General features: G+C 54.0%; 7 protein-coding genes across 9 annotated transcripts; 1 reads left to right on the forward strand and 6 right to left on the reverse strand.

Annotated features, from left to right (window-relative positions):
• Window positions 1-8,758: 8,758 nt before the first annotated feature.
• On the reverse strand, window positions 8,759-37,745 carry AP1M1 (adaptor related protein complex 1 subunit mu 1). The gene is made up of 12 exons (XM_039243346.1): window positions 37,597-37,745; window positions 31,355-31,511; window positions 29,427-29,494; window positions 28,377-28,507; window positions 27,590-27,737; window positions 17,905-18,031; window positions 16,680-16,822; window positions 16,277-16,348; window positions 15,727-15,885; window positions 10,334-10,459; window positions 9,685-9,760; window positions 8,759-9,604 (listed from the first exon to the last, which is right to left on the reverse strand). Exons 1-12 carry the CDS (start codon window positions 37,636-37,638, stop codon window positions 9,582-9,584), a joined length of 1,272 nt encoding a protein of 423 aa, XP_039099277.1. The 5' UTR covers window positions 37,639-37,745; the 3' UTR covers window positions 8,759-9,581.
• A 2,153-nt stretch (window positions 37,746-39,898) lies between these two features.
• FAM32A (family with sequence similarity 32 member A) lies at window positions 39,899-45,620 on the reverse strand. The gene is made up of 4 exons (XM_039243431.1): window positions 45,511-45,620; window positions 45,250-45,391; window positions 41,356-41,409; window positions 39,899-41,062 (listed from the first exon to the last, which is right to left on the reverse strand). Exons 1-4 carry the CDS (start codon window positions 45,618-45,620, stop codon window positions 40,994-40,996), a joined length of 375 nt encoding a protein of 124 aa, XP_039099362.1. The 3' UTR covers window positions 39,899-40,993.
• A 12,437-nt stretch (window positions 45,621-58,057) lies between these two features.
• CIB3 (calcium and integrin binding family member 3) lies at window positions 58,058-63,965 on the forward strand. 2 transcript variants are annotated; one of them, XM_039243413.1, is made up of 6 exons: window positions 58,058-58,131; window positions 58,332-58,366; window positions 59,941-60,052; window positions 61,453-61,600; window positions 62,559-62,754; window positions 63,906-63,965. In XM_039243413.1, exons 1-6 carry the CDS (start codon window positions 58,081-58,083, stop codon window positions 63,925-63,927), a joined length of 564 nt encoding a protein of 187 aa, XP_039099344.1. In that variant the 5' UTR covers window positions 58,058-58,080; the 3' UTR covers window positions 63,928-63,965. The 2 variants fall into 2 exon arrangements, with proteins under 2 accessions (XP_039099344.1, XP_039099345.1); XM_039243414.1 differs by lacking the exons at window positions 58,332-58,366; window positions 59,941-60,052.
• A 1,451-nt stretch (window positions 63,966-65,416) lies between these two features.
• Window positions 65,417-74,422, reverse strand: HSH2D (hematopoietic SH2 domain containing). The gene is made up of 6 exons (XM_039243285.1): window positions 74,346-74,422; window positions 71,501-71,646; window positions 69,965-70,054; window positions 68,801-68,966; window positions 68,240-68,374; window positions 65,417-66,119 (listed from the first exon to the last, which is right to left on the reverse strand). Exons 2-6 carry the CDS (start codon window positions 71,623-71,625, stop codon window positions 65,541-65,543), a joined length of 1,095 nt encoding a protein of 364 aa, XP_039099216.1. The 5' UTR covers window positions 71,626-71,646; window positions 74,346-74,422; the 3' UTR covers window positions 65,417-65,540.
• A 3,746-nt stretch (window positions 74,423-78,168) lies between these two features.
• On the reverse strand, window positions 78,169-96,320 carry RAB8A (RAB8A, member RAS oncogene family). Its single transcript, XM_039243352.1, has 8 exons — window positions 96,164-96,320; window positions 91,762-91,822; window positions 89,870-89,930; window positions 86,489-86,566; window positions 84,800-84,889; window positions 84,192-84,257; window positions 82,881-82,931; window positions 78,169-79,521 (listed from the first exon to the last, which is right to left on the reverse strand). Exons 1-8 carry the CDS (start codon window positions 96,285-96,287, stop codon window positions 79,429-79,431), a joined length of 624 nt encoding a protein of 207 aa, XP_039099283.1. The 5' UTR covers window positions 96,288-96,320; the 3' UTR covers window positions 78,169-79,428.
• A 2,802-nt stretch (window positions 96,321-99,122) lies between these two features.
• On the reverse strand, window positions 99,123-115,138 carry TPM4 (tropomyosin 4). 2 transcript variants are annotated; one of them, XM_039243298.1, is made up of 8 exons: window positions 114,907-115,138; window positions 110,164-110,297; window positions 107,920-108,037; window positions 107,377-107,447; window positions 106,373-106,448; window positions 104,711-104,773; window positions 104,556-104,625; window positions 99,123-100,556 (listed from the first exon to the last, which is right to left on the reverse strand). In XM_039243298.1, the coding sequence occupies exons 1-8, from the start codon at window positions 115,036-115,038 to the stop codon at window positions 100,474-100,476; spliced, it is 747 nt and encodes a 248-aa protein (XP_039099229.1). In that variant the 5' UTR covers window positions 115,039-115,138; the 3' UTR covers window positions 99,123-100,473. The 2 variants fall into 2 exon arrangements, with proteins under 2 accessions (XP_039099229.1, XP_039099230.1); XM_039243299.1 differs by lacking the exon at window positions 99,123-100,556 and adding an exon at window positions 103,261-103,544.
• An 18,282-nt stretch (window positions 115,139-133,420) lies between these two features.
• Window positions 133,421-134,368, reverse strand: LOC120239226 (olfactory receptor 1361-like). Its single transcript, XM_039243408.1, has one exon. It carries the CDS (start codon window positions 134,366-134,368, stop codon window positions 133,421-133,423), a length of 948 nt encoding a protein of 315 aa, XP_039099339.1.
• Window positions 134,369-138,299: the final 3,931 nt, after the last annotated feature.

The raw sequence follows: 138,299 nt of genomic DNA on the forward strand, positions 1-138,299 counted from the left end.
TCATCCAGTGGCTTAGGCTGGGTGAGGTAGGGGGTAGGGGGAGGCGAGAAGCCAGAAGTTGGTAGGAGGTGAGATTCAGGAGGTGGAGGAGCGAGCAGGGACATCACTGATTGATGTGGGGGAAGGTGAGCCTCGATTTCCCGTTTGTGCCATGAAAGAGCTGGGCCCAGAAGACCCTCAGAGTGCGGAGGCGGAGGAGGCGCGGGCTGTCGGGAAAGACACCCGGTTCTTCTGAGGACCCCTCTACCCCGTGGTGTTTCCTGCGATGCCGGACGACGCCAAGACCACCTCGTTTCACGGCCAAGTTGAGGAAGAGCACCGTCTGGGGGGCGGAGATGGAGCACTGAGGGGAGACGGTAGCCCAGAAGCCGGGGGCAGAGGGGGCAGCTCAACGGAGGGGGTGTGGTCAGCACCCCACTGGGTTCCCCGCCCCCCTCGGCCCCCAGCCTGACTGTGGGCGGGCGGTCAGGGCTGCAGCGGGTTGGGACGCGCGGGGACCACAGCGCCCCCTAGCGGGGCTGCGGTGAAGACGCCTGGTAACACTAAGTGCTGGCGAGGATTCGGAGCACGCGGAGTGCTCCCTCGCTGCTGCAAAATGTTCGCCCGCTTTGGAAGGCCGTTTGACCGTGTCTCCTGAAGCCGAACGTGGGTCTCCCCTCCCCTCCGACCCAGACAGCCTACCCGCGGGAAGAAAACAGGCAGCAGCCACAAGACGGGCTGGGAACGGTTCCATCTAGAGCCCGGGACACAACCCCAGCGTGCATAGCAGGGCAGCTGGACCACAAGCCGCCCGGGCCATACAGCAAACAGTGTGCAGCAAGGTAGGCGCGGGGGGGGGGGGGGGGACGCGCATGGGTCTCAAAGTCATGCAGCCGAGCAGAAGTGGCCCGACCCCAAACAGGACACCACTGTGGGGTTCTGTTTGCCTGAATTGGAGAACGGGGAGGTGAGGCAGTGGTGTTAGCTGAGAGCAGCATGGCTCCCTCTTGAAGGGAGGGAAGGATGATCTAGGGAGCCTAGGGGGCTGGCTGGGGGCGGGGAGTGGAGGGAGGGGTGTTACGTGTTGATCTGAACACGCAGAGGTCAATATGCATCAGGCTTCACACAAGATCTGAGTATTTGGTACATTTTGCTGCTTTATTTTATCACCATCCAAAAGTGAATATACACGGGGCACCTGGGTGGCTCAGTGGGTTAAGCACGGACTTCGGCTCAGGACTTTGGCTCAGGTGGTGATCTCCCGGTTAGGGAGTTCCAGCCCCACGTTGGGCTCTGTGCTGGCAGCTCGGAGCCTGGAGCCTTCTTCGGATTCTGTGTCTCCCTCTCTTTCTGCCCCTCCCCTGCATGAGTTTTCCCTCTCTCTCTCTTTCAAAAATTAAAAAAGATTTAAATAAAGAAGCCCAAAAGTGCATATATAATCTCTTAAACAAAAAAATTGGGTAGACTTTAAATACATCAACTATCAGTAGCGTTAAAAGTATGTGGTAAAAGGGGTGCCTGGGTAGCTCAGTCGGTTAAACACCCAGCTTCAGCTCAGGTCATGATCTCACCGTTCGTGGTTTCGAGCCCCGCGTCAGGCTCTGTGCTGACAGCTCAGAGCCTGGAGCCTGCTTGGGATTCTGTGTCTCCCTCTCTCTCACTGCCCCTCCCCCATTCACATCCCCCACTCACATTCTCTCTCTCTCTCAACAATAAATAAACATTTAAAAAAGTAAAAAAAAAAAAAAAAAACCCATGTGGTGATGTGGATGTGAAGCAGCATGTAGCCACTGTTCTGAGGTTTGGGAGGGCAGGGAGGGAGGCTGGGGGTCCGGGGTCACTGTGAGGAGGGGGGTGCTCACTCGGGGCTGAGCAGGGGCTGAGGGGAGAGGCAGGTTGGCACAGAGGAAAGTGCTCCTCCAAAAGAACTTGCCAGAAATTTCCAGGCACAGTATGCCCAGTTTGGCCAGGTGCCATGGCCTCATAGCCTTATTAAAACAAACAAACAAACAAACAAACAGTGAAATCCCTCAAAAAATGAAGCGTGAATTACCATATGGTCAGCAATTCCCCTCCTCGGTATAGACCCCAAAGAACTGAAGGTGGGGACTCCAACGGCTATTTGCTATCACAGCTGTGCTGGTCACAGCCCTCAAAAGGTGGAAAGAACCCAAGTGGCCCTCAGTGGCTGAGCACATGAACAAACATGGTGAATCCACGCGGTGGCACGTTAGTCATAATAAGGAGTGAGACACTGAAGCCATGTGCTACCATGTGGACAAACACCTTGCAGAGCTAAAGAAGTGACTCTCAAAGGCACAAATACCACATGATTCCGTTTCCATGAAGTGTCCAAAGAGGTAAATGGGCAGAGGCAGAAGGGCAGACTGGTGGTTGCCAGGGGCTGGGGGAAGGGAGGGGAGCGACTGCTCATGGGGACAGGTTTCCTCTTGGGGCAACAGAATGTTCTAGAATCAGAGGGAGGTGGTGGTTGCATAATACTGTGAATGCCCTAAATGCCACAGATTTGCTCACTTGAAAACGGTTAACTCTATGTCATGTGAACTTCACCTCGGTTGAAGGACGATGGCAATTTGGTGGCCCCACAGTCTTCACGCCTTCTGGAAGGATCGCGGCCCCTGGAGAGGGCAACTGAGAAGTTCGCACTTGGTTGACAACAATCTAAAACTTCCTTCTTCAAGAGACTCTTTCTGCCACCGAAATGGCATGCAGCGGCCCCAACACGGACTGGGAACAGGCCCAGAGGAGGGTAAGGGGCCCACTCAAGGTCACACAGCCAGGGAAGCTGGTCGGACTGGGGTTGGACTGGGGACCCTGAGAAGGCCTGGGTGAGAGGCAGACCAGTTCCCTGTTTGTAGAATAAGGAGCTGGAAGGAAGTGGGTGAGGGGCACCCTGCCCACCCTCCTCCAAGACCCCTTTCCCCACCCCAGAGGGCAGCCAGAGCAGGCTGAGTGGGCAGCACTGGGCATGGGGCGCCTGAGGGCCATTCTGGCCTGTCTTTGGGCCTCAGTTTCCCCTGTGTACAGTGGGGGCTGCAGGCTAAGCCGGGCACTGGGCGGCCTGCCCTGAGCTGGGGTTCCCTGAGGTGCGGTGACCAGCCTGACACCGGGCTGGCCCTGAGTTGGTTCTTCTGGCCGGGACAGAATGGCCACAGGGGATCACAGGCACCACCCTGAGATCTGCTTCCCTAGCTTCTTCCACCGGGTCCGAGAAGGCACCACAGGGCCATCAGGGGGCATTCAGGACCTGTCACCTTTGTGACCTTCCCAAGCCTCAGTGTCCACATCTGTCACAGTCGGGCTGCAGTGAGGACCCCCAGGAAGGATAGCAGGGGTCCAGGGCACCCCTGTGTTCAGAGAGGCCCTGTCCTGCTCACCTTTCCAGGTGGCCCAAGTCCTGGGTACCCACGTGTTGATTTCTGACCTGTAGGCGCCCCCTTGTGGCGATGACTGGCAGAACCTGGGGTGCGTCCACAGGTCACGTCCACAGGTCCCGTCCCAGCCCCACGCTGCCCTGGAGCCCAGCAGTGACCAACCAGACAGGGAGCTCTGCCCTTGAGGGTCTTCTAAGGCAGATGGGGACACAGGAAAATGTGGGACAAAGAGCAATTGCACGGAGGGGCGCGTGTGGGGACAAGCTGGAGTGGCAGCGGGGAAAGGCGACATGCGAGTTGAGCTGTGGGTGTCAGGGAGGAGGCAAAGAGAAGGGTGCCCCAGGAAGGGACTGCAGGCACAAAGGCTCCGAGGGGAGACAAGCTCGGGGCGGAGAGGCGGGGGTGGCGAGAGCGGAGGGAAGGGGGGTGTGAGTGGAAGCCAGAGCCCGCCCTGGGCTAGGCCCACAGGACAAGGGGTTTCACTCTTAAGGGCGCTGGGGAGCCATGGTGGGATTTGGAGCAGGGAAGAAACGGGATCTGAATTGCAACCTTTGTTAAGAGCCATCTTAGGCCGTGGGGCGCCTGGGTGGCTTAGTCGGTTAAGCGTCCGACTTTCGCTTAGGTCATGATCTCGCGGTTCGTGGGTTCGAGCCCCGTGTCGGGCTCTGTGCTGACTGCCAGCTCAGAGCCTGGAGCCTGCTTCAGATTCTGTCTCCCTCTCTCTCTGACCCTCCCCTGCTCACGCTGTCTCTCTCTCTCTCTCCTAGAAATAAAATAAATAAATAAAAATAAATAAAAAAAAAAAGAGCCATCTTAGGCCATCACAAAAACACCGATGATACCCTTTGTGTTGAACAAATCTCCACGTACGGGCCACTGACCGGAAGTCTCTGGCTTCCCGCGGTCTCTGGCTGTCTCTCTCTACCCCCAGAGTGTACCGCGGTCCAGAATTTGAGTTAGTCCTTCCTTCATATGACTTATACTTTATGACGTACTATGTTGGCCATAAACAATATTTGTGTGATTCTAAACTCCGTATAAATAATGGACAGTGTCCTGCAATCTGCTCATTTCACTAATATCGTTCATATTTGTGAACTATTAATATTTTTAGTTTTTAAGCTTTGAAGAACTGAGGAAGTTTCCCTCCAGCCCCCGGCCGTCGCTGCGTCGCTCGTGCCCGTGCTCCCTTCCCTGGTGGCGTGGAGTGGGCTTCTGTGCCTTTCCGTCGCTGTGTCCCATCGGCTGCGTGGGGCATCCACCGTCTGCGTTTCCAGTTTGGGGCCATCGTGAGTCAGGCCGCTGCGATCATTCCATCAGTGTCTCTCCATGGACTCACGGGCTCACTCGTCTTGGGTCACTTGCCCAGGGGTGGAACTGTGGGGTCGCGGGCTGGGTGAACGTTCAGCTCTGGGGGGCGGGGGTGCACTGAGCCCGGCTGTGGGAAGTGGCCGTGTCAGCACACCCAGCCCTGGCCGCTCACCGAGTGAGCAGAACATGCGCCTGGAGGGGCACTTGCTGGGCCCTCCCTCCCCCTCTGCGTTTGGGTTGTGTCCTGCTGCTCGCTCTACCAGGGCTGCGGGGGCTGCCGCGAACACGTCTCTGTGCAGGGCCTGTGCTGGAACTCGGGCCAGGGCGGCGGGACAGCGGGGACATTACTTCCACGAGCCCCTACCGGAGATCGCAGGTGCAGCTCCCAGCCGCACCTGTGAGATCCCGGGGCTTCGGGGGCCCCGCTCCTGGCCCTTCCTGCCCACCCTGCACGTTGCTGGAGGAAGCCAGCAGATAAAGCCTCCCTTCCTGCTCCAAGAAGGGCCCTTTCTGATGCTTGGCGGGAAGTGGGATCGTTTGTAGTGGGGAAGCTTCTCCCTTCTGTTTCTGGGCTCGTTTCCATTAGGGAGGTCGGCCGTGTCTTAACATTTCTTTCTGGAACTAACGGGTATGGTTTGGTTTGGTGCTGGAACAAGTTACATGGGTTGGGTGGCCTCTGTGGAAGCCTTCCACGTCCCTGGAATGAACCCTGCTTAGTCACCGCATAGGATGCTATCGGCCGCTGCTCCGTCCTGGACGCTAATATTTTGTCTAGCAGTTTGGCTTTGTTATTCGTAAGGTTCGCCACGGTTTCTTTTCTACCATCCTGAACTGGTTTTGGCATTCAAGTGCCGGCTGCTTAAAAGAATGACCTGGGGGCTTTCCATCTTTTTTTTGATCCTCTGGAATTAACTGACATTAAACTCATCTGATTTTTGAGGCATTAAATTTGGGGGCATTATAACATCATACTGGAAAGCGCATAGAACACAAGCATACAGTTTAACAGAATTATGGAGCAAACACCCACGTCACCACCACCCACTCAGGAAATAGAGTGTGGCCGGCATCCAGAGCCCCTGTGCTTGCCCGCCCTCCCCCCGAGGCAGACCCACTCTGATGTCCTCTTCCCTTCTCTACATTTGCCCCTTGTGGTGGGAGCATCCCTGAAGAGTACAGCTTGGTTGAACTTGTTTTTGAACTTCATTCTAAAGCACTCACACTGTGTGTTGTTGTGTGTCTTTTTTTTTTTTAATTTTTTAATGTTTTTATTTATTTCTGAGAGAGAGAGAGAGAGAGAGAGAGAGACAGCATGAGCAGGGGAGAGTCAGAGAGAGAGTGAGACACAGAACGTGAAGCAGGCTCCAGGCTCTGAGCTGTCAGCACAGAGCCTGACGTGGGGCTCGAACCCACGAACCGTGAGATCATGACCTGAGCCGAAGTCAGACGCTTAACCGACTGAGCCACCCAGGCGCCCCTGTGTGTCTTATTTTTTTTAATTTATTTTGAGAGAGAGAAAGACCGCGAGTGGGGGAGGGATGTAGATGGGGGGAGGGGGAGAGAGAGAGAGAGAGAGAGAGAGAGAGAGAGGGAATCCCAAGCAGGCTCCACACTCAGTTCAGAGCCAAAGTTGGACGCTTAACAGACTAAGACACCCAGGGGCCCCTATTTTGTGCCGTAATTACTATTAATGAAGTAGGTCTTGATGTCCAAATGGGTCATCCTGTTTTATTCTCCTTCAAGACTCTTTATTATTCTTGGCTCTTTGACCTCCCATGGAAGTTTTACAGTTTGCTTGTCAAGTTCTACACACACGTGACTGGGGTTTTGACTGTGAACTCATTTAACCTACAAGTTGTTTGGAAGAGTCTGTTCGTTTCCTATTGCTGCTGTAACAAATTATCACAAACGTCGAACAACACGGATTTATTCACACATCCTGAGGGTCCAAAGCCTGAGACGGTCTCACTGGAGCACATAAAGCCACAGTGCGGGCAGGACTCATCTCGATCCCTCCCGGCTTTGGAGGCTGCCTGCACCCCTGGCTGGCAACTGCTTCCTCCACACCCCAGGCCCCTCACACACCGCCACTTTCCGCTTCTCCCTCTACTGTCAAGGACCGTTGTGATTACACTGGACCCACCATGTCGGTCAGGGTAACCCCCCATCACGGCCAGCCTATTAGATCTGAATCTCGTCATGCAACTTAACATATTCATAGGTTCTGGGGACTGGACCGCGGACATCTGGGGAGGCACTATGCTGGCTACCACGAGGAATATTGGCATCTTCGGTACTGAGACGGTCATTCGATGCCCATGGCGTACCTCTCTCTCCATTATGTCTTCCCTAAACACACTCCATAAAGTTCCCCTGGGGGCCTTGTGTATTTTTTGTTTCCCACTATTAATGGGATTCATTTCGGGTACTATTGTCAATAGTTTGTAGCTGGCTTAAGGGTTGTTTATTCTTTCTGATCATGAATGAGTGCTTAATTTTATCAAAGCTTTTACCTGCACCTATTGAAGTGATAATTTTTTTTTAAAGTAGGCTCCACGCTGGGCGCTCCATGCAGCACTTGAACCTTATGACTCTGAGATCAAGACCTGAGCTGAAAAAAGTTGGACGCTCAATGGACTGAGCCACCAAGGGGCCCCCCCTTCAATTTTATTTAAGATCTTCACATCTACAGTTGTCAGTGAGGTCAGTCTAGAATTTTCCTGTTTCATATTGTTTTGAGGAAATGCTGGTCTCACAAAATGAATCAAGAAATGTTTCCTATTTTTCTACTCTTTGAGAGACTCTTAAACTCTTTTCTTTCCCTCGAGTGTTCAGTGGAACTTTTCCAGTAACACCATCTGGGTCCAGAGCTCTGATTGGTTCTGTTTCTTCAGTTGCTTACAGGACTATTCAGATTTTTTCCCTTTTTTTGAGTCAGTTTTTTCGCCCCTAGGAACCTGTCCAGGTTAGCTGACATTTCCAGGGTGCCGGCCCCCAGCCACTCACAGCATCCTCCCCCGCCCCCGCGCAGGACAAGGGACAGCCCCTCCTCCGGGAGGCTGAGGCCGGGGCAGGCGCGCGGCCCAGGGCCTGACCGCCGGATGAAACGGCCTCCATCCTGCTCTGGCCTCTGAAAAGCCAGGTCTTTACTTTCCGGCAACCGTGACTCGGGCCTTCTCGTCATCTTGATCAGATCTCCCAGCAGCTTCTGAATTCCATTCATCTTTTAAAATAACCAACACGTGGTTCTGCTTTTTATTGAATGTTTGCCTTCTATTCCCTGTTCTGCTTATTTCCTTCCTTCTATGCTTGTAGGCTTATTTTGTTGTTCTTTTCCTAACTTGAGACAGGTGCTTAGCCCATCATTTCCCATCTTCCTCTTACACCTACTGTATCTAGTATGCACACGCCCGCAGTGGGAGGGTCTGGAAAGCCTTGTCCCAGGCACTGCTGGGAACAGAGGCCCCACTCTGCCCTGTGGATGACCTCTGTCCCACAAGGGCCCTGGAGGCCGCGGCTTGGCCTCCAGGGTGGCAGTGATGGACCCAGGGTCTTCAGGAGAGAGGCCATCAGGGCCCGTGTGGATGTGGGCAAGGCATCAAGGGGGCCTTGAAGGGCAGTGGCCTGAGCCCCGGGCAGCGTCCTTTACCACCGCAGGTGGAGGGCAAGATTGTATTTGGGTTGACACCCACCAGCCCTCGGAGGGGGCACCGGGTGATCGGGGAGAGGCACAGGGGTGAGCCGGGCAAGGCCCAGCGGGGCAGTGGGGTGAGACGCGGTGCCTGCCGGGGGGAGACAGGGCGCTTCCCGCCCGTGCGCCCGCCACAATCCCCGCTGAGGACCAGGCGTCGGTTCTCAGACTCCAGTGCACATGTGAGTCACTGATGGAAACTGTTAAGTGCTCTCCTGGGCCTTGATCCCAGAGGCTCTGCCGGCAGGCTGGTGGGGGTGGTGGTGTCCGTGAACATGCCTTTCTAGTGAGCTCGGAGAGGACCTCGATGTGAGTCCGGCACCCGCCCCTGGCCACCCAGAGCAGCCTGCAACACGCTGACCAGACGGAGGGCAGGCAGGGATTAAGTAATGGAATTTAATGTAATCGTGACACGGACACAGACAGGGTGGTGGTGCGGTGACCCAGCACAAGCAGGGTGGCCTGTGCCCCCCACCCCCACCCTCCGGGGCCGGCGGTCCCCCAGGGGACAAACACTGATGTGGCCGGGTGATGTCCTTGCGTGGCACAGCTCACCCTGGAAGGCACCTCCTGAAGTCTGACGTCCAGGCCGGCAGCCCCCCGGAGCAGTCAGAAGGTGCAGCCACAGAACTGAGCGTGAGGCTCCGGCCGGATGTTGGAGGGTCACCCAGGGCTGGTGCTGGGGCGGGGGGTGTGGTCCTGCCCGCGAGAAGTGCTGCCCAGGAGCTTAGGGACAAGTGGCGGGAGGCGCGGACAGTGAGGGTCACGTAAACAGCAATGGACGAACAAGACGAAGTCTAGGAACGCTTACAAGCCTACGACGTTCGGCTGAACGGCAATAAAACAGCGGCCCCGCGGGCCCGGCGCCTGCTGCGAGCGGCCGGCAGTCCGGCAAGCATTTCGCATCTTTCTGGCGCCTGGGAGCTAAACAGCACAGAAGGCTGTACTTGATAACTGGAGGGAAAGATTTCATTTCCTTCCCCTCAAACCGACTCGGGCAGAGAGATGAGACTTCTCAAAGATGAGCCGCTTCTGGGAGAAGGGGCCTCAGGGACGAGAGTGGCACCGGCAGAGCAGGTGCACCTGGAGGAGGAGGGGCCCCGGGAGGAGTGGGAGGGCGGCTGGCGGTGCCCCTCCTCCATCCGGCAGGCTTGGCAGGTGCTTCCTGCGGGTGCCCCCATCTGGAGCAGCAGCCGCGGGGCCCCTCACTGGGTCCGGAGCTGGTAATCTGGAAGCAGGGAGGGACGCGTCGGGTTTATGCTCTGCACCTGGGGGAGGGGCCACCTTCCCCCCCGCCTGGGGACGCACCTCCGTTCTGAGTGATGTACCGGACCCACGGCAGAGCCTGGTAGCCGCTCTTCTCAATGATCTTCAGGTAGCGCACCTAGGGCACGGGCAGCAGGGCCTGAGTAGGGACGCACTGGTCCCCATCGTTCCCTCGGGGGCTGCAGCGGGGTGGGGAGGGCCCGGGAGGGGTGGGGAGGCTGTGAGGAGGAGCAGGCAAGCCCAGGAAGTGGGGGGGCGGGGGCATCTGTCTGTCTGGGACGTGCAGATGCTGGGGGGTGGTGTCATGGCTAGAAGGTGCAGGAAAGAGCAGGCTGTGCGCTCCCCTGCGGGTTTGGGAAACAGGCCCCGTGGTGGCAAGTATGTGAACACCAGAGGCTCAAACTCTAGTTCTGGGGGCTGAACGAGTCTCTGATCTTGGGGCTGAAGTGCAAGGTGAGGTCTGCGTGGATAGGTGTGGGCCCATGCTGCCTGTAGAGAGCAGCAGGGTAGGGCAGCACCCTGGGACAGGCAGACTGGCCCCATTGTCTGAGCCGGGACCCACACCCGGGCCCGTCCCCCCCGAGCCGGGACCCACACCCGGGCCCGTCCCCCCCGAGCCGGGACCCACACCCGGGCCTGTCCCTCCGAGCTGGCACAAACACGTGTGCTCTGGGGCCTTGGCTGCACGTACCTGGATGCCGGAGGTAGTGAAGTATGGGATCTCAAACTTGACGCTGATCGGGGGCTTGCCCTCCTTGTCCTCTGCCTCTACACTCGGAAGGCCAAAGTGGGCCCGCATCAGGTACTCCTTGCCGCCCTGAGGGAGCGGACGTGGGAGAGATGGTCAGGCTGAGGCCCCGGCCTGGCTCAGCCAACAGCTGCCCCTGAGAGTGCCAGGTGGCCGGCCTGGCAACTGAGCCGCTACCCACGTGGCTGCGTCACCCAGAGTCTCGGCTCCTCTGACACACTTACACTTAGCCCAGGCCTCTCGGACTGTGCGGCCAGCCGAGCCAGCCCGATCGCAGGCTGCATAAAACTGCTGAATTCTTAGGATCAACACAGTTGCAGAAACTCTCGGGGAGAGAAGACCAGTTGCTGCAAAGACGCCTAGACTGACACGCCTCAGGAAGGAGAAGGGGGCACGAGGTGTACACACAGTGCAGGTCCAGGCCACCTGCCCGGCCCAGAGCCCGAGTCAGCACCCCTCGTGCCCTGTGTCCAGGCAGCACGTGGAAGCACAAGGGAAAGGTCAAGGTGAGGAATGGTGAACGGGGCGAGATAACAAGAGAACAAGTCGGAGGTCAGGGGCTGACTGATGAGCTGGGCTCGGGTCCTACTCCCAGAGGCGGCCCAGTAATGACTGGAAGCCCAGGCCGGGATGTGAGTGAGGCATCTGGGCCTGGACGTCCAAGCGCCCGGGTTATCTCGGCTAGAGGAGCAGGGACCAAAGAGAAGACAGCCCTCGTCACACACAGGACCCCGGGTGGCCCCAGGGCTCTGGTGGGAGTGGGCAGAGCAGGGCAGAGCCGAGTCGCGGCTGCCCGGCCTGTGCCCATGCCCCCCTCCTGGGACGGAGCCAGTGGTCCGTCTGCTCACCGCCGCCGCCGGGGCAGGGCCAGCGCGAGAGGGGGAGCGCCGTCTGGGTCAGTGACATGTGCTGAGTAAAGACTCTGGGACAATGAGGGGAGAATAACATGGTCCCGGCCGCAGACAAAGCAGGCGGCAAAGGGACTAAATCCGCTCCGGCAGCCTGTGTATGAAACAGCCCCCGAATCCAAGCCTTTGTAAAGACAAAAGGGAAAACGAAAGCAGGAGGAGCTCCGGGGGGCGCGGAGAGGGTCTGCTCGCCCACGGGGGGCCGGCATGTCGGCGTCAGCAGGTGCAATTCCCCTGTGGGCCAGAAACACCTACGGGCTGGCTCGCAGACCAAAGCCCAACTCTGTGCCACAGAAGCAGAGGAGGCCACGCCAGGAGGAAGGCCCGGAGAAGGCGCGAAGGCAGGAGCAGAGGCTGCTGTCCTGGGGTGGGGGGTGGGGGGAGTGCAGGGCAGGGATTTCAGGTGCCGCGGGGGAGGACGGCCGCGGTCCCAGAGGCTGCAGTCCTGTGACCCACGGGGAAGACGTCACAGCTACGAGTAGCCGAGTAGCCACAACACCAACACGCGGCAGCCACTTGCCAAGCGGATGCTACACGTCTGGGGTGCAGCGGGAGCTGCAGGGAGGCCGAGCTGATGGACGGACGCCCCCCCACCGTCTCAGCTGGCCTCGTGGGCTCTCTGCCCTGCTAACAGAAACCCCGTCTTCCTCTCAAGCGCAAGTGCACGCGGGAGCTGCAACCTCTGACCTCCTATTAGCATTCGACGAGCGCTTCAAGAAATCCCAGAAACAGAAATGATAAGAATCACGCTGTCTGGCCTCAGTGCTCCAGATCTGCAGTGAGGAGGAAGGAAACACAGAAGGCCCTTCCCTGAGGAAATTTAAAAAGAACGACCCACTCTGTTTGATTTCAGAATTTCTAGATGATTGTACCAAACACGACATGTCAGAACCTAAGGGTTATGCAGCGAAGGCAGGGCTCATAGGAACGTCTGCAGCTTAAACGCTTGTGGTGATGCAGATTCGAAAACAAAACCATCAAATGAAAATACCTAACTTTAGGGGTGCCTGGGTGGCTTAGTCGGTTAAGCGTCCGACTTTCACTTAGGTCATGATCTCGCGGTTCGTGGGTTCGAGCCCCGCGTCGGGCTCTGTGCTGACAGCCAGCTCAGAGCCTGGAGCCTGTTTCAGTCTGTGACTCCCTCTCTCTCTGACCCTCCCCTGCTCACGCTGTCTCTCTCCCTCTCTCCTAGGAATGAATATAACATTAAAAAAAAAAATTTTTTATAAAAAAAAAAAAAGAAAAAAGAAAATACCTAACTTTAAAACTTAGAACAAGGAAAGGATGAAGAAGTTTAAAGACTTATAAAAGACTGGGGAATATTACAACAATTACAAAGCAAATCTGGGAAGAAAAAAAAATAAAAAAGAAAAGCCCTCTAGGTAGTCTTATCAAGAAGACAGAGGCCCAAATAGACAAAATAAAAGATAACAAGATGGAAGTAAGATTTCTTTTTTTTTTAATTTTTTTTTTTAATGTTTTATTTATTTCTAGGAGAGAGAGAGAGACAGCATGAGCAGGGGAGGGTCAGAGAGAGAGAGACACAGACTCTGAAACAGGCTCCAGGCTCTGAGCTGGCAGTCAGCACAGAGCCCGACGCGGGGCTCGAACCCACGAACCGCGAGATCATGACCTAAGCGAAAGTCGGATGCTTAACCGACTAAGCCACCCAGGCGCCCCAAGATGGAAGTAAGATTTCTAAGTGAACGGGGGAATAAAAAAAGACAGACATTTTCTACAAGTTGGCAGACACCCTGAAGACCTGGTTAGAATGGTGAACTTTGAAGGGAAACAGAATTTACCCACACAGCCTCTCACAGAAGTGGAAGCTCTGAATGGCCCAATTTCCATAGAAGAGGTAAAGTAGTCGAGATCTGGAAGGTCACAGAGCCAGGTTCTATCAACCTCAAGAACACTGTGGAGACGGGGCGCAGGCACGGGATAAGTGCCGGGGGGGGCAGTGTGATTACGGGGCACGGGGTAAGTGCGGGATGCGATTGTGGAGACGGGGCGCAGGGTAAGTGCGGGGGACGGCGTGGAGACGGGGCACAGGGGACCTACGGATGGATGGGTGGAACAGAGGGTGGACCAAAAAAAGTCAACCTCATTTGTGAACAGCATTCAAATGCCATGTGCAGTGTTAGCAGAGCTCAGTGGTGCTTTAACGAGGAAACACCTCGACCCTGTGGAGCTTTCCAGAATGCAGGGATGGTTCCAGGGCCACCGCTTAACAGTCCTGAACTGAGACACCGAAGGGGCATCTGGATGAACCTGTCACCCATTTGTGCCGAAAACACAGGAAAGTAAGGGCGGGATCGAGTCCACAGCCCAATACAGTGTCAGATTTGGGGTGACGACGCCTGGCACCTCCAGCTGGGCCAAGACCAGAGGCCACTCTCCACCACCCACGGGCCCTGGAGACAGCGGCCAAAGCAAGGAGGCACAGAAGCCATCAAACGCCCAAGAGCGGCAGGGAAGGGAAACCCTTATCTGGTTGCAAATGATACGAAGGGTATCTGAGGATGCACAGGATTTGAAAGAAAACTACCGTAAACAAAACACAGTGAGGAGCTAGGGCTACGAACTAAATTACCCTACGAACATCGGCCACCCGCTGGAAGACACAAGGTAACAGAAGACCCTGCTCACTGACACCCTGACTTAGAAATCATCTTCATGAGAAATGTGCCAACTGCTCGTAAGCCTCAGGGGCTGGCGGGCACGGGTGTTGTGTGGCTTTTATCTAGTTCCAGACACGCGGCTGTTTCCCCTGAGGAAGTTCATTGAGTCATTCACGTTCCATTTGTGTACTTTTCTGCGCACTGTATTTCAATAAACGCACTTTTTAAAACCAAGGAAAGGCTATGTGAAATATACAAGGTAAACGTTAAGACATCCCAGAAAGCACAAAGGTGAGGCTGACACAAAGCTACTGAACAGGACAAAGCTGCACAAAGGTGTTCTTCTGAACGGACTTCCATACGTACTGCACACAAACGGATTCTAAAATTTGTAAGGAAAACCAAACAAGCAAGAATCACAGGAAAGAGACAAGAAATGGACGTGGCGGAGTTGGGGGGTGGGCCTGGCCTTATCAGATGTTAAAACATAGACTAAAGCCCTGAGTTGAAACATGGCCTTGCTGCGTGGACAGACAGACAACAGGACCAGAAAGAGATCTAATGCCATATGAAAATTTGATATTTGATAAACATGGCATCTCCAACCACCAGGGAGAAGATAGATCCTTTAGTAAATGTTAGAAAACTGGAAAGCCACTTGGAAAAAGATAAAACTGGACCTGTACCTCACCCCATTTATGAGACCTAGTTCTGAGAGGACCTAAAATCTAAGGTAAAAAACAGAAAAAGCCACTATACAGGTTCTAGAAGCAAATATGGGTGATTTTCTTTATATCTGGGAATGGTGAAGGCTTTCAAAGTATGACTCACAGTCCAGACACCATAAAAAGAAAAGACTGAGAAATCTATTTTAAACAACAATAATAAAACAAGGAAGCAATGTTAAGAAAGTCATACAGTGGCTTCATTTTCTTGATTTCGGCTCAGGTCATGATCTCACAGTTCATGGGATAGAGACCCCCAATGGGCTCTTGTGCTGACAGTGCACAGCGTGCTTGGGATTCTCTCCTTCTCTCTCTGTGCCCCCCTCACTCTCTCAAAATAAATAAACTTTTTTTTTTTTAAAGAAAAAAGGTCACACAGCAAAAACCACCAGAAACAAAGCTGAAAGATAAACATCAAACTAGGGAAAAGCATTTGCAACTTGTATCAAAGAAAAAGTGCTAATCTTGCCCATATATAAAGAGCTCTCAGAAATAAAGAAAATGACCAAACCTGACAGAAAAATGGAGACAGCTGCTGCAATTTCCACAGAAGGAAATGCAGATGGCCCTCAGACATAGGAAAAAGAGTTCATCTTGTTGATGATGAGAAAACGACAATGGGCCCTAATCAGCACAGCACGGGCCCACACACCCACTTTCCTCTCTCTGGGCACTAGTGCTGCAAATCCAGACTCAAATGCTCAAAATCCTGACCACAAGCTAGGCATCTCTGCCAGCATGAAGTGCTCCATGTTCCTGGAGCTGGTGCTGGAGTCCCGAAACCCATGCTGCTCAGGCCTCAAGGCAGCCTGCTCCCCTCAAGGGAAGCTGAGTTCTGAACCAGAGGGTCAGAGAGGGAGGGAGGGAGAGACAGAGGGAGGAAGGGACAGAGGGAGGGAAGGGTGCTGCCCTGATGCTGGAGACGGGCCTCTCACAGACAAGCTGCCTCTCCTCGCTCGGTCCGCAGGGGTCCTGGCCCTGCGTCCGGTTCTGAGGCTGCCGCATGCTGTGGCGGCTGTGCTGGGCACGGGGAGCAGGTAGGGTGTGGCAGGAAGCCGCACCCCGCTGAGACGGGCACTCACCGGGAAGGACTTGATGGACCACACGATCTCGCTGTTCTCGGGGACCCACTTGACACCCCCCACTGTCGTCTTAAACTTGGGGGAGTCGGCATCGTTGGGCACAGGGATGTGGATCTCCACGTTGTTGGCCGTTGACCGCCGCTTGAACTGGCTCTTGGCCTGGAGACAGGGCCGATGCAGCCGCGGTGTAGACGGCACAGGGGAGAAAGCCTGGCCCCCACCTAGCCTGGCCCCACCAGAACCCTACATCCCCTGGCCTGGGTGCCCCCACCAAGCTGACCCCGGTTCTCCAGGCTCAGCTCATACCCTCCCGCCACCTGAGACCCTCCCTATGTCTTCCAGTCCCCTTGGCCTTCAGGGCTCCTCATTCCTCCCCCTGGGTCAGTGAGGCAGCATAGACCTCAGCCACAGGCCTGATCTCCCCGGACAAGGGGTCACAGAGCCCCACGGCACCCCTGCCCTGGTTAGGACCTGAGCGGGCGGGGCCATCCACAGCCCCCGTCTCCCTGCCCTCGCCCCCAGGCTGACGCTGTGGGCAGGATGTACGCACCTTGATCATGTACTCGATGCGGCTGTGGGAATGCTTTTCAATCACGGACTCGATCCAGATCAAGGGCTTGACCTGTTGGGGAGAGCGGACGCGGCACTCACACCGTTCTCACAGCCACTGCCCTGGGTGCTGGGGGAGTGTGTAGCCAGACCAGGACGCACATGGAGGCACAGGGGCCTCCGTGAAAACGCAGAGCACATCACCGGCCAGGGCTGCCTGCAATGGGGGCAGCAGTGCCGTCTGGTCCCTTGGGAAGGTCAGGGCCCCGGGCTGCGAACGCTGGCCCCACGGAGCCTGGGTGCCTTGGGTGTCCCGCCCACCAGGGAGGGGGCGGAGGGATCTGGAGCCTCCCACAGGCTGCCCTGGAGGAAAGCCTGCCCCTTGGGCGGGGGCGTGCACTCACGTGGGTGTTGAGGCGGTAGGACATGAGCTCGAACTCGCCGTCGGGTGGGATGAAGGAGATGGTGCGGTCGTTCTCGAAGCGGGAGAGTCGCACGCACTGGTGGAACTTCACGTCCTCCAGCTCCACGGACTTGCTCTTGCCGCCTGAGGGGAGGAGGGGTAAGGGCGGGACAGACCCCAGCCCCTCTGGGTCACTCTCTCTGCAACACTGCCATTGCCGGGGGCTCTCCCCTGGCGGAGCAGGGCTGCCCCTCAAATCTATGAGATAATCTTGCGTCACGAATGCCAAGGGGGCCAGGTTCCCGGACAACCTCCCCGTTCCTCCTCAGCCCCCAGGAAGCCCTGTCACATCCTGACCCCGGGCACACGCTGAGGGCCGGGCTGGTCGGCCTGGGTCACTCGGGTCCCCAGCAGCCAGTCCAGGGTTGAGCCAGGGCTGCTGCCCAGGGCCCGGACGAGTTTGCTGGGTGTCACAGCCCTGGCTGGGGATGAGTCCGGGCCCCTAGTGTGCCCTGGCCACACCGTCACCCGCTGTGCTCTGGGTTCCTGTCTGGGTTTCCCCTCCCACGGAGCAGCCGGGCAGCTTGGGCCCGGCCAAGGAGAGGAGCTACCCCGATGGGCTGACACCCCAGAGGACCCCCTGCCTGCTGTGATGGAGGGGCCGCCACTGCCAGGGCTGGCAGGCCTGTGGTGGGCTGGGAGGTGGGTGTCCCACATGTCAACACAGAGCTGGACACGCTGGGGCCCTGAGGTCACTCTGCAACCCCCCCCCCGGCACCACAGGGGTGCTATGTGCAGGCTGTGTGGTGAGAGCTAGAGCTGCTGGGTGTAGCCTTCAAACAGCCCAGACGTGGCACCCCAGGTGGGGGCGGAGCCGGCGCAGGAGGGGAGGGAACAAGGCATGGCCTAGCCCTGGGCCTGCAGCTCCCTTTGAGACGGTGCGGGGCCGGGGCCGGGTCGTGGACCTGGGTGGCCCTCCCCACACTGATGTCTAAGACGCTCGCCCGTGTGCTCGGCCACAGGGGGACGAAGGGACTTGACCTTGGGATCTCCACTCTCTGTATTTCTATGACCAGTTACGGGTTCACTAGTGCATGGTCATCTTGTAATAACGTGAACACGTTTCTGGAGCAAGCACTCGAGGTACACGTGCCCCCCCTCAGCTCTGAGCCCCGCGTGGGCCCGCTCTGGCCCCAGGGATGCAGTGGGCTGGCGGGGGTACTCACGGCCCGTGTTGTCGAACAGAACCTTGTCGTTGAGGCCCAGGCGCAGCTCGGGCATGCCTGAGAGGAAGACCCGCATCTTGATGGAGCCCACGATCTCGCTGCGCAGCACGTTGCCGTTGGCACTGACCTGGGAGCAGCGAGGCGGGCGTGAAGGGGGCCCCTACTCACCAGCTGCATACCCACCCAGCCACTCAAATCTCCAGGCCCTTCTCTCCATCCCGAGCTGGGTGAGCCCCACCTGCCCATCCAGCCACCGGGTGAGGACCCCGCCAGTGCCTGCTCACCAGCTACGCTGGCCGCCCTCGGAGCAGGCCACACCTGCTTTTCTTGAGACCTCTGTTTCTCCACATGGGGCCTGAGGAGGCCCCCTGCCCCATGCCCCCTACTTCCTCAGGATGGAGCCTCCTGGGCCCTGACCCCACTCTGCTTCCCAGAGCGGCCCTGAGGTCTGATGACTAGCTGGTCCACAGTGACAGTGCGTTTACATGACAGGTCACAGGAGTGAGTGGCTGAGCCCTTCCTCCACGCACCCCAATAGTCTGCACGGCAGGGTCATGCCTTGGGCAGCCCCACACCTCACGGGCAGGCCAGGAAGCACCTGAGAGGCCAGCAGGCAAACCCTGAGACTGTCCTGAGGAAGCCAGACTGCTGGATACCTCTTCTCGGGCCCGTTTTAGATTCAACGACACTAAGACACAGAGCAGAGGCCACAGGGTGGCCGGCGGAGGCCCTAGGGCCACATCTGTGACTGCCACCCCGCATCACCACACCCACTCTCACAGGCAAGAGTGAGGGCTACAAACGGCCTGGAGGCCACGTGGGCCACCCTGCAGAGGCACTAGCCACGCCCACGTGCTGGAGGGCCCAAAGTGCCTATTTCTGCAGAGAAAGAGGAAAATCTGTCCAGCCTTTGACTCAAGCATCTGGAAAGCACCACGTGCAAGCATGAGAGCTTCACCTCTGGAGGAGGGGGGAACTGGGGCACCAGGAGATGACAACCTGGGGAAGGCACAAAACAGGGCAGGAGGCCCTTCAGGTCTGGCTCTGTCACCTCCCTGCTCGCTGGCCTCTCACTGTCCCCACCTGGCGGGCAGGCAGCCCCCTGACCCCGCAGCACACAGCAGCCACCTCTTGCCCTCTGCCTCTTGTCAGCCCTGTCACTGTCTCACTCTGGTGATGGGGTACGTCAGGCCACTCACTGCTGGGTCCAGCATGAGGACAGCGCCTGGGGACAGAAGGTCCTTAAGCAGGCATGTGCAAACATGGGCCCTCGCTGGCCGGGCTCTGGGGCCCCCACGCTCCCAACTGTGCCTGCCCTAGATGTGGAGGGCCGTCTACCCCTTGGGGAGCAGGGACCGCACAGCCCTCTGGAACTGAACCCATGAGGGCACCAGTGCCGGAAAGGTGGGCTCAGGAAGGGGAGCAGAGCCGTGCAGCCCACGAGGCTCATCCCAGCCTTGCATCACAGACAGCAAGCAGGACGGGTGGGCACAGAAGGGATATGTGCCGAACTGCTCAAGGACACTGTTACATCCAGGTCACCGGAACCTGCAGGCCCGTGTGGACTGGGCCACCAGCTCTGCCATTAGACTCAGGAAGATGGTGTTCAAGCCCGGCTGGGATGCCCGCAGCTGCCCTGTGCTGCCCCGCGTGCAGAAGAACAGGGTCCTTCAGGCACAGCCACATGCTGGGTGTGCCGCGGTCAGGACACCCCTGGAACCTCCAGTGCTTTCACATAAGCTATTTACAGGCCGTTCCCCGGGATCTGCTTTCCCACGCCAGGACACTCTAGGGCCAGACGGGCCATGTTTTGGGCTCAGTAAACAATTCAGACAACGGTCCTCAGACAGGAGGGGCATGTGGTTACTGAGGCCAGGGTCTTGCTTCAAGACTCAAAAAGTAAGAAGGCAAATATGTTTATGTGAAGTCCACTGGGAGACTCTTTTGGGGAAGCACTGTGACCGATCCCACACCCGAGGACCCGCTACTCCAGGGACCCCGCCCAGGTAAAGGCGATGCCCCAACCACACGTCTGAGGACAGACACGCTGGCCCATTTCTGCACCGTCTGCGGCAGCTGGAAATGCACACAGTCGAGTGAGCTGCATGATGGGACTGGTCTGATCGGTCATGAAGATCTGCAGACTGAAGACAAGCACGCCGCAGGTAACGTGGGTCCAGCCTGTATGCCCTCCCGGCCATGGGCTACATCATGGGCAGGGTGCATGGGCAGCCGTCAAAGACTGAAAGGCACAGTGCGTGGATCTGGGAGGAGCCCTTGTAGGAGCAGCCCCCCCCACCCCCCATGGGAAAGTGCTGAGCAAACCTGGAAGTGGAAGTGAGCGCTGGGGTGCAGACGGAGCTGGGGGAAGCCTGTAGCTCTGGCTTCAGAGCCAGAAGGGGAACTCCTGGGGCTCAGAGGACACACGGGAATCCCCCGACTGTCCCCTCGTGTGGGTTCTCTCACACCCAGGCCCCAGGCAACTAGCTGCTGTTCCCAGAGGGTGGGGCCAGCCCAGGGTTCAGGCCGCCGCAGGCAGGCACCACAGAGAAGGGATCTAGAGCCCCCAGTTGGTCACAGAACCCAAAAGGGAAGCCCTAAACAGCTGAAAAGTACCAGATAGACAGCAGAGAGTGAGGAGTCCAGGAGAGCAACCCCACGAAATTATTTATGGCTCCAGAGCACTCTAGAACTGGGCATGAGTAACTACGATCCTAATTAGTATGCTGAAGACTCTGAGAAACAAACCCCCCCGGTCCCAGGCTGGCCACCAGGCAGTGCACCCTTCGGCTAAACTCAAATAGCAAATGGCAGGAAGGCTTTGAAAACTGAACTGATACTTATGACCCACAAATTGTGGGCTGCAACTTGCGGCCTGAACCTAACCGGGCCAATTGTCTGCTTGAACAAAAATACTGACATTTTCTGTATGATCTAAAAATACTCAGCGTACAAAGAACCACGAAAATGTAACTCACATGGAAAATACCATCAACAGATGCCAATGCTGATGCAAATGTTGGAGCTATCTGACAAAGGCTTTAAACAGTTATGGAAAAATTACAAACACCCTTGCAACAAATGTTAAAAGAGAAAGTCTCAGTAAAGAAGCAGACTATAGGAAGAAGAATCAAATGAAAATTTTAGAACTAAAAGATGCAATAACAGAAATACAAGACTTGCTGGATGGGCTCAACAGCAGAATGGAGATAAAGCACTAAAGGGTCAGTGAACTTGAAGACAGATCAGAAGGAAGCATCCGGTCTAAACAACAAAGAAAAAAAAAAGATAGGATAAAATGAACAGAGACTCAGGGGCTCTTGGGACATTGACAAAAGGCCTAACATTCATGTCACTGGAGTCTGAAAAGAAAAGAGAAAGAGGAAAATGATGCAAACATATCTGAGGACATAACAGCTGCAAACATCCCAATTTTCGTAGAAGACATAACCCAACAGATTCAAGAAGCTGAACAAATGCCAAACAGTAGAAACCTGAAAATATGCATACCCAGACAGAGAAGATCTATCTGCTGAAAACTAAAGACAAAGAAAAAAATCTGGAAAGCATCCAGAGAAAAGCAATGTATTACCTACAGGGGAATACGGATTCGAGTGACTGTGGATTTCTCACCAGGAAGTGTGGAACCCAGAGGGAATGAAACAACATTTTCAAGGAGCCAAAGGACCACTGTCAACCCAGACCTGTATGCAATGGAAATATCCTTCAGAATGAAGTGGCAATGAAGACATTCTCAGATGGAGGAAAAGCAAAGTGGAGTAGAAGGGAAATGATACCAGAAAGAAACCTGGGAAGTCAGGAAATCAAGGGAGAGCAACAGAAGTGCCAAATGTCTGGGTTAAATGGGTTAGTCTCTTGAGGGTGTTAAAGCCTGTTTGAGAACTGAAAGCAAAAAATCTTACCAGTGGTTTCCAGTGTATCTAGATTAATGTATAAAACAGCTCTAGCATCAAAAGGAAGCAAAGTTTCTGGATTCCAAGTGAAGTGGTGAAATACTCTAAGTAGGTAAGTACACATTTTATAGTAAACGCTAGAAAAAAAAACTATATAAAGAGATATGGTAACAACCAATGTGAACAAATGAAATGGAATATTAAAAATATTCAAAGAGACCACAGAAGGATAGGAAAAAACAACAAAGGAATGAAAAACAGAGGCAACAAAAAGAAAAGAATAAAATGACAGACTTTATTCTAACAAATTAATAGTTACAATAAGCATAAATGCTCTAAACATATCAATTAAAAGACAGAGACTGCCAGAATGGATTTTAAAAGATGACCCAGTTTCAGCACCGTGTGCTATATGGAAGTACTGAAATCACTACACTGTACACTTGAAACTAATATTACCCTGTAATATGAACTAGAATTTAAATAAAAACTTTAAAAAAAATAAAAGGACAGGGGCACCTAGCTGGCTCAGTCAATGGAGTGTGTGACTCTTGATCTTGGAGTTCAAGCCCCATGTTGGATGTAGACACTACTTAAAAATAAAATCTTTAAAAAAAAAAAAAAAGGATTAAGAAAAGAAGTAAAAGGATAGAAAAACACATACTGTGTAAACACTGATGGAATAAACTCTGGAGTGATAATATTAAGAGCAAAATCAGAGCAAAAAAAATTTTATCCCTATAAAAGGGACCTTGTATAACAATAAAAGAAAGGGTCACCTCGCCAAGGAAACACAAGAATCCTAAATGTGCAGGTGCCTAACTGCATAGCTTCAAAATATGTTAAGACATAATTTACAATTAGTGCTGGAGCTTTTAACACTCTCAACAATAGGTAGAACTAGTAAACAGATAATTAGCAGAAAAGCTGGAAGAAATGAACAATGTCACCAGCCAACAGGATTTAACTGGCAATTACAGAGCATTCCACCCAACAAAAGCAAAATATGCATTTTCTCAACTGTACATAGAATGCTTGACAAGACAGGTCACATTCTGGGTCACTAAAAGAAACCTTAACAAATTTTAAAGAATTGGCATTATAAAAAGCATATTCTTTTTTTTTTTTTTTTTAATTTTTAGAAAGGGAGAGAATCCCATGCAGACTTCGCATGGTCAGCATGGAGCCTGATGTGGGGCTTGAACTCACAAACCACAAGATCATGACCTGAGCCAAAAGCAAGAGTCAGACACTTAACTGACTGAGCCACCCAGGAGCCCACAGAAAGTATATTCTTAAGCAATAATGCAATTAAAAAAAGCAATGACAACAAGATAACAGAAATATCTGCAAACATTTAAAAATTAAACAGGGCGCCTGGGTGGCTTAGTCGGTTAAGCGTCCGACTTTCGCTTAGGTCATGATCTCGCGGTTTGTGGGTTCGAGCCCCGCGTCGGGCTCTGTGCTGACTGCCAGCTCAGAGCCTGGAGCCTATTTCAGTCTGTGACTCCCTCTCTCTCTGACCCTCCCCTGCTCACGCTGTCTCTCTCTCTCTCTCTCTCCTAGAAATAAATAAAACATTAAAAAAATTAAAAAAAAAATTAAACAACACACTTTTATTAAATAATCCATGAGTCAGGGGTGCCTGGGTGGCTCAGTCAGTTAGGCATCTGACTTCAGCTTCGTCATGATCTCACTGCTCCTGAGTTCGAGCCTGGCGTCAGGCTCTGTGTTGACAGCTCAGAGCCTGGAGCCTGCCTCTCTCTCTCTCTGCTCCTCCCCCACTCACACGCTTCCTCTCTCTCTCTCTCTCTCAAAAATAATAATAAAAAAATAATCCATAAGTCAAAAATGAAGTCTCAAGGGAAATTTGAAAATATTTTGAACAAAGATGAAAACCTAACATACCAATGATGGGATGTAGCTAAAGCCCTGCTTAGACATTATATGTTCATATTAAAAAAGAAAGATTTCAAATCAGTATCTTCGGCTTCCAAAAAAAAAAAGAAGAGCAAAACAAACCCAAATCAGAGAGAAGGAAATATGAGAGCTAAGAGCAGAAATCAATAAAACTGAAAATGAATAAACAACAGAAAATCAATGAAGTCAAAAGCCAACTCTTGGTGAAAGCCAATTCATCACCAATAAAAGAGATGAAACTCTTGCAAGACTGACAAAAAGAAAAGAAATATGACGTAAATGACCAATACCAGGAATGAAAGAGGGGGCATCAGCACAGACCCCACAGACTTTGAAAAAACAGTAAGGGATGCAGACAGCACTACGCACATGAACTCAGTGACACTGATGAAGTAGATCAGCTTCTTAAAAACAACAAAGTACCCAACCTCACCAAAGATGAAACAGGAAACCCAAATAATCATATAACCATTACAGGATTGAAATTTGTAGTTAAAAGTATTCTTTTTTTAAAAAAATGTTTTATTTATTTTTGAGAGAGAGAGAGACAGCGTGAGCAGGGGAGGGTCACAGAGAGGGAGGGAGACACAGAATCTGAAGCAGGCTCCAGGCTCTGAGCTGTCAAGCACAGAGCCCGAGGCGGGGCTCTAACCCATGAACCATGAGATCATGACCTGAGCCAAAGTCGGACGCTTAACCAACTGACCCACCCAAGCACTCCTGTAGTTAAAAATATTCTGAAACAAAAATCAGATAGTTTCACAAGTGAATTCTACCAAGTAAAATTTAAAATATACAATTTATGATACTTTCAAAAAAAAGAATGAGCCGTGAGATCATGATCTGAGCTAAAGTCGGATGCCTAACCAACTGAGCCACCCAGGCGCCTCGCTAATGTTTTAAATTTAAAAATATATATATTGGGGCATCTGGGTGGCTCAGTCGGTTGAGCATCTGGCTTCGGCTCAGGTTATGATCTCACGATTCGTGGGTTCGAGCCCTGCATCGGGCGCTGTGCTGACAGCTCAGAGCCTGGAGCCTGCTTCAGATTCTGTGTCTCCCTCTCTTTCTGACCCTCCCCTGCTCATGCTGTCTCTCTCTCTCAAAAATAAATAAAACATTAAAAAAATTTTTAAATAAATATTTATTTATTTTGAGAGAGTGTGTGTGTGCACGTGTGCAAGCAGGGGAGAGGCAGAGAGAGAGAGAGAGGGACAGAGAGAGAATCCCAAGCAGACTCCAAGCTGTCAGTGCAGAGCCCCAAAAGGAGCTCGATCCTACAACTGTGAGATCATGACCTGAGGTAAAATTAAAAGTCAAATGCTCAACTGACTGAGCCACTCAGGTGCCTCCTGATGCTAACATTTTATATTTTATGCAAAGGAACTAAATAGCTAGAACAATTTTGAAAAAAGAAGAACGTTGGAAAGGTCACATAACCTGATTTTCAGACTTAATAAAGTTACGGGTATCAAAGACAGTGCACTATTGGTGAATGAATAATAAAGATCAATGAACAGAAGAGGGTCCAGAAACAGACTCACACAAATATGGCCAAGTGATTTTTTACAAAAGCACAAAAGCAGTTCAATGGAGAAAGGGGTAGTTTTTTCAAAAAATGATGTTGAGGGGCACCTGGGTGGCTCCGTCAGTTAAGCATCTGACTTCAGCTCAGGTGATGATCTCCCGGTTTGGGAGTTCGAGCCCCACATCAGGGTCTGTGCTGACAGCTTGGAGCCTGAAGCCTGCTTCTGTGTGTGTGTCTCTCTCTGTCCCTCCCCAGCTCATACTCTGTCTTGCCCTCTCTCTCTCTCAAATATAAACATTAGAAAAAAAATTTTTTTAAATGATGTTGGAACAACATGCAAAAAAAAAAATGGACATAAGCCTCATACCTTATATGAAACTTAACTCTAAGTTGGTCATGGATCTAAACATAAAAAACTTTTAGAAGAAAATTTAGAAAACCTCTGTGGCTCTGGGTTCAGCGGTGAGTCCTCAGACATGGCACCAAAAGCACATGCCCCAAAAAATTGATTATTGGATTTCTCAAAATTAAAAATGTTTGCCCTGCGAAAGGCACTGCACCACCTGGATGAAAAGACCAGGGACGGCCTGGGAGAGAGTCTCTCAGATCACGTACCAGATGAGACACCTGTACCCGGGATACATAAAGAACTTTCAAAATGCAACAATCAGAAAACAAAGAACGCAATTTAAAAATGCTCAAAAGACACGAAAAGACACTGGTCCAAAGATGATACAGTGGTGACGAAGAAGCACACAGGGGCGTATTTAACATCATCAGCATCAGGGAAGTTATACCAACTGCAAATTATACCTATGATGAGCTAACACGACACACCTACTAAGATGGTGAAAATCAAGACAGCAACCGAGGAGGTGAAGCCACCAGCACCCTCGTCCACAGCGGGTGAGAAGCACGGAGCAGCCCCACTGCAAGACGGTCTGGCGGCTTCTTGGGAAGTTAAATGTATGCTTACCGTGTGGCCCAGCGACCCCAGTTCTGGGTGTTCGCCCTTGAGACATGAAAACTTCCGTCTACACAGAAACCTGCACACAGAGTGTCTGCAGCACCTCCATTCACAACAGCCGAACACTGCAGACGACCCCCAAGTCCTTCAGGAGGTGAATGGACGAACCCGGTGTGATTCAGGATATAAAATAAATACAAATGAATATAAGAAGAAACAAACTCTGAAAAACACAGCAACGTGGATGACTCTCAAAGACATGCTGAGTGGAAGAAGCCGGATGGAAAGGTCACATGCTCTGTGACTCCATTCGTGTGACAATCTCAACAAGACAGAACTAGTAAGTCCCCTTCTCCGCAGGAGACACGGTCCGAGGCCCCGGTGGATGCCTGGGAAGTGCAGACGGCATGGAGCCCTCTACATGCTGCCTGATCCTAAGTACGTGCGCCTGCAATACAGGCTAGAGTGCAAGTTAGGCACAGTAAGAGAGCAACGACAGTAACAAAACGCACAACTAGAACAACATACTGTAACCAAAGGTACGTGACTGCGCTCTCTCTCTCTCTCAAAATACCGGACTGTTCTGTACCCGCCCTTCTTGTGATGCGGTGAGCTGACAAACGCCTACGTGAGGATGTGAGGGTGAACGACGTGGGCACCGCGAGGCAGCACTCTGCCGCGACTGACCTCTGACAAGAGTCAGGAGGACCACCCTGGGCCCAGGCCGCAGGGGGCTGGGAAAGAGAGCGGGGAGCGGGGACGACTGGCTAGCGACCGGACCAAAGCTGTGGCTGTTGGGGGGGGGCGGGCCAGAGAGGCGGCAGGAGGGAGGTTTTAGAGCCGATGGGTTTCCTGATTACGCAAAGGGGAACAAAAACCTGTACGCAAGCTAAAACTAATAGGAAAAAAGGTCAATTTTACTTAGTGAAAATTTAAAAAGTGAAATCAAAGGAAAAAGCAAACATGCACAAGCAGTAAAGCAACATAAGAAAACCAGCTGCAGGAGAGCCGCACCTGCTCCCCGCGCCACGGCGAGGCCGTGTCCAGCTGTGAACTTACAGCGCAAGGTCCTAAACGATGCTCACGAATCGTGAGAGAGGCGGACTTTCTGAGCACGGAGCCCCGTGCTCTAACTGCCCCTCCTGCTTTAACCACACCACCCCAAGCCCCTGCGTGGACCCTAACCAGAAGCAGAGCGGATGGGGCCTCAAGGCAGTCGGACTCCCGTGGATCTGCTGCCGCAGATGCTCCCCAGGGCTCTGCTAGCGCTCAAAGTCCAGTTGTTCTGATTTCAGCCACGGAGAGGACCACATTCTTCTCAACGAGGACAAGAAAAAGAATGGGAAGGAAGCCTACCAAGAGGTTGACAGATTCGATGACGTCCAGGAACACCTCGTTTTTGCGGTACTTGATGCCCTCAGACCGCCAGGACACGGCGTTGGTGACGGTGGCTGGGGGCCTCGGGGCCCCCGTTTCCAGCTTGTGGCCTTCCTGAGTGATGTACCTGTGGGACCAGGCCCAGGGTAGAGATGCTCAGGCACAGACAGTTTGAAAACAGCCCCTCCAGAAAACCGCGGCGGGCTCTGGTCCCACGCGGGCCGTTGGACACAAGAGTATCTCAGGATTCCCCCAAAGGCCCAACAGACTCAAGTGACCACGAGCCCAGAGCGCTCCTTTCAAGGGGCAAGGAGACAGCACTGGCGGGGGAACCAGGGAGCGTGCCCAGACTGCCCTCCTGCCGAGGGGGTGGGTCCCTGGGGGCGGACTGCTGACTCATCCCACCTGGGGCACAAGCGCTCGGGCCAGGTCTCTGAATAGCCCTTTGCCCCATGTAAATGGGGAGCAGCGCCCCTGACGGTGAAGGAGTAAAGGGGAGGCGCTCCTACAGGCCCGGTTCGCGGAAAGCACTCGGTCCGCGGGCCCCAGTGTGAGGGGCAGGATTGCAGAGAAGGACATGTTTTTCTCTCTCTCAGCCTCGTTGGTGAGAGCGGAACGAAGGAGCCTCCCAGTGCGCCGCCCGGCCTGCACACGGGTCGCTGAGCGGCCAGGAATCCGAGCCCGCCCGACAGCAACTGCACAGGGCAGGACGCAGCGCACGGCGCCCCCCCACGCCCCACCTGCCGGCGCCCCGCGGCCCACTCACTCCTGCAGGATCTTGCTGTCGGTGGTCTGGGGGAACCCGAAGTCCATGAGCTCGTCCAGCAGCTCGTAGATGATGACAAAGTTGTCCCGGATGCTCTCCTCCTCCAGCTCCTTGAAGTACTCTGAAAACACCTGTGGGGCACGGGGGGCTGAGACGAGGGAGGGGCCCGCCGCACAAGCCCACTTGCCCTTCATGCCCCGGGGCCCAGGGCCACCCGCCCTCTTGCCCACAAGCTGCATCCACCCACGATCCAGGCCTGGCGACATGTCACGGACACGGCCTGGGATTCCGGGGCTGCGGGCTGCGGGCAGGAAGCGGGCTGCGGGCGGTGCGGGCGCCCTCCGGCGGCCTGGTCCGAAGCCCTGCTTCTCCACCTCCCTCGGGTCCCCTCTCCCCTCCTGACAGTCACCCCCAGGTCTAGCTGGGGTCCCATCTGAGCTTCTCTTCCATCCCCGCTGTAAACTGTCACCCTTTGCCTGAGTCACAAGTGACTCAGATGAGGGGTAAGAGCCACTGGAGACGGAAAAAGTGGCTCTTTCGGACTCTTCCAACCTCCCTGGGCCACGGACACGCATCCCCCTGTTCAGCAGAAAATTGCGTCCATCAAAGAAGGGAAGGGAGAGAAGTTTCCTTAGCACAAAAACTGAAGGAAAGCCCTGGAGGCAGCGGCGAAGACCTTCCTCCCCACCCTCTCGACCTGCTGAGCCCCTCTTCACTCCTGAGACAGCGCCGCCCCCTGGCACAAGAGCCTACTCCTCAGCCTGCGCTGCGGGCTCCCGGGGGGACACGTGCTCTCCGGCCCCCACGTCCTCATGGCCCAGACCAGCCCCGCCCCCCAGGGCTCCCCAGGGCTCCGCACCAGTGACTCCTGAGCTGGCTGCACGCGCGACCACCTGAGGGCCCAGCCCAGGCGTCCCGGGTCCAATCCTCCAGCCGGGCCTCCACTCTGCTCCGGAAGCCCACAGCAACCCCCTCGCTGGCCTCCCTGCCGCCTGCAAGTTTTGCACACGACAAAGCCCAGGCGCCTCACACCCTTCCCCGTCAGCTCACCTGCACCACCTTATACAGGAAGGAGAACACCAGCGACACGCATGCATTCTTCTTGGAGGTAGCGACCACTGCATGGCAGCCACGGTTAAGGAGTGTTCAGAGGACTGGACCCCAGTTCACTGCTTGTCTTGGAGGGACCGCCACCCCTACACTGGGCTCAGAACTGCCTCAACCCAACCGCCAGCCATTCACCAGGCCTTCGGTGGGTTCCTGAGCTCCCGTCCGAGCCAGGCCCGGGACACAGCAGTTACTGGACATGGTCCCAGCCCCCAGGAGGTGCTTGCTCAACGACAGAGAGGCAGTAGGTGAGGGCTGCCCTGAGGAGGGGGCACCAGAGCTGAGAGCTGTAGCCCAGGTGGTGGGGTGAGAAGCCCAGGGTGGGGAGGGAGCACGCGGATCATTCTGGGAGCAGAAGGCAGCACTACAGTAACTAGTCCTTCCCCGAGAGCCAACAGCTCGTGACCACCCGGAGGTCCAGGGCCCCCAGCAGGCTCTAGGGGAAGCAGCCAGGGCCCACGCTGGCTCTCGCCCTTCCTGCAAGCCTGGGTCCCTCCCCTAAAGCAAACCGTTTTAATAGAGCCTCCATTTCTCACTTGTTCGAGGGGCACGGGGCAGCGGAGTCATTGAGGTAACAGGTGCAAAGTAGGTGGCGTAGCCTCCCCCCTGCCCCGACGTCATCTCCCTGTTCTTTCCCTCGAGGGCCTGGAGCCGCCTGGGGAGGCTGGTTCCTCCGCTGCAGGCCCACGTGCTGGGCCCTGGACGTGCCCTGTGCTGAGGCCCCAGTGCTGAGCTGTGCTCCGGGCGACAGGGACGGCGGGGGCCGCGTCTGCCTCGCTTCCGAGCACAGGAATCAGGTGCTGGACCGGTCAGGGTAGTGCTGCAATCTGCCCCAGCCAAGGTCGCACGCCTCAGGGTGCTAAGGAGGCCCAGCGGGCCCCACATGGCTGGGCCGGCTGGAAACCGCCCTTGACAGTGGAGCTAGGGAGCAGGCCGGGGCAGCGCCGGAGAGGTGAGCCACCACCTCTCCTGCCAGAAGCGAAGCCAGGGCCCAGCTGAAAACTGGTCTGATGGCTCCCTGACGGGCTCACACCACCACCCCCTCGGCACCTGGCACCTGGGCAGCCCCCGCCCAGACAGCCAGCTCCCGGGTTCAGGCCCCTGCGGTACCCTGGGGGCAGCCCTCCAGGCCCTCCAGAGAGGTGAAGGAGAAGCAGAGGCAGGGCAGGAGCTGGGCCCCAGGGAGCCAGACAGGGCGGGTCGCAGGTCAGCACCTGCACAGCTGTTTTGTGCAAACAAGGCACCAGGGACGGGCTCATTAAATGCAGAGCAACCGGGTTCCGGGCAGCCCCCCTCCCTCACCCACTCCGGCTCCTCTCCGCTCGCAGTCTGGCCTCTGCTCTCTGCTCGCAGCCAGAAACCTTCAGAAAATGATTTTGTGTCCCTCACCAGGCCTCCCATCACGTGGAAGGTGATGTCCCACGAGACCCCGCAGCGCTGCGGACCTGGGCCCGCTCCCACCACACGCCCTTGCCCCTCTGCGGTGTTCTCACACCCCTACCACAGCTTCCAGAACGAGCCCTGTTCCCCCCGCAGAGCCTCTGCCCAGGCCTAAGGTCCCTGGCGTCTGCCCACTGCTCTGAATGGTGGACACCTGGCCTTCCTGCAGGTCTCCTACAATGTCACCTCTTCAGGGAAGCCTTCCTGGGTCCCCAGACTAGATGAGGTCCCCTGCCACACCCTGTCCTCGCCTATCGCCCGTCACACTGGCCACTGCGTTCTTGGCCCATCTCCTCCGGGAGCGTGTGCGTGACGGCCCTCACTGTGCCGGGGCCAGCCCTGGGCAGGCGAGGCCAGGCACCAGCCGCTCTCGGGTGCCCGCAGGCACCCCCACGCAGGAGGCCCCTGGGAGCTCGCCCGCAAAGGGATACGATACAGATTGTTGTGCTTGATCCACATGAAGCGGACCCCTCCGTGGGCCAGGATGGGCGACAGCACCCCTTCCTCCTCCTTCTCCATCAGGATAGGCATGAAGTGCTCCACCTCGGACATGTCCACGTCGCCACGGTAATTCCGGCAGATGAGCACCTGGGCAGGGGTGGGAGGAGGAGACTGCTTTCATTTTGGGGTTTTTTTTTTATATTGTCAAAAAATGTTTTAATGTTTATTTATTTATTTTTTTTAACAAATAGTTTGTCAAATTAGTTTCCACGTAACACCCAATGCTCATCCCCACAAGTGCCCTCCTCCATGCCCATACCCCATCCCCCCCACGTCCATCAGTCCTCAGTTGTTGTCAGCATTCAAGAGTCTCTCATGGTTTGCCTCTCTCCCAATCCCCCACCATTTCCCNCCATTCTTCTCCCCCTTGATCCTCAGTAAAGTTCCTCCTAATCCTCCTATACGTGCAAACATATATTTGTCCTTCTCTGCCTGACTTATTTTGCTCAGCATAACACCCTCAAGGCCCATCCATGTTGCTACACCCGGCCAGATTGAGCCTGCTTTCATTTTGAGTCCCACAGCCAGATGCTTGGGTGGGCATGAGACACACCAACCCCCCCTTGCCACAAGGACCCCTAATCACACCCCTGGCCATCAGAGACTCCGGGCCATGCTGATCTCTATCCCCCAGGGAATGCCTCAAGGAGAGCACTTCCTAAAGTGAAGTCCACAGGGGACACCAGGGTTCCTCGCTGGGCAGGGAACTATGAGGCAACAGTCCAGGACTCCGTTAGCTGGGAGATGCCAGGTTAAAACCACACCCTGTAGGTTCTCACTGCAGACCTTCTCAGAGCCTTTCCAATGATAACGCACTCTACTCTTCTGCCTGTGTCAGGGTACCCAATCAGGAGACAGTGCCTAGTGTTCACATCCACTAAAAGCCCGAAAAGAGGCCCTTCCCCTAACCTCACTCTTCCATGGCCCATGGGCTAGAACATGCAGCATCAAGAACTGCCATCCACTGCTCATGGGGCCTTGACAGGGGACAAGCTCTTGGGTGAAGTCTGGCAGCCTCCCACGCAGGAACTAGCACGACCCAGCCAGTCCTCTTAGGTATTTACCCAGTAGAAACAAAACCGGACAGACGCACACTCACATGCAAATGTCTGCTGTGACTTTATCTTAAATAGATCCAGACTGGGCCAGATGGGTGGCTCGGTCATTGAGCGTCCAGCTCTGGATTTCGGCTCAAGTCATAAAATCCTGGTTTGTGAGTTCAAGCCGCTCACTGGGCTCTCTGCTGACAATGCTGAGCCTACTTGGGATTCTCTCTCCGTCCCTGTCTCTCTGTCCCTTCCTAGCTCATGCACGCATGCTCTCTCTCTCAAAATAAATAAACTTTATAAATAATTGATCAATCGACTTACTGATCCAGACTGGAGGGAGTGTCATGTCCTTCAACAGGTGAGCATAAACGAGAACTCTGTCCACCCACACCCCGGACCGCACCTCAGCCATGAGAAGGAAACACCACTGGCATGAGCGACACCACAAGGGACTGTGAGGACCCCTGGGCCCAGTGAGGGACCAGACAATAGAGAGCACATCCCATATCCTGGCCCGCATGATTCCACCTAAATAAAACCCTCGCCAAAGGTGACAGCAAAGACATCAGCGGCTGCCTGGGGATGGGCCAGACACAGGGGTGTGAGGAAGCCTTAGGGGGTGACAGGGCGTGTGCTATGGCGTCCTGGGTGCACACAATGACTTGAAGGCCTCACGCCGTGCGCGTGGAACACACGCGGGCCACACCTCCGTGAAGGAACGAGGGGAGGCCTGAGGCTGTGCCCGGCTGAGCAAGGCTCCGACACCACCTATAGCTGCCACCACCCCATGAGCCCACGGGGCCAGCAGCTGCAGCACCAGCACGTGCGGAGACTGGCCTTGCTGAGCTGACCGGGCTGGAGCCGCGGCCTCAGAACCTGGGCTTTCGTCACACCCACTGTCTTCACCGCTTCAAGCCAGGAGAGAGAGAGAAGCAAAACGAGAACCTCTTGCCAGGCATCCCTCTCGTGGTGCGTGCGCTCTTCCTGCCGATGTTCAGAAGGCCTCTGAGGGCCCCGGCACCCAGTGGGCGAGCTCATGGGGGCCTGGGCCAGGCCCGCGCTGAGGGACTCCCACGTCCCCTCTCACAGCCTCCTTGCCCGGAATATATTCTGGGCCGGCCACGAGGTGGGACCACTATTTTTACAGAGATGCACGGTGATGTCTAGAAATCCGGCAGCCGCCGCCTGAGGTCACGCAGCCAGCAAAGGTGAGTCCAGATCCTAACCAGTGCTCACCCCTGCACGGCCCCTTCTGCTCCCTAGCACTGCTTTCCTGGGCTCCCCAAGGCCCATCTTCCTCCTCGGCTGTATGATCTCAGGGCTGCCGCCGGCAGGGAGCCTCAAGGCCCCCAGGGTGCTCACAGAGGAAGGAGGAATCTGTTTTGCCTGCCTTCGTGCCCAGGGCTGCAGAGAGGCCCGCTCACCAGCAAGCACCCACCGCGCACCCCTCCACCGCATGCCACGCTGGGCCTGGCGACCAGAGGGGATCAAAAGGAACAGGGTCCCTTAACGGTGACACCGGCTTAGGAGGAACTGAGGGCCTCCCAAGGGTGTGACCTTCACACTGAGGCCTGAAGGGACAGGTGGCATAGAGGTGGAGGCACCGTGGTGGCTGAACCCGAGGGGTAGAACAGGGGTGCAGCCCACGCATGGGGAGACCTGGGAGCACTGGTCAGGTGGAGTGAGGCCAGTCTCGGAGCCTGGGCTGCAGGTCTCGGGTGAGAGGACAAAGGCAGGGGACAGGACAGGTTGAAGGGAGGCAGGTGACGTTGAGGTGACAAGCCTCGATCCCCACGGCTGCTCTCAGCCCCTTCAACTCCTTGCCCACAAACAGCAAGAGGTGTCTTCTTAAACAGAACTCAGACAGGATCCTCCCTGCCCACACTGCTGTCGACCGCAGTCTCCCCTCGTGCTGAAAACAAACTGCAAGTTGGAGCCCGTGGCAAACTGGTTCTTTATGGCCCCGCCAGTGCCTCTCTGTCCATCTCAGGCCCGCTCCCTCCGTTCCGGCCATCCTGGCCCCCTAGCTGCTCTCTGCGGCATCCACATCTATTCCTGCCTCGAGGCCTTTGCACTCGCAGTTCTCTCTGTCCAAGGTGCCTGGGCCTCTCCTAATTTCTCAGGCCTCGCCTAAGATGGCACCTCCTCCAAGAAGTCTTCCCAGCTTGCCCTTCCTGAGAGGTCATAACCTGTCCCCTTTTCCTCCACTGCCCACAATGCTGCTGCCTCCTTTACTGTCTGTCCCTTCTACCAGAGACTAACCCTCCCTGAGAACAATGACCGCTCCTGTCTCGTTCACGGCTGTGTCCCAGCACCCACAGCAGAGCCTGACCCCAGTGCGTGCTCAGGCAATGTCTGTGGCGTGAACACGGAGGTGAGGAGGGGCCGGAGGCCGGACAATGCCCAGGCCTCCCATGAGGACAGTCCCTTGGACGGGGGTGTCGCTCGCTGAGGTGGGAGAGAGCAGGGCTAGGGCTGGCGGCGGCTGTAGGACCTCCGAGGTGTTGCAGAGAACAGTGCGGCTCTAGGGAAGTGCTCTGGCCTGCGGCTCACATCTGAGTCACTGGCACACTGGCGTGAATCAAAGCCCACCCGGGGAGAGGGGCAGTGTGTGGGAGGGGGCCTAGGCCTGAGCGAGGTGGGGGGAGCCAACATCTGAGGGGAGGGGCGGGGAGACGGGACAGAGAGAGAGCAGCAACTCGGAGGCCAATGGAAGCCCGCTGAGGAGGTCGTGGGGTCAGAAGCTGCAGAGGAACGAGAAAGATAAGGGCAAAGCAGTGTCCACGGAGGGCTTTCTGGCAGCTAAGTGCGGCCACGCTGGTCTCCTTGGTGCTCGGAGGGTCTGGGAGGCTGGCAGACCCAGTGCTGTCATGATTTTCTTACTGTGCCATCACCTGACTTTGTATTAAATACGATCTGCACAAAAGGTCCTTTCAAAACCCGAGGTCCACGGGAATGGGGTAACAAATGGCGTGGTGGCTGCTGGGAGCGGGAGGCAAGCCCGTGGCTGCCCTGGGAGCTCCCCAAGGGGCAGCTCTGATCATGCTCCTCCCAGGCTACCATCTCTTCTGGGGGCTCCTCCTTCCCGGGGTCCGAGTGGTCGCTCCTGTTCCTCACTCCCGTCTGGACATCCTTGAACACCCATGGCCATGCTGGCGCTGTCCTCCGGGCTCCAGCATTCCCCAGGGCTTCGGGCCCGCTGGCCCCAGCAGGCTGCCCCCGACTCCTCAGGCCTACTGCGGCGACTCCTTGTCCACCTGTCACCTGGCCCTAGCTCTGGCACCGCCCTCCTCCAGGTAGCCTTCGGTAACTGCTCCTTCTTCTGCACCCAAAACTGAGGTTGGCAACTGCACTATGGGGGGGGGGGGGGGGGGGGAGGGTTTGTCCGTGCCCTTGCAGCCACTGAGATCTGACTTCTCGGGTCCGTCAGCTTCCATGTGTCTCCTCTGCTAGACCTCAAGGCCCCAGACGGGGTTAGCCGGGACTGTGGGCCCCGGGGGTGCTGAGCCTGTCTCGCACGTCGGCTCCGAGAGCTCTCACACCACCACCATAAAAGCCTCGGGTGAGCAACGAGGGAAACGAGGCTCAGAGAGGAGCAGGTCCTTCGCCTGGGGTTACACAGCCGAGCAGCAGAGTTTGAACTCAGGCTGGGTTCTGAACTCAGCCCTAACTCCACAGTCACGGTGAGATAGTCAGCACGGGGCTTGGTGCATGCTAGGTGCCCGTGAAATGTTTGCTGGAGGAATGAGTGATCTGAGATAAGGCAGCCTTTGGGAACTCTGGGGACACAATGCTGGCGGCGGGGAGCGGGGCCGGGCAGCAAAAACTTGTGCCACAAGGGCGCTGGGAACGCTCTGTACCCACCCAGCCCCTGCGTGCCCTGTGTATGATCCCTTGCCTGAGGCCTGGGGAAGGGAGCCCAGCACCGGGCCTCGCTGGCTGTTGACTTTGGGTGGCATCCAGGGCAGGCAACCCACTCAAGGGACTCTTGGAAAGTTCTAGAGCATGGTACTCCGGGAAGGGACAGCCACTTCACCTCTTCACTCCCCACTGCTCTGAGCTAACTCTTACCTGCCCCACCTAGGCCCGACACCCACCCCTCTCTCTCGGGGACCCATGCGGGGCTGTGCAACATTGTGGGTACCGTTCCTGTTACTCCCAGGTACTCACTTGCTTTCCAGCCAGGACGCTTTGGGGGCAAGCAGGAGCCCACTGTGAAAGGCTTGGAGATGCCTCCCTCTAAGAAGTTTTCCCAGGTTCCCTTGGGACCCTGTTCAGGTCTCAGCCAGATTTGCCCCTCCTTCCCGGAAGCCCTCCTCGACCCCCCAGCCCAGGCACAGTCTCCTATTACATCCTCACTGCTTCATCACTGCAACCGACATTGATTTGTGCTTTGAAAGAGCAGTGTCCCTTTCTCCCACCAGACGGGGAGCTCCAGAAGGACATGGGCGGCTCCGATTTTGCTCACCAAAGGCAGCCCAAGCCTAAGTATCCTGCATGGCACTTGGTAGGTGCTCCCCAAATACCAGCTGACTCCTGGACCTGCCACCCTGACTGGCGTGACCTTGGGCAAGTTGCGCGTCTCTGTGTGCCTCGGTTTCTCCCTCTGTAAAATGGCCCTCCCACCACTCACTTCACTAACTCAGCGTCATATTGAACGTTAAGAGATTTTCACAGGGACCGGCAAAGAAAAGTCGCAGGATAAACAGGGCAGGGCCGGCCCGAGGGCGCACTGTCCCTGACACGCCTCACCACCTCGGTCCAAGGGTCGCCCGGCCCCTGAGACCCAGTCCCAGCTTCGAAGCCTGCTGCGGGCCGCCCTCCCGCTACCACGGGTTCCCGGGACGCCCGTACGGAGGCTGGAGAACCCGGCCCAGAGCGGGAGGGGGGCCGTGCAGCGGCGTTACCTAGCAACAGGGCGGGGCTCGGGGCTCGAAACCCCCGCCTGGTCCCCTAGCAACAGGGTGGGGCCCTCAGGTGAGCTCGATAGGCCTCCCCGCCTAAGACTAGGGTGGGTCCCATTGGCCGGTTACCAAGCAACAGGGTGGGTCTCACCACCCCCCCCAAAGGGGCGAGGCCCCACCGGTTGCCTGGCAACGGGGAGGGTGGGGAGCCATCTGTACCTTGCCCTTTAGGTCCAGCACGTAGACGGCGCTGGCGGACATGACGGCTGCGGGAAGCCTCGGCAGCTGCCGAGGGCGGCGGCGACGGCGGGGACTGCCGGGCGTTGAGCAAGGCCGGGCGTGCCCCGCGACAGTTCGCCTCCACTTCCGGCCTGGGAAGCCGCGCGCGGACCGTTATGTCCGGTCGGGGAGGGGCTGCCAGGGAGGCGCAGGCGCGAGGTGGGGTGCGCGCAGGCGCGGTACGTTCGATGTGCCCTTATCTCTCGCTCCGGCCTCAAGCATCCCGGAAGTGAGGCCCAGAGGGGCGGGGGCGCGCGGCAGCAGGGGGGGCTGGTTGAAAGGACGCACTCTGGCCGCCAGGCTGGGAGACAAGCCGGGGCAGCTGGAAACCCCGCTCCGCCTTCGTGGGCCAAGTTAGGGGACATACCGTTGGTGGAACCCCACCTGGGGCCCAGGCACATGAAACTCACAGTCTGGTGAGGGATTCTAGGAAATAGTTACCAATTGTAATACGCTTTCTAGGGGAAGGGGAAGGCGGTGGTTACCTGGGAAAAAGTTTAAACAAACTCTGAATGGCAATCAAGTCTTATCAAGGGTCACTACCTGCCACCTGTCAGTGTCGACACTCATCAGTGCCTGTTTATTGGCTGGAATGACCTGAAAACCACGCCTCCACCGAACCGAGGTGAAAAGCATCTACTTCATTTCTGTAGTTGGTGACGGCAGTCGGTGATGCAAACCGTAACCCGATTAATCAATTGAGTACCTCATCACTTATGAACACCCAGGCTGTGGCGAAATGCCAGCATTTTGTCCTAGTGAACCATCCCTGTGCTCTGGGGAGCCCAGACCTGCAGTATCAAAACCATTCACTCAGGCTGCCTGCCTGATTTTTAATCTTCCCTCCTATCTCCTTTGGGGTTTTGAAAGCTGGCTTTTGCCAGTATCCCCTGCTTAGGATAGAGATTAAGTGCTAGAAAAAAAAAAAAAAAACAGAGGAGAAAACTGAAATATTTAGACTACTAAGTAAATCCTGGGCTGGAAGCATTCTTGAGCACCAAACGAAACGGCCAGGAGAGGGTTTTTGACAATCATCTTGTAAAACGCCCTATCCTCATACTGCGCCCAAATTATTTCAACGTTTCAGGAAAACATGTTTTTATAAAATTACAAAATTATAAATCCCACTGGGGGGGAACTTGAGGAAATGCCAAAAAGTAAGACAAAAAGAAAAACCGCCCAGGAGAGGTGACTCCTCCCCATCAGGGCTTGCTCTAGGCATTTTGTTTAGATGTTTAAAAATCAGCATGGGGGGGTGATGGGGAGGACTAGACTGGACAAAAGCCTCCTGAAAAAACAGGCTCCCACGTGCCAGAAGTACCATCACGGTAAACACACTCTACACCTGAGTTACTCGCAACCTCCTTTCTCCGTATGTGGGGGAATTCAGGTCACATCTGATTTTCGTCCTTGGCATTCACACTTGGTGTGTAAAGCCAGATCTGAACTCTGCACGATCTCAGAAAAGACCATACCCGTTGTGGGAGATCAGGGTTTCTCAGGCTCTCCTGCCTATTAGGATCATCTGAGGAGCTCTGAAAAATCTCAGTAACTGAACCACCCCAGCCGGCATCAGTGGTTCTAGACTCTCCCGGGAAGGTCTAACAATCAGAAGAGTTTTGGAAACTGTGCTAGACTCACAGCGACGTCTCCCAGTAAACCACATCTCCTGGCGTCTGCGCCCACAGAGCTCTCTCCCTGACTGGGTTTGGCGGTGTGACTCGTGCTGGCCAAAGAAGGGACAACACGGAGAGGTTCTGGAGGAGGACAAGCCGCCTTGGACTTTCCAGCCCAGGCAAGTCAATGTAGCTACACCAGTGAACCACACCACATGGCGCAGAACCGTCCAGCTGAAGAGAAATCCTGCTGTTCAAGGTGGGTCAGCTTCAGATGTGCAGGCAGGGAGATGGCGCATCTGTATTCCGCCGTTCCTGGCACAGGCTACGCACAGCACATCACGCTCACAAACCCCAACCGCTGGCTTATGGATGGAAAAGCCTCAAAGCGCCTCTCCGCGAGGCAGTAGGGGAAGCTGCCCCAAAGAGCCACTGTTAACCAGACAGTGCATAACTTCCCAGGTGGGCTGTGAACCACAGGCGGGAAAACAGGTCACCTGTTTCTTTCCGAAGCGGGGGTGAGCGGTCATTTGCAGTATTCACATTCTTCATGTGCAAGAAGCCCCCAAAGTGGCCTTTCTGGTGATAATCAAACTGCTTGTATAAGTAAGACACTCAGACTTCTATTTAGTAACGATTTTTTTGCTTTATTCTGTTCACCGTGACAGCCCCAAACCCAACACTAAGGGATTCCTCTTTTGACTTTGTTATCCTTTCACTACCTGGGACTTCCTCCCAGAAGTATGTGTGGTTTGAGCCTCACCAGGTAGGGACACGTAGGTCCTCAGAAGAGATCCCGGCTCTCCGGCACCAGGACCTGGGTCCTCCCCTTTGTACTGTCAGTGCCAGGGCTCAGCCCAGGTCTTGCTCCCACAACCCCACCCTGCCAGGTGTCCTTAGGCCAGAAATGCCAAGCAGGCTACATGCCCAGTGAAGCTCTGAATAAACACAGAGGCTGCTCAGAGCCTAGGGTAGAGGGCAGTGAGCAGGCTGTGTCCGGGTTCCATTACAAAAATGCTGTGTCTGATTAGAGAGGTCTGCCAGGGCAACACCTTCTAGATGCCTCTGGAATGGGGGCTCTAGGGGAAGCGGCTGCAAGCCAGCCAGGGGCTCAGACAGGGACAAGGCGTACGTTTCATCCTTGCCTTTGGCGGGGGCTCTGCTTCCCAGGCTGCGTGGTCTCACACGCCGGGGGGCTGAGAGACGTTCTGAAGGCCAAGAAGGTCCAACTGGCTTCCCTAGTCTCTGGAAGGAACAGCATAAGCCCCACGCAGAAGGAAGCTTGGAAGGAGAGTTCACGCAGGGCCTGGCGGGGTAAGCTGCAGGCCACGCGAGCATTAGCTCCTCATCCCCTGGAGTCCGTTTCATCCAAGAAAAGATGGCTGACTGTCAGAGCCAGATGCAGTTTGGGGGCAAAGACCCTTTTCTGTAACCCACAGAAATAACCTTAATCTCTGGATACACTTTTAAAAAATTCCTAGTCCAAACTGAAAAAAGGTTTTCTTCTATGCTACCGAGAAACCAAAATAGAGTAAAAGGACAGTCTTACTTTAATTGAGTTCCAGAACAAGGGCACACTGCCTTGGCCAGGACTTGTCTCAGCAGAAGCCGCAAGGGCGTGTGTAAAAGGATGTTTCTAGAAAATATCGAAGGCACCAAACATAGCCCCAATTCTGCCCTCCATCTGCCCGTGATGCCACTCCACATCCCGGGTGGGGAGGCTACTTCGTCCAGCTGACTTTGGGAATGTCGTAGTGCTCCGTGAGAGTATCCAGGTGTCTGTTGAAATCCTGGGGAAGCCGAGGACAAATCCCACATCAGCACAGCCTCGCGCAGGGCAGTGGGGTTGTGAGACAGCGCCCACTCCTGACTCCACATCCTGCCTCTCCTTGGTGAGCCCCCTCCCCTGAAAGCCACCCGGCCCCGAACCCTGGGCTCATCCTTACATGACCCAGGGAGGTGTTGCATCTGCTGGGTAACCGCCCCGCCCAACACTCCAATGGCTCCCTCTACCAGGCTCCTAGCCTCTGGGCCTGGCCGGGACCCCACATAGCCTGGTCTTTCCTATGGGCACGTGACTTACCTCCACTCTCTGCTTGTGGGTTTTAGATGCTTTCTTCAGGATCCTTTCCATTTGCTGAAGAGACAAGAGAAACAGGTGAGTTCACACACTCGACCCAGGCCAGGCCTGCGTGGGGCAGAGATGGAAGCCCCCGCCAGCTTGGCTCTCACCCCTGGAATGGCTGGAGGTCTCAAGTGTACATCTCGCCCCTCCCTCACCTCTACTCAGGCTGGTCCAACAGGGATGCCCGGCCACAGCCTATCCCACCAGGAGCCCAGGTCAGCTGCCCTGCGGTCAGAGTCAAGCAATGTACCAGCACTGACATGGGGAGACTCTGCTGGGAGCTGTAGGTGTGCCTCCTGCATCCCTGGGCAAGTGGCCGCGTTCCCATTTGGCAGGAAGAGACAGTTTCCCACGGGGCCTGAAGAAGGATGAAAAATGAGAAGGGCAGGGGCACCCAGGCGGCTCCGTCGGTGAAGCGTCCGACTCTCGATTTCGGCTCAGGTCATGATCTCACAGTTCATGAGATGGAGCTCCATGTGGGGCTTTGAACTGTCACTCGGAGCCACCTTGGGATTCTCTCTCCCTCTCTCTGCCCCCTCCCCTCCTGGCGCCTGCACATGTGCTCTCTCAAAAAATAAAAAATAAACTTAAAACGTTTACTGACTGGGTGACTGTGGCCGACCTTGATGCCCGCCCCCGTGAACCATGCCGCCTGGTCTTGGTGCCCGAGTGTGGTTCTCTGTCGCAATGACTCTGGACTGGCCCTGTGACTCAGTTTACTTATCAGAACGCAGTGCCCGTGCTGGGCCAAAGCGGTAAGACCCGGCAGCCTTCGCTTTGTGTTCCTGGAAGCCGGCCACCATGCTGAGGTCTGAAGACCTCACTGGAAAGAAAGGAGCTGGGAGATGAGATGACATGTGCGGAGGGGGCCACGGGAGGAGCCCGGATGTGGATGGTCAAACGATCTATCTTGGCGGTTTCGGCCCAGCTGGGCCTCCGACCCCGGCTGCCATGACAGCACAGATCCCTAGTGAGGAGGAAGAACTATCCAGCTGAGCCGAGTCAGCCCACAGAAGCAGAAGGCGACTGTCACCTGCCACCTGGCTGCTCCTTCCGGTCCTCCTCCATCTCACTTGCTGCCTCATCTTCCTCTCCATCCAGCGGGCTCCCGCCTGCCTGCCCCTCCGCTTCCCTCCCCTCCCTGCCTCTCCCCTTACTGCTGTGAGCCCACGCGAGGGCTGTGCCTCCTCGCACGCTCACCTGAGCAGCTGAGATCAATGCCAGGCACTTGGCGGGGCTCTGCCCTCCCTCTCCCCACTCCATGCACCAAGTTCACAGGGTGTGTGTGTGCTGGCGCCACCCCCACTCCACAGACAGCGTGCACAACGGACGACGGGGCGGCAGATCCCAAGCCCCACCCCCACCCCCTTCAGGCTGGGACCCGGCCCCAAGGGCCCTTCTTCCCAGAGCTGTCCAGCCTTCGTGCTCACTGTGCTCAACAGAGCTCTCTCCCACCAGGGAGTCCGCGTGTCCCCCTTCCACCTGCCGCCGCCCACACATCCTCCCTTCTCTCCTGTTTCAAACAAAATCCACAGCAGTGCTTCCGGTTTTCAGCACCACCAACAAAAATTTCCCCTTGACCTTCCCCCACCCGCCAGCTATATTCTCATTTCTCCATTCCGCTTGCTAGGTCTCCCAGGACTTATTCGTGCATCCTGTCTCCACCTCTGCCTTTCCCTACCCCGCCCTGGGATCCCCTCTCATCAGCCTCTCTTCCTCATTCCAAATGCCAGCTCCGGGCTCTCGGCTGTCACCCTGCAAGAGCTCTCGGCAGCAAATGACACTGTTGATCACTTCCTCCTTCTTAAAACCCTTTCTGCACTCAGCTCCTAAGGACACTCTCTCCCAGTTTTCCTCCTCCTTGTGAGTGATCCTGGGCAATTTCAGATTCTAGACCTCTTTTCTGTCACTGTCCCTCCTCAGAGGCTCTCATCCTGTCAGAGGATCTCCTCGCAGCAATTCCAGAAGGTTTGCAGGAGAGGCCCAGACCTCTCCTCCAAACTGCAGATTCAGAGATCACCCTGTCCACGAGAGTTCTCCATCTGAACTTCTAACAGGTGTTCAAACATAACTGCTCGAAAACCAAGGCCTTGATGCCCCACTTTAGAGCCTACTGTCCTTCTTACTACTGTAAATAGCGCCTTCACTCACCCAGCAACTGCTACCAAAAATCTCAGTCATCCCTCATTCTTTCCCAGCCCGCACCCAATCCACCAACGAATCCTGCTGTTCTTGCTCCAAAATCCATCCCAAACCTGGTAACTTCCATCGCTTCCACTATTACTGTCCAGCTCTGGGCCGCTTTTCTCGGTCACCGGATGGTTATTCCTCCCCCCACAGGAATAACACCCCAGGGCTAGCCTGTGATCTAACCTCAGGGAAGGAATCTAAGTGCATTCGCTTGTTAAATCCTCACCACGAACCTGTTAGGTAAGGACTTCAGCCCCACTTTACAGACAAAGAAAATTGAGGTGTGGGAGGTTAACCGACCTGCCCAGAGCTACACCACCACCAAGAAGCGGTAGAGACAGAATGGAATCCAGGTTGGTCTTGCCAAAGCCAGTGTGTTTCACCATTTTTTTTTTTAATGACTCAATTAGGCCTGGGAGTAAGGGCTTAACTCTTCCTGATGTTACTGGACCAAATAACCCAGACCAGGGTTAGGGTTTCTCAGCATGGACACTTGATATTTGGGGCTAGATCACTTTTTTTTTTTTTTTGCCACGGCGGGTTCTGTCTTAATCACTGTAAGATGCTGAGAAGCATCCCAGGCCTCATCCCACTAGATGCCAGGAGCACTACTCCCACCTCTCGCCAACACTCCCAGTTTTAACGAACAAAAATGTATCTTCAGACACTGCCAGCTGTCTTGTTGAGGGTGGAGGCAGGATACAGAACGGTACCCCGCCGAGAACCACCAACCTGATTATTCCCTCCCCCCAGATACCAGGCTGAGCTTATCTATCCTATGCTAACATCTCCTGTCCCCTACTGTCCAGATGTACTGTGTTTAACATCAAGAGAAGCTATTTACTGCGGTGCCTGGGTGGCTCAGTGGGTTGAACACCCAGCTCTTGGCTTCAGCTCGGGTCATGATCTTACAATTTTGGAGTTTGGGCCCCACATCAGGCTCTGTGCTGACAGTGCAGAGCCTGCTTAGAATTCTGGCTCTCTCGCCCTTTCTCTGCTTCTCCCCCTTCTCTCTCTCTCTCAAAATAAACTAAAAGCAAAAAACAAAAAAACAACTATAAAAGAATTAAAAAGTAACTAAATAAAAGAAGTGACTTATTGAAACCTTAAAATACAACCTACTTAAACCTGACAAATCATCACGGAAACAGACTTCGTGGAAACTTACAGCAGAGACGTGACCATTTAACATCAACAGCTAACGTCAACTGAACACTGACTTTGTGACAGTCCGGGGAACTAAATGCTTTATCTGTATGACTTCATCTAAAGGTCCCACCCTCTTTATGTGAAAGCACTCTTCTGACCCCTCCAGATAAGTAAACTGAGGCAGAGACAAAATGAGTCATTAGCCCAGGGTCACTAGACAAATTAAAGACTGCGCTGAAATCCAAATTCGATCCCCAGCTCTGGCCTCCTTCGACGCCAGCTCTAGCTTTCTCCTCTGCCATGCACTCAAGCCAGAGGCGCTCCCCCTCCTCGGACTCTTCCTCACCCACGTAGCATCTTCTTCCCGGAATTAAGGTCTCTCTGACCGCTCGCCACCACTCCGAGCGTCCCGGGCTGACCCCAATTCCGAGTCGCCCGGCTCTGTCTCTGCATCCACGTCGGGAGACGCAGACCCGCTGAGCGGGGCATCCCCAGCTTCCCCACTCGCCTTACCCGCTTCTCTTGCATCTTCTCGAAGGCTGCCTGGGCCGGGGTGCGCTTGTCCAGGCCGCGCCGCTTCTCCTCCTCGTTCTTCTTGCTCGTTCCCATTGCTTCCAGGAGTTTCGCTTTGTCTTTGTCCTTCTTTTTCTTCTTCCTGGGAGGGGACAAGGGGGGAGAGGAGGTGAGGGCGGATCTGGGGACAAGAGCTCGGGGACTCTAGAAGACGCTTAAGGCGACAGAAGACAAGCTTTCGCGGTCCTCTTGGGGACTCACCGCTTGGTCACGCCGAGCTCCGCAACGCCTTTCAGTTTCAGGGGCCCCTTTTGAACTTGCTCGTAGGCCGCCATGACGCCGTCTGCAGTTGTGTAGGTAAACCGCCACATTTCCGGTTTGACAACGCTATTTCCTCCCGAATGCCCGCCTCACTTCGTCCTGATTGGCTGAGCGAGGGGTGCGCGTGCGCTCTTGGCATCTAGAGCAGGGCCACACTTTTCAGTTGTGGGTGGGGCCTGAAGCGTGCGGCGCGACCTCATCCTTTGCATCCGGTCTCCTGCCACACTTCCGGCTTTCAAGCCCAGTTCCGGGTTTTCCGGCCTTGGGCCCCCGGATCTGCCAAGCTGGTGTTACAAAACCCCATTTCCTGAAACGCGGTGTCCTCCTGATTGTTTTCGCCTGCAGTTGGGTGTTCTGTTCCCTTTTACTGCTGTATTTTGAAAGTTTGATAGATAATCTAGTTTTGTAAACCTAATCAGTACTTACTAGTTTTTCAGTTTTGGGTCAATGGTGCCATTATATGAAATACATGTCAATTGCATTTGGAAAAAATTTAAATCTATTGGGGCTCCTGGATGGCTTAGTCGGTGGAGCCTGCGACTTTTTTTTTTTTTTTAGGTTTATTTATTTTGAGAGAGAGAGTGTGCATGTGTGAACACCAGTTGGGGAGGGATAAAGAAGAGAGAGGGAGAACGAGAATCCCAAGCAGGCTCTGTGCTGATAGCGAGGTTTGATCCCACTAACCTCCAGATGGTGACATGAGTGGAAATCAAGAGTTGGATGCTTAACCGACTAAGCCACCCAGGTGCCCCTCGTATGCAAGTCTTAATCCTAGGGTAGTGAGTGCAAGCCCATTTTAGACATGAAGCCCACTTCAAAAAAGAAAAAGAAATAAGATGTATCCTATTGAGGTATAACTTATACTCAGTAAAATGCATTCATTTTAATTGTGCTTTTTGATGAATACCCAGTAAAAGCAGTCATTTTAGTTGTACTCTTTGATGAATATCATCACATTTACGTGCCTACATAATCACCTCCACAATCAAGATCTAGAACATTCCATTCCTACAAACTCCCTTGTTCTCCTTCCCAGTTAATCCCCTCCCCCATCGTGCTCCTCAGGCAACTCCAAATCTGTTTTCTCTCACTACAGATTAATCTTTTATAAAAGCTTAATATACATGGAATTATACTACATACATTCTTTTGAGCTAGAGTTCTTTTTTTAATTTTTAATTTTTTTTACAAAACTTTTTAACATTTATTTTTGAGAGACAGAGCGCTAGAGGGGGAGGGGCAGAGAGAGAGGGAGACACAGAATCTGAAGCAGGCTCTAGGCTCCTAACTGTCAGCAGAGAGCCCAATGCCATTCTGGAACCCATGAACCATGAACCTGAGCTGAAGTCGGATACCCAACCGACTGAGCCACCCAGGTGCCCCGTGAGCTAGAATTCGTTCAACAAGCATAATGTGTTTGAGATTCTTCCTTATGTTGGGTATAAAAGTACTTCATTTTTATGCTAAGTGTTATTCCATTGTATAAATAAGTTTGATTTTGTTACTCCTCTGTGAATGGACATCTCAGTTGTTTTCAGTTGGGAGCCCTAATGAGGAGCTGCTGTGAACACTGGCATAAGTCTTTGTATGGACATTAGTTTCATTTCTCTTGGGCTCACTCCTGATGCCTTCATTACTGGAAGTAGAATAGTAGCAAGGTTTGGTTTTTCTCAGCGTGAAATGCTGAGTCTCAGCCAGTCTGTTCTGAGGGTTTGGTAAGAGAAAATAGTCGCACAGGATGCACTGAAAACCCTGATCTACCAGTGCTGTAACACTTGGGGCTCCCATGAGTTGGGTTTTTTACTTCCCTTATGTCCAAGTAATTTGCTTACTGAACAAGCAAAACTATTGTTGTAACTGAAACCGTTTCATTTGTGTTTCCTTCTATCCCTTTAAGCTTTGTGTTTGAGTGTGGGCCATCTTCCTCTGGCCCTGGATGAAAATGCTTGTCAGGACTTACAACTTTTCTCTCGTTTTTGAATGTGATACATAGTAGCATTGTCACTTTAAGTAGTACATAGGCCTCAAGTGAATACATGGAAGGTCCAGAACTTGATTTGGAAAGAATAGCCTCTCATCTCCCTTAGCCTCTCGTCTCACCTTTAATAAAACAAAGCAAAGGGCTCCTGGGTGGCTCAGTCAGTTAAAGATCCGACTTTGGCTCAGGTCATGATCACACTGCTCATGAGTTTGAGTCTCACGTCAGGCTCTGTGCTGACAGCTCAGAGCCTGGACCCTGCGTCAGATTCTCTGTCTCCATCTCTCTCTGCCCCTCCCCGGCTTGTGCGCTCTCTCTCTCGCTCTCTCTCTCTCAAAACTAAATAAACATTTAAAAAAAGAGAGAGCAAGGCAGCAGGCTCCAAATACCTTATGCTAACTCCCACATCACCAAACAGAGACTTAACTGCATTACAGTTTTAGTTCTTAAGAAATGAGGGGCGCCTGGGTGGCTTAGTCGGTTAAGCGTCCGACTTTCGCTTAGGTCATGATCTCACGGTTCGTGGGTTCGAGCCCCACGTCGGGCTCTGTGCTGACTGCCAGCTCAGAGCCTGGAGCCTGTTTCAGAGTCTGTGACTCCCTCTCTCTCTGACCCTCCCTTGCTCATGCTGTCTCTCTCTCTCCTAGAAATAAATAAAACATTAAAAAAAAAAAAAAAGAAAAGAAAGAAATGATATCTTAGGGCCGCCTGGGTGGCTCAGTCAGTTAGGTGGCCAACTTCAGCTCAGGCCATGATCTCGAGGTTCGTGAGTTCGGGCTCCATGTGGGGCTCTGTGCTGACAGCTCAGAACCTGGAGCCTGCTTCCGATTCTGTGATTCCTTCTCTCTCTGCCCCCCCATCCCCTCCCCCCCCGCTCAAGCTCTGTCTCTCTCTGTCTCAAAATTCAAATAAACGTTAAAAAAATTTTTTTAAAAAAAGAAATGATATCTTAAATGCGTCAGTCAGGAATCCTCCAATCAGCGATCAGCACTAGTTGGGTCATCTGCCAGATTACAGATCCCCACTGTCCCTTAAAGGAAAGTGACTTTGCAATAACCAACACGGTAAAATACACAAAACGTACTGTTGTAACCACTTCAAACTGTGCAACTCATTGGCATTAAATACATTCACAGTGTTGTCCATCTGTTTATTTGTATTTGATTACAAGAGATATGCAAACAATGCAGAATATGTAATTGGAAAAGTACTGAGAAGCCCAAAGAAGACAGTAATCACTCCCATCCGGAAATAATGTCTGCTATTGTTTTGATTTCTCTAAATCCAGTCTCTTATTACCTGGGATGTTAAAAATAAAATGGGATTTTATTCTATACTCGCTTTATCACTGACCTTTTCCGTGTGACTGCCTTTGTATGTGGAGTTAAACACTGAGGGATGCAGAGAAGAAACTCCAGATGTCCCATAATCCTCTGCTGACATTAAACATATATACACATGCACATGTCCCAAGTGAGAAAACCGCACAGTACAGAAAAAGCTAAAAGAAGAAAGAAAGCAAAAACGTAGAAACTTCTCTTCCCACCTCTTTCCAAAATGATGGTCAATTTCATTTTTATATTTTTCAGCACAAAAGTGTGTATGCCCACATCTGTGTGTCTGCACAATGTTTTCTTTAAATTTCTATCTTCAGTTTTTCATCTAGCAAAATGTCTTGAAGCTCCTTTTAAGGCCCCAATTACCTCCACCCACCTTCCTCAAAGGCTGGATGTCCTGTGGCAGAGCCAGGCCCTCCCTAACCAAAGCCCATCTACGGGCCCACAAATCTTAGCTCACTTTTCCAAGCGGCCTGAATCCGCGGCAGTGGAATTACTAGGTCCAAGACTATGTACATTTGTGCATTTTAATTGAGTCTGCTCTTGCCCAAATTGTGCCGAGGACTTTTGAGGGAGCACGGAGGAGAGGGAGAAGCAACCGTCCCCCCTCCCCCCCACCCCCACCCCCCCTCCCCCTCCGCCCTTATCAGGCCAGAGGAGGGCACGGTGCCTGACATTTCCAGTTCTGCCGGCAGGGGGCAGCAAGCGACTGCCCAATTCTCCGGCTGTAGGCTCCTTTCGCGTTCAGGAATCGGAGAGAATGAGCTTCCTGGTGCTGCCCGTCGGGGCAAGCCTGCGCGGGGGCCATCCTCCCACCGTTGACAGAACCAGCTCCCCAGGGAGGAATAGGACCGACTCATTTGGGGAGATCTGTTCTGCCCCAGGCAACCCAGGAGCCGTGCGGCTCCTTTCTGGGGCTTCCAATGCTGTGTGCCCTGCAGGAAGCAGCCTGATCTCTCTGACCTTCTTTCCTCTTTTGTAAATTGCGGTGGCTGCCGCCGCCGTGGGTGCGGATAACAACAGCTAATACTTCACACGGATTTACGGGGATCATCTCATTCACTCCCACGGCCGCCCCGTTCCACAAACCATCCTGATTTTACATTTTGTCGCCAAGCACCAGGCCATCCACTGTAACATGTGTCACTATTTTATACACCTCTACGACAGCATTTCTCAACCTTTTTTTTTCATCATCACCCCCTAAAGGGAACTTAGTTTAATTTAATTTAATGAGAGAAGTTAAATAACAATGAAGGAGTTTTTGTCAGGGAGGATTGAGTTTTGGATTGGGCCGCGAGCCATTGAAACATCTAAGGTTTTTTCATCCCTTCCTCGCCCCTCCCCCAGGATCGATTTTTACCACCTTAGGAGAAATATTGCCCCCACTGATAATTTATGTTCTAAGGGAGTAATTGTTCCAAATAAACCATGATACATTGCTTTTGCTCACTTAAAAAAATTTTTTTTATTTTATATCCATTTAAAAAGTCCTAAGGGGCACCTGGGTGGCTCAGTCGGTTAAGGGTCCTACTTGAGGTAGGTCATGATCCCACGGTTTGTGAGTTTGAGCCCAGCGTCGGGCTCTGTGCTGACAGCTCGGAGCCTGGAGCCTGCTTCAAATTCTGTGTCTCCATCTCTCTCTGCCCCTCTCCCACTGACATTGTCTTCTCTCTCTCTAAAAAAAATAAATAAACATTAAAAAATGGTCTTGAGACTTAAATACACAGAGATTTTAATTTTATACTACTCGTGTATATATACAAAGAAAATGCAATAAATCAGCTAAAGTTTTCTAAACATCTTCATGCACAGAGTATAACTCATTGAAATCACTGGAAAAAAATCAATTCTAAGTTTTTAACGTCTGTGCTTTATCACACAACATCACCCTCTGTGCCATCAAGGACCCTGGTAAGGAGCATTTCTTTAAAAGAATCTGCATTGTTTCCAAAGAATAGATTATGGAAAGGGAAAACAGTTAATCGAGGATGGAAAAACATGGCGAACACCGCCTTGCCCAAAGGATCAAGGTCAACATTGCCAATGATGTCTTGTAGCTATCAGGTAAGTCCAGGTATGAAGTGATGGAGAGGACAGACACCTCACCTCTGAGGTCTCTCCCAAACCCATGAATCCAGTCCAATCATGAGAAAATGCCAGACAAATCAAAATGAAGGACATCCGACAAAGTACCTGACTGGTACTCTTTAAGACTATCAATGCCATGAAAAAAAAAATAGACCAAAAAACTAAAACCAAACAAAATAGACTGAAATCAGGAGCCAAGGGAGATATGATGACTACATGTAACATAGGATTCTGACCCAGAAAAAAGAACGTTCTTGCAAGTGTATATCCATGTTCATAGCAGCATTGATCACAATAGCAAACAGGTGGAAAGACCCCGAGTGTCCATCGATGGACGAATAAATAAACAAAATGTGATCTATCCACACACTGGAATATTAGTCTTAAAAAGGAAAGAAAATCTGACACATGCTGCAATGTGGACAAACACTGAAGACTTCATGCTGAGTGAAAGAAGCCACACACAAAAGGACACATAATGTATGATTCCATTTACAGGAGGTTTTCCAGAACAGGCAAACTCACAGAAACAGAAAGTAGGACTGTGGGTTCCAGGGACTGGGGGAGGGGAGCATGGGAAGCTGTTTAATGGGGACAGACTTTCAGTTGTTCTACAACATGAAAAGCGTTCTGGAGACAGATGGTAGTGACGGCGGCATAACAATGTGAATGTATTTCATACGACTGAGTTGTGCACTTAAAAAAGGGTCCAAATGGTAAATGTTATGCCTTGTGTATTTTACCACAATAAAAGTGTTTTTAAAAAAAAAAAAAAAACAGCAGGGAAATAATACAGAGCGATCCCGTGTACCCTTTTACCAGTTTCCCTCAATGGTAACATCTTATAAAACAAAACTCCAGGGCGATGTCACAACCAGGATATTGGCATCGTTACAGGCAAGACTCGAGCAGTCCAACATCACAAAGATCCGTCCTGATGCACTTGTGTGTAGCCACACCCACCTCCCCCCACCCCATCCCTGCACCCTGGCCACCAGCAACCTCTTCACATTTCTATACTTTTGTCGTTTTAAGAATGCTATGTAAATGGAAAAATCCAGCGTGTAACATTTTATGATTGGCTTTCTTCCCCCACTGAGCATAACTCCCCAGAGATTCATTCAAGTTGTCACATGTACCCCTTTCACATCCATGGAATGGATGGACCAGTTTGTTTAATCATTCACCTGTTGAAGGATTTATGCGTCGCTTCCTGTTTGGGGCTGCTATGAGTAAAACCTCCATTGCAGGTTTTTGTGTGAACGTAAGCTTTCATTTCTCTGCGATTGCCCAAGAGTCCAAGTGCTGCGTCATAGGGTGGTGACGTTTTTGTTTTTCTATTTTATCTTATTGTAGGAAGAGCACTTAACATGAGATTTTCACAATTTTTTTTTTTAAAGTAGGCTTCACGCCCAGCACGGAACCCATTGAGGGGCCACGGCCCTGAGATCAAGACCTGAGCTGAGCTAAGAGTTGGACACTTATAGAGCACCTGGGTGGCTCAGTCGGTTAAGCGTCCGACTTTGGCTCAGGTCATGATCTCACAGTTTGTGGTTTCGAGCCCCGTGTCGGGCTCTGTGCTGACAGCCAGCTCAGAGCCTGGAGCCTGTTTCAGATTCTGTGTCTCCCTCTCTCTGTGCCCCTCCCCTGATCATGCTGTCTCTCTCTCTCTCAGAAATAAATAAAACATTAAAAAGAAAAAATTAAAAAAAAAAAAAGAGTTGACACTTAACCAACTGAGTCACCCAGGTGGCCCAGACCTCCACAAATGTTTAAGTGTACAATACATTATCTTTGGGTATAGACACAATGTCCAGGAGATTGCTAGAGCTTATTTATCTTGCTTGATGAATCTTGCTTCATGCCCACTGGTTAGTAAGCTCCATTTTCCTTCCCCTTGGCTGCTGTGAGCCACCATTCTACCTTCTCCTCCCAAGTGGAATCATACATATTTGTCTATCTGTGATTGGCTTATTTCACTGAGCAAATGCACTCAGAGGTCCTCCAAGTTGTTACATACTGCAGAGTTTCCTTCTTTTTAAGGCTGAAGAATATTCCATTGTAAGTACATACCATGTTTTTTTAATCTTTTCATCCATCAATGGACATTTAGATTGTTTCTATACCTTGGCTATTGTGAATAATGCTGCAATGAACACAGAAGTGTTAATATCTCTTTGTGATCCTGATTTCAATTCTTTTGGATGTATACTGGATCATATGATAGTTCTATTTTTAAGTTTTTTGGTGTTTTTCTTTTTTAAAAATGTTTGTTTGTTTGTTTGTTTATAAAACACAAGTGGAGGAGGGGTAGGGAGAGAGGGAAAGAGAATCAAGCAGGCTCCTTGATGTCAGTGTAGAGCCTGATGCAGGGCTCGATCTCATGAACCATGAGATCATGAGCTGAGCTGAAATCAAGTCAGATGCTCAACTGACTAAGCCACCAAGGTGACCCTATTTTTTGTTTGAGAGAGAGAGAGAATCCTAAGCAGGCTTCATGTCCAGTATTGAGCTTGAACCAGAGCTTGATCTCATGACCGTGAGATCATGACTTGAGTTGAAATCAAGAGTCAGATGCTCAACAAACTGAGCCACCTAGGTGCCCCTAGTTTTAAGTTTTTGAGACACCTCCATGCTGTTTTCCATAGTGGAGGTGCCATTTTGCATTCCCACCCCCAGGGCACAGGGTTGCCATTTCTCTACATCCTCACTAACATTTATTCGTTTTTTTCTTTTATACTTTATTGTCAAGTTGGTTTCCGTCTAATACCCAGTGCTCATCCCAACAAGTGCCCTCCTCCATGCCCATCACCCCCTTTCCCCTCTCTTCCATCCCCATCAACCCTCAGTTTGTTCTCAGTACTTAAGAGTCCCTTATGGTTTGTCTCCCTCCCTCTCCTTAACTATTTTTTCCCCTTCTCCTTCCCTATGGTCTTGTGTTAAGTTCCTCCTGTTCCACACATGAGTTAAAACATATGGTATCTGTCCTTCTCTGCCTGACTTATTTCGCTCAGCGTAACACCCTCAAGTTCCATCCACGTTGCTACAAATGGCCAGATGTCATTCTTTCTCGTTGCCATGTAGTATTCCATTGTATAGATAAACCACATCTTCTTGATCCATTCATCAGTTGATGGACATTTAGGCTGTTTCCATGATTTGACTATTGTTGAGAGTGCCGCTATGAACATTGGGGTACATGCACCCCTATGCATCAGCACTCCTTTTTTTTTTTTTTTAAATAACAGCCATCCTGGCAGTGATATCTCATTGTTGTCTTGATTTGTTTTTCCTTGATGATTATTGCAATGCAGTTCTGGCATTATGGTTCTCAGTTCTTTATCCTATATTACAAGGGGGGATATTGTTGCACCTTATTTATCATAATGAAGATGAAATTTACCCATACAAGGATAGAAGTAATTTACTTATACCATGAGAAGTTATTTATTGTAAATGCAGAAAAGAAAAAAAAATCCCATCATTGGAGCTGGGTGTCAGAGATCAGCCTCCAGTGGCTGACAAACACGAGCAGCCCCTTGATAATTGTGATTAGTGCTTGTTGAGCTCCCGTACAGCGCCAGCCCCCTTACCCTCCTCCAACTATGTCAAACTTACCCCAGCCCCAGGGCCTTTGCACTTCCTCTTCCCACCACCAACCACTCTCTTCCCACTCACTATTTCCTCACTTCCCTCTAGTTCTACTCAAATATCGCATCGTCAGGGGTGCTTTCCCTTCCCAATCTATTTATCCCAGCCTCATCTCTCTATCCCTGCCGTTTTATTTTTCTTCCTGGAACTTAGCACTCCTGACTAATTATGTATTTATTTGGTTGCTTGCCCACTGGAACGTGAGCTTTGTGAGAGCACTGTTTTTGTTCACCGATATGTGATCAGGACCTAGGACAGCACCTAGCACACAGTAGGTGCTCAGTAACTAATTGCTGATGTGGGGGGGCACATAACCAAACCACAGAGTGTCTGATGGGGTCAGCCATAGGAATCTGGACTTCAACCATGAGGCACAGGGAGCCAGGAGGTCTTTGATAATTAGTTTTGTCATCGTCCTCTTTAAAAAAATGTATTTACATGCAAAAATCTCACCCTTTTTGGTGTGCAATTCTATGAGTTTTGACAAATGAATACAGTCACATAACCAACACTACAATCAAAACACTAGAACTATTTCGTCACCTCTAAGATTCACTTGTTCCCCCCTCTACAGCCATTGATCTCTTTTCTGTTCCTATAGTTGTGTCCTTTTGAGTGTGCATATAAATGGGATCATCCAGTAGGTCGCCTCTTGAATCTGGCATCTTTCAGCTATAGCACAATGCATTTCAGGTCCATTCATTTTGTGTATATCAATAGTTCATTCCCTTTTATGGCTGAGTCTATTGTATGGACCGGCCCCAGTTTTTTTCTTTTTTAATCCATTTCCCAGGTGAAGAATATTTGTGTCGTTTCCAGTTTTTGGTGATTATGAACAGAGTTGTAATCATTCTTCGTATACAAATATTTTTAAAAACAGATATAATAATTTAGGTGGACATACATTTTTAGGTCTCTCTACCTCGGAATGAAAATTGCTGGGTCACATGGTAACTTGGTGTTTAACTTTTTAAAGAACTGCCGAACTGTTTTCCAAAGCAGCCTCACCATTTCACATTCCCACCAGCAGGGTATGAGGGTTTCATACACTGTGCTGACCCCACATTCCTGGTCAACACTTGCTATTGTCTGTTTCCTTTTAGGCACCCAAGTGGGTGTGAAGTAGTATTTCACTGTGGTTTTAATTTGCATTTCCTTGCTTATTCCAGATCTTCTTTGCCATTGGTGTATCTTCTTTGGAGAGATGTCTACTCAAATCCTTTACCTGTTTTGTTTTGTTTTGTTTTGTTTTAATAGACTTAATTTTTAGAGCAGTTTTAGGTTCACAGTGAAATTGAGCAGAAGGTCCAGAGATTTCCCATGTACTCCCTGCCCTGCCCATGCACAGCCTCCCCAGCAGAGTGGTGCACTTGTCACAAGCAGTGAACGTACAGTGACACATCGTATCATCCAAAATGTACATTAGGCTTCAGTCTTGGTGTTGTACATTTTGTGATTTTTGGACAAATGTATAATGATGTATATCCACCATGACAGCATCATACAGAGTAGATTCACTGCCATAAAAATCCTCTGTGCTTCATCTGCTTATCCCCCGTGCCCGCCAATCTCTGCCCATTTTAAAATCTAGGCTATTTGTCCTTTTACTGTAGGCTTGTTAGAGTTCTTTATATATTCTGGTGACTAGTCCCTTATCTGATATATGATTTGCAAATACTTTCTCCATGCGGTGGGCATGAACAGGTTTTTGTGGGCCCGTAGATTTTCATTTCCCGTGGGTAACTACTCACGAGTGGGACTGCTAAGTCATGTGGTAAACGCGTGTGTCACTTACAAGAAAGTTCTGCTCCATTTTCCAGAGCGGATGTACCATTTTGCATCACCACCAGCAATTAACGATTCCAGTTGCTCCACATCCTCATCCACACTTGATATTGTCAGTTTTTTTAAAAAAAAAAATCATCCTAAAGGGGTCCTTAAAGCCTTATCATAGTCACATTCTACAAGGTGGCGTCACACACTGGGACAGAGGAGAGTTGATGAGGCCAGGGAGAACTGTGAGGGTCCAGGCCAGTGGCGGGGGGGGGGGCGGGGAGATCCGAGAGCAGTTCAGGGGGGAGAGGCCGTGGCACTAGAAAAGGCTGAGCGGGAGAAGAAACTGGAGCCAGGCGAGACCCAGAGCAAGAAGAGCATGGAGCGCCAGGCTAAGGGCTTTTGACTCCCAAGGTTTCTGCCCAAGAGGATTCTGGGTCCTCATAAGGTTGGCAGCTGCTACATTGTCTTTACCCACTGAGGATGCGTGATGAATATTAGCATACTCAAGGCTCTGACAAGTCCGGCAAATAAAGAATTCTCTTTGGTATTATTATTTTTTTTTAATATATTTTTAATTTATTTCTAGGAGAGAGAGAGAGACAGTGTGAGCAGGGGAGGGTCAGAGAGAGAGGGAGACACAGACTCTGAAATTGGCTCCAGGCTCTGAGCTGGCAGTCAGCACAGACCCCGACGTGGGGCTCGAACCCACGAACCGCGAGATCATGACCCAAGCGAAAGTCGGACGCTTAACCGACTAAGCCACCCAGGCGCCCCAACTCTTTGGTATTATTTAACCAGTTGTTTCTCAAACTTACACCTTGGATCACTTTTCTTTAGCCATAATGTCGTCGTCATCATCATCTCCAGTGCACATCTCAGGACCTCATTTTTTTTTTTAATGTTTTTTTATTTATTTCTAGGAGAGAGAGAGAGACAGCGTGAACAGGGGAGGGTCAGAGAGAGAGGGAGTCACAGACTGAAACAGGCTCCAGGCTCTGAGCCGGCAGTCAGCACAGAGCCCAACGCGGGGCTCGAACCCACGAACCGCGAGATCATGACCTAAGCGAAAGTCGGACGCTTAACCGACTAAGCCACCCAGGCGCCCCATCAGGACCTCATTTTTGCTCACCAAGTTATGCTCCCAGTCCCTAAAACTGGCTTATATGCAACAGTCAAAAAAAATTTTTGTTTTGGTTGCATTAATGATCTTATTAGACCTTCAGAACGACTCTCTGAGTTAGGCACTGACACATCTTCCCTCTTACACCTGAGGCTCAGAGAGGTCAGGTGACTCGTCTAAGGCTGCACAGCTAATGGGTGGAGAGCGAGTATTTGAGCCGGGGTGCGCTCGCAGCCTCTCCATCAGGCCGCCTGTCTCTGGAAGGCGTCCCATGCCCCCCGCTTCACCCGCCAGTGGCAGACGAGGTCTGCTGCTCTGTGACGTCCTACAAGTCCTTCTTGTCCTGGTGGCCATGGACATACCCGGGCTGCTGCCCAGAGAGCTGGGCTGTAACTTGATCTCCCCCAGGCTGGGGGTGACAGGGCGGGTGGGCAGGTGACAGCCGGGGCAGGGAGATTTGCCCAGACGCTGATGTGCCGCAGCCTGGCAACCCGTGTGGCCCAGGGGAGACCAGGGGCTCCGGGGGCTTGTCCCAGTGTCTCGGCAGTGTCCCCACCATGGGCAACAAGCAGACGGTCTTCACTCATGAGCAGCTGGAAGCATATCAGGTAGGGGTGACACGCGGGGCCCTCAGTAGGTTTGACAGCCTTGATTTCTCGGCCTGTGGAATGGGGACAGCATCGTCTGTCTTGGGTGTGCAGTCAGCAAGGCTCCCGGCGCAGCATCAGACAGAGATGGGCGCGCGGCGGAGGGACAGGAAGGGGCCCCCGAGGCAGGCTCCGGGCCAAGCCAGTATCTCTCTCCACAGGACTGCACCTTCTTCACAAGAAAGGAAATCATGAGGTCAGTCGGGGAAAAAGGGAGGAAGTACCCGCTGCTAGAGGATATTTGCAATTGGACGGGACGGGGTGCTTTATGACGGTTAAACCATGAAGGGAGGGATCGCAGGCATGGTCAGCGGATGGGGGCAGAAGTGGGGAGGCTGAGAAGCCACATCTTGTCATATTGTCATGGCCGATGACATGACATCGGCTGATTAGCTTGGGCTTTTTCCGAGGGAGGTGGGGGCCATGGAGAGTATGTGAGCCGGGGTGGGGGCAGGAGGGGTACAGGTCAGCATGTTAGAAAGGTCCCCCCTGAGGAGTGTGCAGAGGCTGGCACTGGAGGCTGGGAACCTGGGGGCACGTGGGGGGTGGCATCAGGGTAAGGGTGCGGTGGGCGGCCTGAGGCTGCTGCATTTCCCTGGCGTGAACGAGAGGGGATTGGTAGGTATCCCACATCACAGCTCAGCCCGTGGAGCCATTGTCCGGAGGCCCCAACCCATGAACTCGGAGCGGTGAAACCCTAGCTGGCCGGGGTTCAGGGCCAAGGCCCCAATTGTGTGGGCACCGGATATCCATTATTGATGGGCACACCTTTCACCAGTGAGCCCCATTGTCTGGGTGAGGACAGCTCACAAGGTCACCCTGGCCATCACGATCAGGTTACCCGTGGGGAAACTGAGGCTTGCACAGGGGAGGCTGACCCCGGCTCTGCAAGACGGGCAGAGCTGCAAGGGGTTTGAGGGCTGGCGTTTCATCTGTCCTAAGCTGCCTGTGTCTCAGCACAATAACGGGCTCAGCGGGAGAAAAGGCGATGTGCTCACGGCCGCCAGAAACCCAGCCCCGGGCTGTTCCCCGAGGGGACCCGGACAGGGAGCTGACATTCCAGATACCCCCTCCTTGAGTTCCTAGCCGCCGTAGGCCCCAGGGGCTCCTGTCTCCCCTGGAAATAACCCCCAGCAGCTTGGGGGCCTCTGACTCATCTAGGATGTGCTCTCCAAGGCCTCTGCTCATGGCGCCCCCTAGTGGAGGCAGGGGGTCAGCGGGCGAGGACACTGCAGCCGAGAGCCGGCCTCACAATCTAGGCAGTGTGGGTGGCATCCGGTGTTTTGCAAAATGCCTTTCACGCACGAAAAAACCCCCTGAATACTGGCCTTCTGTCTCGGCTCTGCCCCATTTAGCGAACCCTCCCATTACGGAGGGAGAGAAGGAAAATGTGAGGACGGGGGTCCTGGCTGACATCCAGAGATTCACAGATTCGCTCAGACTCTGAGTGCGTGATGCATGTTCCCTCTTGCCATCCCCATCTGCCTGGGGACGAGCTCCTACTCATTCTTCAAAGCGCAGTATCTCGAGTGTCCGCACTCCCGTCCCCCCTAGCTCTGGGGCCGTCTCTGCACCGTGGCCCTGACCCCAGGGGTAGAAGTACCTGCCTGTGTTTGGCTGTGTGTGCTTGAGGGCTGGGCTGCACGCGGATGACGCTTGGGGACCCAGGGTCCTCCGGTGAGGAGTGACCAGGTGCAGGAGTGAGCCAGAAGGGACACGCCCCCCCAGCCCCTATCCCAACCCTTCCCCATGTTTCCCTCCCCACACCAGGCTCTTCTATCGCTATCAGGACCTGGCTCCCCAACTGGTCCCCCTCAACTATACCAGCCGCCCTGACGTGAAGGTGCCCTACGAGCTCATCGGCAGCATGCCCGAGCTGAAGGTACGCCGGGGCCGGGGTCCCCTGCCGCACTCCTACGAAGGGATGCATTTTGCAGGTGAAGAAACTGAGGTTCAGAGAGGTTAAGATGCTTGGGCATGGTCACACAGCTCGGATGTGAGAGAGACAGGATTGCAAACCTGGGCAGTTGGGACGATGAAATGAGATGATGCGAGTAAAAGGCATGGCACGGGGCCTACTGGGCGGCGGGTTCTCAGGGAAAGTCCGCCCTGCTTTGCAGAGCAGGGGCCATTAAAACAGCAGGTTTTTCTCAGCTCGAGGTTTGTCGCATAGTTTGTGACGCTGAAGGGGGCTTGCGGGGTGAGTGAGTAGAGATGATTTTATCACAAGGGACAGAAACCTCATTCAAGGGGCGCCTGAGTGGCTTAGTCGGTTAAGCGTCCGACTTTCACTCAGGTCATGATCTCCCAGTTCGTGGGTTCGAGCCCCGCGTTGGGCTCTGTGCTGACTGCCGGCTCAGAGCCTGGAGCCTGCTTCAGAGTCTGTAACTCCCTCTCTCTCTGACCCTCCCCTGCTCACGCTGTCATTCTCTCTCTCTCTCTCTCCTAGAAATAAATAAAACATTAAAAAAAAAAAAAGAAACCTCATTCAAGAAGGACAAAATCTTGGGGCACCTGGGTGGCTCAATCGGTTAAAGGTCCGACCAGCTCAGGTCATGAGCTCTCAGATTGTGGGTTTGAGTCCTGAGCTGGTCTCTGCACTGGTGGTGCGGGATTCTCTCTCTCCTTCTCTTTCTCTGTCTCTCCCCCACTGTGCTCTCTCTCTTTCAAAAATAAATAAATAAACTAAAAAAAGAAAAAGAACAAAATCAATTGGATCACATGAGCCAAAACTCCAGGGGCAGAGCTGGCACCAGGTACAGCTGAAACCAGGGTCTCAGAGGACATGCTCAGGAACCTCCCTCCATCCCTCAGTGCCTCCCAGGAAGAGGCTTCAGTCTCGGCAGCTTACTCACTTGAAGTAGTGAAGCAAAGGCCCTGTGGTCCCAGATTCCCTCCCATCAGCTCTGCAACCAACAGACGGCAGATCCCTCCATCCCCATCTTTCAGAAAACAACCCAGGGCAGTGTCTGATTGGCCAGCTTGGGTCCCCCTGCCTATCCCAGAGCCAATCATGGCTTCCTAGTGGATGGTGATCTCTGATTGGCCTCAACCAGGTCATGTGGCTGCGTCTGGAGCCTGGAGTGGGGTCAAGGCCAACCAGACCTCAGGGGCAGAGAGAAGAGTTGCCTGGGGCCCTCTCCCGGCACCGTGAGGAGATACTTGAAGGGGGATACTTGGTGGCGGGTACTTGAAGGTTTCAGGAAGGTGGGTGCTGAGAGCGAGTCCAGCTGGAGCCCTGAGACCCTGGGCAGGGATGGCCACCCTGCTCCCTGCCCCCAGGACAACCCATTCCGCCAGAGAATTGCCCAGGTGTTCTCTGACGATGGGGACGGCCACATGACCTTGGACAACTTCCTGGACATGTTTTCTGTGATGAGCGAAATGGCTCCCCGCGATCTCAAAGCCTACTACGCTTTCAAAATTTATGGTGCGTGCAGGGCCCGGGGGGTGGGGGAGCATGGGGGTGGGGCGTGAGAATGGGGGTGTGGGGGGGGGCATGGGAGCAAGACCAGGGCTTCAAGGCCGTGCACGGCCCTGTCCTGCCCCACCTTGGTACCTGCTGACCCCGTCACCCTACTTATTCCTTTCCAACCACACTGGCCTCGCTCTTCCTCCACCAAACTCTTTATCCCCCTGGGCCTCTGCCTCTGCTGTTCCCTCTGCCTGGAACACCTTTCCCTTGACTCTTTCTTACCTTGAAGCGTAGGTCAAAAGCAGCCTCTGCCCCGAGTCCCTGTCACTCTCCACCCCCACATCCTATTTCTCTCTCAGCATAGAGCAGTGCTTCTTAATTTCTTGTTCATGATCTGTTCACCTCTTTTCTTTCTTTCTCTCTTTTTGTTTTATTTATTTATTTTGAGAGAAAGAGAGAGTGGGAGAGGGGCAAAGAGTTGGGGGGGGTGGGGAGAATACCGAGCAGACTCTGCACTGTCAGCGCAGAGCCCAATGTGGGGCTCAATCCAATGAACCGTGAGATCCTGACCTGAGCCAAGATCAAGAGTTGGATGCTTAACTCACTGAGCCACCCAGGCGCCCCTCTAATCCATCCATTTCTTATTGACTTCTTTCTGATGAGACCCAAGGGCAGCAACCGCAACTGTTTTCTTCCCCATCTGTCTCCCATGCCTGGCACATAGTAGGTGCTCAGTAAACACTTCTTGGATGAATGGAAATTTATCACAGTGCCTAGCACATAGTAGGCGCTCCCTAAATACTTGCCGAGTGAATGAATGGCCTCCCGGCAGGTCCCTGCCCAATCCTAAAGCAAGACTCCAGCTACTCCCCCAGCGTTTTGGGTTCCCTCCGGTGCCTCAGTCTCCTCCTCTGTAATGTGGGGACCAGAGGCCCAGCCTGCACCCTGCCTCCCCTCCCGTGCTGCTGCACAGACTTTAACGACGATGGCTACATCTGTGCGTGGGACCTGGAGCAGACGGTGACTAGGCTGACGCGGGGGGAGCTGAGTGCTGAGGAGGTGAGCCTGGTGTGTGAGAAGGTGCTGGATGAGGCTGATGGGGACCACGACGGGCGGCTCTCCCTGGAGGACTTCCAGAACATGATCCTGCGAGCACCCGACTTCCTCAGGTGACGCTCCTCGCCATTCCCTCTTCCCAGTTCCCAGACCCCGTTTGTGAAAGCTCCTCCACCCATTCATGTGTGACTGGGGAACATTCCCAGCCTCCCTGGCCTCAGTCTCTGCATCTTTAAAATGGGGATACCTGGGGCCCCCTAGGGCACCCCCTGTGGGTGGATGCAGTTCTTCGGGTGAATGCAACGTGGCTGGTCTTCAACCCTCACTTGCCTGAACGTTTTGCAGTGGACAGAGCGTACAACTGTGCTTGGCAGTCCTGGGGACGATCAAAGCCCCCACCGGAGGGCTGAGAGCAACTTAACACAGGGGGCGGCCGGCCATCTGCTTTTGTGCCTCCTGTGAGCTAAGAAGGGCTTCTGCATTTTTTAAATGGTGGGGGAAGGATTAAAGAAGAATAATACCGCGTAACACATGAAATGGATACGAAATTCAAATTTCCGTGTCCCTCAAGGGTTTTACTGGCGCACAGCCACGCCTGAATGTGTCTGTACCGTCTACGGCCGCTTTCAAGCTGCAAGGCCCAGCCGAGCCGGCGCACAAAGAGCTGGAAAGATCAGCTCTTTGGCTCTTGACAGAAGAAGCTGGCTGAGCCCTGAGTTAGGACTCGGAAAGACCAGAACAGTGCCTGGAGCACAGCAGGGGCTCAGCAGCTGTGTGCGGGCTTGCGGCTGTGGCTGCGGTTCTGGGTGGTGTCCGCACCTGTGCAGAGGCCCCTCCTCTACCCCGAGGAGCGCGGGTCTCCAAGCAGAGCCGCGGATAATGACGTCTGAATGAACCCTACCACTGACCAGTACCCCGTGTACTCGCCCCCTGAGCCCTCGGTACAGCCCCAACGCAGGAGGGACAGGCTCTATCCCCATTTTACGGAGGAGTAAACTGAAGCCCAGGAAGGCATAGCCACTCAGAGTCCCACAGCAAGTCTGGGGCGGAGCCGGAATGTAAACTGATCCAAAGAGATGTGCTTTCAACCCCAATGGGGGGGCGGGGTGACACCACCTGGGGTTTTTGAGGGGATCCATCTCCCCCTTTCCATGGCTCCTTGCATATCTCAGGGCCTCCCATCGGGAGAGTGTGAGGGGAGGGGGAGGGGGAGAGAGGGGAACCCTGTGTCCATGACACTGACTCTATCTCTCTTTGCACACAGCACCTTCCACATCCGCATCTGAGGGAGCCATGGAGAAGCTGGGTCAGAGGAGCAGAGGAGGCGGGGTGACCCGTCACTCCACTGCGGAATCCGGTCTCCCTGGGTCCCGGGAATAAACACACTGAGTCGCATCTGCTTGGAGGATGTGTTTTTCACCTTAAACCTGCCGGATGGGAGAGAGGAAGCCTGGGGTTTCACCTCTGCCCTCCCCGTGGGACCTAGCTGTGGCTGCGCCCTCTGTGAGCCATGACCTCCCCATTTACACAAGAAGGGGCTGACTGCTCCCTGTCCACTGTGAGGGCCCGGAGTGCTGGGTAGTTGTGAGTCTTGTGGGGCAGAGACCAGATATGGAGGTCAGGTCCAGGCCATCTCACCCCAGGGCCGCCCAGCGTGGAACTGCTACCCCCAGTCCCCTCTCTTCCCCCCAGTCCTGGAGTTTCTCAAGGGGACCAAAGCTGTAACCCCCTGCTGATCTATGAGAACTGCCAGAGGAGGCCTCTGAGGGGGGTGGCAGCAATGGCATTCACGGAGGCTGGCACCGCACTTTACAGTTTACAAAGCGCCTGTCTCTCAGTCATTGCACTGGTGCCTACGGCATCCCAGCAGGGCTGACGGAGAAGCAGTCACCCTTTGTTCAGGGAACACAGTGAACTGCCCAAGGCCACACCTCACATCATCTGCAAAGGCAACCTTGAACCCGGGCCGCCTGTTTCCGGATCTCAGACGCCCGCACCTTGCAGATTTGAGACGCCCCACACTCACTCCACTTGTGGCCATCCCAGGGCCCCGTCCATAGCCCCACTCAGTCCAGAGAGTGCTCATTCCTGCAGCGGAGACCAGCCCCCAGGGACCTTCCCAGACACCTCCACGAGCATCATTTTTAGACCCTGCGCCCACCCTACTCTCACTTAACTGAGCACCTACTGTGAGCCAAAGCCTTAGCTTTCATGTGCATCCTGCTGGTTCATCCTGAGAAAGAGGGGCTGCTCCTCTCCCCATTTTCCAGATGAGCCGACAGGCCCAGAGAGGTCTAGTGACTTGCCAGGGGTCACACAGCCCTGTGACCTGGGACCCCCTCCAGAGCCCACCACCAGCCACAACCCCGGGCTGCCTCTCCTTCTTTAAAGGAAAGGCTCATAAGCTTCTCCTAGAGCTGACGTCGATGCGGGAGGGTGCACTGTGTGCCAAGCCCTCGGCGCGTCTCACCTCCGTCGGCAGAGGACCCCGGGGGGAAGGAGCGAACCACTCTGTTGGCAGGCGAGGATGTACTCGGAGTCGAGCCACACGCAGGGGACGCGGGTTTCCAATCCAGGAGCTAGCACCCTGTATCTGGGTGACCTTGGCTGTGCCTCTCCTCCTCTCAGACCCTTAGTCTCTTCTTCAAAATGGGGAGCATGGGCCTACCTGCTGGGTCTGCTTAGGGATATCGTAGAAGTAATGAACTTGGCACCTACGGTGGCCCTTGCTGTAACTGATCACTACTATTCAAATAACCAGGTCACCCCACTGGCAAGTGCAGGACCCCAAGCAGTGTCTTTATTACATTTCTCGGGTTCCGGCGGGCTGGTGGGCAGACAGCCAGGGTCCGGTGCGAGCAGCCCCTGGCAGCAAGCGGCCCAGAGCCAGGGCAAGGCTCTAACAGTACCCAGGGGCAAAGGGTGGCGGCGTGAGGTACTCCTCAGGGAGCCAGTCCTTCTGGGCTTCTCCCAGGCCCTCTGTCTCTGGTTTGGTTGGTTTGTTTGCTTTTGAAGACAGGACCCTCATTACCACTTGGTGCCAAGCCCTGACCCTTGGGTTAACCTTGCTCCTGCTGGCCACTCTCGAGGCCTTCCCGGAGGAGGGGTCCTCTCTGTCCCTCAGACTCTGGGGCTGTGGGGGACTTGCAAGGGACGTGGCCACAGAGCGGTGTGTGGAGACGTCATCTTCCCAGCCTGTGTCCCCTGGCCTGGCCCCTGGGCTGTGTGCCCCTGCTGGCGGCCCAACATCCCAGAGCGATGACAGAGTCACAGGTGACATGTGGGGCTTCAGCTGCTGCTGGAGCCTCTTGCCCGACTCGGGGAGCATCTTGAAGCTTCTGCAGAGTTTCCGGCAGGCCACCTCCAGGGGGGCGTTGGGGGCGCGCGAGGAAGTGGCTTCCACGGTGGAGGCTCTGCGTATCTCTGCCCGGGGCTTCCTTTCCTTGGGCCGACGCAGCAGGCTGGGCCTTCCCGGGGCCTGAAACCAAGAGCGGGTGAGGCCTGGGGCCATTCGGCCCCCCAAGCCTCTGAATCTGCCCTGGAGGTTGGGACACGGGTCTCACTTAGGCCCCTTGGGGCTGACAAGGACCCCAGGGGACCCCCAAGCCTGATCCCACGCCCCACCCTTCCCACCGGCCTAACCAGCGTCATGGTCTCCCCCCAGGGCCAGGGAGCGAATGCGTTCAGGTTCGTCCGCCACCCAGTCCCGGTCTCGCCCCCGAGCTCTGCTGTCCTAGAGCCACGCCGCCAGGGTTGTGCGCCCACGGGAAAGTGCCCGCGCGCCGATGAAGCCGCCTGGAAGGGGAAATTTGACTTTCGTCCTATTTTCGCGCAATGGTACGGCAGGAAACATCACTTTCGTCTGTAACTGTTTCAGCGCATTCCAAAACATAGACGCCATGCGCAGCTCGTGGGCCAGACGCCGCAGGGCCACACGGATGCCGCCCTCGGGCCCCGGTTTGCAGACCCTCATCTACCTGGCTGCTCAGCCCAAACCAGGTGCCCTTTGCGCAGGTGGCCGGCAACGCCGCATCCGCATCCCCCACCCTGGGCACCCAGGGCCCGGGCTCCAGCGCCGCCAAACGAAACCTCCAGGAACGGCATGTGACCAGCGCCTAACGCAAGTCGGAGCTGGAAGGTCCATACCGCACCCCGCCCCAGGGTGCCGGGTCTCAAGCCGAGTCCCGCCTTCCCCAGGGAGATGGAGCCCATCTTTGGCTCCCCCGGTGGTGCATCCTGGGATCACCTCCCAAACAATGCAGGGCCTGGGGACTCGAACCACGACAGCGTCCAGCTTCTCCTCGCCAGCTGCCCCAAGCCATCAGCAGGCTCCCCTCCAAAATGTCCCAAGTATTCTCGTCTTGCTCTGCCTCTAGGGATCCTTCTCCGGTCCTCCCACCTGGACAATCCCTGCCTCCTTCCTGTCACGTCCATGGGGAGTCCCCACGACCCCCACGACCTCACCCTGGCCCTAAGGCCCTGTGTGATTGCCCCCCCCGATCCTGCCCCTTACTTCCCACTGATCTCCCTTTCACTCACTCCACTCCATCCACACACTGGCTGTTGTTGTTCTTTTGTTATCCAGACACACTGAGCCTCAGGACCTTTGCACGTGCTCTTTTCTCTGCCCGAAACACCCTCTCTGCATCTCTGTGTGTGGCTGACTCCTCCTCATCCTACATGTCCCAGCCCTATGCCATCTCCTCCAGGAGGTCTTCCTTGACTGTTCCCTTCACGCTTTAGCCCCGCACCCACTGCTGTTCATTGCTCTGGCCTATTTCGTTTCCACTACTGCCAGAACGTCCCTGCTGTGTGGGGGGCAGGGAGGGCACTCAGCCTAGGGGCTCCTGGAGGTCCAGTCAGCCCTGGGGAGATGGGAGTCATTAATTTACTCATTCACTTACTCCACATTCATTAGCTGAGCGCTTTCTATGTGCCAGGTCCTGTCCGAGAGGAGGAGAGGCAGATAGATGAATAAGATAGCGTGGACAAGTCAGATAGATTCCCAGGCCTCTCAGAGCTCACCAGCACATGCAAAGGCCCCGAGTCTGATAGGAAGGCAGACAGGAAACATGAAAGCCCACAAATAGACAAGACTTTTTACATTGTAAGGAGTGCTCTGCAGTGAGTAAACAGGGTGATGGGGTGGCGAATGCAGAACGGCTACTTTCAGTCTGGAGCTGGGGAGGGAGACACTTGAAGAATTGAAGAAAGAAGCCAGGCACGGGAAATCTGGGGGCAGAGCACACACAGCATGTGCAAAGGCCCTGGGGGGTGGTGCCACCAACATGTGCAAAGGTCCTGGGGTGGGACCAGCACATACAAAGGCCCTGAGGTTAGCTTGATGTGTCTGAACACCGGAAGGGACAGCAGATGGGCTGGAGCGGCTGGTAATGGACAGAAGTGGGGCGGGGGGGAGGTGCTGAGGTCACAGTTGGGATGTTAGTTAAAGGGTCCTGCAAAATCTCTGGAAGGTTCTATAGTTGGAGCTATAGAAAGTTCTATAGTTTTTCGCTCTAGAAAGTCTCCTCTGGCAGCTGTTGGCCACCTCTGCTCCTGCCCATCCCATGTCAGAGGTGCAAGCTCCCTGTCACATACCTCCTCAGGTGTGGCCGTGGGATAGAAGGAAAGACTCCGACATTCGCTGGGGCCATGGGCAGGGCTGGCGACTTCCTCAGTCAATGCATTGGAGTAAAGGAAGAGGTCCTCGTAATCCACATTCTCTGGATCCTTCTGCGGGGCAGAGGGGGCCTGCAGCTCAGCCCCAAGGCAGGGGATGGGGTGGTTCCGGACAAACCGGGGAAGGTGGGCTCAGGAGCTGCCTTGCCCACAGCCCTGGTACGGACGCTGCCCCTCCCACATCAGCTTCTGGGGCCTAGACGCCTCTACGCCCCGCCATAAGGACATATTCTATTCCTACAGATCAACCGAGGTTACACCCCCCCCCCCCCCCGCCGCCGCGCATGAGCCTTGTACAAATTAGCTTGGGGAGCTGGGGGGAGGGGTTGTGCAGAGAACAAGGGAGGAGGGGGGGCCATGAGAAGACGGACCACGAGAGTGACAGAATCACAAGACACTGAATGGGGTGAGTGGGAATGAGTCTGGGGGCTTGGCCCCCAGTGGGGGGCAGCTATGACCCACCGGGCTTGCAATCCTCACCTGCCCACAAGGCTGTGTCAGCAGGTCCCCGTGTGGCCGCACAGGCTGCTGCCGGTGGAAGGTGACCAGGGCATCCAGCGAGGCGTGGACCCTCTCCTCCCCGGGGATCATGACGCTCCCATCATCCAAGAGCTTCACCATGAAGTGGCAGCAGCAGCTTTGGGCTCTGCGGAGACACTGCTGGGGCTAGGAAATTCCCTTCCTCCTCCTTCTGTCCCCGTCTCCCAGCCCTCGGGCCGGCAGCACCCACTGTTTAGGCTCCCATTAGCTTTCTGCACTTTTTAGCCATGGGACACTTGGTGACTGACTAAACACACCATGCCTCAGTTTCCCCATCTATAACCTGGGGCTACTAAGGCTGACCTCAGGGGTTCTTATGAAAATGGAATAAGCTACTGTGGATAAAACTTAGCTCAGTACCTGGCTACGGTCAAATGATCAATAGAAATGATAACAGTGAAAATTTGAGTCAGGCCCCAGGCTAAGGCTGTATGCCTGGCACACAGCAGGTTCCTAATAAATGCTCTATTAACGAATGGGTGCATTTATTAATGGCCCACTGTGGGGCCATTTAACTTTCACTTCAAGACTCTGAATTAATTTTAGCATTCCTATATCAGAGATGGGGACTTTGAGGGAGGCACAGATAGGTTGAGTAACCCGTTCAAGGTCACACAGCATATATGTGGCAGAGCCAAGCCCTTGACTGTGTGACTCAGGACTGAAGATTTTCTCACTGTGGGCAACTCTGTAGTGGCGCGACTGGATTTTTTTTTTTTTTTTTTTTAATTCCTTTGGTCTAGAATCCTTTTGAAAATTAGTTTGTGCGGCTGAATCTTCTGAGATGCCACATCGGGTTTGGAGGCCTTAAGGAGTTGGACTGCTGTGAGTTCCCCTCACGCGTCCCTCTGGGTGGAGGCAGAGAGTTGCCAGGTAGATGGGAGGGGAGGGCAGTAGCCCCCCAGCAGCCACGCAGGCTCAGTTACCACCGAGCCCCCATCTGCTGGTTACAGCCAGACCTGCAGCTGCTTGCGTCAGCCAGATTTGGCCAGAACTTTACAGCAGTTGCTCTCTGAGAAGCTGTGGTATGAAGCGTCCCTTGCCCCCTCCGAGGATGCCCTGGAGCCCTCCTGTCCCTTCCTTCGTCCCTTGCCCAGGCCTTACTTGTAGGACAGCGTGTAGCCCACGTGGCTGTGACTGACCCTGATGAGAAAAGATCCCCATGGCTGCAACTCCAGCAAATTCTCGGCGTCCCTGGAACACACACGGGAGGGAGATGACTGAGATCCGGCTGCCGGGCGTACTGGCCGGACTCCTGCTGCCCCCGTCATCCCGGGACTGAACAAAAATCATTTTTTCTTCTCGGTTGTTTCAGACCTTGGGAGATTCAGGGGCAGGGGTGTTCCCAGTTGTGGCGGAAGGCCTCTGATGGCCTTGACCCCAGTCTGGACTTTCTCCCGCCTTCCCAATGCCTAAAATACCCCCCACGAAGGCATCTTTGGGTGGGCCAAGTTATCACAGGTAACAGTGCCTGTTCCCAGATGCGTTTGAATTCAGACCCCGGCTCTGCTGATCATTAGCTGTGTGACACCTGGCAAGGGTCAGTCCCTGTCTGACCTTCAGCTTCCTCAATGGGAAAGTCGACCCTTACTCGCAGGACCGATGGGAGAGCAGATCAAATGCGTGGAACACGTGCGAGGCAAATGCTCACCAAATGCTCACTGTGATTATTACTATTATTCACTATCATTATTACTCCTATTATCTGGGGGATCAAGACAGATCTGGGGGCCACAGACAGCAAGGTGGCCTTCTATGGGGCAAGATGGGGAGCCTACAGACCCGAGCTCTCTAATGAGGACTACGTATAGCCATTGAGCCCTTGAAATGTGGCTGGTCTGAATCAAGATGTGCTTTCGGCGTAAGACACCAGATTTTGAAGACTTAGTACAAAATAAAGGAATGTATACTAAATCATACAGGAGTTCTTAGTACTCCCACTGAAATGATACCGGGTGGAATAAAATAGGATTAAAATTAATTCCACCTGTTTCTTTTTACCTCTTTAACAGAGCTACTAAAAACTTTAAAACTGCAACATGTGGCTCACATTGTATTCTCACTGGCGCACCCCAGAACCCGGAGACCAAGCCAAGTTCATCCTCTCTGTGGCTTTCCCAACCTTCTCTCAACTTCCCACGTGCCAAGGGGGGGCCGTAAATGTTCTTTCCTCCGTTCATTTGGAACCAAGCGGGTGACTAATGGGGCGAGCTTGTTCCTGTGCTCAGAACTCAGTCCAGCGTGGAAAGTCCAGAACTCTGCCCAAGGTGAATGTGTTGCTTACGTCCTGCGCTGAGGGGGAGCAGCTGTTGGGGGGCCCTGTGTTAACAAGGGTTCCGAGGCTGCATCCTGCCAGTGCTGATGGGCGGCGCCTGGCCTTGGGGGAGGGGTGCCTGGCACCACCGGTGTGGTGGCCACTTGCAGAGAGAAAGCTGAGGTCCCAAGATGGGAAGTAACGTGCCCGGGTCACACAGCGAGTCCCCCGGAAGAGGCAGGATTCAAGCCTCAAGGGGGTTCGGAGCTCTTTTTTTTTACTCTCTTAATGCACCGAGGCAGGCTGAGCCCAGAATTCTGCAGAAAACCCGCCCGGACAAGGAAAGAGGGTGAAGGGAAGGGCGGAAGGGGTGGGCGCGTCCTCACTCTCTCGAGATGGCCCCGTGGAACCACGCGGGGACCCCTCCGCGGGCCAGCTGGCCCGCCTGCGTCTGCACGAACCAGTCCAGCCGTGGGGGCAACGGCGGGGGCAGCTTTCCGGCCTCTGTCATGTTTCCCTGGCGCGTGGTTACCTGGCATCAGGAGAGAGGAGGGTGAGTCAAGCCTGGTCCACCCCCATGCTTTGCTCTATTCTTACAGTTCGTGGTGCCTCCTCCTTTGACAAGCCCCCCAGCTGGCCGGAGCAGGGCGCTGGACACTGGCTTGTGCTTCTTGAGCACTGACCATGCGCGGGCACCTTGCGCACATCCATCCGTCGACGCCTGCCCCAAATCCTCCTTGCCCTTTTATTTGTATTGCGCCATCGCTACAAGCGTTAGAAAGCTCCCTTTGTAAATATATGTGCTGAAGCTTAAGAACCGACTTTATTTAAGTAAATATCAGTGTCCCTGGAGGGATGTGGACCTGGAAAAACGGCAAGTGAATAAATACTAAAAAGACGTGGCCCCAAGTAGTTCCTGCTGCCACCAAGATCGCCGCGTGTGGTGACCACCGACGGCGCACCTGTAACGCGTCTGGCACATCATTAGTTCACGAGTTCTTGACAGTGTGAAGCTCAAGGTAACGCCGGACCTTGCGAGCCAATGACAAGGAGCTGAAGAAGACCAACATTTACGGGTTTACAAAGGAGTATCCAGTCCATGCAAACCAGCAGTGGGATCATGCCCTGCGGGTTGTCTGCTCATGACCCTTCACGCTCACCCTTAATCGCACCCCTGACCTGGCCCACCCTCCTACACTGGCCCCACCTAATGTCTTGATATGGCAGAAAGTCACTGTTACTGGGCTGTGTCCAGAGGGTGGGGACATTTTGACTAGTTCAGTCAATATTGACTTTCTTCCACGTGAAGACAGATACTGTGACTGCCCTCTGAGAAGGGGGGGGGGCAAAGAATTCTGGGACAAGTAAAATTAAAGAGATCTATTTAAAAAAACACTTAATAGCAGTGCCTGGGCAGCTCAGTCGGTTAAGTGTCCGACTTGGGCTCAGATCATGATCTTATAGTTCATGGGTTCGAACCCCATGTCGGGCTCTGTGCTGGCAGCTCAGAGCCTGGAGGCTGCTTTGGATTCTGTGTCTCCCTCTCTCTCTGTCCCTCCCCTGCTCATGCTCTGTCTGTCAAAAATAAACAAACATTAAAAAAAGAAAAAAAAGAAAAACATTTAATAAAGCAGGGTGACAAAGCATTTCAGAACCTGGAATCAGAGCCAGATAGCCTGGGCTCAAGCCCCAGCTCCCCCAACTTAGCTGCTGTGTGACCTTGGGCAGGTCACTTAACATCTCTCTGCCTTTATTTTCATCTGTAGCTTGGGGATAATATTTAGCTGGGAAAGTACAGGTGGCACACAACTAAGCACTGGGTGTATATAATAAATATTCATGAATCCAGTAGTGACTGGCATGGGGTTATGTATATAGGTTTGTTCTTTTCTCTACCTGGGAGAACCCCTACTTATCCTTTAAGACCCAGCCAAAATAGCCCCTCCTCCAGGCAGCTTTCCTGTCTCTTCTCTTAGACAAAGCCTTGCACCTTTCTCTGTCTCCCACCTTCTCTGTTCCTGCCTAAGCTTTGCCTCCTGGAGCTCAAGTGGCTGTGCTCAGTGGAAGCCTTAACAGTTGGCTTTTCTTTCTCTAATGCAAATGCCTGACTTAAGCCTTGACTGCCAAGTCATCCACTTTAACTTTTTCTATCTGGAATAAACACATTGCGAGCCTTAGAATTAGATAAAGAGCCAGGATGCTCCCCCCTCTCCGACTTCCTCCCACCCCCCTACTTTCCCACCATGAGGCTCCTTTACTTTAGATAGAGAACCTAGTTGATTTTGGTAACTGGCCATTTGGGTCGCTCCCCCCTCCCCTTTTTTTTTGCTTTCCTTCTTTCTTTTTCTCTTCCCATGATTTAAATTCCTGCTTTTATGTTTTAAATTCACCAACAGGGAGGGAACCCCCCCAAAACCCTCAGCCCCAATAAAAGCAGAACTCCAGGCTCATGCGTGCTGGCTTTCTGTCTATCGACAACCTGGCTGTGTGCCCCCTGGCGTGCCTTGTACGGGGCTGGTAAGCAATAGATTTTCTTTCTTCCAAGTTCCCAGAGGGTCACCATTGACGGGCATCTTGCAGTCATAACCACAGGGGTCGGGTCAGCTGTAGTTGGTTTGGCGAGGGGAGACATGTATGGGGAGCTCACGGGGCCTAGGGGAGCGCCCCCAGGCTGAGACTTGCACGAAGCATTGTGTCTGGCTCTGTCTCCCCCATATCGAGGGCCCCTAGGGACTGGGCTCAGGGCTGGGTTCTTTCAGATTTTTCTGGGTCCCCTGCACTACCTGGCACTGGGCAGGGGCAGTGAGGGTGCAGGGTGTTTGCTGATGAATAACTGTCTAGGGTTGAATGAATCTGGACTAAGTCTCAAGCTCCTGACCCTGGCACTGGGCCTCCCCCGTCTCCTGGCCCCCCTGTATTACAGCAGGGACATCCTTGCGCTACTCAAAACTGACCCCGCTCTCTGCCACGCCTTCGCCTATGCTGTTCTCCTGCCAGGAACACCCCTTTCTCCGGCTCCGGCTCCAGTCTTCAATGGAAATTGAAAATTCCTCCTGCACTTCTGCTCTCTGCCAGCCCCGTCCCCTCTTCTGGCCCCACCTGGGCTCCGTGCTCTGTCTTCTAGAGTTCTGGGATGGGGCTGAGGCTCTCGGGGGCCCGAGCTTGCCTGGCATGGGGCAGGCACAGAAGGGGGCATGTGGCTGGCTGAGGGACCCCCGCCCGGGCACATACCTGGAGGCCCCTGGGCAGCGGAGGCTCCCACTCCTGCTGTGCGGGGACCTTCAGTAAACTTGGTTTCGGTTCAGGGTCTGCACGTCAGCAGGGGTGGGGCTGCGGCCCCCAGGCTGTTCCTGTTTCCTTAAGTAGGTGAGCCCCAGGGGCGGGACCCAAGGATCCTGGTTGCCTGTGGTCCATGGTCAGGGTCAGACGCAGCTGCTGAGCTGCAGGTGGAGGGAAGCCCTTGCTCCACAGGAGACGGAGAGGAGACTTAGTTGAGTACCTACTGTGTGCCAGATCCTCAGGGGGCAGAGAGGTGACCCGGGAGGTGCAAGCACCACCCTCCTGGCTTGTGAATCTAGCTAAGTCTCAGAGCAGACAGCCCCGCAGGCAGGAGGGATGGGAGTGGCAAGGCACTCAGAGGGGGCGTAAGGGATCTGGAGGAAGAGGGACTTGGGGGCAGACAGGCGGGCGCTCACTTGATTGGGAGGTGCGAAAGGAGGGGGCGCTAGGGGGAGCCCCCGGGGCAGCGTCCAGGCAGGCTGGGGCCTCCCCGCACGCCTGGGGCCACATTGTGACTCCCTCTGTAACAAAACCAATGATATTTGGTATAAATAAAAATGATACTTTATGGCCGCGCCGCCACCGAGATCCCTGGAGTCCAGGCTGGGATCGTTATTATACATTCATTGTTATTGTATTCATTTTTTCCTTCTGATTTTAAAACCCTGACTCATCGTGGGGAGCCCTGCGCACAGCGTGTGGGGCCTGCGAGGAGGAACTGGCAGCTGATGTCAGGCAGCCCCGGATGTGTGCCGTGCCGGCTGCATCCCCATCCCCAGCACATGGGCCAAACCACTTCCTTCTCCCCTTTCGGGCAGCAAGGGGCTGAGCTGGGGGCTTCCTGTCAGGCCTATCGCACTGGACCAGGTGGTCCAGATAGTCCCAGGCTCAAGGTCAGTGGCCTCAGCACCCCCTACCCGAGGGGAGGGGGACAGCCATGTCTGGAGTCAGCGGGTCAGCAAAGCTGGAGCAGCAGCCTCCTGGGGCCCGGCTCCTTACTCACCCACCGTGTGAGTAAGCCTTGCGTGTAGCCTTGGGTGACTCGCTCAACCTCTCTGGGCCTCAGCTGCTTTAACCGTGAAGTGGGCACAATGGCCCTCCTTCGTCACGTGGCAATGGCAGGAGCGACAATCGTCAAGCACGCGGCATGGGGCTCGGTTAAGTGTAAAAGCAGGGTTCTTTGCCGTGACCTCATCTGCTGCCTCTGTGCCGGGCTGGGGAGATGCAGGCTCGGGCCGGGACTTCTCAGGCTGGGCCACCTGGGGCCACTCACGTCGCCTCCGTGCCTGCCACTGCCCGGTGGGTCAGCTACCGGCCCTAAGGAGGAGCAAAGCCCGGCCGTGGGGTTCTCATTTGCATGAAGTTCAGTCTCCAGAAAGGTAGGGGATCTCAGCCCACGACCTGCTTGGGGCAAGTGGTCTTAAACAAACTAAAGGCCTCCTGAGAACGTCACAGTGGAATCAACCCCCAGCCCTTGGTGACCACAGTCCTCAAAACTGTGAACGGGCAGGGCAGGTGGCCCCTAGAGGGACTTCCAGGAAAGGACCAGCCAGGAGATATGGGGCTGGGGCCCCAAGGCCCCTTCCCCTGTGTGTCAGATTCTGGGCTTTTCACCAGAGGCTACAGCTGGTGAGAAGGACTCTGGTGGCCCCATGTGGGGTGGCTCTCTGGGTAAGGATCACAGTGCCTCCTCAGCCCTGGGGACGGGCAGGGGTGGGACAGCCAGGCTCTGCCGATACTGAGGGTTTTCAACCGTTTTATTCGTCCTACAATGCTTTCATTCTGTTTGTCAATTCATTCTCTCCACAAACACTGGCTGAGCCCCAACTGTGGGCATCATGCTAGATGTGAAGGATGGAGAAGACAAGACAGGCACTGTGCCGGCCCTGCTGGAGCCCACAGTCCATGGGGAGGTGGTTGTTGCGCATGTCTGCATGCAGGCAAGGCTTGCACCAGTGGGAACAGCAAGGGCAAAGGCCCTGTGGTAGGAAGAAACCCAGCATGCCTGCGGAACAGATGATAGCTGACGGGTCCAAAGGGCGGACATAACCGAACGTCCATCGGCGGATGAAGAGATTTAAAAAATGTGGTCCATCCTTTCAATGGATTATTATCCAGCCATGCAAAGCTGACTTCATGGATGCTCTATGATGGATCTAGAGAACTATGCTGACCATTGCCAGCAGGCTGGAGGAGGGGGTCTGGAGAGTGACAGCCCATGGGGACCGGGCAAGGAGAATGTTCTAAAAGGGACCATGGTGACGGGTGCACATTTCTGTGAATACACTGAAAGCCACTGAGTTGCACTTTGGTGGGTGGACGGTTTGGGGTGTGGATTAGATCTCAATAAAGCTGTTATTAAAAAAAAAAAAAAAGTTGAGGGGTCATCTCTCCCTGCCTGGCACTGCATCAGAGCTCCTCTCTGAGCAGAAGGCCGGGTCTAGGGTAGACAGAGGCTCCGGGACCCCGGCCTGACTTGCTTGGAGGCAGCAGGTGCAGAGCTGGCGCATCCTGAGGTTGAACACTTACAGCTCAGAGCCGCGAGCTATTTATGGGACTTGGGTCCCGCTAAGAGGCAAGATGCGAAAAAGAGAAGTGGGTTCGCTCTTGGGGAACAAGACAAAGAACGACGCTAATAATAACGATGATGAGCGCGGTGTTGACAGCAGCTGATCTCACAGGGCTTATGTGTCTGTCCCAGACTGAGATGCACCAGCCTCCTGGCCCTCTGTCGCCGTCCTCGGGGCTGGGGGACCACCATCATGCCCATTTGACAGTTGGAGGGACTGAACTGAACAGCTCAGCCCAGGGCTGTGCTGGGGATAGGAAAGGGGCTTGGCAAAATGGGTGCCAGTAGGGAACGAGAGAGGCTTAGGGGCACGGGGGGGTCTGATGCGGAGCAAGCAGGTAGAAACGGGGAATGCGGCGATCCCAAGTGGCGCTGGCCTTCATATGCCTGTTTCTCTGCGGCGTGGGGGCAGGGCTGGGGGTCAGGAAGCTCATATTCCCAAGTCAGTCTTCTGGTCACGGTATCGCCTCCTCAGAGCTTGGGGTAACCTGCCACCCCTATGTGAGTCTTGTTTACACCTGGGGTATGAACGAACCTGGCACACTGGAGGTGCTGACGAGACCAGAAGCATGCAAAAGGTGGAGAGGGTCCAGGGCACCTGGGCGGCTCAGTCAGTTAAGCGGCCGACTTCGGCTCAGGTCATGATCTCATGGTTCATGGGTTCGAGCCCTGCGTCGGGCTCTGTGCTGACAGCTCAGAGCCTGGAGCCTGTTTCAGATTCTGTGTCTTCCTCTCTCTGACCCTTTCCCCTGCTCATGCTCTCTCTCTCAGAAAAAAAAAAAAAAAGGTGGAGAGGGTCCAGAGGCCCCTGCCAGCCTCGCCTGGATTTTAAAAACTTTAAGTTTAGTTATTGATTTTGAGAGAGAGCACGCGCAGGGGAGAGGCAGAGAGAGAGGGAGAGTGAGAATCCCAAGCCGGCTCCGTGCCATCAGTGCAGGGCCTGATCTGGGGCTCAGTCTCACAAAGGTGAGACCTGAGCCAAGGTGAAGAGTTGGGCGGTTAACTGCATGAGCCACCCAGGCGCCCCCAGCCTGGAGTTTACATAACGGGCAGCCTGAGGACCCTGGACCCAACACCTGGCCACATGTGTGTATCCACAGGGAACGTGCGGACATTAAAAATCCGTTAACGCAAATCCAGTCCAATCTATACTTTTATGGATGAAATTAAAACTGAGAACTAAGATAAGCTGTAAAAAAAAATCCGTTAACTTTAAAATGAGCTTTAATTTGTTTGTTTTCCTTAAGTGCATTTATCGATGTAAACAGAGCATGTTAAGAGACTTCAGGGGAGAGCGACTATTGCTGGTATGTTGGTTTTAATTCAAAAAAGAAGAAACTACAATGCCAATGGCCTGGACTTGGGGCAGGGGCGGGGGTGGGGGTTATAGAAAAGACAAGGGCTCCCTGGTGGCACCTCTCCGACCCGGCCCCCTGGCCCGCCTGCAGTCTCTACAGGAAGGCAGAGCTGTCACATCGGAACCTGGTGGCGGCACTGGAAACCGGCTCAGACTGCTCTGCGATCAGTCTGCGCCTCGCACCCCGGCCTGCGGCCAGCGCCGCCTCACACTCGCGGCCACGACTGGCCAGAGGTGCGCACGAGCCCCCAGGCACCCGGTCTGCCGCGGGAAATCGAAGACAGAACCACTTCATGGCACTACAGATCTGGAAAAATAAAAATCTCAGCTAGAAAGAACGTCCGATTTGGAGACGGCGGGAGGGAAGGGGAGTGGGGGGCTGCCTGGGGGTCCAGAGATGGATGCCCCCGTCGCAGGTGGGGGGCGCGTGGGCGGCTGCGTTTCCGGGGGTGCCCGTGGCACGCGTGGGTCCCCTCGGCGCTCAGGCGGGGGGGCCAGGAGGCCCACGGGGCAGCCCCAGGCCTCGGCCGACTACAGACTCGCAGCACCTGCCAGTGCAACGGGAAGGGCCACCCCAGGCTTCTTTCCTCAGGATTTCCGTAATTGTGCTTCCCTTTGGTCTGGCTGACAGCTAAGAAGAGAAAGGGGGGGAAGAGAATGGCTTTTGTCACTTGTCCAAAACTGACAGAAGAGGAGACAGTCGGCGTCAGACGTGCCCAGAACTCGGGCTCCCGTGGTGGGGCCGGGGACGGGCTCTGCGGCGGGGCCTGGGTCGTGTGGCGGTGAGGCCTGGAGACGGAGGCCCGCCGTGGTGGCTGATGTCGGTGGTCACGTCTCAGCTCCATCCTTCGCTCTGGCCACGCGGTGGGAGGGCCCATTCAGCAGACAAGAAAAATAGCAGATTCTTAACTTATTCCATCTCCAGACTTGAAAAAGATCAGACAGTTGCTAAAATCAACAATTTCTCAACTGTGTCTGGTGGCCACGGGCCCGGTGGCCGCGGCGCGGCAGGGAGTGTTGGAGGGGGCGGGCCCCGGCCGAGCAAGGGGCCCACTCAGGACAGGCACAGTCAGCTGAGCGGAGCGAGGCCCGGAGTAAGGCAGTGCTCCTCACAGAAGAACGCATCGGAAAAAGCTGCTCCTCCGCTGCGGGTCCGGGGTGATTTTGACCCCCTGGCTGCTCCCTTGGGGACTGTTGCCTTCCTGAAATTGCAAAGGGTTTTGTGAGGTCATAACCAGGCATCAGCACGATGTCACTTAACCAACTGGCCAACTGAGCCATGAACCACCCACCCACCCACCCACCCATCCCTTCCCTCTGCCACCTTCCAACCATCCATTCGTCCAATCGTCCCTTCCAGCCCTCAGCTCACTTTTTACAAACCCCAGATCTGCTACGTTCTTCCCCTTTCCAGCCACACTCATTCTCTCAATCGTTTAGTCGCCTGCCCATCCCCCTCCCATTCATCTCCTCCACATCTTTCCCAGTTGCCAACCCATCTCATCCTCCTTTCCCTCCTTCTTTCTACCCATCTGTCCATCTGTGCTCAGCCCCTCCCAGTGAGGCGGCCCAGGGGCAGCAGAAAGACGACTCCTGGGATCGAGGGGAGGCTGGGTTCAAGGTCGCAGGCCATTCTCCCCAATGCCACTCACAGGACTCTCCGTATCCATGTGCCAAGGCTTGGACTCCCCCCTCTCCCTTTGTCCACCTCCTGCCCCGTGGCTGATAAGCATCTGGTTAGGCCCTGGTTAAGCCCTGGCCATAAGCCCTAAATGCTAATCTCATCTGCTCACCCCATACTGAAACCATCCACACGCCCCACGTTTGAGGAGTGGCCTAAATCCGGCACTTGAAGCCTCTGGGAGCTGCCCGGCCTACCCTGGGAACTCCGACCCTACTTTCCCCCATTCTACTGTTTGCGTCGTTTGCTCTCCTTTTGACTAGTTTCTTCTCGCCTTTCTGTTCTTAGGGAACACCTGAATTTTTATTCAAGCAACTATCAAACACTTATGTGGGGCCAGGCACTTTTGTGGGCGCTGGGCAGGCAGGGGTGGGCAGGACGGAAGTGCCGCCGTGCAGGGCAGACACAGCGCACGGCTGAACACACGAGCGGTGACTTTCGTAGCAGCGAGTAATGAGACCAAACAGGCAAAGGGGGGAGAGCGTTTGGATGCTGATGCTGGAGCAGAGACCGCATGGAAGCGAGGCCGGGGACGGTCCAGGGGCCGCGGTCCACGCCCTCGTCCCTGGAACCTGCACATGGCAGGCGGCGCGGGCCACGCAGGCGGGCCCCAGCTAACCCCGGGACTCCTTAAAAGCAGAGACACTGCCCAGCTGCAGTCGAGGAAGCGCGGGGACAGAGGGAGCAGCAAGCAGGGTCAGAGAGACGTGCCGAGGGGCTAGAGGAGGGGCTCACAAGGCAAGGAATGCGGTGGTGGCTTCTAGAAGCTGGACAAGGCAAGGAGCCGGCTTCTCCCTGTTGGGAGGGCACCCGAGGACACCTTGGTCTGGGTCCAGTGAGACCCGTTTCAGGCCTGTGGCCTCCAGGACTTACACACGTGGGTGTTTGTGAAGCTGCTATACTTGTTCTGGGGTTCGTGCTGGCAGCCCCAGGACACAGACGTGCAAGGGGGGGGGTGACCCGGGCAGAGGGGAAAGTCCAAAGGAACGGGGGTCGTTCGAGGAGCAAGGAATAAGGCTCGTGTGGCTGGAGTGGACGGCAGGGCAGCAGCAGGATGACGAGGGGGAGAGGGTGGCAGTGCCGGACGGGGTGTGGGCGTGGAGTTCGCTCTCAGTGGTGAGGGGCGCAGGGGGGTGTGGGGTGGGAGAGTGCCAGCGGCTGGGAGGGTGGGTGCTGGCGGAGCCTGGGCTCCTGACGCTCTCAGGAGGGGAGGCAGCGGGGGGCAGAGCTGGCAGTCTTGAACTAGCAGCTAAATAGTCGAACTAGTAGGTAAATAGTTCTGGAGAGCTCATGCACCGCACAGCGATTACAGCCACCCCAATCCTGGCTCATAAACACCAGAGTTGCTAAGAGACCGGATCTTAATTGTTCTCAACACAAACAAGAAATGATCAGTATGTGAGTATGTGAGAAATACAGGCATTAGCTGTAAACGTTTTAAAACCGATATACATATGCCTCAAATTCACACAATGTTCAATGCCAGTTGTATTTCAATTAAAGAGACAGGTATGGAGCGGTAGGAGGCTGCGGCTCTGAACAGGAACAAAGGTGAAAGGGAATGAGAAAGAATTTAACTGATCAGTTCAGAAAAAGAGAGGTCGCAAGGGCGGTGGGTGCACAGCCGCGCTGCACGACCTTGGACGGATGCGGCACAGTCTGGGGCAATCGACGGGCCGATACCGAAAGCACAGGCTAAGGAAAGTCAGCAAGATGCTTCGCATGACTGCCAGTGCGCAGGTGTCAGAAGGAGCATCTAGAACCAAACTCTGGCCACCACACTGCAGGGAAACAGGACTACAGGAACTACATGCTGCCGCCGGGCACCATGTTTGTGGCACGGACGGTGTCCTGTTTTGACTAAAGGGCTGCTACTAAATGGGTCACATCCCTTGTGCTTCAATTCTCAGCATCTTAGAATTTTTTTTTTTTAATTTATTTCTGAGAGAGAGAGAGAGAGACAGCGTGAGCAGGGGAGGGTCAGAGAAAGAGGGAGATACAGAATCTGAAGCAGGCGCCAGGCTCTGAGCTGTCAGCACAGAGCCCGACGTGGGGGTTGAACTCACGGACCGCGAGATCATGACCTGAGCAAAAGTCAGACACTTCACCGACTGAGCCACCCGGGTGCCCCTCAGCATCTTAGAATTCTGGAGGCAGGTTTTCAATCAGACGTGAACGACCCGGGAGACATTTTGCGTCCTGTGTGCACTCTCGTCCGACCAGGCGTAACGTGAGCAACGGATAGCTCATCTCACGCTCTTGTATCAGACGACGAGGGAGTCACTGGCCGGGAGGACAGTGGCCACTGGAATGGAGGCTCCGGGGCAAGACTGTAGCAGTGCTTAGCTGCTAAGCACGCCCAAAGTAAACTCGAGGGTGCAGGCCCGGCCAGAGAAAGTGGCGGTTGTACCGAGTGCCTGGGACCACGAGACAAAACAGCCGAGCAACAGATGAGAGGGTAGATGCAGAGAGACCAGGCAGGGCCTCTCAGAGGCCCCAGGGCCCTGGGACCCACTAAAGGGCACAGAGCTGTCGCAACCAGCAGAATGGGGGTGGACTGTGGCTCGGGCCTGCCTGGGGCTTTTCTGCAGGAGGCTCTCTCCCCTCACACACGCCCTCTCCCCGGCGGGACGGCCAGGGCCGCATGGCCGCTGCCAGCACCTGCCCCGAGCAGCGGACGGGGCAGGGCAGAGCGCCCGGTGCGGATGCCCAAACCACTCCTGCCAACTCTACTCTTGCCCCTTTCCCAGGGATGCTCAGCTGGGTGCGGCCGGGCCCCGAAGAGCCGGGTCTAGCCGCGGAGGCATCACAGCCCTGAGCCCAAGGAGGGCCGGCTCTGGCAGGGACCCACCCGAGGACTCATAAAGGACGTACACTCACCAATTTTTTGTCCATTTTTGCTTTGATGTCTCTGGCGAGAGTGAAGAAGGCCTGTGGAATAAGCATGACATCAGCGCCCCGGAGCAGGAAGTAGGGGCTCGCTGGCTCTGGGCCACCCCGCATAGGGGACACAGTGGGGCAGGGAGGGGAGCTGCATCAGGGCGGTTTCCCAGGTGGGCCTCACCTGTCCAGCCCCATCTCCTGCCACCACTGGGCTGCTCCTGCCAACCTGGACCACTTCCCCTGAGCCAATGACCTGGGAAGCGTGGTCCCCCTTAACTGGACAGAGAGGAAACTGAGGTTCAGAGGGGTCAAGGGACTCGTCTGAAGGCGCCCAGTGCCTGGCTGACAGAGCCGGCGGGATCCAGAAGGAGGGCCCAGTGGCCCATCCCTGCCTCCTGTGCTCTGCCCGCTTTTGCCCGCACTTGTGAAGGTTAGGGGCAGAGAGAACCGAGCCATTCTCAGCCAAACAGGCTTCATCTGAGGTCCCTGCCAGCAGGGAGGCCTGCAAGGGCCACTACCAGGTAAAGGTTTGCCCCCCCCCACCACCTGGCGAAGCCTTGAGCTGACCGCTCCAGGTCGGGAGGCAGAGTCTCCACATGGCGTGGAATATTCTGTGGTGAAGGGTGGCCTGGGTGCTGGGGAAGCCCAATGTGGTGGGCGTACAGGTCTGGGGGACACCGAAGGCTTCCCCGGGGAGGGGCCACTTGAGCCGAGCCCCAAGGGGACAGGGGGTACAAGGAGGGTGTGGCACGGACAGCCTGGGATGGAAAGCTGTGGGCAGGGCCCAGGCTGCGGGGGCACACACCAGCCGGGGCTGGTGACGGAGGGCCTCTATGCCAGGTGACTTGGGCTGAGGTCAGGAGTGGTGTGGAAGATCCCCTTTGGAAAGACCACTGGGGCCGTGGGACGGGGGTCGGCTGGCACCCCATGGAGAAGAGCGGGTGGCCCAGGCTGAGGCCAGCCGGGGCCCCTACTCCATCTGGGCCTGTGACTGGGGCCGGCCTGTGAGGGTGGCATGGCTAAGAGCGCCCGCAGGAGCCGGGCCTGGGCCCCAGCCGGCTGGGACTCTCCTGCTCCCCAGGGCTGCCCGAGAACCACTGACATAACAGCCTTGGTGCCCAGCCAGGGCCTGCGCCTGCTGACGTCAGAACGTGGCGGCGACCCCCTCAAGGGGCCAGGCACACTGCTGGGGAAGTGCCCCTAGGCCAGCCGAACGCTGAGGCAGCCTGGGGCCTGAGGTGGGTCCCTCTGGTAGAGCCTCCCCAGAGACTGCACCTTGTCCCTCAGCCCAGGGGGCCCAGGACTCACATTCTCCACGTTGATGTTGGCCTTCGCACTGGTCTCCATGAACTTGATTCCATAATCCAGGGCGAGCTGTGAGGAAGGGAGACACACACGTGCATGTTAGCCACCAGGTGCCCTTAAGCCCCACACGCCCCCGAACCGGGAGCAGTGCAGGGGCGGGAGTGGGGGCGGGAGGGTCTCAGGCCATGGACCTAACCTCCTGGGCTGCTCCCCCAAGTCCCCAGAGGAGGGCAGGTGGTGAGCGTCCCTGGCAACGGGGTGGAGGGGGCCTGGCTCAAACCACAGCTCTCTCCTCTGCTTCCTGTGGCCTCGACAGGTTCCAACCCGACGTCGTAGGGGATCACGCATCGCGCCCCCCAGAAGCCCTCGCGCTTGCTCTTTATATGGAGGCCCACTGGGGTGCGGGGTGCTTTCCACTCTCCCTTTGCCCTGAGTCCCAGACCCTCAGTCTCGTACAGGCCGGGAGGGTGGGTCATCATGTGCTTGTAAAGACCGTGAGGGACTCTCCCCCAGAGCCCACTCGGCCAGTGGCAGTCGGGGACGCTCTGGGGCGAAGACCCTGAGGCCCCTGTGCCCCGAGGTGCCCGGCCCAGGCTGGTGGCCACGCCCACCTTCTCTCCCCGTTCCTTGGATACTTGTCTCTTGTCGTTCACGTCACACTTGTTTCCGAGGATCATCTTTTCGACATCTGCAGAGGCGTGCTGAAGGGGGGGCAGAGAGGGAAGGGGAGAGGTCAGAGGGGCTGCTGGCCAACATGCAGCCTGTGCCCTGAAATCCCGGTGCTGGCCCAAGACCGCTGACACACCCTCGCACAGGCGACCAGCTGCAGCTCAGAGAGGCTGAGCGGCCTGTCCCATGTCACACAGCCAATACCAGGGCAGAGCCCAGGTTCCGGCCACTGCTCTGACCAAGCACACGCACTCCGGCTGCTGAGACCGCCTCCCCATGGGCTGTGTCACCCAGGCCCTGAGGCCATCCTCGGGCTCCTGGCAGGGTCTGGCCTATGAGGCAAGCGAGTTTGGGATATTTGCCCCGCTTGCCTCCCACTCTCCCTGGCTCTTCCTCTGGAGGCTCTGGCTGCCGTCCCCGGGACCTCCCGCCACCCCCTGGCTTGCCGTCCCCAGGACCTCCCACCGCCTCCCGGCTCACCATCCCCGGGACCTCCTGCCGCCCCCCAGCTCGCCGTCCCCGAGACCTCCCGCTGCACCTTGGCTTGCTCTGTTGGGGCTATAGAAGCAGGCAGCACCTGGGGTGGCAATGGCCCCTCACCACGGCCAGCCCAGGGGGCTTCCCCCATCCCCCAGCCCCATGTGGCACCCCTACAGCTGCCCTCAAGCCAGAACAGGGCTCCTCCATCAACCCCTCCCGCGCTTCCTGAAGGACCAGGATATGGACGGGGACCCCCTTCCTGGAGCTCGGATCAGATCCCGTGAAACACCCTGCTCTGCTCCCTAACTTCCTGTTAACTGCAAGGCCCTCACGCCCACTACCCAGAAACACAGAGTTTCCACAAGGATGGACGGGGCGGTTCCTTGTCCCCAGCCTGGGCACGGGCTCCGGCCAGCAGGCGCGGGCCTGTCAGGATGGCGGCCTGGTGCCACTGCTCACAGATGTCAGCAGTGCCGTGACCTTTGGCCGAGGCTTTATGGACGGGTGAAGTCCTCTGGCTGCACTCCAGACCTGAAGCCCCACCTGGTGAATCATCAAGAGCTGCAAGTGCCGTTGTCCAAGAAGGCTTTGGGGGTGGGAGCGAGCTGTCGGGGAGCCGGAAGGCGAGGACGACAGTGTGGGGATGGGCAGGTGGGCTAAGTGCCTTCTCTTCCCTCCTGGGTTCAAGGTCTGCTTTCCCAGCTAAAAGGTGAAGAGCTGCTGGCCTGAACTCGGGTGGCGCGAACCAGCTCCCACCCTGCTCTGCTGAAGCTCAGAGAACACGCTGGAGTCCACACCCACCAAATGCATGGGTCATGCCTATCCCAGAACTTTCCTTGTCTAGAAAGTACCAAATGCTCATGGTGACCAAGAGCTCAGATATCCCTTCTCTCGTAACGAATGTTGTCCAAACCTGACAGCCCCGCTGGGGAAATAAATGGGCTCTCAGGGCCACCCCATGATGGGGCGAGGCCCTTGTGTGGTCCCCATTCCGGGTTTTTACATCCTTGACTGTACGGGGCTCTTGGCAAATGACTTCTAGGGGTCTCTGTGTCTCAGTGAGCGCATCTGTCAACAGGGGAGCTCTGGAGTGGGGACTGTGGTGGGGACACGTATGAAGCGCCTGTGCACGTGAGGGGCGCAAGCCTTACCTCCTCAATATTCCGAATCCAGTTCCGGATGTTGTCAAAGGATTTCTCGTTGGTGATGTCATAGACCAGCATGATGCCCTGAGCGGAAGGGAGAAAAGCGGGTGTCCTGGACAAGTGCGAGCTGAGGGGAGGCCCCAGCACAGAGGCGTGGCTGGGACCCCAACAGGACACCCCTCCCACCAACTCCCTCCACTCTGCCCCCCCCGAGGCCTTCCTCCTGCTGGACTCCAGGACCGGCTTCTCCCTGGTCGCCCAGGCTCGAGTCCTGTCCACCCCGCCACCAAGGTGACCCTTCACCCTGCACCAGACCCCACCACACATGCTTACGGACCAGCTCGCAGGCTCCCCAGCGGCAGCACGGCACGCGTGCCCATGGCCTGGCAGCCCTGGGGCCCACAGTGCTCCCCTTCACGCACGCCCAGCTGCTGCGGCACTCGACCCCTCCATGCCCTCACTCTGCCTGCCCTGCCTGGGCACCGTGCAGCACGTACTGTGCTAGGGTCTCACTGAAGCCTCACAGGCATCACAGGGGGGTCTGGCTACCCCCTCTGCAGGCAAGGACCCGGAGGTGCGAGGACCCGGAGGTGCCAGGCCCGCCTCCCCTCCCATGAGAGAGGGGAGGGCGTAACCGGGGTCTGCACCCTGGAGGTCCTGATCCTGACACCCTCGTGCATCCCAATGACTCCACCCACGTGGGGGCCAGCTTGCAGCACGGGGCTGGGCGGCACTGAGGCCCCTGAGGTCACAGAACCCACACGTGAGCACGTGGGAGACAGCGCAGGGGGTTCGAAAGAGCTGCAGAGTGAACCCACCTCCACCTGGGCCTGTGATCATGCCATCACTGACAAGGGCAAATGTCCTTGTTTGATACGAAGCAAACTGAGGCCCACAGAAGTGCCCTTGTCTTTCCTGACGGCTCCTTGAGAAGACTCAAGGGCAGAAAAGACTGATGCTGAGGAAGCTGATCGCACCAGCTCCTGTTCGGAACTTCCCTGGGCCCTCATCCGGACCAAGCAACACAGGGCCACCTTCGAGGCGCAGGGCCCCAGCTGTCCTGCCCTGGCTGGCTTACTCCCTTCGCTCAGGCCACCCCCTCTGACGGCCCAGGCCTGTGTCCGAGATGGCTGGTGGCGGCCAAGATGGCCCTGAGGCTGCCTGAGTCTGCAGAGAACGTGGGCTGCAGGGATGTGTAATAAAACCTCACGGGAAAGGAGACCCCCTGCAATTCCAAATCCCTGCCATGACCCTGAGGAGACGTGCAGTGGCCTCGCGGCCTGCCCCAAGTATGGCCCTGGCCGGGACCCCTTCGAAATGCCATCTGGGGGGCCCCTCTTGCAGGTCTCTTGGGGAGACTGAACGGAGACCAGTTGCAGGCTAACCGGAAGGAACTGGTAGTGGCCGCGCTGTGGGCCACACCCCAGCCACAGCCAGCTTTAGTAAAAGACCCTGGCACACAGACTCCCTAAGTCAAGCATCACAGAGGCCTCTGGCCGGCAGGAAGCAAGAAACGCCACAGGGTCATGAGGCCTTTCCCCTTTATCCAGGGACTGGCCCGTCTGGTGGCCCAGGACTCTGGCCACCACCAGCAAGCTGACACCACATGCTCAAGATTCCAAGGTCCCAGATATTCACTGACCAAGCGGTGGAGCCATCAGGAAAGACAAGCACCTAGAAAACACGGGATCACCCTATTCCGGGTCCTCCCTGAAACCTCTCCCCAGGTCCCCAGGTGACCGAGTTCCTAGCCCTCACCGGGCACAGCTGCCCCAATCGGGCTGTCAGCTCACAACGGGACAACTGACATCCAATGTTCCCCAAATTTGGGACCCAAGAGTCGAGTACTCTGCAGGGAGAGGGCAGTAGCTACGATGGTGGCCGTGTTCTCTGAGCTGTCTGGTGAGGTCACCCCTGGCCACACGTGGCTCTGGGGTACCTAAAATGCAGCTGGTGCTACCGAGGGGCTGGATCATTTATTTGAATCAACTTATGCTCAAAGAGCCACATGTGGCCGCTGGCTTCATATCCGGGTTAGCAGCAATCTAGGGCTGCAAAGCCACAAGCACCCTGGCTCAGTCTAGCATCCTCGGGGGCCGGCTGAGGACGTGGGCACTGGAGACGGCCAATCAGTGTCGGCCTGTCATCTCCCCTCTGCGTGAACTGAAGCAGGGCGTGGACCCGTGCTGACCCTCAGGTCCCCCGTCTGTAAGACCGTGACGCCCATGCTTGGCTGTTAATGGCCAAGACCTGGGCCCAGCAGCTTGCACAGGAAAGGGCTCAGCGAATGGGGGCTGGAGGCGGGGGTGTGTGTGGCTATTTCAGCCCAGATGCGGAGGGGGCCTACCTGAGGCCACACGACAGAAGCTCCCCCAGGATCCCAGTTCCTTGAGGCCCCCCTGCCCTCCTCGCCAGAGCACAGCAAAGTGAGAGGAAAATTAGTAAATAAATTTTAATGAGGAGCGCTAAGGTTGCCATCCACATGATTGAGTTCCTATTATGTTTCAAAAGCTGTGCAGGAAGCTCTAACCACTTCGCGCCTCCATTCATTTCTGCTGCCCACCAGGATGTCCTCAGCCCCCACCACAGAGCCAGCACGGCCCGAGGCACAGGGCCTGCGGCAACGACCGACACACGGCCCTGCCCTCAGAGCCTGCGGTCTCGCCCTGGCCAGCGTGGGAGGCTGGGGTGTTGGCCATCTGTCCTCACGGAACAGGATGACCTACCTGCTCTCTGTCCCACTTTCCAAGTAAGGAGATGGGGCTCAGAGGGCGGCCCAGGGTGCAGGGCCAGGGGCCTGCCTTCCGCTTCCCCCGGGCCCTGGGCGCTCCCCTCTGCCCACACCTCACGTGCGCACGACCCCCTCGGAGGACGGGAAGCCAGCCCATTCGGGGGCCGCCTCCACATCCTGTTCAGGCCTGGCCTAGAGAAGGTGCTTGGGAAGTGTATGCGAGGGATGGGGGCTGAGCCCTCCCGTCATATCACCCTGCCTCTGGCCTGGGCTACAGATTCAACGGCCAGCTGCCCGGGGAAGATCTTCAAGTAGCAAATTCCAGAGAGACTGACACGGGCCCCGTGAACGCTCCTAAGTGTTGGGGCACGCCGGCTCCAATTTCACTGACCTCACCTGGGAGAACCAACTTCCTGTCTTCCCTCATTCCCGACAAATCAGCTTCCCTTGAACCCGGCCTTGTCCCTGAAGCAGCAGAGGAGGTATGTTGGGGTGGGGGCGGGGCACACAGCCTTTCCCTAAAAGCAACCTGGGACCCAGGACCCCTCGGGAAGCCCGAGCCCGGACTCCCCAGAAACATCTGGGTTCTGGTATTCAAGAGAGTGACCTTCATGTCGACTTAAAAAAAAAAAAAGAAACAAAAAGCCAGTCCGTACCATTGCGCCCCTGTAGTAGGCCGTTGTGATCGTCCGAAACCGTTCCTGACCAGCGGTGTCCCTGGAGAAGAGGAAGGGACATGAGTGTCAGCAAACATGAATGGTCATCACCGTGGGAACAATGGGCATTCAGCCGGGACGGACGCCCCACTTTCTCCCGGGTCATTTCCTACTGCGCTGTCCGGCTGAGGGGCAGCACCCTCATTCTCTCTACTCTCACATAGAAGGAAACTGACTCAGAAGTGTTAAAAACCTGCCCTGTGAGGCATAACGTCATGTCCCCCAGTGACCCCTCTTCTGCACCTGTTTCCTGGGGATTCTCCCCAGAGTTTCTGGGTCACAGAAGAGCCAAGGTGGGATGTTAGCTGTGAAAATCTAGGGCCACACGGGCACGGAAGGGGCCAGTCACATGGCTGGAGGGGTGAGGTTAACACCCTCAGCGGGGCTCAGGAAATCCCTTCATGCTTGCTGTCTTCGCAGAGGTCCTTCCTCGCCGGCGCAGGGCCACACCTGGGTGAGACACATCATGCCCAGCCCAGCTCCTGGCACAGGGGGCATTGAGTGTTGGTGTAAAGATGGCCTAACTGACTGGCGGCGGAGACAGGGCCAGCCCTGTGTCTTGTCCCTGGATTGGGGGTTCCTTTCATGCCCCCGCGAGGACTCTGCGTGGCTGGGCTGTACAGAAGCGCCTCATCTGGGGCTCAGCTGGCTTTCTGACGCCAGAGGGAGGTGACATTAGTGGTTAGGAACAGTGATTTTATCCTCCGCCGTGGCCCTAATCTAGAAAAGCGTTGACAGTTACTGACCCCATCGAGACTGCTGAGAGCAGAAGTGGGAAGAGAGGAGAAGAGGAAAGTGAAACTTCCACCAGCGGCCGCCATGTCACTTTGGACTTGGGGCGCCAGGGCTGCTGGGGAGCCACGTGGTAAAGGTGGAGATGGTTCTAGGCCTTGTCACATAGGAGGCAGCCAGAGACCAGAGACCAGAGATGGGCGGATTACCACCTGGAAGGCGTCAGGCCTCATCCAGGTTTCCACTCTGGGGTCAGATTCAGAGGTGAATACCGCGGGAGCTGAGGGGGCGCCCTGGGCTGGCAGAAACTCGGGGGAGGGAGGCGGGCTGCAGGGAAGGCGGCTTCATGGCCCCCCCTCACGACACTCTCTCACCACAGGTGCTCGCCGGGGCAGGGAGATTTCACCACCCTCTCCAATGTGACTTCTCTATTATTTCACTCGAGGCTCACAGTCTGCCGCGGGCAATGTGGCTGCGGGGTGGGGGCTCCCCTCCATCTGACCACCTGAGCTCAGCCTTCCTGGCACCTCCGAGGGGCTACAGACCTCAGTCGGTGCCAGTGACAGGGACTCAAACCTCTCCAGGTTTATGTATCGCAAGAAGACAGCCCCAGGTAAGCGGAACAGAAACGGGTCCCGCCACTGGGCCAGGCCTCAGCTTATTTTTAGTTCTGGGGTTTCAGGTCTGTGGGTGAAAGAAGTAAGGCTTGGGCTTCCCTGGGGGAGAAAAGAGGAAACGATGTCTGGCCTTCTTCAGCGAGCTGATAGTGTCAAAAGGAAATGCTAGACTGGGGCATGGGCCAGGCGTAGAAGGCACTCTCCAAGTTCAATGGAAGCAGGCCACTCGGAAGCTCAGGCCCGGTGGCGCCCACATCGGGATGCCGAGCTAACCTGGATGGCAGCCGTGGCCCCAGAAGGTGCTGACACAGACTCCAAGCCCCAGTAACGAGCAGAGCACGGTCCCCGGGGTTTCTGAGGAAGGCCTGATGTGTGTGGCTAGGCGCAAAGAGGTGGAGGCCATGGTCACAGGCAGGGCGAGAGAGAGGCACTGGCTCAAAGCACTCCCTGGGTGAAGGGGTGGAGGATGCCGAGGACTCTTACCATATCTGTAGCTTAATTCTCTTGCCATCGAGCTCTATGGTCCTAATTTTAAAGTCAATTCCTGAAACAAAAGGGAAAAAAAGGCACGTTACCATCAGCCTGCGGCCCAAGCTGCATCTGAGGTGGCCGCTGCCAGCCTGTCCGGGAGCAGCTGTCTGGTACTGGGGTTCGGGGGGGGGGTGCTCAGCGTCTGCTACCATCAATCTGGAGGCACCTGGAGAAAACTGTCTCCTCTCCTGGAAGGGGAAGCTGAGGCCGAGGGCAGATGGAGCTGCCAGGAGGGAAGCCGCAGGTGGCTCGGCTGGTGGGCGGGCCCAGGCCATTCGGGTGACAATGCCCTGCCCTCCCCCCCACCTCGGCAGCCTCTGGCCGTCGGCCTCCACAGAACCCTTCGAGGGCCAGAGCCCCACGCTTCCCGCCACCCAGCAGCAGGCCCTCCCGAGCACACGGGGCACGGGCACGGAGCCCCACAACATCGCGAGGCCTTTGCACCTGCCGGTCCTTCTCTGTGGGTGGTCCTGACCCCGCCCACCTGTCAGCCTAACCACCTTTCTCCTTTCATTTGTTTTTTTAAGTTTGTTTATTTGAGAGAGGGCATGCATGGGGGGAGGAGCAGAGAGAGGGAGAGAAAGGATCCCAAGCAGGGTCCACACTGTGGGTGCAGAGCCTGACACGGGGCTTGATCCCACAAACCTGAGTTCTTGACCTGAACTGAAACCAAGAGTCGGACGTTTAACCACTAAGCCACCACCAGACCTGCTGGGAGGTCACCTTCCAAGAAGCCTTCCTGACCCGGCCCTCACTTCCCACCCGTCAGCTGCAGTCCCCTCTCCCCAAGAGCAGGGTGACTCTCAGCCTCCTACCCCCTCAGTGCCCTCCCTGGCTTTCCTTTGTGACAACCACGTCACAAAGCTAACCTGCCAGCGTGTCCACCAACGGATGGGCCAACAGGCAAGATGTGGTCCATCTGTACCTGCCCGCCGCCCCCCCCCCGCCCCAGCCATAAAGAGGAATGAAGGCCTGATGTGCACCGCGGCAACCAAAAACACCTTCCAGAGGCTTCCTGCCACCCCCTCAGGCCCGGAATAGTGAGAAGGGTCGAGCGTACGTGCCAAGGTCCTGCCTCACCTGGTGGCTGCGCGGCACCCACAGCTCCCGTGACAGTTGCCAAAGTCCCCCAAGTGCGATCTGGACTCGGGGCTCTCACGCTTGCTCTTCCCTCTCTCGAAAGGTCGCTTCCCTCCATAACTACCTGGCTTCCCCGGCCCTTCACTGAGGCCTCTGTTCGCCGCACCTCCCCAGGCGAGCCTTCCTGACCCTCCTCACTCTCTCTCCCCTCGCTCCTCTTCCTTTTTCGGATGCAGACCCTGGACAGCGCATATGTGTGTATTTGCTCCAAGGACCTCGGAGTGAAACTTGCCCACACGAATGGCGGGCACGGACGGCACACAGCCCAACCTTGCCTTTACCTCCACAAGTTTGTTCTACGTCTCTGCCCGTGAAGCCTTGAGGCTGAGGCCTGGCTTGAGCCCTCAGAACTGATGACAGGGAGGTTAATTTCACCCCTGCCCACCTCCAGACCCATCCAGGGGACCCCAGGGGAGACCTGCCTGCACTTGAAATGTGCCCACGAGGACACAAGCCACAGCAGGGCAGGGACCCGGCCGCCTTGCTCATGGCTGTGTCTCCAGTAACTCGGCATGGCAGAGGCCGACCGCGTGTTTGCTAGAAACAGATCGCCCAGGCCCGCGCACACACCTTGGCGACAGGCCTGGTTACGTTTGTTTCCCTCTGATTCATCCCAGGCATCTTTCTCAGCTCCTGCAGCTGTGCTGGCACACAGCAGGCGCCGGGGCAAGAAGGCAGGGGCGAAAGAACTAAAAGCAATGGGGTGCCACGTGGCTTGCGAAGCACGTTCACATCCGCCGCTTGACTCCCTGAAGGAATGAGTGAGTGGGGCCCCGAGGAAGCAGTGGAAGCGGAGCCAGGCTGGGAAGAACCAATTCCAGGAGCCGCGGGGGCCAAGTTCGCGCTGCAAACGATCGATGCAAGCTTGCAAGAACAGGCTTTGGCAAAATGAAAGCGGGGCAGGAAACGAACAGCCACTTAATCCCTGATCTATAAAGAAAACCCGGGGGGATGCTCCGTGCCAGGAGAGAATCACCTTTACACGTTCGGTTCTATTTCAGGACTAAGCGGCCCGCTGCAATTCCTTCCTAAAACATCCCTATGTCCTATCACAGATCCACAGGGACGTATAAAATCAAGACGCACTGTTTGATGGGCAAAGCTCCACAGCATCACTCTGTCCTGAACTCTTCTTGGGTTTCACTAACACACCAGATTTAATTAGGAAGCGTTAAATTTTACAAGGCTAAGAATTATAAGGCCATTACTTCAAGTTCAGGATGAATGAGATTTTCTCAGAAGACAGAGGCCTGCAGGAAAACTACAAATGTAAGGAGAATACTGAGACGGGAGGGAAGGATTCTGGGTTTAAGTGCCACCTGTATACCTCCCTAGATGACCTTAGATGACCTTGCCCAAGTCATGTCTTTGTCTGGAGGTGGAGGCCGGCTTCCTTGGAGCCCTAAAGAGCTAGACTGAGTTTTCTGGAGGAGAATTAGAAACCACACAGAAAGGCCTAATCTCTGAGTTGATCTCACTGGTGCTTGTGCTGAACAGGAAGTTTCTGACACTGGGAAACTGAGGTCTGGGTTGAAAGCAAGCCACAGCCTGCCAGGAGCCAACATCGCTTCCTGATTCGTGGAGATGCAAGAGTTATGCCAGCGTTTGACCTTGGAGTGGTGGAGGGGGAGGAATGTGAAACCTCTGGATCCAGAGATGAGATGCTATCGTTGCAGGAGCCATTCTGCTTGCTCCAGACTGTCTCTGGCCAGGATAACAACCTCTCCTTCATTTATGATCTTCAACCGTCCAGGGCACTGGCCAAGGCGGAGAGCAATACTCCTGACCTGAAGAAACAGGGCTCAGAGTCTAAGTGCTCGTTCAAGGCCACACAGCAGCTGGAAAGCTGGAAAGATGATTTCCAATCCAATTCTCTCTACTTTGCATCTGGCACATAACTGTCAAGTGCAGCTCCTGGAGGCAAGGATGGCATGAGCAGGTCGTGGTGGGGTTCAGGGAGATAAGGTGACTGGGTTCGAGTTACACAGGGGGTAAAGCAAAGCCTGGCCCCTAGGCTTTCCCCATTCAGAATCGACCCCCGGGCTTGGTGACCATTCTGGAGCAAGGCTGCATACATAGCTCAGTGTTACTTCCAGGTCAAACATTTTCACACGGGCAATGGCTGTTTTTGTGACATGTGGAGAAGTCAGCTCGGCTTTTGTGGATATCAGAACGGAGAAGCAACAAGCCAATTCCGTTCAACCACAGTGTGGGCTGGCTTTGTGGGAAAGGCTGTTCTGCAAAGTGACAACTGGCATCCTGGGCCTCAAGATAGGGAAGTCAGCGCTGTACGTGGCCGCGGCTGATCTGGGTTTCTCACTCAGGTTTTTATCTGGCATCTACTTGGGGATGACAGGTCCTAGGGCAGGCAGCTGTCAGGCGTCATCGCTGTCGCCCTCGAATGGGATGGAAGGTCAGGCTGAGAAAGGCTCCAGACTCCTTCCCACCATTCCTTCTAGAGGAAATTCACCCATGGGGGAAACAGGGTCAGGGAGAGGGGCTTAGCCCCTGAACAGTACAGAGGGAAGAGAGGGAGAGGACTGGTTTAAAGTTCTGGCTCTGAAATAGATCAGCTGTGCTGGCCCTGGGGATGAGTGCTCACATCTCTCTAAGATGGTCGAGCCTTGACTTTGGGTGTTAGACCCACATGGATTCAAATTCCATCTCTGCCACTTGCAGGCTGTGTGACCTTGGGTGAGTTGCATGCTTCCCTGGGGTTCAAATTCCTCATTAGCGCTCATAATGCCATCTAACACGGAGGGCTGGAGAGTGTAATAATGCACATAGAGGGGCTAGCACACATGCCTAATAAGGTCAGATGTCAAACGCATCTTCCTATGGCCAACTCTCCAAGCCTGTTTCACTTCTGTAAGACGGCGACCCCAAAAGAACAGCTTCGAGGGCTGCTGTGTAGACAGAACGAGCTGACCGGCGGCAGAACCCCAGCCCAAGACCTATACTTCCTGACGAGCAAGCTGAGAGTTGGGGCCTCAGTCTCCCCATCTGCAAAATGGGCCCTTGGCTTCCACCCCTTCTCCCATAGCCCGGGAACCCCCGAAAAGCGGTGGAAGCGGTTGTTCTTTTCCCCTCCGGTCCCCTCGACCCTCTCTAATCCCTGGATCCGGCCGGCCCAGCCGCTCCCTCAGCCCCAGCCCTTCAGTGGCGCGCCCGACCCGGGCCTCCGGCGTCCCCGGCCGCTCCCCGGCCCCGCTACCTATGGTGGAGATGAAAGTTGAGTTGAAGGCGTCCTCGGAGAAGCGGAACAGGACACAGGTCTTCCCCACCCCCGAGTCCCCGATCAGCAGCAGCTTGAACAGGTAATCGTAGGTCTTCGCCATATTACACTCTCTCCCCGACGGGAAGTGCGGCCAGCGCCTCGCCACTGGCCGCTGGCCCCGTCCATCAGCACCGAGCCCGCCCCTTATTGGCTCCCGGCCCGCTGAGCGTCACCCAGGCCGACACCCGCCCCCGCGCCCCTCCCGTCGCGGGGAGACCTGGGGAAGGGGAGAGCAAGGCGCGGTGCCGGAAGCGACCCGAGCGCGCAGCTCATTGGTCGGCGCTCGGGACAGGGCGGGCTGCAATTGGCCAGCGGTGAAGAGTCGAGGGGCTTCAAAAGAAGATCGAGGGGGCGTGGCATTGCGTGTCCCCGCCTTCCACCCACCCCCAACTTGTGGCGACCCCGCCCCCCGGCGGGAAGGGGAGGGCGGGGAGCGACGCCAACGGCTCCGCGCGCCCGCGCCTCGGGGGGGCGGGGCTTAGGGCTCGTGCGCATGCGGGCCGGGAGACCGTTAGGCGCCAGCAGAGGGCGCACGCGCGGTGGGCCCTCCGATTCCCGCCCTCACGGCCCGCGCAGCCTCCATAGGCCTCGGGAAGAGCGCGGGAAGGGAGTGCACGGGGTGGTGCTGTCGTCTGCAGGACGCTGCGTCCATTCAGGGGGAACCGGAGAGGAAAGGAGAGTGGGGACGCTCATCATCGTCGAAGCGAGGCCTCTTCGGACGTCGTCCGGGGCCTCGGCGCCGGCCAGGCGGACTACTCCGCCCCCTGAGCGGCTTCACTACCCCCAGCCGCACCGAGACCCGCGGGGACTCCTCGCGACGCGCCCTTGGACCTAATTAGCGACTGTCCAGACCACTGTGTGCCCGCTGTCCTCCCGCCCCCCGAGCCTCGGCCGCCCCAGCCCCGCCGGGGGTGCTAGGGTCGTGGGGATGCTAGGAAGAGTCATGAGCGTTGTTCTTTGCTTGCCTGTTGTCAGCATGTACGAAAACACCCGAAGTCCTTAATCCGCCCCCCTCCCCCACCCCACTGGGGTCAGTAGTATGTCTCCTGCCTCTTTGTGGTGAGCAAACCGAGGCCAGAGCTTAAGTGACCCTCCCGGGCTCCAGCGTGGGAAGCTGGTTTGAGCTGGGACACGCCGGCCTCTGATGCCTGAGGTCCCGGTGGTGTCCTGATGGTCGGAGGTGGGCGTTGGGAAGGCGTCTAGACCCGCATAGGTTCCTGCCCAAGCCGGCCTTGGCCGCCCTTCCCGGCTCCCTCTGAGCCGCTCCGCTGATCTGGCTGCGGGTGGGGAGTTTCAAGCAGAGCTTGTGCCGTTGGGCCGCTACCGACCACCTTCCTGGGACTTAACCCGTTCTGCCGGCGGGTTTCTTCGGCCGCCGCCGCCTCCCTTCTCTGCGGGTTGCTGCTGAGATCCCGTCGCGGTCTTTGGGCTTTCCGCAGGCCCCTTAGGGCTTCCTCGTGGTTCTAGGTCTGTTAGCACCCTGGGTGATCTCCTTCGATACTGTGGCCGCTAGGATCCGCGCACAGGCGGTTCTTGGAGGAAATCCGCATCGCCCGCCATCCTCCTGTGTCCAGCTGCTTTCTGGACTTGGCAAGGGTACTTTGACAGGTCCACAGCCGAAGTGTCGACTTCTACTCAGACTGGCGGGGCCCGAATTACCTTCTGAGTGAAACCCAAGTCATGTCAGGCACTTCTCTTTCACCCCCTCACATCCGGGTTCTAGTAGTTGTTGCAACTTTCTCTTCTGTGCGCTGGCCTTCCGCATTATTCTCTAATCCAGAGTTTGCTCTCTGGTGAGTTCGTTCTAAAACCTTATCCAATACCCATTGGTGGTCTGTCGGGATCAAGTCATCACCATCTGGCCTTAACCTCGCCCTGGGTTCCACATACACTTCAGGGATTGGGAACTCCCCGAGACCGGAGATCAATTTAACAAAAACCGAACACTTCTTTCTGCCAAGTGCGAGGCTCCAGATGGACTACGACAGTATGTGGAGATTAACTGCAGCCCAAAGGGGTGGGCAGGAGGGAGAGAAGGAATTTCAATCTACTGACGGCAGGGCATCTAGAGGATACTTTATTCATTGACATTCCCTGTGCCTACCACCGAAGCAAGCTCACAGCACCCGCCAAATGTTGGATTAATATAAAGGAGATGTTTTTTAATTGCACTTGGTGACAAAAAATTGCACACGTTTGACTTTCAATTCTCTCTGATTCCCTATCCCATCAGATCTTGAGGCAGCCATCAAAGCAATTCTGGTAGTGAAACTGGAGTCCTTATCGACACTTTCTTCAAGTTACCTGCCAGCCAGTCAGCGGTCCTAAGACTTCTTCCCCCAGGTCACTTCCTTTTCCTTCCATGGCAAGCACTGCCTGGGATGAACTGAAACCTCTTCCTAACCGGCCTTACTGCCTCTAGTCTACCCCCCATTCTAGACCTTCCTGAAAACGACTCAGTGGATCTTCCTAATGTGTTTCCTTGTTGATTAGTCTTCAGTGGCTCTCCACTCCTGACCAAATTAAGTTCAGGCTCTCATCAGTATGGACCAGTTTACCTTCCAGCTTTCCTTTCTTCCTTCCTTTATATATGCAACACACAGAAGCCTTAGGCAGGCAGGGACCATTTCCCCGGCTCCTGTCACATGTATTAAAATCCTAGTTATTCTTCACAGCCTGGCTGGTTATATAACAAAGGACAGAACCTTTTGAATTACTGAGGCCAAGTGCTCTCACCTGAATACAGAGCTAATAATCCTCATCTCATGGTATAAAGCAAATAACATTTGGTCATCATCTTGGCACCATTATCTTTCCTTTCCATCCTGCTAATATTCGCTGAACCAGAATACCTTATATGACCCCCCCCGACACATTCTAAAGTTCACACAAGTGATAGTTTATGTAAAAATTTATTTGACCAAAATGTAGAAAAAGTGATACTATTACATATGATACAGTTGCAAGAATCTAAATGAAAAGTGTGGGTTTTATTCAATTGCACAATTTGCTAGTGTACCTTCTGGGTAGTGTGATGCTTAATAAATAGGAGTGAGGGGCAGAGGATTTGGATAAGCTAGAAGCAGGGTGATTTTTGTCAGAGTTGTAAACTTGAGTCGGCCCCCACACTGCCGGGGAATGTGGAATGTTTCGTTTCAGCTCTGAGATGTTACCCAAGAAAGCAGAAATACAACAAAGCCAAAATGCAGCTATGTCTACAAAATGCTCCATATCCAGTTTAATCAGGAGTTTCTTGGTCTTTCATTAACTTGGTCCTGAAGAAGGAATTAAAGTCCTATGTAAGGAAGTCTTCAGTGTGTTATTCCCTGAAGTACCCAGGAGAGGAAGCTAGGCCCATTACTTTATCTCTACTTTGCTGTCAGAGAGGCCCCTTCTGCCCAGTAGTTGTTAGCACTGCTCAATTATTGAGGGCACAGTCTTTTTGATAAGACTTCTCTGAATAAGACTGAATTCTACCACATTCATTCCTGCAAGGCAGATGGTATCAGAGCAGACAAGCATGGGTCATTCCTGGAATAAGATATCTGCTCCTCAGAGAACTTCAGAATGAAAGAAACATGGAGAGGAACATCAAGGACCTATCCAGAAACTATTTGGGTGATTCTTAGAATTATTTCCCAAGCATTCTCATGCTGGCTGCTCCGAGGATGTTTGTTCTGCATGGTGGAGTGTGGAAAAGAGCCAGGATGATTAGGTTAATCTGTCTACGGTTTATGACTTCCCACAAAGCAAGCCCTCTTCCCCCTCCTCTCTTTTTTTATGCTCTGGATGGAAAATCCCTACCCACTGTCATGTGCTGGTCCCTGGCTACCTGTCGTGTGAACAGCAGTGGTCCAGAAGGCTATGTATTCTGTGGCCTTTTAAGTTGACTGATGACTAGACACTGGAGTCTGTGAACGTATAGGGCTGTCTATTCTCCCAGGAACCGAATGCCCTCAGTCTCTAGGAGAGCATGCCCAGTATGAAATACCCTGCCTACCTTATGAATAAATGCAACTTAAAGATAAAAATAGAGCTGAAAAAGCTGGTGCCATTCGAAAAAAAGAAGGAATTAGATTTAACTGGTGCTCAAAGCTTCTCTGATACAAAATATTTGGTCACGTATTCATAATTTGCTTGACATTTCCAGCAAAGCGCAGATTCAAGAGCAAAAGAAACTTCTTACAAGAGAAGAGAAAGACACAGAGCTCTGAAGTTTCTGTTGGAACAAGACTCTTCTGTTTTGGTTATATACAGTTAAGTTCGTTTAGTGTCTGGTCCAGTGTCTGATGTAAGCCCACATTCTCTTCTTTGGCCTGGGCAAGTTTTTCTGGTGAGGATTAAGAATGGGGGGGGAGGGGGAGAAATTAATAAGCATCTAAAATTCTGTTAAGCAAAAAAAAAAAAAAAAAGTTTCTAAAACTCCAAACTGCCAGAGTGAAAGTCATAGCAAAGAAAGTACTTCACATTTAATTATAGCAGAACACTGTGGAATAACAGAGTTCAAGTATCAAATATACAAGTCAGACAGGGTTTTAAGATAAACTACAGAGTCTTCAACTAAATTTGAATTTCAGGTAAACAACAAATAATGTTTTAGTACAGGTATATCCCAAATGTTGAGTGAAATACATTAGGCGAAAAAGTTATTCACTGTCTATGTGAAATTCAAATTTAACTGGGTGTCCTGGGTTTCAATGTGTTAGATCTGGCAATCTAGAGTTAGAACACCTGGATTTAAGCCCCGGCTGTCCCACCAAAAGAAGCCATTTAACCTTGCTAAGTCTCAGTTTCCCCATGTGTCAAGGATAACAATAGCAACGTGTGGTGTGGGAATTATCATAAGGAGATAATAAATGAGAAACGCTTTAGAACTTCTGAAGAGCTACACAGACGTTAAGGCGTTATTCCTAGATATGGGAAGCAGTACATTTCCCTCCTAGTGCCCGTTTGGTAGCCTTTGGTAGGAAACTGAAATCCTGAAACCCATTTTTTTCCTTCACAGCTTCTGGGAACGGCCATATAAATTCCAGGCATAATTGTGTTTTGAGGTCGGTGTGTCCATAGCAATGTAGTCAAACCCTAGATAAACGCAGCATGACTAAAATCTAAGTCAGGCTACAGGTGAATTATTAAATGACCGTGCTGATAAAATAAAAAATTTAAAAACTAAAAAAATGAGACGCCATTTAGAGCTATGCGTGACAGAGCTCAGGACAGAACTGGTTTGCCGTGAGTGATATCGTTAAAATACTGGAGGAAAGTAAAATGCCTCATAAAACGTGATACGATCAGCTTGGAAATTTTCAGAAAGGAAAAAAAAAACAGCTATAGATGGCAGTTTTTCAACTACCACTACTGAGCCTTTCTGACGAGGCACTTCGGACTTCAAGTCACTATGATGTGGGCGGATTCTGTCAGAAAGGAACAGTGACCTGGGCCTGACTAATCCAGACGGACGGTGCCAGGCCCGCGGGAACCCCTTTCTCCACTGTCTCACTGAATCCCCACCAATCAAGACATCACTTTTGTCTTGCAGAAAAGCGAAGTGGCACACGCAAGGTCCTGCGGCTGAAATGGCAGGGCCGGAATTCAAACCCAGGTCTCCCCATGACTGATCCTGACCTCACCTCGCTTCGCCACTCAGATCCCCTGGCATCTACTTTGGCGTAGGTCTGAGCTAAGATAACAGGTGGTGATAGATTTCTGTAGGCCTAATCTCTATCACTGAGGTCCCACCTAGTTGCTTAGTTAAGCTGAATGACTGGATAAGCAGGGCTGCAGTTATTTCAAAGGGCGGAGGCTACCTATGTCTGGAAAAATCCCAGGAACAAATTTACAGAGAGGGAAAACAAAAAACACCCACCCCTTCATAGTCTATTCTTTCCAGGGGCGGAAGTACGACGGTGTGTGAGGGGCGTGGCTTACGCAAAAATTCAGGGTGGAATGACAGGACACCAGGGAGAGGCTGGGGGTGGAAAGGTGTAGATCGTTTAAGGGAGTTTTATTTTGGAGGGATGAACGTCAAGAACCCACCTGAAGAAGAAATTACAGGCTGAGGAATAAGCTATAGGGACAAAAAATTGATCTAATTGGAGATTTCCTGCCACTCCCAGGTCCAAGGGGCAGTCTAGAAGACACACTTGACATCAACATGTCAGCGTTTCTGGGATAATTTATGGCGGTGGGGGGTGGAGGGTGTGTACAGAAGAGAAGTGGATCAAATATTTGAAATTTGGATTCTTAGGGAAAAATCTATGAGCTTTTGGTCACCGTAAGTGTGACCTCTTAATACAGTCTAACCATATGATCTCTCATCAAACCAAGGCAAGGTTCCTGGTTCTACTTAAATCAAGTATGAGGAGATGTTAGCATCTCAGGCAACTCTGTGTGGAACCCAGGAATGAGTCCTCTCTCTATTGTCTGGCTTTCCAGCAGCTTCTCCCTTTCCCTGCTAAGGGGATGCTCTTTAATTCTTCGTATAGCTGTTTTCTAAGGGCAGGGTACAGAGGTGAGGTTTCCTGGTGAACTTTCTCCCAGGACTGAGGGGGCTGGATAGATGGTCCATGAACAGTGAAGACCTAGGGAAGCCTAGACACCATTCTCAGAGTGTAACACAGAGGACACATGTGAAAAGGCGGAATAAGGAGAGCACAAAATGCCATTGCCGCTTTTTGAATCCGTAGATCAAACCCCATTCAAGAGCAGCCTCTTTTTAGACGCGAGCCTGCCGGTTCTTGCACGTGCTGCTGACTCTATTAAGCTGCTTAAGACACGGGATGAGTCTCCCTTCAAAAACAATCTCTATTTAAGGAAAAACTGCTATCGGCATGCAGCTGTCATTCAGCTAGCACATATTTGAGAGCTCATGCCAAACTGGCTTTTGTTTTCATATCTTTGGAAAAGAATCATGCGGGCATCACTTTCTTTTTGAAACGAGCTCTTCATCGGCGCCACCCACTTTCTGTTGTAGCCATGGTCAAGGGCATCATCACAGCTACGGCTCAAAAGCGGCAAGGGGAAGAACATGAAAATGAGAGGGCCTGGGCACAAGGAGTGCCTGTCTTTATTCAGTCACACAGTCACACAGTCACAGACACAGCAGAGGAAGGCTTTTAAGACCAAACCAGGAGGCAGGACACTGGAGCTTCGAGAAGCCCACGGGATGGTAGGCACCACAGTGAGAAGGCAGACTTCCATATTGCTAGGACAGAGGGTGGCACCCCAGCTCCCTCTTAGAGAGAGGTCATGTCGTTGAGAGCATGGTCCAGTTCCTCGCTGATAGCTTTGTACTTGAGCTTCTGAGCGTATAGCTCGTCTAGAGGGCGGAGGTCCCCAGGGAGAGAGTTCGGAAGAGGTACGGGGGACAGAACGTGAGGGTCGGAGTGGAGTGCCACAGATGAACAATGACAGGAAGGAAACAAAAGTGAGAAAACAAAGCATGAACTAGAAGAAAGTTGTGTCCTCTGTCAAACTCACGAGAAAACAAAAGATCAATGCAGTGGTTTCTAAGTGGTTCCCTGCAGGGGGTTGGCCGTAATGAGCCTTTGAAAGAATGGGGACTAGAAATGGACACAGCTTCTAACCCCAACCTCCCGCCCCAGGTTATTTCTGACTTTCAGTGATGTCACCCAGTCCAAAGATTAGACTTTGGAATGGGGGATTTTCCCATATATGGAAACCTCACCTCCCAAACCAAACACTGGGACACACGGTCTGGGGAATGAGTTCTGTACCCCTTCTGGGTCGGACAGACGCTTTTAGGAGATGTCGTTTGAATCCCAAGATTCTGGAATTTCCCGGTTATTTCATGAAAAACACGGGACAGAATTTTTTTTTTTTTAAGTTGGAACTCTTCAAGAAATTCTGGGATATGTGGGCACCAGACTTGCAGACTGCAGTCTTTATTCAGTTTTTCCATTCTCTATATGTCCATTTTCTCATACTGTGATAAGCTCTGAGCTCTCTGGGAGAGAGCTTCCGTAAAAATGTGAGGCATTTAAAAAATGCAAGGCATCTCTCAGGACCGAGCAAATTGAAGGAAATTCTAAAGACCTTTAAAATCAGCCATATTTGGGTCTCTGTAGTCCCTTGTGGAGTGGACTAAGCGTGAGCATTTCTACTTCTTGAGAAACAGCACCCGAGTCTGAATTTGACTTGCACTGTCCTGGTCCCGTGCTCCAGACTTCCGGGGGTGCCATCACCCTGCCCTTCACTTTCCCGAGGGGAACAAAGCCCAACTCAGCCCCTCCACACGTTCCTCCCACTTGCCAGCAAACTGTCGCGCAGGGGGAGGCAGAAAGAATGTGATTAAGTGGTAGTTTCATACCTTCCAGGTCATCAATGGTCTTTTCCAGTTTTGCAACAGTTCTCTCCGCAAACTCAGCACGGGTCTCAGCCTGGAGGAAAGGAAGGGAGCCGCTGTGATTGCTTCAAGACCAGCCACGAGAGAAACGTGAACTAGCCGGGTACGAGCACACTCACCTCTTTCAGTTTGTCGGACAAAAGTTTAATTTCTTCTTCATACTTATCTTCCTTTTCAGAATACTGTGGGAGAAACCAATATGGTGCTTTAAAAAAAGCAGGACCAAAAAAAAAAAGAGAGAGAGAGAGAGATAAAGAGAGAGAGAGAGAGAGAGAAAGCATAGAAGAATGTAGGTTCTCTGTTCCTCAGAGAAAAGCGTGTGTTTGAAGCGCCACGAACACGCCCAGGAAGCCAAGTGGAGGCGGCACCTTTCCAGGCAGAAGAAACGGGCGCAAAACTCAGGATGAGGTTGTGATAAAGATGAGGCACATGAATGAATGGAAATACATACCATGAAGAGCCCTCCCCAGTTGGGCTCCTTGGTTCCCAGCCCCACTTCTCTCCCAACTTTCCCCAAGTGCTGGCCGCTTCCCAACCACCTCCTGCACACTCTCCAGCCTCCCAGCAGCCAGGCCTTAGGCCCCCCAGCATGGAATGTTCCTTTCCGCGTAACTCCATGTCAGAAGTGATTTTTGTCTAGCAAGTCGCAAGGCTCAACTCAGATCAGCACTCGTTAACCTTTATGGCGGCTTGCTCTGCTGCTCGACCTCCTCAGTCCCATTTAACAGATGAGTAAGGAGTCACAGAGAGGTTAAACAGTCTGTCTAGGATCACGTGGCCAGGAAGCGACCATGACTGGAACCTGACTCTGGGCTCTGAGTTCCTGGCAATCATCATGCTTCACAGCCCTTTGAAGCGTCACCTGCGTGTAACACATTTCCCAACCTTCCAAGATCTCTCTGTTCGGAGTCTCAATGCACCTTATTTCAGGGCCAGTCTCTCCTACTCAAGTACACTCTGAGCCCTTCAAGGGCAGAAGCCACAGCGTCACTGTAACGGCTCTCCCCACGGCCCAGGACGGCAGATGTAAGCTACATCCGCTCCTCAAATATCTTAGTATCCGTGTTAGTGCTAATGACACGGCTCTAAACAAGACAGATAAACTCCTGGTCCCTAAAACCTACAGTCTAGCAAAGAAGGCATGTCATTAATTAAGACCAATGTGATGAATCATGTGATAGGAAAAGAAATAGGGGGGGCTACAGCCATAGAGCTGAGAAACCCCTAACCTAGATGTTCAATGCAACCAGAGGGCACGGGGGGGGGGGCGGAGGGCGGGGAGGAGGAGGAAGAGATGAAGATGGGGAATGCACAGGGCAGGCCACAGAGGAGTGCGTTCGTTGTGCCTAATGTGTTCTCTCTGGTAACGACTGCCTTGGGTACGACTTCAACCTAAAAAGCCCAATTGCACCTCTTCTACCAACTGCTCCACCTGTCAGAGAGAGAGTCATTTTGAAGGATCCAGGGAACTCACGTGAGATGGGGCTCTGTATTTCTACAATTACGCTCAGCTCTCGCCAGGAAGTGCCTGACCAGGCACCAATCTCATATTCCTTCTCCGCCCGTGTGGAAGGCGGCGATGAAGACGGCACCAAGATCCCACCGAAGGAGTCCAGCAACCGGACACCTCTTTTTATGGAGGGAAAGACCGTACCGCTGGGCGGAAAGCTACTGTTTGCCAACACGGGTCAGATCCCTGATCCCCCGGGGCATGCTCTCCCGTGCTCCTTGGGGGAAGAAAAGAAAGTCCAACAAACCACCGACTCAAGCCAACCACCAACCTTTTCAGAGGCAGCCTCGAGTGACTTCAGATTGTTAGTGACGTTCTTGAGCTCTTCTTCCAGGTCGCCACATTTTCTGTGCAAAGACAAAGGGATCTGGCGTCCTATCCAGCCTTAGAGCAAGCAATTCCCCTCAAAGATTTCAAAAGGGAGGAATTCCCGCTGCCTAGGGCCCCCAGAAGGAATGCGGAGAGCGGGAGAGGAGATGTTAATGGCTTTTTCTGAGCTGCAGTGCCGCGCACTTATCAAAACCCCGTTGAACCTGGCAAGGGCACAGCAGGTCGAAGGGTATTTGGAAGGTCTGTAAAGCACTCCTGGGCTCTCGCCAAGGGTGAGGCAACTGGGACTGGTGAAATCTGTGACTGATGAGGCTGACTCCGGAAGGTGGACATGGAGCGCGGGAGGAGAGCGAGCAATCAGTCTGCACCCAGCACGCTCAGGGAGGCGAGCTCAAGAATGGATCTGCGAAACTGGATTCCCCTCTCTCAGCGTGGCGGGATGCTCCGTGGAGCTGGACGCCTCACCCAAGGCCAAGGGGAAAGACTTTTTGTTTCCCCAGAGCTTGAGCGACTGTGGTCAAGCTTCTCACCTTTCCTCCCCCAGGAATGTGTCACAGCCAAACAAATGACATCAGGAACAAGGCAGTGAAACACGACAGGGACGCCTGCCCTTCCGAGGCTGAGCGTTCTCTTAGGAGATCTCTCCTGAGATCTCCTCTCTGGACAAATGGGACTTCCGGGCCAGAAGTCTGCTCCTGCCTGTCTCACTCCTATTTCCCAATACCTTTGTGGGAAGAGTCAACACGTAGGCGAGCACTTCCCAGGGCAGTAAGAACAGACACTCTGTCAGCCGCGGAGGCGAGGGGCAGGGGCTGAGCTCCGCGTCCCAGATGCCCCTCCACTTGGCTTGAGCATTGGCCTTACCAAGTCGGGGTCAGTTCCCAGAGCAACTAACTCCCTCCCTCCCTCCCGCTCCGTCCCTCTCAGTCCCGCTCTGCCACTCACAGTTCAGACACCTCTGCGCGCTCCTCCGCCCTCTCCAGCTCGCCCTCCAGGATGACCAATTTACGAGCCACCTGCAGACAGAAAGGACCAAATGAGACCCCAGCAACCACGGCTAGTAGGATGCCCCCACTGCCCACGCTTGCAGGCCATCTGTGAAGACTCGGGCCCCTGGAGCGAGGCAGACAGGAGGGGAAGCAGACCCCGGGGCCGGCAGGAGAGCAATGGGACTTTCGTGGTCCCAAGACCCCCGCGATTCCCAATGTCGGCCAAACTGTGCCAAAGCACCCGGCTATGGGACAAAACGTGACCTGACACATTGGTCTCCCTACCAAGTGAGACAAGTGTCAGAGAATTCCCCAGGACTCGCTGGCATTGCGGAAGGCCGCTTCCTAGCCGAGCGGCTATCTCTGGAAGAACAGATGTGGACGCAGAAGGACAGCGGACCCCACCAAGGGCTTCCTTCCGGTGGCCCCCGGGGCAGTCCCTACCGCAGGTCCACATCCTCCCCACTTCCTGGAGCTGCCATCCGCCAGTCCTGCTCACCTCCTCGTACTTGCGGTCAGCTTCCTCGGCAATGTGCTTGGCCTCTTTCAGCTGCATCTCCTGAATCTCCATCTTCTCCTCATCTTTCATGGCCCGATTTTCTATCACCTTCATTCCTCTGCAAGGAGCGACCTCATCATTAACCCCCAACACACACACACACACACACACATACACACAGATTGCCACTCTCGTACCCCTCAACACACCTGTTCAACCAAGAATCTATGCTCCACACAGGAGATTGCAGACGTGTTACTCACTTCACCTTGGCCTTAAACTTCACAACCACCCCATGAGGCAGGTACCTCAGCCCTCACTTTACAGAGGAAGAAACTGAGGCATAGGGAGGCCAAGTTACCTGCTCCAGGTTGCAGAGCTAGGGAGTGGGGGAGCCAGGATCCAAACCCTGGTGATCTGGCTCCGGAGTCCTATCCCACACGCTCCTCGCCGACTAGTAACAAGAAGCGCCTATACATCAACGGTTACCACCATTGATAAGAGGTCTGGGCCAGCGTGGCTGTGGGAATGCCGAGTTCCGCTGCATGGGGGGGGGGGGGGGGGGGGGGAGGGGTGCGCATGTAAGTATCATGGGAGACCTTCCAGAAGAGAACACAGGGAACCTCAGGAAGGTTTCAAAAACAGGAGTAGATGGAAACCAGACGGAGGAATGGACTGCAGGGGGAAGACCAGGTAGGAGGCAGGTACTAACAAGGTGAGGGGTGAGGATGGCCTGATCTGAGGTGAATACGTTACATTTGGAGAGGACAGTGCCCTGGGGACAGCTGGAAATCTACAACGCGGCTGGCTTACTAGGAAATGAGCTCATGCCAGCCCGCGCTGCTTGGAGTGCATGAGGGAAGCTCAGATACCCTGAAAGAGGCCAACCCAGGACAATGTACTGATGTATGTCATGCCTGTCCAGAGTGGAGGACCATATATGTCCTGCTGTTTAATAAATACTTCCATTCAGGCCGTCACTACCATTCCTCACCGTCAAAATGCCCTTCACATATGTATAGAGCCTTAACCTCAGCGTATGAGCGTACTTGGAAGACCTCTGCAGCTCTGGAGAGATCTGTGACCACCTGCACAATGTGTGCCATACGGCCATCAAAGGACTCGAATCTAGACCCTCCAGTTCCCAAGTATAGCATTCTTTCTATAGCCGTCCCCAACGAGGAGGTCACCAAAGGCCTCTGGTGACATGACACAAATTAAGTGGGTTTGGTGAAGTCCTAGAAGGAATACATCTGGCCAGACTGGTCTGACTGAACTCCGGCAGCAACTCACACAGGCCCCAAGGCACAGCCTGGGGCAACTTGTGACCGGACCCTTCCAGCCTTCCTGGCGGCCGCAGCGCAGGCTCCGCGGCGAGGGTGCCCACGTTTCCCGTTTGGGCGCCTGGCAGAGTCAATTTCCAAGGCTCCCCAAGTAGCGATGAATCTCTAGTTTATGGCCACAACAGCACAATCGGAAATTCGACCTCTGGGGGAGTTTACAGCAGGAAACCGGGGTGGATGGGCGAAATGCGAGCCCTGGTGAGATCGTGTGGTAGATGCACAATGACCACTGGCCCGGCCCACACCATCACCGCACAAGGAACCCATTTACCACCACGCAGAGACGGCTGCTTCTGCGAATTACACAATCTGCCCTCAGTCCTCCAGAGCCCGCGCCAAGGCATGCAGAATTGTCCCCCGCTCCGGAGGACAGGGCATCCCGCCGGAGGCCCGAATACACAGTGCCTGCCACAGGGGTGAGGGCACTGTCCGCTGAAATGCACGCATGGCGCAGGTCTGCAGGAGACCCTGGTGTAAAGCTGTCACTGCCCGGCAGCACGTTAACGCACATCCATGCACGTGGCCCATTTCGAGTTTTCTTTTCCCCTCCCCCCCATTTCGTATCTGGAGGACACCAGCACGATGCACGGTGGCTTTCAGAGGACAGACGAAGCAGCACTCTGCATATGGGTCGCCAGTGACTGTCATACTTGCAAGTCTTACAACTACCCATTTTTTAAATTTTCCCTGCCTTTCGGGGGTCTTCTTCGTAAGCACCACGATGGCAAACGCCCCTACGCGGCGTGCCCGTTCACGAGGCGCTGCCGTGCATGCGCACGTCCGCGTACGCATGCGCGCCTACGTCACCCACCCCGCGTTCAGCGTCGCCCCCGGAACCTGGGAGACGAGGCACGCTTCTGAGAAGCAAATGCCGATGCCACCGGGCGGGAAGCGTCCTCACCTCTCGCTCTCATCCGCGGCCTTTTCTGCCTCCTCCAGCTTCTGCAGGGCTGTGGCCAGTCGCTCCTGAGCCCTGTCCAACTCCTCCTCAACAAGCTGGATGCGTCGGTTGAGAGCCGCCACATCCCCTTCGGCCTGGGGAGGTCAGAGGAGCAGCCGGGTTAAGAAGGAAAAGGCCGGGAGGCGCCGGGAGTCCCCCGGGCGCAGGGCACTCTTCCCTCCGCTGACACGCGGCCCCCGACCGAGCCCACCCGGGAACGCAGCCGGTGAGGGACGCGCGCTCTCATCCGGAGAACGTCAGTTTTCTGTATGGTCTTCCCTGAAAACGTTCGGGAACATCCACCGCTCAGTGACAAAGGTGTGTGTACCCCAGGCCAGGACGGGCGGTCAAGTCAACGCGGAAGACAGAAGAGTGTACACCACAGGAGGTGACAGGACTGGGCTGGCCTCTCTGGGGTTCACGCTGTCCTATAAAACCAGCTCCGGGGGCACCTGGGTGGCTCAGTCTGGTCAGCGGCTGACTTCCACTCAGGTCCTGATCTCACGTTTGTGAGTCAAAGCCCCACGTCGGGGTCCCGGCTGGGGGTTCGAAGCCTGCTTGGGATAGTAGTCTCTCTCTCTCTCTCTGCCCCTTCCATGTGCACTCTGTCACCTCCATGGCAAGATAAATGCAAGAACACCGTCCTGAATGAAGTCTGGGACAGAGATGATGGACAGAAAGATGTTAAGGAAGGAAGGAAGGAAAGAAAAGCTGGTTACCGGCACGAAAGAGAAGCCTGAACAGGAATACTGGCTTTTCAAGGTATTTTCGCCTACAAGGAAGGGAATCTGGTGGCGTAAGGAAAAGCAGAAACGCCAGGCTCAGAAGGTGCCAGGGCAGAATCCCGGTCTTGCCCATTTGCAGCCCTGTGGCCTTGGGCAGATTGCTTCACTGCGCTGAACCGCCCCCGCCCCCCCCCCACCGGAACCGAAGGGTGTGGCAGTGACTACCTGGCATGTGGGAAGTCCCACGAAAGGACACCTCTTACAGCCATTTCACCTCACTTAATCCTCCAGTGTTTGAGGGGCACCTGGGTGGCTCAGCCGGTTAAGTGTCTGACTCTTGATCTCTGCTCAGGTCATGAACTCCCGGTTCGTGGGTTCGAGCCCCATGTTGGGCTCCGCCCTCTCAGCGAGAGCTTTGGGATTCTGTCGCTCCCTCTCTCTTTGTCCTTTCCTGGTTCTCTCTCACTGTCTCTCTCAAAACTAAATAAACTTAAAAAAAAAATCCTCCAGCATTTTACAGCGGGGAAATGGAGAGGTCCAGTTAGGTGAAGTAGTTCTGTTCAATGTCACAGAACTGGTGAGAAATAGCCTCCTCCCTCGCTGAACCTGAGTCCTGGGGGGCTTCCAGGCCAGCCACCCTCAGGAAGAAATACTGAAGAGTCGGTGAAATTTGACTCAACTGAGGGAAGATGGGTTAAGCTACCCTGGCTTCTTCATATCAAGACAAATAATCTCTGAATGGGGGAAGGCCAGAAAAATTAGCAGGAAATCGCTGCCTCCCCTCTGGATTTTTTTAAAAAAATTTTATATCAATTTGTAGTATATTTAGTTTTATTTTATTACTATTTTTTAACATTTGTTTATTTTATTTTTTTTAATGTTTTATTTATTTTTGAGAGAGAGAGAGAGACAGCATGAACAGGGGAGGGGCAGAGAGAGAGGGAGACACAGAATCCGAAGACAGGCTCCAGGCTCTGAACTAGCTGTAAGCACAGAGCCCGATGCAGGGCTTGAACCCACAAACCGTGAGATCATGACCTGAGCCTAAGTCAGACGCTCAACCGACTGAGCAACCCAGGCGCCCCATCATTTGTTTATTTTTGAAAGAGACAGAGTGCAAGCAGGGGAGGGGCAGAGAGAGGGAGACACAGAATCCAAAGCAGGCTTCAGGCTCGGAGCTGTCAGCCAAGAACCCGACACGGGGCTTGAACCCACAAACTGTGAAGATCATGACCTGAGCTCAACTGACTGAGCATCCCAGGCTACGTCCGCCCTGGCCCCCTGAATTTATATAGCAAACAAACAAACACACACACACCAAACAAAAACCCAAAAACGGAGTAAAAGAATGAAGTCAGAGATGCTGAAAAACACAGAGAATCAGGAAACTTTTCTCAGCTCCAGTCTGTTAGCAGATGGGCGAGAAAACTCCCACAGGTGTTTCTGATCACAGCTTCCTCTGAAACACCAGTTTGGTGACTGGGTTAAAACCCCCAATGAACTATTTTAAGAAATTCACCCACCCCTTCCAATGAGTGGGTGCTTTTTATTCTTTCTGATAACATGCATCTTTAACTCCTTCAGCAACGGGGCAGGAGTTGATTTTTTTTGCCCCCAATAGTTTTTTTTTTTAGCACATTAGCAAAACCTCATTATCAACACCACTACCTAAAATTCCAGAACATTCCCATTGCCCTCCACCAAAAGACACCCGAGCCCCATCAAACAATTAAGGAATTGATTTTAAAGATCAAACAAAGGTGCCTGACTCATGAATTGTCTTTAAAAAATAAAGCCGAGGCTTTCTTTATGGGGGGAATCCTGAATCCTGAGAACCATGCTTTTGCCACACTTTCAACCGCCTGGAAATGAAAGAACCCTGATATATAGGAGGATATACATCCATCCATATATACGTATTTTTGAAAAACTGCTAGTCACTGCTAGTCATTTCGGGCTCCACCCCTTCCTGCAATCAAAGCTTCTACACTCTACAAAGGATTTCCCTTATAAGGTAAAAGAGCCTTGCTAGATACATGTGGCAAAGGAACAGGAAGATGTCGGTTAATCACACAAAAATCTAAACGAAACCAGCTGTCGGGAGGCAGACCCAGAAGTCTGCCACACGCCGGCTCTTGGTTTTCTCCACAAGACTGAGAAGGGTTTCTGGGTTGGGTTTTTTTTTTTTTTTTTGGTCTTTTTTTTTTTTTTTTTTTTTCTGCCTCTGGGCTCAGTTCCTTTGCCCAGGAACTTTTCTTCCGATTTCCCCATCCTGACCCAGAGGAGCATGCTCTGAAAAGCGAACTTTTTAAGAAGTCCATAACTTTCCAAAAACATCTTTCCTCCCAACTGGACCGTCCCAGGTCTTGGCTCCAGGCTGAGGGCCATTTTTAAGCAGAAGTAATTGTCCTCCAGCGAGATGACTTGGGATGAGATCAGAGGGAGGGTTATGGCGGTTCCTTGTGTGAAAGAGGCCAAACCGGCTACTGTTTGCAGCTCGCACCAGGTTTCTGAGGCCTCTTCCCGCCAGAGCCACTCTTACAGGATTCAACACTGCCACTCCGGCCAGCACTGAGGCCGCGAGCGGCTCCCCTCCGGACTTGACAATACACATGGCATCGTTTCCACTTCTGGGGTCCTCACCCTTGCTCAACACTCCGCTTTCAGGGGCCCCGGGCTTCCCTTCCCGCCCTCTCCAACTCTTCTGCACACCTAACTCTCTCTTCCCGACAAACCCTTATTCTGGAATAATAAACGCTCAACTTCCATTTTGAAGCCTACCCCACCGAACGGCCGCTTCCCGGTGATGCCCCCACAACAGAACACTAAACCCCTCTGGTAGGCGAGCTTTGTTTGTACCCCTCCCCTCCATCAGACTGTGAACTCGTCTGAAGTTACAGGGAGGGGAGAAAACAAGCCCAGGAACTGAGCACCTACTATGCACCAGATGCTCTGCAGGGAGGTTTTACTCCTGGGAGCCTCCCAGCTCTGCTAGGGGGTCGGTACTGTCACCGCTGCTTTACAGATGGGGAGACCCGCTGCTCCTAGAGTTTAAGTACGGGACGGCGTTACAATCCAGATCTCTCCCCGGCCCCAGGAGCTGCCACCATCTCTGCCCTGCCCCGAGGGGCGGTCAGAGGAAGCAGGGAGGGCGGAGAGGGCGCCTCCTCGTTGAACCCCTTTATCTGTCCCCGGCCCCGCAGCATGGAGCGAAGGCACACAAAACCATCTTGGGTCGAGGGCCCCGAACTAACATTCCTAGGATCCTTTGGGAAGGCGGGGTCCCGCGGCCGTTGCTCGGCGGCCGTTCCCGCAGGGACCAGCTGGGGAGGGAAAGGCCGGCGGCTCCGGGCTGAACTTCCGCCCCCCGCCGGGAGCAGACACGTCGCCGCCGCGCCCCTGGGAACAGCTGGGAAAGTTCAGCTGAAGCCGGGAAGCAGCGTTAAGAAGGGAGAAAGTGCGACGCCCCCCCCCCCCCGAGTCTGTGTCGGCTAGTCCAACCCGAGACAATGGAAGCTCAATGTTTCCACTCTCACTTCCCGCTCCCAGGTCCAGTCGTCGGTCCTCCCCCACCCCACCCCCGGCCCGGGACCCCGGCGCCAGCCCGGAGTCAGATGGCAGCGCGGCGCGCCCCCACTCCCCACTCCGGGGTCGTGCATCCTCCCCGACCCCATCCCCCTATTACTCGCCGGGCCAGCCACGCCCGATCCGGATGCGGCGCCCCCTCCCCCGTCCCAGGCCGGGGCGGCACGACCGCGGAGGAAGGGGTCTCAGCAGCCCACCCGGGGAGGCCGGGGGGAGGCGGGGGTGCGGGTCCGCGATCCGGGAGCGGCCGGGCCGGAGGGCGCGAAGGCGGGCTAGCGTGGGGGAGGGGGGAGCGGGCGGGAAGCGGGCGGCGGCGCGCGGCGAGAAGGGGAGAAAGGGGCGCGCGCGGGGCCGCGGGGCCGGGGCTCGCCGGGGCCGGGGCGCGGGCTCTCACTTTCTCGCGCCGCTCGCGCTCGCCGTCCAGCTCCCGCTGCAGGCCCTGCGCGCGGTCCTCCGCCTCGTCCGCCTGCTGCTGCAGGGCCTGGATCTTGCGTTTCACCGCCTCCAGGGAGTTGAGGCCGGCCATGGCGCGGAGGCGCGGGGGCGCACGCAGCGGGCGGCGGGCAGCGGCGGGCGCGCGGCTCGGCTCGGCTCGGCTCCGGCGAAAGCTGCACCAGCCGCGCCCCGGCCCCCGAGCCTTTGCCTGCGCCGGGGCCGCCCCCGCCTCTCCCCGCCCCCCGGCCCGGCCGCCGTCGGGGCGATGAGGTCACCCGGCCCGGCCGCCGACGTCAGCACCGCTGGGGGAGGGCCTGACGTCGGCACCGCTGGCCACAGCTGCTGGAAAGTGCCCCTTTTCGGGACTTATTTGGAGAAAGCGCCGGAGGCACCGCCTTCTCCTCTTCCTCCTCCTCCTCCTCCTCTTCCTCCTGGCGCTGCCCGCCCGCTCGGCCGCCCGGCTCCCCGGGGCTCCTGCCCGGCCCAGCCGCGGGCGTCCCCAGTACTGCGCACGTACGTCGGAGGCTTTCTTCTCCGTCAGCTCCAGCTTCTCCTGTGCGTCCTTCAGGTTCTCGGAGTATTTCTCCAACTCATCCTCCGTCCCCTTCAGCTTCTTCTGGAGGTGCGTCAGCTCCTCTTCCACCTGGGGACAGATGGGGGGGACGCGTCAGCCTGGGGGCCACGTGCCCGTGGCGCAGGGGCGTCCCCCACATTCACAAGCCTTCTCTCTCCCTCTGGGCCTCAGTTGCCTCATCTGCAAAACGGGGATAACGATCCTAGGCACCACTCAAATGCTACCTGTTAAATATGATTTTTCACATTCTTCCCATCTCCTGGGACCAGCTGTGCTGATCTTTTGGTGGGGAGGGGAGGGTCCCAGATACTCAGAATCCGTCACAGCTTTCGAGAAACAAGGCCGATACCATTTCCCAGGAACACACGTTCGGTTTTGCATCTCAGTTTCAGGGGTGCGGCCTGCTCGTGACCCCCCCGCTCCTTAGGCAGAAATAGGAGTCTCATACTCTGGGCCTGGATGATCCCTCAAACCGCATGCTGCCTCCCTCTAGTTCTGACCCCTGCACTGACAGCCACTGTCGGCCCTCCCCCTGCCTAGAGCTGCTATGGCTCCCCATTGCCTAAGAGAGTGATTCTCAGACCGTCTCACAAAATACTCTGGAAGATTGAAGGGCTCAGACTTCCCCCCACTCCTGTACTTGGGGGTCTTGGCTAGAAAAGAGATACCCCCTCAAAGACCATTTTCTTCGAAGGCAACAGTTAAACCTTTAAAATTATTGCTCATCTGGCTTATGTTCATTTTAACTAAAATGTCCCCTCCATTCCCCGAATTTTGAGTTCTTGTTTATCCTGGGAGCCTTGCTGCGCTCTGGGCGCTCAGTGTGAAAAGCTCAGGGCTGTGGGATACATACCAGACCCCCCCCCCCCACCTCTCCCTCTCCATCGGCCTCCACCACACCAGCCAAGAGTCAGCTTTCTCTGTCACCTCCAGGCTGTAGCTTCCTCCCCTCCGCCTAACTCTGGTCTGGGGTGGCCAGTCGAGCTGGCGCTTTGATCTGACTTATGTCCCGGGTCGTGTCCACGCTCTCAGGGTGGGCGGGAGGCTCTCACCGGGCCTCTCACTTCATCCTCCTGCTTCCTCTTCCCAGCAGGAAGCCCAGAGAGGTGGAATGACTTTCTCCAGGTCACACAGCACAGGATTTGAACCCACTTCCGAACAGGCCCTTAGGCCAGGCCCACTTCCTTACATCCCTTTCTGACTTCCTTCTTTTCTCCAACTTCCCGAAGAAGGTGTGTTATAAAAGCTGGTGCGACTTCTAGGTCAAGCTCTGAATCTGATCTGGGTTACACACTCACCCCTGAGGTGATGTCTAATCACCTCAGATGCTGTGTGTGTGCATGTGCAAATTCATTTTTTTTATGTCCATTTATTTATTTTGAGAGAGAGAGAGCGCGTGCAAACGGGGGAGGGACAGAGAGAGAATCTCAAGCCGGCCCTGTGCTCCATTTCACAAACTGTAAAATCTGACCTGAGCCAATATCAACCAATTGAGCCACCCGGACGCCCTGCATGTGCAGATTCTTAAAAGGCCCCCTGTCCTGTCCTCAGGGCCACTAAGTATCCTGCTGCTGAGTAGGGAATTGGGGAGGGTGACGGCAGCTCAAGGCCATGTCAGGGTCTGTGGGGCCTAATCTTGACCTTCAGGCAGTAAGCCCAGAAGCCTGGCTCCAAATCGCAGCTCTGTGATACCCTGTCCCCATTTCTGACCTCAGTTTCCTCATCTGCAAAATGGAAGCCTTGGTGTGGTGGTCTCTGAGTGCCCTAGTAGCTGCTGTGAAACTTTTGCCTTGACTGAGAAAACAAACCAGTTTCCTTAAAGATAGGTCAGCATGACCCAGTGCCCACCTGACTTCCTTCTGGAAGGATCTGTGGGGCACAGCATTTCATAGGTGACTACTATGTGCCCAGCGGCACGCTCTCCTAACATGAAAGAGCGAGAATAAGTTCTGCAGCATCGGGTTCATCCAGGTGCTGAGATGGTTGAGTTTTTGACATTTTCCAGCAACACTTGGACAACAGGGGGTGGGGACTGGAGTAATGTGGGCAGGGCGCCATGAGGCACTTAGAATGTGCCAGGCACACTGAGGCGCCTGGGTGACTCAGTTGGTTAGACGTTCAACTCCTGATCTCGGCTCAGGTCATGATCTCGAGGTTCGAGAGTTTAAACCCCATGTTGGGCTCTGTGCTGACAGTGCGGAGCCTGCTTGAGATTCTCCGTCTCCCTTTCTTTCGCCCCTCCCTCCTACATTCTCTCATAGAATGTGCCAAGCACACTATAAGTACTGTTTCCCTAAAGCTCCATGTCACAGAAGGGTAAACTGAGTCCCGGAATGAGGAAGGGACTTGCCCCCGGGGCCACACAGTTAGGGGCTGACTGATTCCAAAGCTAGTTTGCTTGACTTCTAGGCTGCTCACCCCCTCTTCCCGCCTACTTCCACACCCAGCACCGATGTCCCCTCCCCTGAGTGGCCTGCCCTGCTGTCCTGGGCCGAGCCTCACCACCACTTCGGAGCCTCCCAGCCCCTGTCCCTCCCTCTGGCCCAGCCCTGACGGCTGAGACTGGGGGTGCCCCTCCACGTCTGGCTCTGCCTCTCCCAGCCTGAGCTCCTCTGGTGTCTGGTTTGCAGACTGAATCAACGACACAACCCCAAGCCCTTCAGCCACTGGAGCCACATATGAAAAATGCGTGAGACTGACAGATCGGTACCTTTCCCTCTGTTCGATTTCTAAGTATGGAATGTATGCTGTTTTGTGCACCTTGCTGGGGGGGTGTGGCCGTGCCCCAGCTCTGGGAGGTCTCTGACAAGTCACTTCCTTCTCTGGGCCTCAGTCTCCCTGCCTGTAAAACAGCTGGGAAGGTCATGGACTGCACACCTTAGTCCCCGTAAATGGGGCTTTAGGGCAGGGCCGAGGCAGGATGCGGGGTCAAAGGCCAGTTGTGGCGGATGTCACTGCCCTGGGAGGGGAGTAGGCAGGAAACAGGGAGGGCTGGGCCTCCCTGGACAAACAGAGCCTAGAACTGAGACTTTGCTGCAGGGTTGCCAAGGGGCAGGCAGGCCCTGAGGCCCACACTCTCTGGCCTCCTGAAGCATAAGTTTCTCCAGGTAAGTTGAGTCCGTCGTTGCCTCCTGCCTCTGTTCCCAGACAGGACAGGCCATCTGTCCCATGGGAACGTGGCTTCTGGAATCTTGGGTTCCATGCCTGGCCATCAGAAGGTAGCCTGTGCCCCCATTTCACAGATAAGAACACTGAGGGTTCAGAGAGGGGCAGTAGTGTGTCCTGAGTCAAAGTTAGAAGGAGATCCAGCCTGGATCCAAGCACGAGTCCACCCCAGCGGGCGGCTTCGTGGAGAAACAAGAACGGAATAAAAATCCAGCTGAAGGCCAGAGAACCTGTCCCCGCCTTTTGGCCACACGGCTGGTCAAAGGCTCTGAGAAGCCTTCCCTTTTGAATTTGTGTCTGCCTTGGGAGATTATGCTGTATCGGTCACTCACACCTTAGTGAAAATTAGAGCCATAAACTCACTTTTCTCTGAATCCCCAGCTAAGCATCTCAGGGCAAGGGCTAAATGGAAGTTGGCGGCTCAGGGCCAGCACAAGATGGGCGGCTGTGTTTGCCAGGGAGGGGAACCAGGAGGGAGGAAGGGAGTGTGGCAGAGAGCTGGGGCGGGGCTGGCCTCTCGGAATGTGTCACAGGCTCTTAGGGAAGCCCCGGGATACTGGGGGATGGGGAGGCCCAAAGGGGAAGTAGGGTGGGGCAGGAAATAATCCTGCATTTATTGAGTGCTTACTCTATGCCAGGCACAGGCACAAGGGCTCCACCTGCAGTCACCTCTCCTCCTTCCATGGCCATGAGGGAAGCACCACTGTCACTTTCCTGTCTCAAACGTGGGGCCACTGAGGCACCGGCTGGTGAAGGCCTTTGCTCCAGGGCGCCCAGTGACCGAGCTGTGAGACAGGGCCAGTCTGAGCTCAGAGCTCAGAGCTCTTTCCGCCTGCCAAGCTGGCCTGGTGTACGGGCTGGGCAGGGCTAGGCGTGTGGTGTCACTGTCCTGGCTGGCTCCCGGGACTCATCTGAGACCCTGATGCCCCTGCGGGCGGGATGGCTGATGCTGGGGCAGTAGATGAGCCCTGCGGGGGGCAGAGTGCTATGCAGGGAGCAGCACCCCCTCCCCTCCTCCCACTGGCTGATCTGGCCACCCAGACCCAGACAGCTGACTTCTGCTCTGCCCCAAGCCCTGGCCTTGCGCACGGCTGCATTAGCTCCCTGGTGCGCTCCTGCTGCGGGAACTCCTGGAAAGCTCGTGTCCGGAGTTCCGGGTCCGGGGCCTCTCCTGTCACCCTCACCCCCACCCTGCCCTTCTGGGCTCCCAGCAGCAACGTCAGGGGCACCCGAGATACACACAGATGCATTGAGACTCTCAGGTTCACCCTGAAATCTCCAAGCAGCCCGGTCCCCAGACTCTCACCCAGTTCCCCCGGCCGCTGGACACAGCTGGCCCCACGGCACACCCACACTCGGCCACCCTTCCCGGGCAGTCACCAGTGTGGACCCACGGTCACACCCGGCTACACCCTGACGCGGGGACGGGGCCGCCCACACTCCCACACAGCTCTGCACTGTCACCCTCACCACGACATATGCACATATACACACAGCTGGGCGCTGCCACCCTCACCTGGACACTAACACACACACACACACACACACACACACACTGATGGAAACAATCACCCCAACACGCGCACACATGCCAATACAAATACAGTCACCTCAACACACACACATTCCATTGCTGTCATGTCAGCTTTGGCACGGGCACACACACAGCCCTTCACCCGCACACACAAACCCACAGCGATACCTCCACCAACACATTCACAGACCCACAAACACGTCCATGCTCTTTCTTACCCACCTTTCAGCCACCACACGCTTGCTCCTCTGTCTGCAGGCACTCGTCACAGTCACGTTCACCCTTGCACACTTTCTCCATCCAGTGCGCGCGTGCACACACACACACACACAGACACAACCTCCGCACACCACCTGTGCACACACGGAAATGGTCAAGCACACAAATACACCCACCCCCCCACACCCTCAGCCAACCACCCTTTCTATCACACACCCCCATGCTCACACCCTCGTGCCAATTCAGCTACACACGCCCGCTTGCACACGCATCTGGCACACACAAATACCCTTCCATTGTGCGTGTGCTTACACTAGCTCTCTCTCTGTGTCTCTGTCCCTCTCTCTATCCTGCTGTGTCTGTCCCTCTCTCTCTCTGTGTCTGTCGCTCTCTCTCTCTGTTTCTCTGTGTCTGTCGCTGTCTCTCTCTGTCTCTGTCTCTCTCTCACTCTGCTCACACTGGCCCTGCGGGGGTCTCGTCACCTCTCTCCCAGCTCAGGGACCTTGGAAAGACAATGGTCCCCTCGCTTTCAGACAGAGCATCGCCCCCTGTCCCCATCCTGACTCCAGGTACCAAGGCTCCCGAGCCTCCCGCCTTCGCCCAGATCCTGGCCTCCAGGCTGGGAGCAGCCCAGAGAGGGCAGCGAGCAGCCGGACGCAGCCCAGCGGGCAGACGGCGCCTCACCTGCTTGCACTTCTCCTCAGCGGCTTTCTTGTCCGACTCGGCCTGTTCCGCCCGGTCGATGGCATTCTCCTTGTCCAGCTTGAGCATCTGCATCTTCTTCTTGATGGCCTCCATGGTGGGCGGCGGGGTGCGGGCACGGAGGCCTCTGCGGTGGGCACTGTGCTGCGGGCCAGGCCGACTGTGCGGCCCGGCGGGGGCGAGGCCCTTATAGGCTCCTGGGCGCACCGCCCCGCTGCCGGGCGAGTCCTGGAGGAGGCCCAAGCCCGGGCCGCCGGGCCAGCCGCCACTCGCTTGCTCAGGAGGACTTGGCCAGCTCACCGGCCTCCCCGCAGCCCTCGCCTTATTTGGGCCTAGGATTTTCTCAAAGGAAAAAAAAAAAAAAGAAAGAAAGAAAGAAAGAGCAAGCCCGACCCGTTTCCATTTTTAACCTGGTGACACAGGTCCCTTGTGGGCGTGTGGGCACAGGGCTGGTCAGGAGGAGCCTGGTGGCCCGCCTGCCGGCCTCACCTTCCCCATCTGTGCTTGGGGAGCAGGGAGGAGGGCTTGTGCGTGGTCGGGGCGAGGTGGGCTGGGGCGGCGCCCATCCTCATTCTCCGCTCTGGTCGGGCCTCCAGGTATAGGATCAGGACTCCATCCCAACGCCCCCTGCTCCACCCCAGGGGCTCCCTGGGTCACCCCTCTCTTTCTGGTGAGTCTCTGACTCATCATCGTCTCCCTCTGTCTCTTTTCCAATGAGTGTCTCTCTCCATCTCTCTATCCCTGTGTCCGTGTCTCCCCATCTCTTTTGGTCTTGTTCTCTCAGCCTCTCTCTGCATCTTTTTGTCTCTCTTCTCTCTCCAGGGTTTCCCTGTCTTTCTTTCCATCTCTTTCTCCTTGTGTGTATCTCTCTCAGCTCCCCTGCCCCTGTGGGTCGGCACCATCAGCGCGAGAGTGACCTGGACCATCTCTCGGGAACTCTTGGAGGCCAAAGCAGGCCCAGACCAGGGCGTGATGCCCTCCTGAGGTGGGGCGCCCTCCCCGCCCCACTAGGTGTCTGTCTGTGGCCCCCCAGCACCGCTGGAACAGGAGGGGGCTTAGCTCCTCAGACGGTCACTCAGGACTCCTGCCCACCTGCTCCCCAGCTCTGCTTCTCAGGCAAGGCTACCATTTCCCCGCCTCCAGGCCTTGGTATGTGTGGGCGCCCCCCACGCTCTTCCCCTCTGTCCTCCAGCAATCCGGGGTAAGATTTCCTGCCTTCAGAAAGGTGTATTCATTCATTCATTCATTCATTCATTCACATGATGAACACAGAGGGCCTTGCCATGCTGAGCCCCAGCAGCACAAGCTCAGAATATGGGAGCTACTATTATTATTGTTATTATTTGATCGTCAAGGTGGGATGTGAGCTGCTCCAGAGCATCATCTGTGGGCCCCTGAGTACCTGGCCTCCAGGATATCAGAAGATCCTTGTTAATTAAAGTGACGATCACCCCCATACATCCACACACTCTCTCCCACACACTTATGCCCTCCCCCCCGCCCCAACACACACACATCCTTCTGGGACTAGGAGACTTGTATTCATCCTTTAAAGTCCAGATCAGATGGCCCCTCCTCCAGAAAGCCCTCCTGGACTCCTAGACAGAGCCCTGGGACCCCCAGGCCAGCATCAAAGCTTCTGTGTGGGCTGGAGTAGAAGGAGGGAGGCTCTGTGCTTCCTGCCCGCGACCGCAGGAGGATGGGATAAAGGAAGACTGGGCAGTGACCAGCACCACCAGGGAGCATGGTGTCAGGCCCAGATAGAGAGTCCTTGCCCCCCTCTACCCGCCCCCGCCTAAGCCAGCTTCCTTTTCTTTGTCATGTCGAGAACTCCCATCCCTCACCCCCCATCAGCATGGGGCCCCAGACAGTAGCAAAGTGAACATTCTGGAAGCTTTCTCATGCCCCAAGGACACTGACTTCTCCCCACCATCCAGGAATCAAGGGGACTCCACCCAGATCCCTCCTCAACTCCGTTCTCCCTCGCTCTCCCTTATCTCCCCCTTCCCCCCCACCTGGTTGTGCAGACCCCAGTTTCCTCTTATGATGGAAACCAATCATCATAATGGCCTCTCGACGAATGTCAGTGATCAAAAGAGTGGAGCTTGGGTGCCCGGAGCGTGATGAGCACTCCACTCAGAGCACCTCACTTCAGCCTCCCGGAACCGTAAGAGGCAGAAAACTGTATTTATTCCCATTTACAGAGGAGGGAGTTGAGGCCCCGAGTTGCCTCCCAAAGGTCACCCAGCTTGTGAATGGCAGAGCCGAAACCTGACCCAGCTGCCTCCAGAACAGGGCTGGAGAGAGGTCCTGAGACCTGCCACCAGCCACAGCGTCTCTCTGTGCCCCTTCTCCCGGCCCCTAAGTCATCAGAGGTCAGCTCCCTCCACCTCAGGCCCCGCCCACTGCCTCCTGGGAGTCCCTGGGACCAGCCTCTCCACAGGTGGTGAGGCTAATTCCAGGCCTGACACCACCAGCTCAGGAAAGGGATCCCTCCCCCAGGAGCGGCCAGCTAGCTAGCTCGGTGGCCTTGTAGGGTAGACCCTTGTCACTGGAATGTCCTCTTGTTTGGGGAGCTCCCGGGGGTGGAATCTGATGCCGGGGAGAGAAGGAGGCTAGGAATGGCGTTAGAGCCCTGCGGCGCCCCTTGCCCTGTAGCCTTGGGACATGTGCCCTCTTGTGATTCTGCCCCAGGGACACCCGAGGAGTGCTGACCACGGCTGGAAGGCTCATCCAGGGTTCCTGGGGGCCCTGGGCCCAGCTGTCCACGCTGTGGGGCATGAGGCTGGTGGAAGCTGCCATTTATAGCTCGGGAGGAGTGAACCCCCCCTTCTGACAGCAGTTTCTGAGGACGGTGGTAAGCATAGAGGGACCCATTGCCATCCTGGCCACCTCACAGCCGTGACGCTTGGGGTCATTTATTGAGCATCTACTACATGCTAGGTACTGTATGGACCTTGAAGACACGACTCAGCTCAGGGAGAGAGATGACTGATAACTGCAAACAGTTACTGAAATTCATTATAATAGGGTAAAGTGCTGTCTTAGGGTGGGCTCCCCAAGAAGGAGACCTTGAGACAAGAATTCAAGAACAAGTAATTTATTTGGGAGGCAACCCAAGGAGACATGGGTAGAGGGTGGGGAGGTGAGACAGGGAAGGGAAGGAGGCCAGTAAAAGGCCGCCTGGGTGAAGCCAGTTACCTCTCTGGACAACTGAGTGCAGTCCCCCTGGGGGCCTCTGGGGGCGCAGCAGAGAACACGCTCCTCAGAATTGTAGGGACTGAGGGCGTGGTAAGCTGGGGTATTTATCCACCAATTCCCATCCTCCTTGGTTGAAGGATGCTTGTGTGTATGGGGGGTGTTGATTGGCCAGCACTTCTGGCCTGCCCTTGCATGGGGCACCCTTCCCTTCCCCATCCCCCATCCCATGTTGGTGCTGTAAGAAGGAATCCTTTTGTGCCAGGGGGAACGGTGGGGGCCAAGGGCACCTGGGTAGGCACTGAGCATATCGGATAAAATGTTAATTTTAACATTTAATGTTAATATGCAACATGGGGACGTGATTGGCCTTGGGTAGAAGTCATGGAAGCCTTCCCTGAGGAGGTGGCGATTGAAGTGAGGTCTGAAAGAGGACTGAGGGTGGGGTGTGGGGGTGGTAGAAACAGGTGCTGCATATATAAAGACCACAGGTGAGAGAGTCGAGAGGAGGTGGACATGCCTTGACTGTGGAAAGGTGGGTGGAAAGAATGTGGTAGGTGGGAAATGAGGCCACAAGGGTCAGATGACAGAGGAGAGTATGGGGCTCCCCGGTGTGTCCCCTGGAGTTTGAGGCACGCAGAGAGACCAAGGGAGCCAGAATGGGCTTACTCTTGGTAGAGCAAAGAACTTCTCATCTTGCTTTCTGTGAAGTCTTGCTCATTGAATAATAATATGACCACAATGATAATCAAAGCGGCACTGGCTAAGGATGACCCAGATTATTTGCTTGGTGGGTCACATGCTGTGTGTGTGTGTGTGTGTGTATGTGTGTGTGTGTGTGTGTGTGTGTGTAGTATTAGTGTGAAGGGAGATTCGCTGACCCTTCACCCAGACTCTTGTTCAGTAAGAACTTGGAGCCCCCCACTCCCACAAAGAAAATGCTCACCAAGGTCACACAGCCGACATGTGGCAAAGCCAGGATTTGAACCTGAGTCCTCTGATTTCCTTGGGACCTAAGACCACCACTGGTCCAGCCCCACTGTCCTGTTTACTAAGTCGGTGTGGGGTGGAAGGAGCAAAGGGCCCTGTGTCCTCCTAGAAATTTCTGAGACAGCCTCCAGGGGAACTGTGTGGGTTACAGAGCTTGGCCACAAATGCCGAAAAACAGGCATGACCACGAGCTCTGTGGCATCGTCATGATAATTAATAATAATTATAGTTAACACTGACATGGCTCTCAATCAGTTCATGCTCTTCTAAATGCCTTACATATATAAGTTCATATATTAATTTTCACCTAATCCTACGAGATAGAGGTTATTACTATTTCCATTCCAGGATAAACTGGAGCACAGAAATGTCAAGTGACTTGCTCAAGTCAACACAGCTAAAAAAGTGACAAAATCAGGATTTGAACCCAGGCTGTCTGACTCTAGAATCTATTCATTGAATCACTACACTATACCCTGAGCAGACTTCTGTGCTTGACCTCCAGCCCCAATTACCCTTATAAACAGTAGCCACCACCCATTGGGTGTCAGTGCTATCACTATTGGGAAACGATCTTTGTGACTGTTTGGCATTTCTGTACGACTCACAGGCAGTGGCATGGGCAATGTGTTTTGGTTATCTCTTCAAGGATGTTTGTATAGCAAACAGCCTTAGAAGATAGAGTTTCTTCCTGCAGAGCAGAGAGTAGGTTGTTTGCTGTCCACATAATAACAATAATGCCTCCCTCTGAGATAAAGGTGGAGCTAGAAAAGACTAGAAAAGGCTGGGGTTTCTCAGCTTGGAGCTCCCTGGCTGTGGTACAAGCACAGTTTGCATCCACCACCTACCTGGGGACACCTGAATGATCCCTGTGGGACTTGGGAAGAACTGGCACAAACAGGAAGTTCATGCCACCTGCACTGCAAGTAATAACTCTTTTATCTCTGACCCTGTAGTTTTGTGTCTTCTGCCAGCATCCATAACTGTAGCAGGTTAAATCGTCAGCTTCGAGGGAGGGTGACATCCCAGACCCTTCATAGTTCTTGATACCTATTTGCTCTCTGATGCCACCTCCACCAGGATGTCTCTCATGGGATCCTGGATTTAGCCTGGATTTTATCCTCTCGCCTCTGCTGCTGCCTTTCTGAGCTCCTGCAGAGTGGGATGGTGAAGAGTTAAAGCATGCCATCCTTTTCAGGCTTATTTCTCAACCTTGATACTATTGACATTTGGGGCCAGATCGTTCTTTGATTGTTCAAAGCCATCCTGTGCACTGGATACAGTGGAACAGCATCCCTGGCCTCTAACCATTCGATGCCATTAGCACCCCACCCCCAGTCATGACAACCCCAAAATGTTTCCATACATTGCCAAATGTCCCCTGGGTGGGGTGGGGTGGGGGAAGCTAAGTTGTCTTTGAGAATCACTTCTAAGGACCAACATCTTGGGCATCCAGCAAAGCTGCCTTTGACTAAGGAAGTCTGATTTTTGTTTTGTTTTGTGTCTTTTTTAAATGTTTTTTAAAATTTATTTTTGAGAGAGAGAGATAGACAGCATGAGCAGGGGAGAGTCAGAGAGAGAGGGAGTCACAGAATCCGAAGACAGGCGGGGTGCCTGGGTGGCTTAGTCGGTTAAGCGTCCGACTTTCACTTAGGTCATGATCTCACGGTTCGTGGGTTCGAGCCCCACGTCGGGCTCTGTGCTGACTGCTAGCTCAGAGCCTGGAGCCTATTTCAGAGTCTGTGTCTCCCTCTCTCTCTGACCCTCCCCTGCTCACGCTGTCTCTCTCTCTCTCCTAGAAATAAATAAATTAAAAAAAAAACGTTAAAAAAAAAAAAAAAGAATCCGAAGACAGGCTCCAGGCTCTGAGCTAGCTGTCAGCGCAGATTCCAACGTGGGGCTCGAACCTATGAACCATGAGATCATGAACTGAGCCGAAGTCGGATGCTTAACTGACTGAGCCACCCAGGTGCCCCTGTTTTGTTTGGTTTTGGGGAATCTCTCTCTACCCCCACATTTATATGGAAATGATTCCTAAAAAGCCCTCAGTTTGAACATTGGCATATCAGAATTCCTGGGACTTTGAATGAATAGACTAATGATAAAAATAACATTGTGCACCCATGTTCAGAGCAGCATTATTCACAACAGCCTACAGCTGAAGCAGCCCGCGTGCCCATTGATGGATGAATGGATAAAGATAAATGAACGTGGCATATCTATACAATGGATTATTCGACCTTCTAAAGAAAGGAAATTCTTTTTTTTTTTTTTTTTTTAATATTTTTATTTATTTCTAGGAGAGAGAGAGAGAGACAGCGTGAGCAGGGGAGGGTCAGAGAGAGAAGGAGTCACAGACTGAAACAGGCTCCAGGCTCTGAGCTGGCAGTGAGCACAGAGCCCGACGCGGGGCCCGAACCCACAAACGGCGAGATCATGACCTAAGCGAAAGTCGGACGCTTAACCGACTAAGCCACCCAGGCGCCCCTAAAGAAAGGAAATTCTGACACACGCTACAACATGGATGAACCTTGAAAATGTCATGTGGACTGAAAGAAGCCAGTCACCAAAGCATAAATACTGTCTGATCCCCGCTGTAGGAGGTCCCTAGAGGAGTCAGATTTATAGAGACAGGAAGTAGGATGGTGGGTGCCTGGGGCTGGAGGGGGGGGGGGAGTTCATGTTTTATTGGAGGCAGAGTTCCGGTTTTGCAAGATGAAAAGAGTTGTGGAGACGGAGGTGGTGATGGTTCTAGAACCACGTGAATGCACTTAATGCCACTAAACTGAACACTGAAAAATGGTGACGATGGTAAAGTTCATATGTGTTATGTGTATTTTACCGTGGAGTACGCAACACGGGGACCTGATTGGGCTTGGGTGGCAGTCAGGGAACCCTTCCCCGAGGAGGTGGCAATTGAAGTGAGTTCTGAAGGCAGACCAAGAGGTGGGGCGGTAGAAACAAGTGTTACATATATAAAGACCACAGGTGAGAGGTCTTTTATTTTTTATTTATTTTAATTTTTTAATTTTAATTTTTAAAACTTTATTTATTTATTTATTTCTGAGAAAGAGAGAGCATGAGTCAGGGAGAGGGGCAGAGGGAGAATCTCGAGCAGGCTCCACGTTCAGTGCGGAGGCCATCTTGAGGCTCAGTCCCGCAACACTGGGATCATGACTTGAGCTTAAGTCAAGAGTCAGACGCTCAACCTACTGAGCCACCCAGGGACCACGTACCACATTTTGTAAAAGAAACAACAATAACATTTGTTGGATCCTTACTAGGTGCCAGGCACTGAGTGTTTTAGATGCAGTACCTCAGCATTTACAAACTGCAGTCATTCCTGTATCACCTCTACCTTTCTGCACATGTCTTACTTTGGGTTTCCCTAAAAGTAGACCCCAAAACAAGGATCTGTGGGAGATAGTCCTGGAAACCCGGTGAGAGAGTGGGGAAAGGAAGCAGGGAGGGGAGCCGCATTCACGAGTGGGCTGCTGCTGTGGGCAACTGGGCCTTGGTTCCCCTTGGGATCTTCTGAGCGACTTCTGACTGCCACTCTGCAGATGGTTTAGAGTCATCTAATTGAAGTCAGGAAGCTAGGGGCCATTGCCTACCAACTGTTGAGCATCGCTGGTTGATGGCTCTCCTCTGGGCACGAATGCCCTGATGCTTCTGGTCCTGATACAGCAGGGCCATGAACACAATGTGTTGGAAATCGTGGGCATGTCACGGGTGCACTGTGGGTGGGTAGAAGGAATACAGGGAGGGAGCCATCACCAGTCTGCTAAGGCCACGTCTGTGCACCGAAGGCACTACCATTTCCTTGATATTTTTTTTCTTTAAGTCTATCATTTAAAAGAGTCTCAGTTGAACTAGTGTAGGCCCAAAAATGCAGAAGGTGACAATGTAGCCCATCATCTTCAGATACTTGTGAAAGAGATCCCAGGTGCAGGCGTGGCTTTATAAACAAAGTGAATATGAGCATAGAGGGCTGTATCATCAGTTTCGATGAGTATAGGGACCTCATATTAGATGATGCAGAAGGCATTCATTCTAAACCACAGTCAAGAGAACAACTGGGTGGGAACATGAAAAGGAGATGATGTTATTCTGCCAAATGAAATAATCAGGGGCACCTGGCTGGCTCAGTCAGAAGTGCATGTGGCCCTTGATCTTGAGGTCATGAGTTCAAGCCCCATGTTGGGTGTAGAGACTACTTAAATAAATAAAATTAAAAAAAATAAATGATCAATGAAGTGAGAAATTGTTGAGAAGGCAACACTTTTTTTTAGGTGTCCTTTGTTGGGAGTATCGTTCTAAGACGTTCATGTGTATTGTTTTGATTTCTCTTAGGTTGTTACCAGATGACAACGAATGCTGTGAGACTGTCTTTATAAAAAAAAAAAAACAACTCAGATAACTTCTTTGGCCTCATCTTAGTGCAAACTTGAGGTACTAATTTGTTTTCTCCTGATACACAATTAAACAAAACATGTCTATCCCTTTAATATCTAAAATCATCTTGCTTGCCAGTCGTGTATGCATCACCTTATGTTGTCTCACTCTGTTCACATCCCTGTGCTTCAGTGTCATTACCTTTATCTTACATATGAGAAGACGGAGGCTGGCCCAAGGCTACGTGGGAAGGAAAAGGCTGCTTTGAGGAATGATAGCTCCCTATGGTTTCCATTCCACCCTCCTCTATAGCATGGAGTTGTGACTTTGTAGCTACAGTATCTTTTCCAGTCTGCCTTGTGGTTAAGTCACGTCTAAGTGTCGGTGGCTAAGTCCTCACTGCTGGGATGTGAATGTAAGCCCTGTGTGCACCTTCTGGGCTGAAGCCTGAAGACAGAAGACCTCCCTCCCTCGTGCTCATTGGTCCCTTGTTTGCAAGCTGGAACCTGGACATGCCTATGACCCAGCTTGCAAACAACCCCAGGGTCTCGGGGATTGATGGAAATTGGTACCTAAAAAGGCTGCATGAAACAGAGCTGCCTGCTGACCCGGGACTTGAGAGAAAAGTCAACTTCTGTCTTGTTTGAAATACTGCATCTTGAAATTCTCTTTTTTTTTTTTTTTGCTGGAGAAGTTTAGACTTTTGTCCTAAGAAATAGAGCAGCTGGTCCTAGAAGGGGGTGCTGCCAAGGCAGTGGGTGGCATTCGCTCAGTGGCTGGGTTGCGAGGACACGGTACCCCAAGCTAGAAAGCTGGGTACCCTCTTCAGGTCAAGGCCAAGGTGAAACTATACTCACTGAAAACTTGGACGATCGTTCAAGTGGTTTTGAAACCTGCATCTCTAGGTGGAGGGATTAGAAGGAGTAAGAATATCACTGTGAATTGGTTGCTCGTTGCCGATTTTTGCAAAGTATTACAAGAAAGATGTGGATTCGGGGGTCAAAGGTTTGTGCATAGAGCCAGAAAAGTCCACAGATGAGAGTCCTCAAAAGGTTGAAGAAACTCCGTGATCCTGATTTCTGAACCCGTGGTTGAGTAGGGCTGTGCCTTCTTCAGGGTAAGAGGCATCCATTTAAAAAACTGTTCATTTTATTTTATTTTATTTTAACTTATTTTATCTTACCTATCTGATTTTATTTTTGAGGGAGAGAGAGAGAGCATGAGCAGGGGACAGGGGCAGTGTGTGAGTTCGAGTCCCATGTCAGGCTCTGTGCTGACAGCTCGGAGCCTGGAGCCTGCTTCAGATTATGAGTCTCCGCCTCTCTCTACCCCTCCCATGGTCATGCTCTCTCTCTCTCTAATAAATAAATAAACAATAAACATTAAAAATAATAATAAATAATAATTTAATTAATAATAAATAAATTAAAAAGAAAAAATAATAAACATTAATAAAAATTAAAAAATTTAAAAATAGACATTAAAAATGTTGTGGATTGCATCATGTCCCCTCCCCAGATTCATATCTTAAAAATGGGATTATTGCAGATACAACAGTTAAGATGCTGTCATTCTAGAGTAGGATGGATTCCTAATCCAAGAGAACTGGTGTCTTGATAAAAAGGGGACATTTGGAGGCAGCCATGCACACCGAGAGGATGCCATGTAGAGATGAAGGCATGATCCACAAGTTCAGGGACACCAGCGATGGTCAGCAAAGCACCAGCTCCCCCCAGCTGGGAGAGAGGCTCGGGACAGAGTCTCCCGCACAGCCTCAGAAGGAGCCAAGCTGCCAACACTTGATTTTGGACTTCGGGCCCCCAGAACCGTGGGACAACAGATTTCTGTATAAGCCACCTCGTTTGTGGTTTTTCTGTTTGCTTGTTTTTATTGGGTTTCTTGTTTGTTCTTTGGTTTGTTTGTTTTTACAGAATCCCCAGGAAACTTATACATCCCGTAGGCTATTCAGCCTGACTAATACAGAAACTGGAATCAGAAGTGAGATGTTGACATCCCACAGATGAAAAGCCAATTGCATGAGCTGAGTGGTCCATGGTGAGGACACAGATTTTGTAGGCTGGGAAAGCTCATAACACTTGTTATGTCCAAGAACCTCATCTGGTGAAACCGTCATGGGTAATAACCTGAAAGATCATATGTCTCCTGAGCCTGTGCTCCCAGACGTGATTGGAAAGAGCTAGAAGGTCACCATGAGTTGGCTGCTGCTTGCCACGTGCAACAAGGAATCACAAGAAAGAGATGATCTTGGATAAGAATTGGCCATTTTTCTGTTTCTTTTCTTAAAAAAATTTTTTTTTTAACATTTATTTATTATTGACAGACAGTGAGAGACAGAGCACGAGCAGGGGCGGGGCAGAGAGAGAGGGAGACACAGAATCTGAAACAGGCTCCAGGCTCCGAGCTGTCAGCACAGAGCCCAACGTGGGGCTCAAACCCACGAACCGCGAGATCATGACCTGAGCTGAAGTCGGACACTTAACCGACTGAGCCACCCAGGCACCCCAGAATTGGCCACTTTTCAAAGACAGAAACATCACAAAGTTAGAAGAGCCAACAGCTTCCTGCTCCTTCAAAACAATATAAATAAGGATCTTGCCTCCCACCTAAGGCTATTGTTTTGGGTGACCATTAACGGCGGGTGACAAAAGTGTAGGTAGTTCAAGGAAGCCAATATTGCAAATTAAATAAACACAAGAGGTCTGATTAGAAAAGCCCATCGGACCTGGTGCCTAGCAATGGAACTCATGGAAACAACTACACCAGATGTCTACTCTAAGCTTTTTGAAGGAGCTTTTGTTAAAGAGACAGAGTGCAGTCCGAAAAATCTTAGGATGTTTGAGCCCTTGCAATCGGGGCTTTTTATAGTCGCTTCACCGGAATCTTAACCAAAGTGGGGCTTGTGTCCTGGTGTCTCTGTTGGCTGAGCACTTCCCTTTCTTAAGCACTTCCTGTTTTTGAAATTTTTTATTAGAGAGAGAAGAGAGTGAGCAGGGGAGAAAGGCAGAGGGAGAGAGAGGGAGAATCTTTTTTTGTGTGTGAATTTATTTATTTGTTTATTTTGAGAGAGAGAGAGAGAGAGAACCAGCAGGGGAGGGGCAGAGAGTGAGGGAGACAGAGGATCCAAAACAGACTCTGAGCTGTCAGCAGAGAGACCCATGGAGGGCTTGAACTCATGAACTGTGAGATCATGACCAAAGCTGAAGTTAGAGACATAACTCGCTGAGCCACCCAGGCACCGAGAGAGAGAGAGAGAGAAAGAGAGAGAGAGAGAGAGAGAGAGAGAATCTTAAGCAGACTCCATGTTCAGCATGGAGCTGATCGTGAGGCTTGATCCCACAACCCCGAGATCATGACCTGAACCGAAATCAAGAGTCAGACGCTCAATGGACTGAGCCACCCGGGCTCCCCAGAGAGCTTTTTAGCTGCGATGTGTTCTTCAGGCTGCGGTGTGAGCCACCACATGGTCAGGGATTTTGTTTGTTCCCTGCTGGATCCTCAGCCCTTAAAAGAGTGTCTGCCTTGTCGTAGATGCCCAATAAACAGCTGCTGGAAGGATGAAGTAATACACAGAGAACCAAGAGCGATGTGAAGGAAATATCTAAGATTGGAACTGTACAGGGTAATTTTGTACAGATGGGCCCCAGATTTGGACACTCAAACATCCCAATGCTGTGGTCACTGAATAAAAACTGGCTTCCTACTGATGAGGCCCCCCAAGGCGCCCTTCATGTCACTGTTGCGTAGGCTGTAGATGAAGGGGTTCAGCATGGGAGTGACCACCGTGTACATCACTGCAGCGGCCGTGTCCTTCTGGGCGGTGTGGGAGGATGTGGGGCTGAAATAAACCCCAATGAGTGTCCCGTAGAACAGGGACACCACAGAGAGGTGAGAGCCACAGGTGGAGAAAGCCTTCCGCTTGCCCCTCGTGGACGGGATCCTCAGCACGGCGGCAAAGATGCGTGTGTAGGAGACCAAAATACCCACAAAGGGGGTGATGATGGGTAGGGCGCCCACGGTGTACACCATCACGTTATTGAGGAAGGTGTCGGAGCAGGCCAGCTTCAGCAGAGGGCTGAGGTCACAGAAGAAATGGGGAACCCGGTTGTGGGTGCAGAACGAGAGGCGAGTCAGTAACACCGTGTGGGTCAGGGCGTTCCCGAAGGCTCCAGTCCAGGACGCAGCCACCAGGAGTCTACAGAGGCGTGGCGTTACAGACGTGGCATAGTGCAGAGGGTGACAGATGGCCGCGTAGCGGTCATAGGCCATGGCGGTCAGCAGGAAGCTGTCGATGCCAGCAAACCAGATGAAGAAGAACATCTGGGTCAGGCAGCCTGCGTAAGGGATCCCTCTGTGTCCTGACATGTGGTTGGCCAGCATCTTGGGAATGGTGGTGGAGGTGAAGCAAATGTCCACCAAGGCCAGGTTAGCCAGGAAGAAGTACATGGGAGTGTGGAGCTGCGTGTCGGTGGCGATGGCCAGGATGATGAGCAGGTTCCCCAGGCCCGTGACCAGGTACATACTCAGAAAGAGTATGAACAGCACCTGCTGTTGTTTGGGGTTTTCTGAGAGGCCCAGGAGCAAGAACTCAGAGACCCTGGTGAGATTTGCCCCTTCCATGGTCATCCTGGATCAATCAGAAAAGAAACCCAAAAGTTGTCTGGGGTCCTGACATGGCCAGCCCTTGAACCACGCCCTGGATCTCACCCCCTCCTGTCAGTTCCAGACACTCATCAGTTCTTCCCACTCTCTCCGGAAACAGGGCCCCCACCCACCCACCTGCTAGCTGCACCATTTCCGTCCGTGAATACACCATTCACTCCCCACAGCCCATCTACAGGATGGGTGGCCAGCTGCCAAGCACCCAGGCCATTTCTCACCCTCACCCCCTACACCTCTACGCCCCAGGGCATCACCTGGGCACAGTAGAGAGCTCAGCCTGCACGTGTGGGGATGTGGGCATTAACACTCCCTGGAGTGTTAGAGCTGGCAAAGAACAGGGCTTTCTGGGTGACTCCCCTAGCTTCATCACTCCTGAGCGAGGCAGTTCTGACCTGTGTTATCTCCGGGATCCCTAGGAAGATCACCCCTCAGCTGCCTGAAGTGGGAGTCTGCTCAACCATGTCACCCTTTTTGGAACGTTCCCTGGATCTCCTGGGATTACCTCCTAATGAAACTATTTGCACTCAAGTCCTTGACTCAGAACCTGCTGTGGGGAGAATCCAAAGGAAGACTCAAGGATTCCAGAATTTCTTCCATCTTTGAGAGAATCCCTTCTTTGTCCCAAATAGCCCTCCGGTTACTTTCTCCTTTCTCTGCTTCTCTGGACCTCCATACTTTTAAAAAATACTGCCTGCTCTTGCATGTCAAGGGCAACCATGACCTCCCATTGCCACTCCAAGTCAGCCACCATGTGCCAGCACAAGTGGCCATTGATAAAATCCAGAAATGTTTGGCACAGGCTAGAACATACCCTTGCAGTCTTCCCAAAGAATAGTAAAATTAACTAACAATACAAATCATAACGTAAACTCTGTATTTCAAGTTCATTGTTGTTGAAGGTTGCAATGAGCTCTGATATATTGGTAACATCTGAGAAATATTTCCCGGACTCCTTGCCAGTTTGGCTATTGTCACTGTAAGTGACGTGTGCTTATGAAATGCTCTACATTATAGGAGAGGAACCAGGGTGTCAGTATCCTCAAATCTGAGGTGGGCTCCTGTCATAGATAAGATTTACTATGGCGTTTACTGTTTGCGCCTTGCAACTTTTGCGTCAGCGTTAACTGTACAATGCTTGGATAATGATCAAATCAAGTTTATAATAAAACATTAAAAAGAAAGGATCCAGGGGGTGCCTGGGTGGCTCAGTCAGTTGAGCATCCAACTTTGGCTCTGGTCATGATCTCATGGTTCATGAGTTCGAGCCCCGGATCCTGCATCAGATTCTGTGTCTCCTTCTCTCTCTGCCCCTCCCCCTGCTTGTGCTCGGTCTCTCTCTCTCTCAAGAATAAATAGACACTAAATTTTTTTTTTTTTAAAGAAAGAATCCAGAAAGAAAAGGCAATAAGTTTTCATAAGCTTTTTCATGTTCCTAGTAAATCTGGACAGGACTCTGAATTTGTGGGAGAAGAGAGGAGGAATGATATTCACAGTGAATTGTAACCCTATAGCACCTGATATTAGTAGAAGTCAGGGCATCCTAATAGAGTGTTGCTTCCGTGTAAGACTCACTGTAAAATCTGACAACCAATGTATATTTTTGGCAAACAATTATTAGCAATAAAAATATGGGTAGTTTATGGTAACAGGTGAAAGAAATATTAGATCCAAATACTGCTCACAAAATGTTCACTCAGGTCGGAAATGCTGATATCTAATGGTTTCATCTGAATGGCAATCATGGAGTGTTCGTCTAGGGCTCAAGTAAAGAAAATTTGTAATCATCAATGAGGAGAGATTAAAAGAACGTAATTATTCTGTGTCACACTAAAAAAGCATTTGAGTAATAAAAAGTTCCTGGAAAAAACTTTTATGTCAGAGTATGTTGGTAAAGCAGACAGAAAACATTTAGAAAGTAATATGACTTAAAAAATTTTTTTAATGTTTATTATTTTTTTTAATTTTTAAAATGTTTTTTATTTATTTCTGAGAGAGAGAGATAGAGACAGCGTGAGCAGAGGAGGCTCAGAGAGGGAGACACAGAATCCAAAGACAGGCTCCAGGCTCTGAGCTAGCTGTCAGCAGAGCCTGACACGGGGCTTGAACCCACGAACCATGAGATCATGACCTGAGCCGAAGTTGGACACTTAACCAACTGAGCCACCCAGATGCCCAGTGTTTATTCATTTTTGATAATGAGAGACAGAGCACGAGTTTGGGGAAGGGCAGAGAGAGAGAGAGAATGAGACACAGAATCTGAAGCAGGGTCCAGACTCCGAGCTGTCAGCACAGAGCCCGACTCGGGGCTCGAACTCACAAACCGCAAGATCATGACCTGAGCTGAAGTCAGACCCTTAACTGACTGAGCCACCCAGGCGCCCCGAAATATATATTTTTTAAAATACTCTGATGTATGGTTAAAAGTAACTGAGTCAAATTTAAGACTTTGAAAGTAGTTTAAAGTTTGGTTGATGCCACAAGGCTGTGTGATTTATTTCAGAACAACATTTGAAGTAAAATCTGACATAAGTAAAAAATAGAATCATTTATTGGCTCTAGAAATATGGTCACATGATGCTTGTGACGCTTTGGTGGTGTTTTAGAAATGTCATTTCCAGGGGCACCTGGGTGGCTCAGTCGGTTGAGCAACTGACTTCGGCTCAGGTCACGATCTCATGGTTCGTGGGTTCAAGCCCCATGTCGGGCTCTGTGCTGACTGCCAGCTCAGAGCCTGGAGCCTGCTTCAGATTCTGTGTCTCCCTCTCTCTCTGACCCTCCCCTGCTCACAATACCTCTCTCTCAGAAATAAATGAAACATTTTAAAAAAATTTAAAAAGGAAATGTCATCTCCAGGAAAAATATGTATGTGAAGACTTCCTGGGATTTTGTACAGATATAATGTAAGCCCAAGGTTTCGGGCAAAATGTGCAAAACATTCTGGGTGTTTTAAGTTGGTACCATTCAAGTTTCTTTGTTTAGTTGTTGCTGAATGATTCAAAAAAGATATAACTAAAATGGAATACTTTAAATATTTCTCCTAAAATTTTACATATGCCACCACGCATCCAGGAAATACATAGAGAATAAACCAATGTATCTGAAGAGTTGGAGATTGAAATAGTGAAAATTGGAGGAGTGTTTGGATGCAAGAGAAGAACTGGGGGAGCTAAAACTGCAAAGAACAGACTGGAAATCAGGTCAGGTCTTGTAAATCTGTTTCTCAATAACATTGTGGAAAAGGACTCAGCCTTTAGAAAATAAAGGTATGTGTTTTTTGGTTTGTTTTTAATTTTAATTTAAAAAAATTTTTTATTTTTAATTTTTAAAGGAACAAACTTTTTTTTTACATTTTTATTTATTATTGAGAAAGAGAGAGAGAGAGACAGAGCATGAATGGGGGAGGGGCAGAGAGAGAGGGAGATACAGAATCTGAAGCAGGCTCCAGGCTCTGAGCTGTCAGCCCAGAGCCCGATGCGGGGCTCAAACCCACAAACTGTGAGATCATGACCTGACCCGAAGTCGGACGCTCAACCGACTGAGCCACCCAGGAGCCTCAGTTTGTTTTTAATTTTTGAGATTTGGCCTTAATAAATGCCATTCTAAAACGGACATCAATACTCTGGTTTTACAGAAAAGAATGGTTGGGCTCTTTAAAGCTGATGGTAACTTGATGTAAAAAGAATTGAACACACAAAAATAATTGAAAAAAAAAACCCACTGAGATAGAAGTCTAAGATATTATAGGAATGAGATGTGAGATGCTATCTGAAAACCAACAAAATAAACATCAATCCCCGGGTGTGGGGCGTGGAAACTATTAGGAGCTCCCCGAACAGATTTTATGACAATGAACTTGTTGTTTGATGACACGAGTCAATACAAATCCATTTATGGA

The sequence above is a fragment of the Hyaena hyaena genome, unplaced genomic scaffold, assembly GCF_003009895.1.
Source record: "Hyaena hyaena isolate Hyena2069 unplaced genomic scaffold, ASM300989v1 scaffold_227, whole genome shotgun sequence".
In the NCBI taxonomy this organism is placed as follows: domain Eukaryota; kingdom Metazoa; phylum Chordata; class Mammalia; order Carnivora; family Hyaenidae; genus Hyaena; species Hyaena hyaena.

What these genes read in the sequence shown, in the direction of transcription:
- AP1M1 (XM_039243346.1), bottom strand. Translation starts at nt 37,638, where the DNA reads ATGTCCGCCAGCGCCGTCTACGTGCTGGACCTAAAGGGCAAG. An exon ending in GGTCCATCAAGTCCTTCCCG is followed by an intron (nt 10,460 to 15,726) that starts GTGAGTGCCCGT and finishes CCGCTCCCTCAG; the next exon opens with GGCGGCAAGGAGTACCTGAT. An exon ending in GTACATCACTCAGAACGGAG is followed by an intron (nt 9,605 to 9,684) that starts GTGCGTCCCCAG and finishes CCCTGCTTCCAG; the next exon opens with ATTACCAGCTCCGGACCCAG.
- FAM32A (XM_039243431.1), bottom strand. Translation starts at nt 45,620, where the DNA reads ATGTGGCGGTTTACCTACACAACTGCAGACGGCGTCATGGCGGCCTAC. An exon ending in AGAAGATGCAAGAGAAGCGG is followed by an intron (nt 41,410 to 45,249) that starts GTAAGGCGAGTG and finishes TTGTCTCTTCAG; the next exon opens with CAAATGGAAAGGATCCTGAA. An exon ending in CCCACAAGCAGAGAGTGGAG is followed by an intron (nt 41,063 to 41,355) that starts GTAAGTCACGTG and finishes CGGCTTCCCCAG; the next exon opens with GATTTCAACAGACACCTGGA.
- CIB3 (XM_039243413.1), top strand. Translation starts at nt 58,081, where the DNA reads ATGGGCAACAAGCAGACGGTCTTCACTCATGAGCAGCTGGAAGCATAT. An exon ending in ACAAGAAAGGAAATCATGAG is followed by an intron (nt 58,367 to 59,940) that starts GTCAGTCGGGGA and finishes TCCCCACACCAG; the next exon opens with GCTCTTCTATCGCTATCAGG. An exon ending in CGAGCACCCGACTTCCTCAG is followed by an intron (nt 62,755 to 63,905) that starts GTGACGCTCCTC and finishes CTTTGCACACAG; the next exon opens with CACCTTCCACATCCGCATCT.
- HSH2D (XM_039243285.1), bottom strand. Translation starts at nt 71,625, where the DNA reads ATGACAGAGGCCGGAAAGCTGCCCCCGCCGTTGCCCCCACGGCTGGAC. An exon ending in CACGGGGCCATCTCGAGAGA is followed by an intron (nt 70,055 to 71,500) that starts GTGAGGACGCGC and finishes TGTGTGTTCCAG; the next exon opens with GGACGCCGAGAATTTGCTGG. An exon ending in TGACACAGCCTTGTGGGCAG is followed by an intron (nt 68,375 to 68,800) that starts GTGAGGATTGCA and finishes TCTGCCCCGCAG; the next exon opens with AAGGATCCAGAGAATGTGGA.
- RAB8A (XM_039243352.1), bottom strand. Translation starts at nt 96,287, where the DNA reads ATGGCGAAGACCTACGATTACCTGTTCAAGCTGCTGCTGATCGGGGAC. An exon ending in CCAAGGAACGGGGAGAGAAG is followed by an intron (nt 84,258 to 84,799) that starts GTGGGCGTGGCC and finishes CCTTCCTCACAG; the next exon opens with CTCGCCCTGGATTATGGAAT. An exon ending in CAAAAATGGACAAAAAATTG is followed by an intron (nt 79,522 to 82,880) that starts GTGAGTGTACGT and finishes TTGCAATTTCAG; the next exon opens with GAAGGCAACAGTCCCCAAGG.
- TPM4 (XM_039243298.1), bottom strand. Translation starts at nt 115,038, where the DNA reads ATGGCCGGCCTCAACTCCCTGGAGGCGGTGAAACGCAAGATCCAGGCC. An exon ending in AGCGCGAGCGGCGCGAGAAA is followed by an intron (nt 110,298 to 114,906) that starts GTGAGAGCCCGC and finishes TGACCTCCCCAG; the next exon opens with GCCGAAGGGGATGTGGCGGC. An exon ending in CTGACCGCAAGTACGAGGAG is followed by an intron (nt 107,448 to 107,919) that starts GTGAGCAGGACT and finishes TTCTGTCTGCAG; the next exon opens with GTGGCTCGTAAATTGGTCAT.
- LOC120239226 (XM_039243408.1), bottom strand. Translation starts at nt 134,368, where the DNA reads ATGACCATGGAAGGGGCAAATCTCACCAGGGTCTCTGAGTTCTTGCTC.